Genomic DNA, 144,179 nt, shown 5'->3' with positions numbered 1-144,179 from the left:
GCTAATTAGCTCAATTGGAGCAATTCCAGCATGTTTGGTTGAAATTGGAAATTTACATTTTTCACTTTTGTCAGACAATTGCAATATTCTCACAATAAGCTAATTAGTTCAATTGGAGCATTTCTAGCATGTTTGGTTGAAGTTGGAAATTTACATTTTTCACTTTTGTCAGACAATTGCAATATTCTCACAATAAGCTAATTAGCTCATTTGGAGCATTTCTAGCATGTTTGGTTGAAATTAGAAATTTACATTTTTCAGTGTTGTCAGACGTTTGTAATATTCTCACAATAAGCTAATTAGCTCAATTGGAGCATTTTTAGCACGTTTGGTTGAAATTGGAAATTTACATTTTTCAGTTTTGTCAGACGTTTGTAAAATTCTTACAGTAGGCTTTTTTTGCGCAATTGGAGCATTTCTAGCATGTTTGGTTGAAATTGGAAATTTACATTTTTCACTTTTGTCAGACGTTTGTAATATTCTCACAATAAGCTAATTAGCTCAATTGGAGCATTTCTAGCATGTTTGGTTGAAATTGGAAATCTACATTTTTCAGTTTTGTCAGACGTTTGTAATATTCTCACAATAAGCTAATTAGCTCAATTGGAGCATTTCTAGCATGTTTGGTTGAAATTGGAAATTTACATTTTTCAGTTTTGTCAGACGTTTGTAAAATTCTTACAGTAGGCTTATTTGCGCAATTTGAGCATTTCTAGCATGTTTGGTTGAAGTTGGAAATTTACATTTTTCACTTTTGTCAGACAATTGCAATATTCTCACAATAAGCTAATTAGCTCAATTGGAGCATTTCTAGCATGTTTGGTTGAAATTGGAAATTTACATTTTTCAGTGTTGTCAGACGTTTGTAATATTCTCACAATAAGCTAATTAGCTCAATTGGAGCATTTCTAGCATGTTTGGTTGAAATTGGAAATTTACATTTTTCAGTGTTGTCAGACGTTTGTAATATTCTCACAATAAGCTAATTAGCTCAATTGGAGCATTTCTAGCATGTTTGGTTGAAATTGGAAATTTACAATTTTCACTTTTGTCAGACAATTGCAATAATCTCACAGTAAGCTAATTAGCTCAATTGGAGCAATTCCAGCATGTTTGGTTGAAATTGGAAATTTACATTTTTCACTTTTGTCAGACAATTGCAATATTCTCACAATAAGCTAATTAGTTCAATTGGAGCATTTCTAGCATGTTTGGTTGAAGTTGGAAATTTACATTTTTCACTTTTGTCAGACAATTGCAATATTCTCACAATAAGCTAATTAGCTCATTTGGAGCATTTCTAACGTGTTTGGTTGAAATTAGAAATTTACATTTTTCAGTGTTGTCAGACGTTTGTAATATTCTCACAATAAGCTAATTAGCTCAATTGGAGCATTTTTAGCATGTTTGGTTGAAATTGGAAATTTACATTTTTCAGTTTTGTCAGACGTTTGTAAAATTCTTACAGTAGGCTTATTTGCGCAATTTGAGCATTTCTAGCATGTTTGGTTGAAATTGGAAATTTACTTTTTCACTTTTGTCAGACAATTGCAATATTCTCACAATAAGCTAATTAGCTCAATTGGAGCATTTCTAGCATGTTTGGTTGAAATTGGAAATTTACATTTTTCACTTTTGTCAGACGTTTGTAATATTCTCACAATAAGCTAATTAGCTCAATTGGAGCATTTCTAGCACGTTTGGTTGAAATTGGAAATTTACATTTTTCACTTTTGTCAAACAATTGCAATATTCTCACAATAAGCTAATTAGCTCAATTGGAGCATTTCTAGCATGTTTGGTTGAAATTGGAAATTTACACTTTTCACTTTTGTCAGACAATTGTAATATTCTCACAATAAGCTAGTTAGCTCAATTGGAGCATTTCTAGCATGTTTGGTTGAAATTGGAAATTTACATTTTTCACTTTTGTCAGACGTTTGTAATATTCTCACAATAAGCTAATTAGCTCAATTGGAGCATTTCTAGCACGTTTGGTTGAAATTGGAAATTTACATTTTTCACTTTTGTCAAACAATTGCAATATTCTCTCAATAAGCTAATTAGCTCAATTGGAGCATTTCTAGCATGTTCGGTTGAAATTGGAATTTTACATTTTTCACTTTCGTCAGACGTTTGTAATATTCTCACAATAAGCTAATTAGCTCAATTGGAGCATTTCTAGCATGTTTGGTTGAAATTGGAAATCTACATTTTTCAGTTTTGTCAGACGTTTGTAATATTCTCACAATAAGCTAATTAGCTCAATTGGAGCATTTCTAGCATGTTTGGTTGAAATTGGAAATTTACATTTTTCACTTTTGTCAGACAATTGCAATATTCTCACAATAAGCTAATTAGTTCAATTGGAGCATTTCTAGCATGTTTGGTTGAAGTTGGAAATTTACATTTTTCACTTTTGTCAGACAATTGCAATATTCTCACAATAAGCTAATTAGCTCATTTGGAGCATTTCTAGCATGTTTGGTTGAAATTAGAAATTTACATTTTTCAGTGTTGTCAGACGTTTGTAATATTCTCACAATAAGCTAATTAGCTCAATTGGAGCATTTTTAGCACGTTTGGTTGAAATTGGAAATTTACATTTTTCAGTTTTGTCAGACGTTTGTAAAATTCTTACAGTAGGCTTTTTTTGCGCAATTGGAGCATTTCTAGCATGTTTGGTTGAAATTGGAAATTTACATTTTTCACTTTTGTCAGACGTTTGTAATATTCTCACAATAAGCTAATTAGCTCAATTGGAGCATTTCTAGCATGTTTGGTTGAAATTGGAAATCTACATTTTTCAGTTTTGTCAGACGTTTGTAATATTCTCACAATAAGCTAATTAGCTCAATTGGAGCATTTCTAGCATGTTTGGTTGAAATTGGAAATTTACATTTTTCAGTTTTGTCAGACGTTTGTAAAATTCTTACAGTAGGCTTATTTGCGCAATTTGAGCATTTCTAGCATGTTTGGTTGAAGTTGGAAATTTACATTTTTCACTTTTGTCAGACAATTGCAATATTCTCACAATAAGCTAATTAGCTCAATTGGAGCATTTCTAGCATGTTTGGTTGAAATTGGAAATTTACATTTTTCAGTGTTGTCAGACGTTTGTAATATTCTCACAATAAGCTAATTAGCTCAATTGGAGCATTTCTAGCATGTTTGGTTGAAATTGGAAATTTAAATTTTTCAGTGTTGTCAGACGTTTGTAATATTCTCACAATAAGCTAATTAGCTCAATTGGAGCATTTCTAGCATGTTTGGTTGAAATTGGAAATTTACAATTTTCACTTTTGTCAGACAATTGCAATAATCTCACAGTAAGCTAATTAGCTCAATTGGAGCAATTCCAGCATGTTTGGTTGAAATTGGAAATTTACATTTTTCACTTTTGTCAGACAATTGCAATATTCTCACAATAAGCTAATTAGCTCAATTGGAGCATTTCTAGCATGTTTGGTTGAAATTGGAAATTTACATTTTTCAGTGTTGTCAGACGTTTGTAATATTCTCACAATAAGCTAATTAGCTCAATTGGAGCATTTCTAGCATGTTTGGTTGAAATTGGAAATTTACATTTTTCAGTTTTGTCAGACGTTTGTAATATTCTCACAATAAGCTAATTAGCTCAATTGGAGCATTTCTAGCATGTTTGGTTGAAATTGGAAATTTACATTTTTCAGTTTTGTCAGACGTTTGTAAAATTCTTACAGTAGGCTTATTTGCGCAATTTGAGCATTTCTAGCATGTTTGGTTGAAGTTGGAAATTTACATTTTTCACTTTTGTCAGACAATTGCAATATTCTCACAATAAGCTAATTAGCTCAATTGGAGCATTTCTAGCATGTTTGGTTGAAATTGGAAATTTACATTTTTCCGTGTTGTCAGACGTTTGTAATATTCTCACAATAAGCTAATTAGCTCAATTGGAGCATTTCTAGCATGTTTGGTTGAAATTGGAAATTTACATTTTTCAGTGTTGTCAGACGTTTGTAATATTCTCACAATAAGCTAATTAGCTCAATTGGAGCATTTCTAGCATGTTTGGTTGAAATTGGAAATTTACAATTTTCACTTTTGTCAGACAATTGCAATAATCTCACAGTAAGCTAATTAGCTCAATTGGAGCAATTCCAGCATGTTTGGTTGAAATTGGAAATTTACATTTTTCACTTTTGTCAGACAATTGCAATATTCTCACAATAAGCTAATTAGTTCAATTGGGGCATTTCTAGCATGTTTGGTTGAAGTTGGAAATTTACATTTTCACTTTTGTCAGACAATTGCAATATTCTCACAATAAGCTAATTAGCTCATTTGGAGCATTTCTAGCATGTTTGGTTGAAATTAGAAATTTACATTTTTCAGTGTTGTCAGACGTTTGTAATATTCTCACAATAAGCTAATTAGCTCAATTGGAGCATTTTTAGCACGTTTGGTTGAAATTGGAAATTTACATTTTTCAGTTTTGTCAGACGTTTGTAAAATTCTTACAGTAGGCTTTTTTTGCGCAATTGGAGCATTTCTAGCATGTTTGGTTGAAATTGGAAATTTACATTTTTCACTTTTGTCAGACGTTTGTAATATTCTCACAATAAGCTAATTAGCTCAATTGGAGCATTTCTAGCATGTTTGGTTGAAATTGGAAATCTACATTTTTCAGTTTTGTCAGACGTTTGTAATATTCTCACAATAAGCTAATTAGCTCAATTGGAGCATTTCTAGCATGTTTGGTTGAAATTGGAAATTTACATTTTTCAGTTTTGTCAGACGTTTGTAAAATTCTTACAGTAGGCTTATTTGCGCAATTTGAGCATTTCTAGCATGTTTGGTTGAAGTTGGAAATTTACATTTTTCACTTTTGTCAGACAATTGCAATATTCTCACAATAAGCTAATTAGCTCAATTGGAGCATTTCTAGCATGTTTGGTTGAAATTGGAAATTTACATTTTTCAGTGTTGTCAGACGTTTGTAATATTCTCACAATAAGCTAATTAGCTCAATTGGAGCATTTCTAGCATGTTTGGTTGAAATTGGAAATTTACATTTTTCAGTGTTGTCAGACGTTTGTAATATTCTCACAATAAGCTAATTAGCTCAATTGGAGCATTTCTAGCATGTTTGGTTGAAATTGGAAATTTACAATTTTCACTTTTGTCAGACAATTGCAATAATCTCACAGTAAGCTAATTAGCTCAATTGGAGCAATTCCAGCATGTTTGGTTGAAATTGGAAATTTACATTTTTCACTTTTGTCAGACAATTGCAATATTCTCACAATAAGCTAATTAGTTCAATTGGAGCATTTCTAGCATGTTTGGTTGAAGTTGGAAATTTACATTTTTCACTTTTGTCAGACAATTGCAATATTCTCACAATAAGCTAATTAGCTCATTTGGAGCATTTCTAGCATGTTTGGTTGAAATTAGAAATTTACATTTTTCAGTGTTGTCAGACGTTTGTAATATTCTCACAATAAGCTAATTAGCTCAATTGGAGCATTTTTAGCATGTTTGGTTGAAATTGGAAATTTACATTTTTCAGTTTTGTCAGACGTTTGTAAAATTCTTACAGTAGGCTTATTTGCGCAATTTGAGCATTTCTAGCATGTTTGGTTGAAATTGGAAATTTACTTTTTCACTTTTGTCAGACAATTGCAATATTCTCACAATAAGCTAATTAGCTCAATTGGAGCATTTCTAGCATGTTTGGTTGAAATTGGAAATTTACATTTTTCAGTGTTGTCAGACGTTTGTAATATTCTCACAATAAGCTAATTAGCTAAATTGGAGCATTTCTAGCATGTTTGGTTGAAATTGCAAATTTACATTTTTCACTTCTGTCAGACAATTGCAATATTCTCACAATAAGCTAATTAGCTCAATTGGAGCATTTCTAGCATGTTTGGTTGAAATTGGAAATTTACATTTTTCACTTTTGTCAGACAATTGCAATATTCTCACAATAAGCTAATTAGCTCAATTGGAGCATTTCTAGCATGTTTGGTTGAAATTGGAAATTTACATTTTTCACTTTTGTCAGACGTTTGTAATATTCTCACAATAAGCTAATTAGCTCAATTGGAGCATTTCTAGCACGTTTGGTTGAAATTGGAATTTTACATTTTTCACTTTTGTCAAACAATTGCAATATTCTCTCAATAAGCTAATTAGCTCAATTGGAGCATTTCTAGCATGTTCGGTTGAAATTGGAAATTTACATTTTTCACTTTTGTCAGACGTTTGTAATATTCTCACAATAAGCTAATTAGCTCAATTGGAGCATTTCTAGCACGTTTGGTTGAAATTGGAAATTTACATTTTTCACTTTTGTCAAACAATATCAATATTCTCACAATAAGCTAATTAGCTCAATTGGAGCATTTCTAGCATGTTTGGTTGAAATTGGAAATTTACATTTTTCACTTTTGTCAGACAATTGCAATATTCTCACAATAAGCTAATTAGCTCAATTGGAGCATTTCTAGCATGTTTGGTTGAAATTGGAAATTTACATTTTTCAATTTTGTTAGACGTTTGTAATATTCTCACAATAAGCTAATTAGCTCAATTGGAGCATTTCTAGCATGTTTGGTTGAAATTGGAAATTTACATTTTTCACTTTTGTCAGACAATTGTAATATTCTCACAATAAGCTAATTAGCTCAATTGGAGCATTTCTAGCATGTTTGGTTGAAATTGGAAATTTACATTTTTCACTTTTGTCAAACAATTGCAATATTCTCACAATAAGCTAATTAGCTCAATTGGAGCATTTCTAGCATGTTTGGTTGAAATTGGAAATTTACATTTTTCAATTTTGTTAGACGTTTGTAATATTCTCACAATAAGCTAATTAGCTCAATTGGAGCATTTCTAGCATGTTTGGTTGAAATTGGAAATTTACATTTTTCACTTTTGTCAGACAATTGTAATATTCTCACAATAAGCTAATTAGCTCAATTGGAGCATTTCTAGCATGTTTGATTGAAATTGGAAATTTACATTTTTCAGTGTTGTCAGACGTTTGTAAAATTCTTACAGTAGGCTTATTTGCGCAATTTGAGCATTTCTAGCATGTTTGGTTGAAATTGGAAATTTACTTTTTTCACTTTTGTCAGACAATTGCAATATTCTCACAATAAGCTAATTAGCTCAATTGGAGCATTTCTAGCATGTTTGGTTGAAATTGGAAATTTACATTTTTCAGTGTTGTCAGACGTTTGTAATATTCTCACAATAAGCTAATTAGCTAAATTGGAGCATTTCTAGCATGTTTGGTTGAAATTTGAAATTTACATTTTTCAGTTTTGTCAGACGTTTGTAACATTCTTACAGTAGGCTTATTTGCGCAATTTGAGCATTTCTAGCATGTTTGGTTGAAATTGGAAATCTACATTTTTCAGTTTTGTCAGACTATTGTAATATTCTCACAATAAGCTAATTAGCTCAATTGGAGCATTTCTAGCATGTTTGGTTGAAATTGGAAATTTACATTTTTCAGTTTTGTCAGACGTTTGTAAAATTCTCACAGTAGGCTTATTTGCGCAATTTGAGCATTTCTAGCATGTTTGGTTGAAATTGGAAATTTACTTTTTTCACTTTTGTCAGACAATTGCAATATTCTCACAATAAGCTAATTAGCTCAATTGGAGCATTTCTAGCATGTTTGATTGAAATTGGAAATTTACATTTTTCAGTGTTGTCAGACGTTTGTAATATTCTCACAATAAGCTAATTAGCTAAATTGGAGCATTTCTAGCATGTTTGCTTGAAATTGGAAATTTACATTTTTCACTTCTGTCAGACAATTGCAATATTCTCACAATAAGCTAATTAGCTCAATTGGAGCATTTCTAGCATGTTTGGCTGAAATTGGAAATTTACATTTTTCACTTTTGTCAGACAATTGCAATATTCTCACAATAAGCTAATTAGCTCAATTGGAGCATTTCTAGCATGTTTGGTTGAAATTGGAAATTTACATTTTTCACTTTTGTCAGACGTTTGTAATATTCTCACAATAAGCTAATTAGCTCAATTGGGGCATTTCTAGCACGTTTGGTTGAAATTGGAAATTTACATTTTTCACTTTTGTCAAACAATTGCAATATTCTCTCAATAAGCTAATTAGCTCAATTGGAGCATTTCTAGCATCTTCGGTTGAAATTGGAAATTTACATTTTTCAGTGTTGTCAGACGTTTGTAATATTCTCACAATAAGCTAATTAGCTCAATTGGAGCATTTCTAGCATGTTTGGTTGAAATTGGAAATTTACATTTTTCCGTGTTGTCAGACGTTTGTAATATTCTCACAATAAGCTAATTAGCTCAATTGGAGCATTTCTAGCATGTTTGGTTGAAATTGGAAATTTACATTTTTCAGTGTTGTCAGACGTTTGTAATATTCTCACAATAAGCTAATTAGCTCAATTGGAGCATTTCTAGCATGTTTGGTTGAAATTGGAAATTTACAATTTTCACTTTTGTCAGACAATTGCAATAATCTCACAGTAAGCTAATTAGCTCAATTGGAGCAATTCCAGCATGTTTGGTTGAAATTGGAAATTTACATTTTTCACTTTTGTCAGACAATTGCAATATTCTCACAATAAGCTAATTAGTTCAATTGGAGCATTTCTAGCATGTTTGGTTGAAGTTGGAAATTTACATTTTTCACTTTTGTCAGACAATTGCAATATTCTCACAATAAGCTAATTAGCTCATTTGGAGCATTTCTAGCATGTTTGGTTGAAATTAGAAATTTACATTTTTCAGTGTTGTCAGACGTTTGTAATATTCTCACAATAAGCTAATTAGCTCAATTGGAGCATTTTTAGCACGTTTGGTTGAAATTGGAAATTTACATTTTTCAGTTTTGTCAGACGTTTGTAAAATTCTTACAGTAGGCTTTTTTTGCGCAATTGGAGCATTTCTAGCATGTTTGGTTGAAATTGGAAATTTACATTTTTCACTTTTGTCAGACGTTTGTAATATTCTCACAATAAGCTAATTAGCTCAATTGGAGCATTTCTAGCATGTTTGGTTGAAATTGGAAATCTACATTTTTCAGTTTTGTCAGACGTTTGTAATATTCTCACAATAAGCTAATTAGCTCAATTGGAGCATTTCTAGCATGTTTGGTTGAAATTGGAAATTTACATTTTTCAGTTTTGTCAGACGTTTGTAAAATTCTTACAGTAGGCTTATTTGCGCAATTTGAGCATTTCTAGCATGTTTGGTTGAAGTTGGAAATTTACATTTTTCACTTTTGTCAGACAATTGCAATATTCTCACAATAAGCTAATTAGCTCAATTGGAGCATTTCTAGCATGTTTGGTTGAAATTGGAAATTTACATTTTTCAGTGTTGTCAGACGTTTGTAATATTCTCACAATAAGCTAATTAGCTCAATTGGAGCATTTCTAGCATGTTTGGTTGAAATTGGAAATTTACATTTTTCAGTGTTGTCAGACGTTTGTAATATTCTCACAATAAGCTAATTAGCTCAATTGGAGCATTTCTAGCATGTTTGGTTGAAATTGGAAATTTACAATTTTCACTTTTGTCAGACAATTGCAATAATCTCACAGTAAGCTAATTAGCTCAATTGGAGCAATTCCAGCATGTTTGGTTGAAATTGGAAATTTACATTTTTCACTTTTGTCAGACAATTGCAATATTCTCACAATAAGCTAATTAGTTCAATTGGAGCATTTCTAGCATGTTTGGTTGAAGTTGGAAATTTACATTTTTCACTTTTGTCAGACAATTGCAATATTCTCACAATAAGCTAATTAGCTCATTTGGAGCATTTCTAACGTGTTTGGTTGAAATTAGAAATTTACATTTTTCAGTGTTGTCAGACGTTTGTAATATTCTCACAATAAGCTAATTAGCTCAATTGGAGCATTTTTAGCATGTTTGGTTGAAATTGGAAATTTACATTTTTCAGTTTTGTCAGACGTTTGTAAAATTCTTACAGTAGGCTTATTTGCGCAATTTGAGCATTTCTAGCATGTTTGGTTGAAATTGGAAATTTACTTTTTCACTTTTGTCAGACAATTGCAATATTCTCACAATAAGCTAATTAGCTCAATTGGAGCATTTCTAGCATGTTTGGTTGAAATTGGAAATTTACATTTTTCACTTTTGTCAGACGTTTGTAATATTCTCACAATAAGCTAATTAGCTCAATTGGAGCATTTCTAGCACGTTTGGTTGAAATTGGAAATTTACATTTTTCACTTTTGTCAAACAATTGCAATATTCTCACAATAAGCTAATTAGCTCAATTGGAGCATTTCTAGCATGTTTGGTTGAAATTGGAAATTTACACTTTTCACTTTTGTCAGACAATTGTAATATTCTCACAATAAGCTAGTTAGCTCAATTGGAGCATTTCTAGCATGTTTGGTTGAAATTGGAAATTTACATTTTTCACTTTTGTCAGACGTTTGTAATATTCTCACAATAAGCTAATTAGCTCAATTGGAGCATTTCTAGCACGTTTGGTTGAAATTGGAAATTTACATTTTTCACTTTTGTCAAACAATTGCAATATTCTCTCAATAAGCTAATTAGCTCAATTGGAGCATTTCTAGCATGTTCGGTTGAAATTGGAATTTTACATTTTTCACTTTCGTCAGACGTTTGTAATATTCTCACAATAAGCTAATTAGCTCAATTGGAGCATTTCTAGCATGTTTGGTTGAAATTGGAAATCTACATTTTTCAGTTTTGTCAGACGTTTGTAATATTCTCACAATAAGCTAATTAGCTCAATTGGAGCATTTCTAGCATGTTTGGTTGAAATTGGAAATTTACATTTTTCACTTTTGTCAGACAATTGCAATATTCTCACAATAAGCTAATTAGTTCAATTGGAGCATTTCTAGCATGTTTGGTTGAAGTTGGAAATTTACATTTTTCACTTTTGTCAGACAATTGCAATATTCTCACAATAAGCTAATTAGCTCATTTGGAGCATTTCTAGCATGTTTGGTTGAAATTAGAAATTTACATTTTTCAGTGTTGTCAGACGTTTGTAATATTCTCACAATAAGCTAATTAGCTCAATTGGAGCATTTTTAGCACGTTTGGTTGAAATTGGAAATTTACATTTTTCAGTTTTGTCAGACGTTTGTAAAATTCTTACAGTAGGCTTTTTTTGCGCAATTGGAGCATTTCTAGCATGTTTGGTTGAAATTGGAAATTTACATTTTTCACTTTTGTCAGACGTTTGTAATATTCTCACAATAAGCTAATTAGCTCAATTGGAGCATTTCTAGCATGTTTGGTTGAAATTGGAAATCTACATTTTTCAGTTTTGTCAGACGTTTGTAATATTCTCACAATAAGCTAATTAGCTCAATTGGAGCATTTCTAGCATGTTTGGTTGAAATTGGAAATTTACATTTTTCAGTTTTGTCAGACGTTTGTAAAATTCTTACAGTAGGCTTATTTGCGCAATTTGAGCATTTCTAGCATGTTTGGTTGAAGTTGGAAATTTACATTTTTCACTTTTGTCAGACAATTGCAATATTCTCACAATAAGCTAATTAGCTCAATTGGAGCATTTCTAGCATGTTTGGTTGAAATTGGAAATTTACATTTTTCAGTGTTGTCAGACGTTTGTAATATTCTCACAATAAGCTAATTAGCTCAATTGGAGCATTTCTAGCATGTTTGGTTGAAATTGGAAATTTAAATTTTTCAGTGTTGTCAGACGTTTGTAATATTCTCACAATAAGCTAATTAGCTCAATTGGAGCATTTCTAGCATGTTTGGTTGAAATTGGAAATTTACAATTTTCACTTTTGTCAGACAATTGCAATAATCTCACAGTAAGCTAATTAGCTCAATTGGAGCAATTCCAGCATGTTTGGTTGAAATTGGAAATTTACATTTTTCACTTTTGTCAGACAATTGCAATATTCTCACAATAAGCTAATTAGCTCAATTGGAGCATTTCTAGCATGTTTGGTTGAAATTGGAAATTTACATTTTTCAGTGTTGTCAGACGTTTGTAATATTCTCACAATAAGCTAATTAGCTCAATTGGAGCATTTCTAGCATGTTTGGTTGAAATTGGAAATTTACATTTTTCAGTTTTGTCAGACGTTTGTAATATTCTCACAATAAGCTAATTAGCTCAATTGGAGCATTTCTAGCATGTTTGGTTGAAATTGGAAATTTACATTTTTCAGTTTTGTCAGACGTTTGTAAAATTCTTACAGTAGGCTTATTTGCGCAATTTGAGCATTTCTAGCATGTTTGGTTGAAGTTGGAAATTTACATTTTTCACTTTTGTCAGACAATTGCAATATTCTCACAATAAGCTAATTAGCTCAATTGGAGCATTTCTAGCATGTTTGGTTGAAATTGGAAATTTACATTTTTCCGTGTTGTCAGACGTTTGTAATATTCTCACAATAAGCTAATTAGCTCAATTGGAGCATTTCTAGCATGTTTGGTTGAAATTGGAAATTTACATTTTTCAGTGTTGTCAGACGTTTGTAATATTCTCACAATAAGCTAATTAGCTCAATTGGAGCATTTCTAGCATGTTTGGTTGAAATTGGAAATTTACAATTTTCACTTTTGTCAGACAATTGCAATAATCTCACAGTAAGCTAATTAGCTCAATTGGAGCAATTCCAGCATGTTTGGTTGAAATTGGAAATTTACATTTTTCACTTTTGTCAGACAATTGCAATATTCTCACAATAAGCTAATTAGTTCAATTGGAGCATTTCTAGCATGTTTGGTTGAAGTTGGAAATTTACATTTTTCACTTTTGTCAGACAATTGCAATATTCTCACAATAAGCTAATTAGCTCATTTGGAGCATTTCTAGCATGTTTGGTTGAAATTAGAAATTTACATTTTTCAGTGTTGTCAGACGTTTGTAATATTCTCACAATAAGCTAATTAGCTCAATTGGAGCATTTTTAGCACGTTTGGTTGAAATTGGAAATTTACATTTTTCAGTTTTGTCAGACGTTTGTAAAATTCTTACAGTAGGCTTTTTTTGCGCAATTGGAGCATTTCTAGCATGTTTGGTTGAAATTGGAAATTTACATTTTTCACTTTTGTCAGACGTTTGTAATATTCTCACAATAAGCTAATTAGCTCAATTGGAGCATTTCTAGCATGTTTGGTTGAAATTGGAAATCTACATTTTTCAGTTTTGTCAGACGTTTGTAATATTCTCACAATAAGCTAATTAGCTCAATTGGAGCATTTCTAGCATGTTTGGTTGAAATTGGAAATTTACATTTTTCAGTTTTGTCAGACGTTTGTAAAATTCTTACAGTAGGCTTATTTGCGCAATTTGAGCATTTCTAGCATGTTTGGTTGAAGTTGGAAATTTACATTTTTCACTTTTGTCAGACAATTGCAATATTCTCACAATAAGCTAATTAGCTCAATTGGAGCATTTCTAGCATGTTTGGTTGAAATTGGAAATTTACATTTTTCAGTGTTGTCAGACGTTTGTAATATTCTCACAATAAGCTAATTAGCTCAATTGGAGCATTTCTAGCATGTTTGGTTGAAATTGGAAATTTACATTTTTCAGTGTTGTCAGACGTTTGTAATATTCTCACAATAAGCTAATTAGCTCAATTGGAGCATTTCTAGCATGTTTGGTTGAAATTGGAAATTTACAATTTTCACTTTTGTCAGACAATTGCAATAATCTCACAGTAAGCTAATTAGCTCAATTGGAGCAATTCCAGCATGTTTGGTTGAAATTGGAAATTTACATTTTTCACTTTTGTCAGACAATTGCAATATTCTCACAATAAGCTAATTAGTTCAATTGGAGCATTTCTAGCATGTTTGGTTGAAGTTGGAAATTTACATTTTTCACTTTTGTCAGACAATTGCAATATTCTCACAATAAGCTAATTAGCTCATTTGGAGCATTTCTAGCATGTTTGGTTGAAATTAGAAATTTACATTTTTCAGTGTTGTCAGACGTTTGTAATATTCTCACAATAAGCTAATTAGCTCAATTGGAGCATTTTTAGCATGTTTGGTTGAAATTGGAAATTTACATTTTTCAGTTTTGTCAGACGTTTGTAAAATTCTTACAGTAGGCTTATTTGCGCAATTTGAGCATTTCTAGCATGTTTGGTTGAAATTGGAAATTTACTTTTTCACTTTTGTCAGACAATTGCAATATTCTCACAATAAGCTAATTAGCTCAATTGGAGCATTTCTAGCATGTTTGGTTGAAATTGGAAATTTACATTTTTCAGTGTTGTCAGACGTTTGTAATATTCTCACAATAAGCTAATTAGCTAAATTGGAGCATTTCTAGCATGTTTGGTTGAAATTGCAAATTTACATTTTTCACTTCTGTCAGACAATTGCAATATTCTCACAATAAGCTAATTAGCTCAATTGGAGCATTTCTAGCATGTTTGGTTGAAATTGGAAATTTACATTTTTCACTTTTGTCAGACAATTGCAATATTCTCACAATAAGCTAATTAGCTCAATTGGAGCATTTCTAGCATGTTTGGTTGAAATTGGAAATTTACATTTTTCACTTTTGTCAGACGTTTGTAATATTCTCACAATAAGCTAATTAGCTCAATTGGAGCATTTCTAGCACGTTTGGTTGAAATTGGAATTTTACATTTTTCACTTTTGTCAAACAATTGCAATATTCTCTCAATAAGCTAATTAGCTCAATTGGAGCATTTCTAGCATGTTCGGTTGAAATTGGAAATTTACATTTTTCACTTTTGTCAGACGTTTGTAATATTCTCACAATAAGCTAATTAGCTCAATTGGAGCATTTCTAGCACGTTTGGTTGAAATTGGAAATTTACATTTTTCACTTTTGTCAAACAATATCAATATTCTCACAATAAGCTAATTAGCTCAATTGGAGCATTTCTAGCATGTTTGGTTGAAATTGGAAATTTACATTTTTCACTTTTGTCAGACAATTGCAATATTCTCACAATAAGCTAATTAGCTCAATTGGAGCATTTCTAGCATGTTTGGTTGAAATTGGAAATTTACATTTTTCAATTTTGTTAGACGTTTGTAATATTCTCACAATAAGCTAATTAGCTCAATTGGAGCATTTCTAGCATGTTTGGTTGAAATTGGAAATTTACATTTTTCACTTTTGTCAGACAATTGTAATATTCTCACAATAAGCTAATTAGCTCAATTGGAGCATTTCTAGCATGTTTGGTTGAAATTGGAAATTTACATTTTTCACTTTTGTCAAACAATTGCAATATTCTCACAATAAGCTAATTAGCTCAATTGGAGCATTTCTAGCATGTTTGGTTGAAATTGGAAATTTACATTTTTCAATTTTGTTAGACGTTTGTAATATTCTCACAATAAGCTAATTAGCTCAATTGGAGCATTTCTAGCATGTTTGGTTGAAATTGGAAATTTACATTTTTCACTTTTGTCAGACAATTGTAATATTCTCACAATAAGCTAATTAGCTCAATTGGAGCATTTCTAGCATGTTTGATTGAAATTGGAAATTTACATTTTTCAGTGTTGTCAGACGTTTGTAAAATTCTTACAGTAGGCTTATTTGCGCAATTTGAGCATTTCTAGCATGTTTGGTTGAAATTGGAAATTTACTTTTTTCACTTTTGTCAGACAATTGCAATATTCTCACAATAAGCTAATTAGCTCAATTGGAGCATTTCTAGCATGTTTGGTTGAAATTGGAAATTTACATTTTTCAGTGTTGTCAGACGTTTGTAATATTCTCACAATAAGCTAATTAGCTAAATTGGAGCATTTCTAGCATGTTTGGTTGAAATTTGAAATTTACATTTTTCAGTTTTGTCAGACGTTTGTAACATTCTTACAGTAGGCTTATTTGCGCAATTTGAGCATTTCTAGCATGTTTGGTTGAAATTGGAAATCTACATTTTTCAGTTTTGTCAGACTATTGTAATATTCTCACAATAAGCTAATTAGCTCAATTGGAGCATTTCTAGCATGTTTGGTTGAAATTGGAAATTTACATTTTTCAGTTTTGTCAGACGTTTGTAAAATTCTTACAGTAGGCTTATTTGCGCAATTTGAGCATTTCTAGCATGTTTGGTTGAAATTGGAAATTTACTTTTTTCACTTTTGTCAGACAATTGCAATATTCTCACAATAAGCTAATTAGCTCAATTGGAGCATTTCTAGCATGTTTGATTGAAATTGGAAATTTACATTTTTCAGTGTTGTCAGACGTTTGTAATATTCTCACAATAAGCTAATTAGCTAAATTGGAGCATTTCTAGCATGTTTGCTTGAAATTGGAAATTTACATTTTTCACTTCTGTCAGACAATTGCAATATTCTCACAATAAGCTAATTAGCTCAATTGGAGCATTTCTAGCATGTTTGGCTGAAATTGGAAATTTACATTTTTCACTTTTGTCAGACAATTGCAATATTCTCACAATAAGCTAATTAGCTCAATTGGAGCATTTCTAGCATGTTTGGTTGAAATTGGAAATTTACATTTTTCACTTTTGTCAGACGTTTGTAATATTCTCACAATAAGCTAATTAGCTCAATTGGGGCATTTCTAGCACGTTTGGTTGAAATTGGAAATTTACATTTTTCACTTTTGTCAAACAATTGCAATATTCTCTCAATAAGCTAATTAGCTCAATTGGAGCATTTCTAGCATCTTCGGTTGAAATTGGAAATTTACATTTTTCAGTGTTGTCAGACGTTTGTAATATTCTCACAATAAGCTAATTAGCTCAATTGGAGCATTTCTAGCATGTTTGGTTGAAATTGGAAATTTACAATTTTCACTTTTGTCAGACAATTGCAATAATCTCACAGTAAGCTAATTAGCTCAATTGGAGCAATTCTAGCATGTTTGGTTGAAATTGGAAATTTACATTTTTCACTTTTGTCAGACAATTGCAATATTCTCACAATAAGCTAATTAGCTCAATTGGAGCATTTCTAGCATGTTTGGTTGAAGTTGGAAATTTACATTTTTCACTTTTGTCAGACAATTGCAATATTCTCTCAATAAGCTAATTAGCTCATTTGGAGCATTTCTAGCATGTTTGGTTGAAATTAGAAATTTACATTTTTCAGTGTTGTCAGACGTTTGTAATATTCTCACAATAAGCTAATTAGCTCAATTGGAGCATTTTTAGCATGTTTGGTTGAAATTGGAAATTTACATTTTTCAGTTTTGTCAGACGTTTGTAAAATTCTTACAGTAGGCTTATTTGCGCAATTTGAGCATTTCTAGCATGTTTGGTTGAAATTGGAAATTTACTTTTTTCACTTTTGTCAGACAATTGCAATATTCTCACAATAAGCTAATTAGCTCAATTGGAGCATTTCTAGCATGTTTGGTTGAAATTGGAAATTTACATTTTTCAGTGTTGTCAGACGTTTGTAATATTCTCACAATAAGCTAATTAGCTAAATTGGAGCATTTCTAGCATGTTTGGTTGAAATTGCAAATTTACATTTTTCACTTCTGTCAGACAATTGCAATATTCTCACAATAAGCTAATTAGCTCAATTGGAGCATTTCTAGCATGTTTGGTTGAAATTGGAAATTTACATTTTTCACTTTTGTCAGACAATTGCAATATTCTCACAATAAGCTAATTAGCTCAATTGGAGCATTTCTAGCATGTTTGGTTGAAATTGGAAATTTACATTTTTCACTTTTGTCAGACGTTTGTAATATTCTCACAATAAGCTAATTAGCTCAATTGGAGCATTTCTAGCACGTTTGGTTGAAATTGGAATTTTACATTTTTCACTTTTGTCAAACAATTGCAATATTCTCTCAATAAGCTAATTAGCTCAATTGGAGCATTTCTAGCATGTTCGGTTGAAATTGGAAATTTACATTTTTCACTTTTGTCAGACGTTTGTAATATTCTCACAATAAGCTAATTAGCTCAATTGGAGCATTTCTAGCACGTTTGGTTGAAATTGGAAATTTACATTTTTCACTTTTGTCAAACAATTGCAATATTCTCACAATAAGCTAATTAGCTCAATTGGCGCATTTCTAGCATGTTTGGTTGAAATTGGAAATTTACATTTTTCACTTTTGTCAGACAATTGCAATATTCTCACAATAAGCTAATTAGCTCAATTGGAGCATTTCTAGCATGTTTGGTTGAAATTGGAAATTTACATTTTTCACTTTTGTCAGACGTTTGTAATATTCTCACAATAAGCTAATTAGCTCAATTGGAGCATTTCTAGCACGTTTGGTTGACATTGGAAATTTACATTTTTCACTTTTGTCAAACAATTGCAATATTCTCTCAATAAGCTAATTAGCTCAATTGGAGCATTTCTAGCATGTTCGGTTGAAATTGGAATTTTACATTTTTCACTTTCGTCAGACGTTTGTAATATTCTCACAATAAGCTAATTAGCTCAATTGGAGCATTTCTAGCACGTTTGGTTGAAATTGGAAATTTACATTTTTCACTTTTGTCAAACAATTGCAATATTCTCTCAATAAGCTAATTAGCTCAATTGGAGCATTTCTAGCATGTTTGGTTGAAATTGGAAATTTACATTTTTCAGTGTTGTCAGACGTTTGTAATATTCTCACAATAAGCTAATTAGCTCAATTGGAGCATTTCTAGCATGTTTGGTTGAAATTGGAAATCTACATTTTTCAGTTTTGTCAGACGTTTGTAATATTCTCACAATAAGCTAATTAGCTCAATTTGAGCATTTCTAGCATGTTTGGTTGAAATTGGAAATTTACATTTTTCAGTTTTGTCAGACGTTTGTAAAATTCTTACAGTAGGCTTATTTGCGCAATTTGAGCATTTCTAGCATGTTTGGTTGAAGTTGGAAATTTACATTTTTCACTTTTGTCAGACAATTGCAATATTCTCACAATAAGCTAATTAGCTCAATTGGAGCATTTCTAGCATGTTTGGTTGAAATTGGAAATTTACATTTTTCACTTTTGTCAGACAATTGCAATATTCTCACAATAAGCTAATTAGCTCAATTGGAGCATTTCTAGCATGTTTGGTTGACATTGGAAATTTACATTTTTCACTTTTGTCAGACAATTGCAGTATTCTCTCAATAAGCTAATTAGCTCATTTGGAGCATTTCTAGCATGTTTGGTTGAAATTAGAAATTTACATTTTTCAGTGTTGTCAGACGTTTGTAATATTCTCACAATAAGCTAATTAGCTCAATTGGAGCATTTTTAGCATGTTTGGTTGAAATTGGAAATTTACATTTTTCAGTTTTGTCAGACGTTTGTAATATTCTCACAATAAGCTAATTAGCTCAATTGGAGCATTTCTAGCATGTTTGGTTGAAATTGGAAATTTACTTTTTTCACTTTTGTCAGACAATTGCAATATTCTCACAATAAGCTAATTAGCTCAATTGGAGCATTTCTAGCATGTTTGGTTGAAATTGGAAATTTACATTTTTCAGTGTTGTCAGACGTTTGTAATATTCTCACAATAATCTAATTAGCTAAATTGGAGCATTTCTAGCATGTTTGGTTGAAATTGCAAATTGACATTTTTCACTTCTGTCAGACAATTGCAATATTCTCACAATAAGCTAATTAGCTCATTTGGAGCATTTCTAGCAGGTTTGGTTGAAATTAGAAATTTACATTTTTCAGTGTTGTCAGACGTTTGTAATATTCTCACAATAAGCTAATTAGCTCAATTGGAGCATTTTTAGCATGTTTGGTTGAAATTGGAAATTTACATTTTTCAGTTTTGTCAGACGTTTGTAAAATTCTTACAGTAGGCTTATTTGCGCAATTTGAGCATTTCTAGCATGTTTGGTTGAAATTGGAAATTTACTTTTTTCACTTTTGTCAGACAATTGCAATATTCTCACAATAAGCTAATTAGCTCAATTGGAGCATTTCTAGCATGTTTGGTTGAAATTGGAAATTTACATTTTTCAGTGTTGTCAGACGTTTGTAATATTCTCACAATAAGCTAATTAGCTCAATTGGAGCATTTCTAGCACGTTTGGTTGAAATTGGAAATTTACATTTTTCACTTTTGTCAAACAATTGCAATATTCTCACAATAAGCTAATTAGCTCAATTGGAGCATTTCTAGCATGTTTGATTGAAATTGGAAATTTACATTTTTCAGTGTTGTCAGACGTTTGTAAAATTCTTACAGTAGGCTTATTTGCGCAATTTGAGCATTTCTAGCATGTTTGGTTGAAATTGGAAATTTACTTTTTTCACTTTTGTCAGACAATTGCAATATTCTCACAATAAGCTAATTAGCTCAATTGGAGCATTTCTAGCATGTTTGGTTGAAATTGGAAATTTACATTTTTCAGTGTTGTCAGACGTTTGTAATATTCTCACAATAAGCTAATTAGCTCAATTGGAGCATTTCTAGCATGTTTGGTTGAAATTGGAAATTTACATTTTTCACTTTTGTCAGACAATTGCAATATTCTCACAATAAGCTAATTAGCTCAATTGGAGCATTTCTTGCATGTTTGGTTGAAATTGGAAATTTACTTTTTTCACTTTTGTCAGACAATTGCAATATTCTCACAATAAGCTAATTAGCTCAATTGGAGCATTTCTAGCATGTTTGATTGAAATTGGAAATTTACATTTTTCAGTGTTGTCAGACGTTTGTAAAATTCTTACAGTAGGCTTATTTGCGCAATTTGAGCATTTCTAGCATGTTTGGTTGAAATTGGAAATTTACTTTTTTCACTTTTGTCAGACAATTGCAATATTCTCACAATAAGCTAATTAGCTCAATTGGAGCTTTTCTAGCATGTTTGGTTGAAATTGGAAATTTACATTTTTCAGTGTTGTCAGACGTTTGTAATATTCTCACAATAAGCTAATTAGCTAAATTGGAGCATTTCTAGCATGTTTGGTTGAAATTGGAAATTTACATTTTTCAGTTTTGTCAGACGTTTGTAAAATTCTTACAGTAGGCTTATTTGCGCAATTTGAGCATTTCTAGCATGTTTGGTTGAAATTGGAAATCTACATTTTTCAGTTTTGTCAGACTATTGTAATATTCTCACAATAAGCTAATTAGCTCAATTGGAGCATTTCTAGCATGTTTGGTTGAAATTGGAAATTTACATTTTTCAGTTTTGTCAGACGTTTGTAAAATTCTTACAGTAGGCTTATTTGCGCAATTTGAGCATTTCTAGCATGTTTGGTTGAAATTGGAAATTTACTTTTTTCACTTTTGTCAGACAATTGCAATATTCTCACAATAAGCTAATTAGCTCAATTGGAGCATTTCTAGCATGTTTGATTGAAATTGGAAATTTACATTTTTCAGTGTTGTCAGACGTTTGTAATATTCTCACAATAAGCTAATTAGCTAAATTGGAGCATTTCTAGCATGTTTGCTTGAAATTGCAAATTTACATTTTTCACTTCTGTCAGACAATTGCAATATTCTCACAATAAGCTAATTAGCTCAATTGGAGCATTTCTAGCATGTTTGGCTGAAATTGGAAATTTACATTTTTCACTTTTGTCAGACAATTGCAATATTCTCACAATAAGCTAATTAGCTCAATTGGAGCATTTCTAGCATGTTTGGTTGAAATTGGAAATTTACATTTTTCACTTTTGTCAGACGTTTGTAATATTCTCACAATAAGCTAATTAGCTCAATTGGGGCATTTCTAGCACGTTTGGTTGAAATTGGAAATTTACATTTTTCACTTTTGTCAAACAATTGCAATATTCTCTCAATAAGCTAATTAGCTCAATTGGAGCATTTCTAGCATCTTCGGTTGAAATTGGAAATTTACATTTTTCAGTGTTGTCAGACGTTTGTAATATTCTCACAATAAGCTAATTAGCTCAATTGGAGCATTTCTAGCATGTTTGGTTGAAATTGGAAATTTACAATTTTCACTTTTGTCAGACAATTGCAATAATCTCACAGTAAGCTAATTAGCTCAATTGGAGCAATTCTAGCATGTTTGGTTGAAATTGGAAATTTACATTTTTCACTTTTGTCAGACAATTGCAATATTCTCACAATAAGCTAATTAGCTCAATTGGAGCATTTCTAGCATGTTTGGTTGAAGTTGGAAATTTACATTTTTCACTTTTGTCAGACAATTGCAATATTCTCTCAATAAGCGAATTAGCTCATTTGGAGCATTTCTAGCATGTTTGGTTGAAATTAGAAATTTACATTTTTCAGTGTTGTCAGACGTTTGTAATATTCTCACAATAAGCTAATTAGCTCAATTGGAGCATTTTTAGCATGTTTAGTTGAAATTGGAAATTTACATTTTTCAGTTTTGTCAGACGTTTGTAAAATTCTTACAGTAGGCTTATTTGCGCAATTTGAGCATTTCTAGCATGTTTGGTTGAAATTGGAAATTTACTTTTTTCACTTTTGTCAGACAATTGCAATATTCTCACAATAAGCTAATTAGCTCAATTGGAGCATTTCTAGCATGTTTGGTTGAAATTGGAAATTTACATTTTTCAGTGTTGTCAGACGTTTGTAATATTCTCACAATAAGCTAATTAGCTAAATTGGAGCATTTCTAGCATGTTTGGTTGAAATTGCAAATTTACATTTTTCACTTCTGTCAGACAATTGCAATATTCTCACAATAAGCTAATTAGCTCAATTCGAGCATTTCTAGCATGTTTGGTTGAAATTGGAAATTTACATTTTTCACTTTTGTCAGACAATTGCAATATTCTCACAATAAGCTAATTAGCTCAATTGGAGCATTTCTAGCATGTTTGGTTGAAATTGGAAATTTACATTTTTCACTTTTGTCAGACGTTTGTAATATTCTCACAATAAGCTAATTAGCTCAATTGGAGCATTTCTAGCACGTTTGGTTGAAATTGGAATTTTACATTTTTCACTTTTGTCAAACAATTGCAATATTCTCTCAATAAGCTAATTAGCTCAATTGGAGCATTTCTAGCATGTTCGGTTGAAATTGGAAATTTACATTTTTCACTTTTGTCAGACGTTTGTAATATTCTCACAATAAGCTAATTAGCTCAATTGGAGCATTTCTAGCACGTTTGGTTGAAATTGGAAATTTACATTTTTCACTTTTGTCAAACAATTGCAATATTCTCACAATAAGCTAATTAGCTCAATTGGCGCATTTCTAGCATGTTTGGTTGAAATTGGAAATTTACATTTTTCACTTTTGTCAGACAATTGCAATATTCTCACAATAAGCTAATTAGCTCAATTGGAGCATTTCTAGCATGTTTGGTTGAAATTGGAAATTTACATTTTTCAATTTTGTTAGACGTTTGTAATATTCTCACAATAAGCTAATTAGCTCAATTGGAGCATTTCTAGCATGTTTGGTTGAAATTGGAAATTTACATTTTTCACTTTTGTCAGACGTTTGTAATATTCTCACAATAAGCTAATTAGCTCAATTGGAGCATTTCTAGCACGTTTGGTTGACATTGGAAATTTACATTTTTCACTTTTGTCAAACAATTGCAATATTCTCTCAATAAGCTAATTAGCTCAATTGGAGCATTTCTAGCATGTTCGGTTGAAATTGGAATTTTACATTTTTCACTTTCGTCAGACGTTTGTAATATTGTCACAATAAGCTAATTAGCTCAATTGGAGCATTTCTAGCACGTTTGGTTGAAATTGGAAATTTACATTTTTCACTTTTGTCAAACAATTGCAATATTCTCTCAATAAGCTAATTAGCTCAATTGGAGCATTTCTAGCATGTTTGGTTGAAATTGGAAATCTACATTTTTCAGTTTTGTCAGACGTTTGTAATATTCTCACAATAAGCTAATTAGCTCAATTGGAGCATTTCTAGCATGTTTGGTTGAAATTGGAAATTTACATTTTTCAGTTTTGTCAGACGTTTGTAAAATTCTTACAGTAGGCTTATTTGCGCAATTTGAGCATTTCTAGCATGTTTGGTTGAAGTTGGAAATTTACATTTTTCACTTTTGTCAGACAATTGCAATATTCTCACAATAAGCTAATTAGCTCAATTGGAGCATTTCTAGCATGTTTGGTTGAAATTGGAAATTTACATTTTTCACTTTTGTCAGACAATTGCAATATTCTCACAATAAGCTAATTAGCTCAATTGGAGCATTTCTAGCATGTTTGGTTGACATTGGAAATTTACATTTTTCACTTTTGTCAGACAATTGCAGTATTCTCTCAATAAGCTAATTAGCTCATTTGGAGCATTTTTAGCATGTTTGGTTGAAATTGGAAATTTACATTTTTCAGTTTTGTCAGACGTTTGTAATATTCTCACAATAAGCTAATTAGCTCAATTGGAGCATTTCTAGCATGTTTGGTTGAAATTGGAAATTTACTTTTTTCACTTTTGTCAGACAATTGCAATATTCTCACAATAAGCTAATTAGCTCAATTGGAGCATTTCTAGCATGTTTGGTTGAAATTGGAAATTTACATTTTTCAGTGTTGTCAGACGTTTGTAATATTCTCACAATAATCTAATTAGCTAAATTGGAGCATTTCTAGCATGTTTGGTTGAAATTGCAAATTAACATTTTTCACTTCTGTCAGACAATTGCAATATTCTCACAATAAGCTAATTAGCTCATTTGGAGCATTTCTAGCAGGTTTGGTTGAAATTGGAAATTTACATTTTTCAGTTTTGTCAGACGTTTGTAAAATTCTTACAGTAGGCTTATTTGCGCAATTTGAGCATTTCTAGCATGTTTGGTTGAAATTGGAAATTTACATTTTTCAGTGTTGTCAGACGTTTGTAATATTCTCACAATAAGCTAATTAGCTCAATTGGAGCATTTTTAGCATGTTTGGTTGAAATTGGAAATTTACATTTTTCAGTTTTGTCAGACGTTTGTAAAATTCTTACAGTAGGCTTATTTGCGCAATTTGAGCATTTCTAGCATGTTTGGTTGAAATTGGAAATTTACTTTTTTCACTTTTGTCAGACAATTGCAATATTCTCACAATAAGCTAATTAGCTCAATTGGAGCATTTCTAGCATGTTTGGTTGAAATTGGAAATTTACATTTTTCAGTGTTGTCAGACGTTTGTAATATTCTCACAATAAGCTAATTAGCTCAATTGGAGCATTTCTAGCACGTTTGGTTGAAATTGGAAATTTACATTTTTCACTTTTGTCAAACAATTGCAATATTCTCTCAATAAGCTAATTAGCTCAATTGGAGCATTTCTAGCATGTTTGGTTGAAATTGGAAATTTACATTTTTCAGTGTTGTCAGACGTTTGTAATATTCTCACAATAAGCTAATTAGCTCAATTGGAGCATTTCTAGCATGTTTGGTTGAAATTGGAAATCTACATTTTTCAGTTTTGTCAGACGTTTGTAATATTCTCACAATAAGCTAATTAGCTCAATTGGAGCTTTTCTAGCATGTTTGGTTGAAATTGGAAATTTACATTTTTCAGTTTTGTCAGACGTTTGTAAAATTCTTACAGTAGGCTTATTTGCGCAATTTGAGCATTTCTAGCATGTTTGGTTGAAGTTGGAAATTTACATTTTTCACTTTTGTCAGACAATTGCAATATTCTCACAATAAGCTAATTAGCTCAATTGGAGCATTTCTAGCATGTTTGGTTGAAATTGGAAATTTACATTTTTCACTTTTGTCAGACAATTGTAATATTCTCACAATAAGCTAATTAGCTCAATTGGAGCATTTCTAGCATGTTTGGTTGAAATTGGAAATTTACATTTTTCACTTTTGTCAGACGTTTGTAATATTCTCACAATAAGCTAATTAGCTCAATTGGAGCACTTCTAGCACGTTTGGTTGAAATTGGAAATTTACATTTTTCACTTTTGTCAAACAATTGCAATATTCTCTCAATAAGCTAATTAGCTCAATTGGAGCATTTCCAGCATGTTCGGTTGAAATTGGAATTTTACATTTTTCACTTTCGTCAGACGTTTGTAATATTCTCACAATAAGCTAATTAGCTCAATTGGAGCATTTCTAGCACGTTTGGTTGAAATTGGAAATTTACATTTTTCACTTTTGTCAAACAATTGCAATATTCTCTCAATAAGCTAATTAGCTCAATTGGAGCATTTCTAGCATGTTTGGTTGAAATTGGAAATTTACATTTTTCAGTGTTGTCAGACGTTTGTAATATTCTCACAATAAGCTAATTAGCTCAATTGGAGCATTTCTAGCATGTTTGGTTGAAATTGGAAATCTACATTTTTCAGTTTTGTCAGACGTTTGTAATATTCTCACAATAAGCTAATTAGCTCAATTGGAGCATTTCTAGCATGTTTGGTTGAAATTGGAAATTTACATTTTTCAGTTTTGTCAGACGTTTGTAAAATTCTTACAGTAGGCTTATTTGCGCAATTTGAGCATTTCTAGCATGTTTGGTTGAAGTTGGAAATTTACATTTTTCACTTTTGTCAGACAATTGCAATATTCTCACAATAAGCTAATTAGCTCAATTGGAGCATTTCTAGCATGTTTGGTTGAAATTGGAAATTTACATTTTTCCGTGTTGTCAGACGTTTGTAATATTCTCACAATAAGCTAATTAGCTCAATTGGAGCATTTCTAGCATGTTTGGTTGAAATTGGAAATTTACATTTTTCAGTGTTGTCAGACGTTTGTAATATTCTCACAATAAGCTAATTAGCTCAATTGGAGCATTTCTAGCATGTTTGGTTGAAATTGGAAATTTACAATTTTCACTTTTGTCAGACAATTGCAATAATCTCACAGTAAGCTAATTAGCTCAATTGGAGCAATTCCAGCATGTTTGGTTGAAATTGGAAATTTACATTTTTCACTTTTGTCAGACAATTGCAATATTCTCACAATAAGCTAATTAGTTCAATTGGAGCATTTCTAGCATGTTTGGTTGAAGTTGGAAATTTACATTTTTCACTTTTGTCAGACAATTGCAATATTCTCACAATAAGCTAATTAGCTCATTTGGAGCATTTCTAGCATGTTTGGTTGAAATTAGAAATTTACATTTTTCAGTGTTGTCAGACGTTTGTAATATTCTCACAATAAGCTAATTAGCTCAATTGGAGCATTTTTAGCACGTTTGGTTGAAATTGGAAATTTACATTTTTCAGTTTTGTCAGACGTTTGTAAAATTCTTACAGTAGGCTTATTTGCGCAATTGGAGCATTTCTAGCATGTTTGGTTGAAATTGGAAATTTACATTTTTCACTTTTGTCAGACGTTTGTAATATTCTCACAATAAGCTAATTAGCTCAATTGGAGCATTTCTAGCATGTTTGGTTGAAATTGGAAATCTACATTTTTCAGTTTTGTCAGACGTTTGTAATATTCTCACAATAAGCTAATTAGCTCAATTGGAGCATTTCTAGCATGTTTGGTTGAAATTGGAAATTTACATTTTTCAGTTTTGTCAGACGTTTGTAAAATTCTTACAGTAGGCTTATTTGCGCAATTTGAGCATTTCTAGCATGTTTGGTTGAAGTTGGAAATTTACATTTTTCACTTTTGTCAGACAATTGCAATATTCTCACAATAAGCTAATTAGCTCAATTGGAGCATTTCTAGCATGTTTGGTTGAAATTGGAAATTTACATTTTTCAGTGTTGTCAGACGTTTGTAATATTCTCACAATAAGCTAATTAGCTCAATTGGAGCATTTCTAGCATGTTTGGTTGAAATTGGAAATTTACATTTTTCAGTGTTGTCAGACGTTTGTAATATTCTCACAATAAGCTAATTAGCTCAATTGGAGCATTTCTAGCATGTTTGGTTGAAATTGGAAATTTACAATTTTCACTTTTGTCAGACAATTGCAATAATCTCACAGTAAGCTAATTAGCTCAATTGGAGCAATTCCAGCATGTTTGGTTGAAATTGGAAATTTACATTTTTCACTTTTGTCAGACAATTGCAATATTCTCACAATAAGCTCATTAGTTCAATTGGAGCATTTCTAGCATGTTTGGTTGAAGTTGGAAATTTACATTTTTCACTTTTGTCAGACAATTGCAATATTCTCACAATAAGCTAATTAGCTCATTTGGAGCATTTCTAGCATGTTTGGTTGAAATTAGAAATTTACATTTTTCAGTGTTGTCAGACGTTTGTAATATTCTCACAATAAGCTAATTAGCTCAATTGGAGCATTTTTAGCATGTTTGGTTGAAATTGGAAATTTACATTTTTCAGTTTTGTCAGACGTTTGTAAAATTCTTACAGTAGGCTTATTTGCGCAATTTGAGCATTTCTAGCATGTTTGGTTGAAATTGGAAATTTACTTTTTCACTTTTGTCAGACAATTGCAATATTCTCACAATAAGCTAATTAGCTCAATTGGAGCATTTCTAGCATGTTTGGTTGAAATTGGAAATTTACATTTTTCAGTGTTGTCAGACGTTTGTAATATTCTCACAATAAGCTAATTAGCTAAATTGGAGCATTTCTAGCATGTTTGGTTGAAATTGCAAATTTACATTTTTCACTTCTGTCAGACAATTGCAATATTCTCACAATAAGCTAATTAGCTCAATTGGAGCATTTCTAGCATGTTTGGTTGAAATTGGAAATTTACATTTTTCACTTTTGTCAGACAATTGCAATATTCTCACAATAAGCTAATTAGCTCAATTGGAGCATTTCTAGCATGTTTGGTTGAAATTGGAAATTTACATTTTTCACTTTTGTCAGACGTTTGTAATATTCTCACAATAAGCTAATTAGCTCAATTGGAGCATTTCTAGCACGTTTGGTTGAAATTGGAATTTTACATTTTTCACTTTTGTCAAACAATTGCAATATTCTCTCAATAAGCTAATTAGCTCAATTGGAGCATTTCTAGCATGTTCGGTTGAAATTGGAAATTTACATTTTTCACTTTTGTCAGACGTTTGTAATATTCTCACAATAAGCTAATTAGCTCAATTGGAGCATTTCTAGCACGTTTGGTTGAAATTGGAAATTTACATTTTTCACTTTTGTCAAACAATTGCAATATTCTCACAATAAGCTAATTAGCTCAATTGGAGCATTTCTAGCATGTTTGGTTGAAATTGGAAATTTACATTTTTCACTTTTGTCAGACAATTGCAATATTCTCACAATAAGCTAATTAGCTCAATTGGAGCATTTCTAGCATGTTTGGTTGAAATTGGAAATTTACATTTTTCAATTTTGTTAGACGTTTGTAATATTCTCACAATAAGCTAATTAGCTCAATTGGAGCATTTCTAGCATGTTTGGTTGAAATTGGAAATTTACATTTTTCACTTTTGTCAGACAATTGTAATATTCTCACAATAAGCTAATTAGCTCAATTGGAGCATTTCTAGCATGTTTGGTTGAAATTGGAAATTTACATTTTTCACTTTTGTCAGACGTTTGTAATATTCTCACAATAAGCTAATTAGCTCAATTGGAGCATTTCTAGCACGTTCGGTTGAAATTGGAAATTTACATTTTTCACTTTTGTCAAACAATTGCAATATTCTCTCAATAAGCTAATTAGCTCAATTGGAGCATTTCTAGCATGTTCGGTTGAAATTGGAAATTTACATTTTTCACTTTTGTCAGACAATTGCAATATTCTCACAATAAGCTAATTAGCTCAATTGGAGCATTTCTAGCATGTTTGGTTGAAATTGGAAATTTACATTTTTCCGTGTTGTCAGACGTTTGTAATATTCTCACAGTAAGCTAATTAGCTCAATTGGAGCATTTCTAGCATGTTTGGTTGAAATTGGAAATTTACATTTTTCAGTGTTGTCAGACGTTTGTAATATTCTCACAATAAGCTAATTAGCTCAATTGGAGCATTTCTAGCATGTTTGGTTGAAATTGGAAATTTACAATTTTCACTTTTGTCAGACAATTGCAATAATCTCACAGTAAGCTAATTAGCTCAATTGGAGCAATTCCAGCATGTTTGGTTGAAATTGGAAATTTACATTTTTCACTTTTGTCAGACAATTGCAATATTCTCACAATTAGCTAATTAGTTCAATTGGAGCATTTCTAGCATGTTTGGTTGAAGTTGGAAATTTACATTTTTCACTTTGGTCAGACAATTGCAATATTCTCACAATAAGCTAATTAGCTCATTTGGAGCATTTCTAGCATGTTTGGTTGAAATTAGAAATTTACATTTTTCAGTGTTGTCAGACGTTTGTAATATTCTCACAATAAGCTAATTAGCTCAATTGGAGCATTTTTAGCACGTTTGGTTGAAATTGGAAATTTACATTTTTCAGTTTTGTCAGACGTTTGTAAAATTCTTACAGTAGGCTTATTTGCGCAATTGGAGCATTTCTAGCATGTTTGGTTGAAATTGGAAATTTACATTTTTCACTTTTGTCAGACGTTTGTAATATTCTCACAATAAGCTAATTAGCTCAATTGGAGCATTTCTAGCATGTTTGGTTGAAATTGGAAATCTACATTTTTCAGTTTTGTCAGACGTTTGTAATATTCTCACAATAAGCTAATTAGCTCAATTGGAGCATTTCTAGCATGTTTGGTTGAAATTGGAAATTTACATTTTTCAGTTTTGTCAGACGTTTGTAAAATTCTTACAGTAGGCTTATTTGCGCAATTTGAGCATTTCTAGCATGTTTGGTTGAAGTTGGAAATTTACATTTTTCACTTTTGTCAGACAATTGCAATATTCTCACAATAAGCTAATTAGCTCAATTGGAGCATTTCTAGCATGTTTGGTTGAAATTGGAAATTTACATTTTTCAGTGTTGTCAGACGTTTGTAATATTCTCACAATAAGCTAATTAGCTCAATTGGAGCATTTCTAGCATGTTTGGTTGAAATTGGAAATTTACATTTTTCAGTGTTGTCAGACGTTTGTAATATTCTCACAATAAGCTAATTAGCTCAATTGGAGCATTTCTAGCATGTTTGGTTGAAATTGGAAATTTACAATTTTCACTTTTGTCAGACAATTGCAATAATCTCACAGTAAGCTAATTAGCTCAATTGGAGCAATTCCAGCATGTTTGGTTGAAATTGGAAATTTACATTTTTCACTTTTGTCAGACAATTGCAATATTCTCACAATAAGCTAATTAGTTCAATTGGAGCATTTCTAGCATGTTTGGTTGAAGTTGGAAATTTACATTTTTCACTTTTGTCAGACAATTGCAATATTCTCACAATAAGCTAATTAGCTCATTTGGAGCATTTCTAGCATGTTTGGTTGAAATTAGAAATTTACATTTTTCAGTGTTGTCAGACGTTTGTAATATTCTCACAATAAGCTAATTAGCTCAATTGGAGCATTTTTAGCATGTTTGGTTGAAATTGGAATTTTTCATTTTTCACTTTTGTCAGACGTTTGTAAAATTCTTACAGTAGGCTTATTTGCGCAATTTGAGCATTTCTAGCATGTTTGGTTGAAATTGGAAATTTACTTTTTCACTTTTGTCAGACAATTGCAATATTCTCACAATAAGCTAATTAGCTCAATTGGAGCATTTCTAGCATGTTTGGTTGAAATTGGAAATTTACATTTTTCAGTGTTGTCAGACGTTTGTAATATTCTCACAATAAGCTAATTAGCTAAATTGGAGCATTTCTAGCATGTTTGGTTGAAATTGCAAATTTACATTTTTCACTTCTGTCAGACAATTGCAATATTCTCACAATAAGCTAATTAGCTCAATTGGAGCATTTCTAGCATGTTTGGTTGAAATTGGAAATTTACATTTTTCACTTTTGTCAGACAATTGCAATATTCTCACAATAAGCTAATTAGCTCAATTGGAGCATTTCTAGCATGTTTGGTTGAAATTGGAATTTTACATTTTTCACTTTTGTCAAACAATTGCAATATTCTCTCAATAAGCTAATTAGCTCAATTGGAGCATTTCTAGCATGTTCGGTTGAAATTGGAAATTTACATTTTTCACTTTTGTCAGACGTTTGTAATATTCTCACAATAAGCTAATTAGCTCAATTGGAGCATTTCTAGCACGTTTGGTTGAAATTGGAAATTTACATTTTTCACTTTTGTCAAACAATTGCAATATTCTCACAATAAGCTAATTAGCTCAATTGGAGCATTTCTAGCATGTTTGGTTGAAATTGGAAATTTACATTTTTCACTTTTGTCAGACAATTGCAATATTCTCACAATAAGCTAATTAGCTCAATTGGAGCATTTCTAGCATGTTTGGTTGAAATTGGAAATTTACATTTTTCAATTTTGTTAGACGTTTGTAATATTCTCACAATAAGCTAATTAGCTCAATTGGAGCATTTCTAGCATGTTTGGTTGAAATTGGAAATTTACATTTTTCACTTTTGTCAGACAATTGTAATATTCTCACAATAAGCTAATTAGCTCAATTGGAGCATTTCTAGCATGTTTGGTTGAAATTGGAAATTTACATTTTTCACTTTTGTCAGACGTTTGTAATATTCTCACAATAAGCTAATTAGCTCAATTGGAGCATTTCTAGCACGTTTGGTTGAAATTGGAAATTTACATTTTTCACTTTTGTCAAACAATTGCAATATTCTCTCAATAAGCTAATTAGCTCAATTGGAGCATTTCTAGCATGTTCGGTTGAAATTGGAATTTTGCATTTTTCACTTTCGTCAGACGTTTGTAATATTCTCACAATAAGCTAATTAGCTCAATTGGAGCATTTCTAGCACGTTTGGTTGAAATTGGAAATTTACATTTTTCACTTTTGTCAAACAATTGCAATATTCTCTCAATAAGCTAATTAGCTCAATTGGAGCATTTCTAGCATGTTTGGTTGAAATTGGAAATTTACATTTTTCAGTGTTGTCAGACGTTTGTAATATTCTCACAATAAGCTAATTAGCTCAATTGGAGCATTTCTAGCATGTTTGGTTGAAATTGGAAATCTACATTTTTCAGTTTTGTCAGACGTTTGTAATATTCTCACAATAAGCTAATTAGCTCAATTGGAGCATTTCTAGCATGTTTGGTTGAAATTGGAAATTTACATTTTTCAGTTTTGTCAGACGTTTGTAAAATTCTTACAGTAGGCTTATTTGCGCAATTTGAGCATTTCTAGCATGTTTGGTTGAAGTTGGAAATTTACATTTTTCACTTTTGTCAGACAATTGCAATATTCTCACAATAAGCTAATTAGCTCAATTGGAGCATTTCTAGCATGTTTGGTTGAAATTGGAAATTTACATTTTTCAGTGTTGTCAGACGTTTGTAATATTCTCACAATAAGCTAATTAGCTCAATTGGAGCATTTCTAGCATGTTTGGTTGAAATTGGAAATTTACATTTTTCACTTTTGTCAGACAATTGCAATATTCTCACAATAAGCTAATTAGCTCAATTGGAGCATTTCTAGCATGTTTGGTTGAAATTGGAAATTTACTTTTTTCACTTTTGTCAGACAATTGCATTATTCTCACAATAAGCTAATTAGCTCAATTGGAGCATTTCTAGCATGTTTGATTGAAATTGGAAATTTACATTTTTCAGTGTTGTCAGACGTTTGTAAAATTCTTACAGTAGGCTTATTTGCGCAATTTGAGCATTTCTAGCATGTTTGGTTGAAATTGGAAATTTACTTTTTTCACTTTTGTCAGACAATTGCAATATTCTCACAATAAGCTAATTAGCTCAATTGGAGCATTTCTAGCATGTTTGGTTGAAATTGGAAATTTACATTTTTCAGTGTTGTCAGACGTTTGTAATATTCTCACAATAAGCTAATTAGCTAAATTGGAGCATTTCTAGCATGTTTGGTTGAAATTGGAAATTTACATTTTTCAGTTTTGTCAGACGTTTGTAAAATTCTTACAGTAGGCTTATTTGCGCAATTTGAGCATTTCTAGCATGTTTGGTTGAAATTGGAAATCTACATTTTTCAGTTTTGTCAGACTATTGTAATATTCTCACAATAAGCTAATTAGCTCAATTGGAGCATTTCTAGCATGTTTGGTTGAAATTGGAAATTTACATTTTTCAGTTTTGTCAGACGTTTGTAAAATTCTTACAGTAGGCTTATTTGCGCAATTTGAGCATTTCTAGCATGTTTGGTTGAAATTGGAAATTTACTTTTTTCACTTTTGTCAGACAATTGCAATATTCTCACAATAAGCTAATTAGCTCAATTGGAGCATTTCTAGCATGTTAGATTGAAATTGGAAATTTACATTTTTCAGTGTTGTCAGACGTTTGTAATATTCTCACAATAAGCTAATTAGCTAAATTGGAGCATTTCTAGCATGTTTGCTTGAAATTGCAAATTTACATTTTTCACTTCTGTCAGACAATTGCAATATTCTCACAATAAGCTAATTAGCTCAATTGGAGCATTTCTAGCATGTTTGGCTGAAATTGGAAATTTACATTTTTCACTTTTGTCAGACAATTGCAATATTCTCACAATAAGCTAATTAGCTCAATTGGAGCATTTCTAGCATGTTTGGTTGAAATTGGAAATTTACATTTTTCACTTTTGTCAGACGTTTGTAATATTCTCACAATAAGCTAATTAGCTCAATTGGGGCATTTCTAGCACGTTTGGTTGAAATTGGAAATTTACATTTTTCACTTTTGTCAAACAATTGCAATATTCTCTCAATAAGCTAATTAGCTCAATTGGAGCATTTCTAGCATCTTCGGTTGAAATTGGAAATTTACATTTTTCAGTGTTGTCAGACGTTTGTAATATTCTCACAATAAGCTAATTAGCTCAATTGGAGCATTTCTAGCATGTTTGGTTGAAATTGGAAATTTACAATTTTCACTTTTGTCAGACAATTGCAATAATCTCACAGTAAGCTAATTAGCTCAATTGGAGCAATTCTAGCATGTTTGGTTGAAGTTGGAAATTTACATTTTTCACTTTTGTCAGACAATTGCAATATTCTCTCAATAAGCTAATTAGCTCATTTGGAGCATTTCTAGCATGTTTGGTTGAAATTAGAAATTTACATTTTTCAGTGTTGTCAGACGTTTGTAATATTCTCACAATAAGCTAATTAGCTCAATTGGAGCATTTTTAGCATGTTTGGTTGAAATTGGAAATTTACATTTTTCAGTTTTGTCAGACGTTTGTAAAATTCTTACAGTAGGCTTATTTGCGCAATTTGAGCATTTCTAGCATGTTTGGTTGAAATTGGAAATTTACTTTTTTCACTTTTGTCAGACAATTGCAATATTCTCACAATAAGCTAATTAGCTCAATTGGAGCATTTCTAGCATGTTTGGTTGAAATTGGAAATTTACATTTTTCAGTGTTGTCAGACGTTTGTAATATTCTCACAATAAGCTAATTAGCTAAATTGGAGCATTTCTAGCATGTTTGGTTGAAATTGCAAATTTACATTTTTCACTTCTGTCAGACAATTGCAATATTCTCACAATAAGCTAATTAGCTCAATTGGAGCATTTCTAGCATGTTTGGTTGAAATTGGAAATTTACATTTTTCACTTTTGTCAGACAATTGCAATATTCTCACAATAAGCTAATTAGCTCAATTGGAGCATTTCTAGCATGTTTGGTTGAAATTGGAAATTTACATTTTTCACTTTTGTCAGACGTTTGTAATATTCTCACAATAAGCTAATTAGCTCAATTGGAGCATTTCTAGCACGTTTGGTTGAAATTGGAATTTTACATTTTTCACTTTTGTCAAACAATTGCAATATTCTCTCAATAAGCTAATTAGCTCAATTGGAGCATTTCTAGCATGTTCGGTTGAAATTGGAAATTTACATTTTTCACTTTTGTCAGACGTTTGTAATATTCTCACAATAAGCTAATTAGCTCAATTGGAGCATTTCTAGCACGTTTGGTTGAAATTGGAAATTTACATTTTTCACTTTTGTCAAACAATTGCAATATTCTCACAATAAGCTAATTAGCTCAATTGGCGCATTTCTAGCATGTTTGGTTGAAATTGGAAATTTACATTTTTCACTTTTGTCAGACAATTGCAATATTCTCACAATAAGCTAATTAGCTCAATTGGAGCATTTCTAGCATGTTTGGTTGAAATTGGAAATTTACATTTTTCAATTTTGTTAGACGTTTGTAATATTCTCACAATAAGCTAATTAGCTCAATTGGAGCATTTCTAGCATGTTTGGTTGAAATTGGAAATTTACATTTTTCACTTTTGTCAGACGTTTATAATATTCCCACAATAAGCTAATTAGCTCAATTGGAGCATTTCTAGCATGTTCGGTTGAAATTGGAATTTTACATTTTTCACTTTCGTCAGACGTTTGTAATATTCTCACAATAAGCTAATTAGCTCAATTGGAGCATTTCTAGCACGTTTGGTTGAAATTGGAAATTTACATTTTTCACTTTTGTCAAACAATTGCAATATTCTCTCAATAAGCTAATTAGCTCAATTGGAGCATTTCTAGCATGTTTGGTTGAAATTGGAAATTTACATTTTTCAGTGTTGTCAGACGTTTGTAATATTCTCACAATAAGCTAATTAGCTCAATTGGAGCATTTCTAGCATGTTTGGTTGAAATTGGAAATCTACATTTTTCAGTTTTGTCAGACGTTTGTAATATTCTCACAATAAGCTAATTAGCTCAATTGGAGCATTTCTAGCATGTTTGGTTGAAATTGGAAATTTACATTTTTCAGTTTTGTCAGACGTTTGTAAAATTCTTACAGTAGGCTTATTTGCGCAATTTGAGCATTTCTAGCATGTTTGGTTGAAGTTGGAAATTTACATTTTTCACTTTTGTCAGACAATTGCAATATTCTCACAATAAGCTAATTAGCTCAATTGGAGCATTTCTAGCATGTTTGGTTGAAATTGGAAATTTACATTTTTCAGTGTTGTCAGACGTTTGTAATATTCTCACAATAAGCTAATTAGCTCAATTGGAGCATTTCTAGCATGTTTGGTTGAAATTGGAAATTTACATTTTTCACTTTTGTCAGACAATTGCAATATTCTCACAATAAGCTAATTAGCTCAATTGGAGCATTTCTAGCATGTTTGGTTGACATTGGAAATTTACATTTTTCACTTTTGTCAGACAATTGCAGTATTCTCTCAATAAGCTAATTAGCTCATTTGGAGCATTTCTAGCATGTTTGGTTGAAATTAGAAATTTACATTTTTCAGTGTTGTCAGACGTTTGTAATATTCTCACAATAAGCTAATTAGCTCAATTGGAGCATTTTTAGCATGTTTGGTTGAAATTGGAAATTTACATTTTTCAGTTTTGTCAGACGTTTGTAAAATTCTTACAGTAGGCTTATTTGCGCAATTTGAGCATTTCTAGCATGTTTGGTTGAAATTGGAAATTTACTTTTTTCACTTTTGTCAGACAATAGCAATATTCTCACAATAAGCTAATTAGCTCAATTGGAGCATTTCTAGCATGTTTGGTTGAAATTGGAAATTTACATTTTTCAGTGTTGTCAGACGTTTGTAATATTCTCACAATAAGCTAATTAGCTAAATTGGAGCATTTCTAGCATGTTTGGTTGAAATTGCAAATTTACATTTTTCACTTCTGTCAGACAATTGCAATATTCTCACAATAAGCTAATTAGCTCAATTGGAGCATTTCTAGCATGTTTGGTTGAAATTGGAAATTTACATTTTTCACTTTTGTCAGACAATTGCAATATTCTCACAATAAGCTAATTAGCTCAATTGGAGCATTTCTAGCATGTTTGGTTGAAATTGGAAATTTACATTTTTCACTTTTGTCAGACGTTTGTAATATTCTCACAATAAGCTAATTAGCTCAATTGGAGCATTTCTAGCACGTTTGGTTGAAATTGGAATTTTACATTTTTCACTTTTGTCAAACAATTGCAATATTCTCTCAATAAGCTAATTAGCTCAATTGGAGCATTTCTAGCATGTTCGGTTGAAATTGGAAATTTACATTTTTCACTTTTGTCAGACGTTTGTAATATTCTCACAATAAGCTAATTAGCTCAATTGGAGCATTTCTAGCACGTTTGGTTGAAATTGGAAATTTACATTTTTCACTTTTGTCAAACAATTGCAATATTCTCACAATAAGCTAATTAGCTCAATTGGAGCATTTCTAGCATGTTTGGTTGAAATTGGAAATTTACATTTTTCACTTTTGTCAGACAATTGCAATATTCTCACAATAAGCTAATTAGCTCAATTGGAGCATTTCTAGCATGTTTGGTTGAAATTGGAAATTTACATTTTTCAATTTTGTTAGACGTTTGTAATATTCTCACAATAAGCTAATTAGCTCAATTGGAGCATTTCTAGCATGTTTGGTTGAAATTGGAAATTTACATTTTTCACTTTTGTCAGACGTTTGTAATATTCTCACAATAAGCTAATTAGCTCAATTGGAGCATTTCTAGCACGTTTGGTTGACATTGGAAATTTACATTTTTCACTTTTGTCAAACAATTGCAATATTCTCTCAATAAGCTAATTAGCTCAATTGGAGCATTTCTAGCATGTTCGGTTGAAATTGGAATTTTACATTTTTCACTTTCGTCAGACGTTTGTAATATTCTCACAATAAGCTAATTAGCTCAATTGGAGCATTTCTAGCACGTTTGGTTGAAATTGGAAATCTACATTTTTCAGTTTTGTCAGACGTTTGTAATATTCTCACAGTAAGCTAATTAGCTCAATTGGAGCATTTCTAGCATGTTTGGTTGAAATTGGAAATTTACATTTTTCAGTTTTGTCAGACGTTTGTAAAATTCTTACAGTAGGCTTATTTGCGCAATTTGAGCATTTCTAGCATGTTTGGTTGAAGTTGGAAATTTACATTTTTCACTTTTGTCAGACAATTGCAATATTCTCACAATAAGCTAATTAGCTCAATTGGAGCATTTCTAGCATGTTTGGTTGAAATTGGAAATTTACATTTTTCAGTGTTGTCAGACGTTTGTAATATTCTCACAATAAGCTAATTAGCTCAATTGGAGCATTTCTAGCATGTTTGGTTGAAATTGGAAATTTACATTTTTCACTTTTGTCAGACAATTGCAATATTCTCACAATAAGCTAATTAGCTCAATTGGAGCATTTCTAGCATGTTTGGTTGACATTGGAAATTTACATTTTTCACTTTTGTCAGACAATTGCAGTATTCTCTCAATAAGCTAATTAGCTCATTTGGAGCATTTCTAGCATGTTTGGTTGAAATTAGAAATTTACATTTTTCAGTGTTGTCAGACATTTGTAATATTCTCACAATAAGCTAATTAGCTCAATTGGAGCATTTTTAGCATGTTTGGTTGAAATTGGAAATTTACATTTTTCACTTTTGTCAGACGTTTGTAATATTCTCACAATAAGCTAATTAGCTCAATTGGAGCATTTCTAGCATGTTTGGTTGAAATTGGAAATTTACTTTTTTCACTTTTGTCAGACAATTGCAATATTCTCACAATAAGCTAATTAGCTCAATTGGAGCATTTCTAGCATGTTTGGTTGAAATTGGAAATTTACATTTTTCAGTGTTGTCAGACGTTTGTAATATTCTCACAATAATCTAATTAGCTCAATTGGAGCATTTCTAGCATGTTTGGTTGAAATTGGAAATTTACATTTTTCACTTCTGTCAGACAATTGCAATATTCTCACAATAAGCTAATTAGCTCAATTGGAGCATTTCTAGCATGTTTGGTTGAAATTGGAAATTTACATTTTTCAATTTAGTTAGACGTTTGTAATATTTCACAATAAGCTAATTAGCTCAATTGGAGCATTTCTAGCATGTTTGGTTGAAACTGGAAATTTACATTTTTCACTTTTGTCAGACAATTGCAATATTCTCACAATAAGCTAATTAGCTCAATTGGAGCATTTCTAGCATGTTTGGTTGAAATTGGAAATTTACATTTTTCACTTTTGTCAGACGTTTGTAATATTCTCACAATAAGCTAATTAGCTCAATTGGAGCATTTCTAGCATGTTTGGTTGAAATTGGAAATTTACATTTTTCACTTTTGTCAAACAATTGCAATATTCTCTCAATAAGTTAATTAGCTCAATTGGAGCATTTCTAGCATGTTTGGTTGAAATTGGAAATTTACATTTTTCACTTTTGTCAGACGTTTGTAAAATTCTTACAGTAGGCTTATTTGCGCAATTTGAGCATTTCTAGCATGTTTGGTTGAAATTGGAAATTTACTTTTTTCACTTTTGTCAGACAATTGCAATATTCTCACAATAAGCTAATTAGCTCAATTGGAGCATTTCTAGCATGTTTGGTTGAAATTGGAAATTTACATTTTTCAGTGTTGTCAGACGTTTGTAATATTCTCACAATAAGCTAATTAGCTAAATTGGAGCATTTCTAGCATGTTTGGTTGAAATTGCAAATTTACATTTTTCACTTCTGTCAGACAATTGCAATATTCTCACAATAAGCTAATTAGCTCAATTGGAGCATTTCTAGCACGTTTGGTTGAAATTGGAAATTTAAATTTTTCACTTTTGTCAGACAATTGCAATATTCTCACAATAAGCTAATTAGCTCAATTGGAGCATTTCTAGCATCTTCGGTTGAAATTGGAAATTTACATTTTTCAGTGTTGTCAGACGTTTGTAATATTCTCACAATAAGCTAATTAGCTCAATTGGAGCATTTCTAGCATGTTTGGTTGAAATTGGAAATTTACATTTTTCACTTTTGTCAGACAATTGCAATATTCTCTCAATAAGCTAATTAGCTCAATTGGAGCATTTCTAGCATGTTTGGTTGAAATTGGAAATTTACATTTTTCACTTCTGTCAGACAATTGCAATATTCTCACAATAAGCTAATTAGCTCAATTGGAGCATTTCTAGCATGTTTGGTTGAAATTGGAAATTTACATTTTTCAATTTTGTTAGACGTTTGTAATATTCTCACAATAAGCTAATTAGCTCAATTGGAGCATTTCTAGCATGTTTGGTTGAAATTGGAAGTTTACATTTTTCACTTTTGTCAGACAATTGTAATATTCTCACAATAAGCTAATTAGCTCAATTGGAGCATTTCTAGCATGTTTGGTTGAAATTGGAAATTTACATTTTTCACTTTTGTCAGACAATTGCAATATTCTCACAATAAGCTAATTAGCTCAATTGGAGCATTTCTAGCATGTTTGGTTGAAATTGGAAATTTACATTTTTCACTTTTGTCAGACGTTTGTAATATTCTCACAATAAGCTAATTAGCTCAATTGGAGCATTTCTAGCACGTTTGGTTGAAATTGGCAATTTACATTTTTCACTTTTGTCAAACAATTGCAATATTCCCTCAATAAGCTAATTAGCTCAATTGGAGCATTTCTAGCATGTTTGGTTGAAATTGGAAATTTACATTTTTCACTTTTGTCAGACGTTTGTAATATTCTCACAATAAGCTAATTAGCTCAATTGGAGCATTTCTAGCACGTTTGGTTGAAATTGGCAATTTACATTTTTCACTTTTGTCAAACAATCGCAATATTCTCTCAATAAGCTAATTAGCTCAATTGGAGCATTTCTAGCATGTTCAGTTGAAATTGGAAATTTACATTTTTCACTTTTGTCAAACAATTGCAATATTCTCTCAATAAGCTAATTAGCTCAATTGGAGCATTTCTAGCATGTTTGGTTGAAATTGGAAATTTACATTTTTCACTTTTGTCAGACGTTTGTAATATTCTCACAATAAGCTAATTAGCTCAATTGGAGCATTTCTAGCACGTTTGGTTGAAATTGGCAATTTACATTTTTCACTTTTGTCAAACAATTGCAATATTCTCTCAATAAGCTAATTAGCTCAATTGGAGCATTTCTAGCATGTTCAGTTGAAATTGGAAATTTACATTTTTCACTTTTGTCAAACAATTGCAATATTCTCTCAATAAGCTAATTAGCTCAATTGGAGCATTTCTAGCATGTTTGGTTGAAATTGGAAATTTACATTTTTCACTTTTGTCAGACGTTTGTAATATTCTCACAATAAGCTAATTAGCTCAATTGGAGCATTTCTAGCACGTTTGGTTGAAATTGGAAATTTAAATTTTTCACTTTTGTCAGACAATTGCAATATTCTCACAATAAGCTAATTAGCTCAATTGGAGCATTTCTAGCATCTTCGATTGAAATTGGAAATTTACATTTTTCAGTGTTGTCAGACGTTTGTAATATTCTCACAATAAGCTAATTAGCTCAATTGGAGCATTTCTAGCATGTTTGGTTGAAATTGGAAATTTACATTTTTCACTTTTGTCAGACAATTGCAATAATCTCACAGTAAGCTAATTAGCTCAATTGGAGCAATTCTAGCATGTTTGGTTGAAATTGGAAATTTACATTTTTCACTTTTGTCAGACAATTGCAATATTCTCACAATAAGCTAATTAGCTCAATTGGAGCATTTCTAGCATGTTTGGTTGAAATTGGAAATTTACATTTTTCAGTTTTGTCAGACGTTTGTAAAATTCTTACAGTAGGCTTATTTGCGCAATTTGAGCATTTCTAGCATGTTTGGTTGAAATTGGAAATTTACTTTTTTCACTTTTGTAAGACAATTGCAATATTCTCACAATAAGCTAATTAGCTAAATTGGAGCATTTCTAGCACGTTTGGTTGAAATTGGAAATTTACATTTTTCACTTTTGTCAGACGTTTGTAAAATTCTTACAGTAGGCTTATTTGCGCAATTTGAGCATTTCTAGCATGTTTGGTTGAAATTGGAAATTTACTTTTTTCACTTTTGTCAGACAATTGCAATATTCTCACAATAAGCTAATTAGCTCAATTGGAGCATTTCTAGCATGTTTGGTTGAAATTGGAAATTTACATTTTTCAGTGTTGTCAGACGTTTGTAATATTCTCACAATAAGCTAATTAGCTAAATTGGAGCATTTCTAGCATGTTTGGTTGAAATTGCAAATTTACATTTTTCACTTCTGTCAGACAATTGCAATATTCTCACAATAAGCTAATTAGCTCAATTGGAGCATTTCTAGCACGTTTGGTTGAAATTGGAAATTTAAATTTTTCACTTTTGTCAGACAATTGCAATATTCTCACAATAAGCTAATTAGCTCAATTGGAGCATTTCTAGCATCTTCGGTTGAAATTGGAAATTTACATTTTTCAGTGTTGTCAGACGTTTGTAATATTCTCACAATAAGCTAATTAGCTCAATTGGAGCATTTCTAGCATGTTTGGTTGAAATTGGAAATTTACATTTTTCACTTTTGTCAGACAATTGCAATATTCTCTCAATAAGCTAATTAGCTCAATTGGAGCATTTCTAGCATGTTTGGTTGAAATTGGAAATTTACATTTTTCACTTCTGTCAGACAATTGCAATATTCTCACAATAAGCTAATTAGCTCAATTGGAGCATTTCTAGCATGTTTGGTTGAAATTGGAAATTTACATTTTTCAATTTTGTTAGACGTTTGTAATATTCTCACAATAAGCTAATTAGCTCAATTGGAGCATTTCTAGCATGTTTGGTTGAAATTGGAAGTTTACATTTTTCACTTTTGTCAGACAATTGTAATATTCTCACAATAAGCTAATTAGCTCAATTGGAGCATTTCTAGCATGTTTGGTTGAAATTGGAAATTTACATTTTTCAGTGTTGTCAGACGTTTGTAATATTCTCACAATAATCTAATTAGCTCAATTGGAGCATTTCTAGCATGTTTGGTTGAAATTGGAAATTTACATTTTTCACTTCTGTCAGACAATTGCAATATTCTCACAATAAGCTAATTAGCTCAATTGGAGCATTTCTAGCATGTTTGGTTGAAATTGGAAATTTACATTTTTCAATTTAGTTAGACGTTTGTAATATTTCACAATAAGCTAATTAGCTCAATTGGAGCATTTCTAGCATGTTTGGTTGAAACTGGAAATTTACATTTTTCACTTTTGTCAGACAATTGCAATATTCTCACAATAAGCTAATTAGCTCAATTGGAGCATTTCTAGCATGTTTGGTTGAAATTGGAAATTTACATTTTTCACTTTTGTCAGACGTTTGTAATATTCTCACAATAAGCTAATTAGCTCAATTGGAGCATTTCTAGCATGTTTGGTTGAAATTGGAAATTTACATTTTTCACTTTTGTCAAACAATTGCAATATTCTCTCAATAAGTTAATTAGCTCAATTGGAGCATTTCTAGCACGTTTGGTTGAAATTGGAAATTTACATTTTTCACTTTTGTCAGACGTTTGTAAAATTCTTACAGTAGGCTTATTTGCGCAATTTGAGCATTTCTAGCATGTTTGGTTGAAATTGGAAATTTACTTTTTTCACTTTTGTCAGACAATTGCAATATTCTCACAATAAGCTAATTAGCTCAATTGGAGCATTTCTAGCATGTTTGGTTGAAATTGGAAGTTTACATTTTTCACTTTTGTCAGACAATTGTAATATTCTCACAATAAGCTAATTAGCTCAATTGGAGCATTTCTAGCATGTTTGGTTGAAATTGGAAATTTACATTTTTCAGTGTTGTCAGACGTTTGTAATATTCTCACAATAATCTAATTAGCTCAATTGGAGCATTTCTAGCATGTTTGGTTGAAATTGGAAATTTACATTTTTCACTTCTGTCAGACAATTGCAATATTCTCACAATAAGCTAATTAGCTCAATTGGAGCATTTCTAGCATGTTTGGTTGAAATTGGAAATTTACATTTTTCAATTTAGTTAGACGTTTGTAATATTTCACAATAAGCTAATTAGCTCAATTGGAGCATTTCTAGCATGTTTGGTTGAAACTGGAAATTTACATTTTTCACTTTTGTCAGACAATTGCAATATTCTCACAATAAGCTAATTAGCTCAATTGGAGCATTTCTAGCATGTTTGGTTGAAATTGGAAATTTACATTTTTCAGTTTTGTCAGACGTTTGTAAAATTCTTACAGTAGGCTTATTTGCGCAATTTGAGCATTTCTAGCATGTTTGGTTGAAATTGGAAATTTACTTTTTTCACTTTTGTAAGACAATTGCAATATTCTCACAATAAGCTAATTAGCTAAATTGGAGCATTTCTAGCACGTTTGGTTGAAATTGGAAATTTACATTTTTCACTTTTGTCAGACGTTTGTAAAATTCTTACAGTAGGCTTATTTGCGCAATTTGAGCATTTCTAGCATGTTTGGTTGAAATTGGAAATTTACTTTTTTCACTTTTGTCAGACAATTGCAATATTCTCACAATAAGCTAATTAGCTCAATTGGAGCATTTCTAGCATGTTTGGTTGAAATTGGAAATTTACATTTTTCAGTGTTGTCAGACGTTTGTAATATTCTCACAATAAGCTAATTAGCTAAATTGGAGCATTTCTAGCATGTTTGGTTGAAATTGCAAATTTACATTTTTCACTTCTGTCAGACAATTGCAATATTCTCACAATAAGCTAATTAGCTCAATTGGAGCATTTCTAGCACGTTTGGTTGAAATTGGAAATTTAAATTTTTCACTTTTGTCAGACAATTGCAATATTCTCACAATAAGCTAATTAGCTCAATTGGAGCATTTCTAGCATCTTCGGTTGAAATTGGAAATTTACATTTTTCAGTGTTGTCAGACGTTTGTAATATTCTCACAATAAGCTAATTAGCTCAATTGGAGCATTTCTAGCATGTTTGGTTGAAATTGGAAATTTACATTTTTCACTTTTGTCAGACAATTGCAATATTCTCTCAATAAGCTAATTAGCTCAATTGGAGCATTTCTAGCATGTTTGGTTGAAATTGGAAATTTACATTTTTCACTTCTGTCAGACAATTGCAATATTCTCACAATAAGCTAATTAGCTCAATTGGAGCATTTCTAGCATGTTTGGTTGAAATTGGAAATTTACATTTTTCAATTTTGTTAGACGTTTGTAATATTCTCACAATAAGCTAATTAGCTCAATTGGAGCATTTCTAGCATGTTTGGTTGAAATTGGAAGTTTACATTTTTCACTTTTGTCAGACAATTGTAATATTCTCACAATAAGCTAATTAGCTCAATTGGAGCATTTCTAGCATGTTTGGTTGAAATTGGAAATTTACATTTTTCAGTGTTGTCAGACGTTTGTAATATTCTCACAATAATCTAATTAGCTCAATTGGAGCATTTCTAGCATGTTTGGTTGAAATTGGAAATTTACATTTTTCACTTCTGTCAGACAATTGCAATATTCTCACAATAAGCTAATTAGCTCAATTGGAGCATTTCTAGCATGTTTGGTTGAAATTGGAAATTTACATTTTTCAATTTAGTTAGACGTTTGTAATATTTCACAATAAGCTAATTAGCTCAATTGGAGCATTTCTAGCATGTTTGGTTGAAACTGGAAATTTACATTTTTCACTTTTGTCAGACAATTGCAATATTCTCACAATAAGCTAATTAGCTCAATTGGAGCATTTCTAGCATGTTTGGTTGAAATTGGAAATTTACATTTTTCACTTTTGTCAGACGTTTGTAATATTCTCACAATAAGCTAATTAGCTCAATTGGAGCATTTCTAGCATGTTTGGTTGAAATTGGAAATTTACATTTTTCACTTTTGTCAAACAATTGCAATATTCTCTCAATAAGTTAATTAGCTCAATTGGAGCATTTCTAGCATGTTTGGTTGAAATTGGAAATTTACATTTTTCACTTTTGTCAGACGTTTGTAAAATTCTTACAGTAGGCTTATTTGCGCAATTTGAGCATTTCTAGCATGTTTGGTTGAAATTGGAAATTTACTTTTTTCACTTTTGTCAGACAATTGCAATATTCTCACAATAAGCTAATTAGCTCAATTGGAGCATTTCTAGCATGTTTGGTTGAAATTGGAAATTTACATTTTTCAGTGTTGTCAGACGTTTGTAATATTCTCACAATAAGCTAATTAGCTAAATTGGAGCATTTCTAGCATGTTTGGTTGAAATTGCAAATTTACATTTTTCACTTCTGTCAGACAATTGCAATATTCTCACAATAAGCTAATTAGCTCAATTGGAGCATTTCTAGCACGTTTGGTTGAAATTGGAAATTTAAATTTTTCACTTTTGTCAGACAATTGCAATATTCTCACAATAAGCTAATTAGCTCAATTGGAGCATTTCTAGCATCTTCGGTTGAAATTGGAAATTTACATTTTTCAGTGTTGTCAGACGTTTGTAATATTCTCACAATAAGCTAATTAGCTCAATTGGAGCATTTCTAGCATGTTTGGTTGAAATTGGAAATTTACATTTTTCACTTTTGTCAGACAATTGCAATATTCTCTCAATAAGCTAATTAGCTCAATTGGAGCATTTCTAGCATGTTTGGTTGAAATTGGAAATTTACATTTTTCACTTCTGTCAGACAATTGCAATATTCTCACAATAAGCTAATTAGCTCAATTGGAGCATTTCTAGCATGTTTGGTTGAAATTGGAAATTTACATTTTTCAATTTTGTTAGACGTTTGTAATATTCTCACAATAAGCTAATTAGCTCAATTGGAGCATTTCTAGCATGTTTGGTTGAAATTGGAAGTTTACATTTTTCACTTTTGTCAGACAATTGTAATATTCTCACAATAAGCTAATTAGCTCAATTGGAGCATTTCTAGCATGTTTGGTTGAAATTGGAAATTTACATTTTTCACTTTTGTCAGACAATTGCAATATTCTCACAATAAGCTAATTAGCTCAATTGGAGCATTTCTAGCATGTTTGGTTGAAATTGGAAATTTACATTTTTCACTTTTGTCAGACGTTTGTAATATTCTCACAATAAGCTAATTAGCTCAATTGGAGCATTTCTAGCACGTTTGGTTGAAATTGGCAATTTACATTTTTCACTTTTGTCAAACAATTGCAATATTCCCTCAATAAGCTAATTAGCTCAATTGGAGCATTTCTAGCATGTTTGGTTGAAATTGGAAATTTACATTTTTCACTTTTGTCAGACGTTTGTAATATTCTCACAATAAGCTAATTAGCTCAATTGGAGCATTTCTAGCACGTTTGGTTGAAATTGGCAATTTACATTTTTCACTTTTGTCAAACAATCGCAATATTCTCTCAATAAGCTAATTAGCTCAATTGGAGCATTTCTAGCATGTTCAGTTGAAATTGGAAATTTACATTTTTCACTTTTGTCAAACAATTGCAATATTCTCTCAATAAGCTAATTAGCTCAATTGGAGCATTTCTAGCATGTTTGGTTGAAATTGGAAATTTACATTTTTCACTTTTGTCAGACGTTTGTAATATTCTCACAATAAGCTAATTAGCTCAATTGGAGCATTTCTAGCACGTTTGGTTGAAATTGGCAATTTACATTTTTCACTTTTGTCAAACAATTGCAATATTCTCTCAATAAGCTAATTAGCTCAATTGGAGCATTTCTAGCATGTTCAGTTGAAATTGGAAATTTACATTTTTCACTTTTGTCAAACAATTGCAATATTCTCTCAATAAGCTAATTAGCTCAATTGGAGCATTTCTAGCATGTTTGGTTGAAATTGGAAATTTACATTTTTCACTTTTGTCAGACGTTTGTAATATTCTCACAATAAGCTAATTAGCTCAATTGGAGCATTTCTAGCACGTTTGGTTGAAATTGGAAATTTAAATTTTTCACTTTTGTCAGACAATTGCAATATTCTCACAATAAGCTAATTAGCTCAATTGGAGCATTTCTAGCATCTTCGATTGAAATTGGAAATTTACATTTTTCAGTGTTGTCAGACGTTTGTAATATTCTCACAATAAGCTAATTAGCTCAATTGGAGCATTTCTAGCATGTTTGGTTGAAATTGGAAATTTACATTTTTCACTTTTGTCAGACAATTGCAATAATCTCACAGTAAGCTAATTAGCTCAATTGGAGCAATTCTAGCATGTTTGGTTGAAATTGGAAATTTACATTTTTCACTTTTGTCAGACAATTGCAATATTCTCACAATAAGCTAATTAGCTCAATTGGAGCATTTCTAGCATGTTTGGTTGAAATTGGAAATTTACATTTTTCAGTTTTGTCAGACGTTTGTAAAATTCTTACAGTAGGCTTATTTGCGCAATTTGAGCATTTCTAGCATGTTTGGTTGAAATTGGAAATTTACTTTTTTCACTTTTGTAAGACAATTGCAATATTCTCACAATAAGCTAATTAGCTAAATTGGAGCATTTCTAGCACGTTTGGTTGAAATTGGAAATTTACATTTTTCACTTTTGTCAGACGTTTGTAAAATTCTTACAGTAGGCTTATTTGCGCAATTTGAGCATTTCTAGCATGTTTGGTTGAAATTGGAAATTTACTTTTTTCACTTTTGTCAGACAATTGCAATATTCTCACAATAAGCTAATTAGCTCAATTGGAGCATTTCTAGCATGTTTGGTTGAAATTGGAAATTTACATTTTTCAGTGTTGTCAGACGTTTGTAATATTCTCACAATAAGCTAATTAGCTAAATTGGAGCATTTCTAGCATGTTTGGTTGAAATTGCAAATTTACATTTTTCACTTCTGTCAGACAATTGCAATATTCTCACAATAAGCTAATTAGCTCAATTGGAGCATTTCTAGCACGTTTGGTTGAAATTGGAAATTTAAATTTTTCACTTTTGTCAGACAATTGCAATATTCTCACAATAAGCTAATTAGCTCAATTGGAGCATTTCTAGCATCTTCGGTTGAAATTGGAAATTTACATTTTTCAGTGTTGTCAGACGTTTGTAATATTCTCACAATAAGCTAATTAGCTCAATTGGAGCATTTCTAGCATGTTTGGTTGAAATTGGAAATTTACATTTTTCACTTTTGTCAGACAATTGCAATATTCTCTCAATAAGCTAATTAGCTCAATTGGAGCATTTCTAGCATGTTTGGTTGAAATTGGAAATTTACATTTTTCACTTCTGTCAGACAATTGCAATATTCTCACAATAAGCTAATTAGCTCAATTGGAGCATTTCTAGCATGTTTGGTTGAAATTGGAAATTTACATTTTTCAATTTTGTTAGACGTTTGTAATATTCTCACAATAAGCTAATTAGCTCAATTGGAGCATTTCTAGCATGTTTGGTTGAAATTGGAAGTTTACATTTTTCACTTTTGTCAGACAATTGTAATATTCTCACAATAAGCTAATTAGCTCAATTGGAGCATTTCTAGCATGTTTGGTTGAAATTGGAAATTTACATTTTTCACTTTTGTCAGACAATTGCAATATTCTCACAATAAGCTAATTAGCTCAATTGGAGCATTTCTAGCATGTTTGGTTGAAATTGGAAATTTACATTTTTCACTTTTGTCAGACGTTTGTAATATTCTCACAATAAGCTAATTAGCTCAATTGGAGCATTTCTAGCACGTTTGGTTGAAATTGGCAATTTACATTTTTCACTTTTGTCAAACAATTGCAATATTCCCTCAATAAGCTAATTAGCTCAATTGGAGCATTTCTAGCATGTTTGGTTGAAATTGGAAATTTACATTTTTCACTTTTGTCAGACGTTTGTAATATTCTCACAATAAGCTAATTAGCTCAATTGGAGCATTTCTAGCACGTTTGGTTGAAATTGGCAATTTACATTTTTCACTTTTGTCAAACAATCGCAATATTCTCTCAATAAGCTAATTAGCTCAATTGGAGCATTTCTAGCATGTTCAGTTGAAATTGGAAATTTACATTTTTCACTTTTGTCAAACAATTGCAATATTCTCTCAATAAGCTAATTAGCTCAATTGGAGCATTTCTAGCATGTTTGGTTGAAATTGGAAATTTACATTTTTCACTTTTGTCAGACGTTTGTAATATTCTCACAATAAGCTAATTAGCTCAATTGGAGCATTTCTAGCACGTTTGGTTGAAATTGGCAATTTACATTTTTCACTTTTGTCAAACAATTGCAATATTCTCTCAATAAGCTAATTAGCTCAATTGGAGCATTTCTAGCATGTTCAGTTGAAATTGGAAATTTACATTTTTCACTTTTGTCAAACAATTGCAATATTCTCTCAATAAGCTAATTAGCTCAATTGGAGCATTTCTAGCATGTTTGGTTGAAATTGGAAATTTACATTTTTCACTTTTGTCAGACGTTTGTAATATTCTCACAATAAGCTAATTAGCTCAATTGGAGCATTTCTAGCACGTTTGGTTGAAATTGGAAATTTAAATTTTTCACTTTTGTCAGACAATTGCAATATTCTCACAATAAGCTAATTAGCTCAATTGGAGCATTTCTAGCATCTTCGATTGAAATTGGAAATTTACATTTTTCAGTGTTGTCAGACGTTTGTAATATTCTCACAATAAGCTAATTAGCTCAATTGGAGCATTTCTAGCATGTTTGGTTGAAATTGGAAATTTACATTTTTCACTTTTGTCAGACAATTGCAATAATCTCACAGTAAGCTAATTAGCTCAATTGGAGCAATTCTAGCATGTTTGGTTGAAATTGGAAATTTACATTTTTCACTTTTGTCAGACAATTGCAATATTCTCACAATAAGCTAATTAGCTCAATTGGAGCATTTCTAGCATGTTTGGTTGAAATTGGAAATTTACATTTTTCAGTTTTGTCAGACGTTTGTAAAATTCTTACAGTAGGCTTATTTGCGCAATTTGAGCATTTCTAGCATGTTTGGTTGAAATTGGAAATTTACTTTTTTCACTTTTGTAAGACAATTGCAATATTCTCACAATAAGCTAATTAGCTAAATTGGAGCATTTCTAGCACGTTTGGTTGAAATTGGAAATTTACATTTTTCACTTTTGTCAAACAATTGCAATATTCTCTCAATAAGCTAATTAGCTCAATTGGAGCATTTCTAGCATGTTTGGTTGAAATTGGAAATTTACATTTTTCACTTTTGTCAGACGTTTGTAAAATTCTTACAGTAGGCTTATTTGCGCAATTTGAGCATTTCTAGTATGTTTGGTTGAAATTGGAAATTTACTTTTTTCACTTTTGTCAGACAATTGCAATATTCTCACAATAAGCTAATTAGCTCAATTGGAGCATTTCTAGCATGTTTGGTTGAAATTGGAAATTTACATTTTTCAGTGTTGTCAGACGTTTGTAATATTCTCACAATAAGCTAATTAGCTAAATTGGAGCATTTCTAGCATGTTTGGTTGAAATTGCAAATTTACATTTTTCACTTCTGTCAGACAATTGCAATATTCTCACAATAAGCTAATTAGCTCAATTGGAGCATTTCTAGCACGTTTGGTTGAAATTGGAAATTTAAATTTTTCACTTTTGTCAGACAATTGCAATATTCTCACAATAAGCTAATTAGCTCAATTGGAGCATTTCTAGCATCTTCGGTTGAAATTGGAAATTTACATTTTTCACTTTTGTCAGACAATTGCAATATTCTCTCAATAAGCTAATTAGCTCAATTGGAGCATTTCTAGCATGTTTGGTTGAAATTGGAAATTTACATTTTTCACTTCTGTCAGACAATTGCAATATTCTCACAATAAGCTAATTAGCTCAATTGGAGCATTTCTAGCATGTTTGGTTGAAATTGGAAATTTACATTTTTCAATTTTGTTAGACGTTTGTAATATTCTCACAATAAGCTAATTAGCTCAATTGGAGCATTTCTAGCATGTTTGGTTGAAATTGGAAGTTTACATTTTTCACTTTTGTCAGACAATTGTAATATTCTCACAATAAGCTAATTAGCTCAATTGGAGCATTTCTAGCATGTTTGGTTGAAATTGGAAATTTACATTTTTCACTTTTGTCAGACAATTGCAATATTCTCACAATAAGCTAATTAGCTCAATTGGAGCATTTCTAGCATGTTTGATTGAAATTGGAAATTTACATTTTTCACTTTTGTCAGACAATTGCAATATTCTCACAATAAGCTAATTAGCTCAATTGGAGCATTTCTAGCATGTTTGGTTGAAATTGGAAATTTACTTTTTTCACTTTTGTCAGACGTTTGTAATATTCTCACAATAAGCTAATTAGCTCAATTGGAGCATTTCTAGCATGTTTGGTTGAAATTGGAAATTTACATTTTTCACTTTTGTCAGACGTTTGTAATATTCTCACAATAAGCTAATTAGCTCAATTGGAGCATTTCTAGCACGTTTGGTTGAAATTGGAAATTTAAATTTTTCACTTTTGTCAGACAATTGCAATATTCTCACAATAAGCTAATTAGCTCAATTGGAGCATTTCTAGCATCTTCGGTTGAAATTAGAAATTTACATTTTTCAGTGTTGTCAGACGTTTGTAATATTCTCACAATAAGCTAATTAGCTCAATTGGAGCATTTCTAGCATGTTTGGTTGAAATTGGAAATTTACATTTTTCACTTTTGTCAGACAATTGCAATATTCTCTCAATAAGCTAGTTAGCTCAATTGGAGCATTTCTAGCATGTTTGGTTGAAATTGGAAATTTACATTTTTCACTTCTGTCAGACAATTGCAATATTCTCACACTAAGCTAATTAGCTCAATTGGAGCATTTCTAGCATGTTTGGTTGAAATTGGAAATTTACATTTTTCAATTTTGTTAGACGTTTGTAATATTCTCACAATAAGCTAATTAGCTCAATTGGAGCATTTCTAGCATGTTTGGTTGAAATTGGAAGTTTACATTTTTCACTTTTGTCAGACAATTGTAATATTCTCACAATAAGCTAATTAGCTCAATTGGAGCATTTCTAGCATGTTTGGTTGAAATTGGAAATTTACATTTTTCACTTTTGTCAGACGTTTGTAATATTCTCACAATAAGCTAATTAGCTCAATTGGAGCATTTCTAGCACGTTTGGTTGAAATTGGAAATTTAAATTTTTCACTTTTGTCAGACAATTGCAATATTCTCACAATAAGCTAATTAGCTCAATTGGAGCATTTCTAGCATCTTCGGTTGAAATTGGAAATTTACATTTTTCAGTGTTGTCAGACGTTTGTAATATTCTCACAATAAGCTAATTAGCTCAATTGGAGCATTTCTAGCATGTTTGGTTGAAATTGGAAATTTACATTTTTCACTTTTGTCAGACAATTGCAATATTCTCACAATAAGCTAATTAGCTCAATTGGAGCATTTCCAGCATCTTCGGTTGAAATTGGAAATTTACATTTTTCAGTGATGTCAGACGTTTGTAATATTCTCACAATAAACTAATTAGCTCAATTGGAGCATTTCTAGCATGTTTGGTTGAAATTGGAAATTTACATTTTTCACTTTTGTCAGACAATTGCAATATTCTCTCAATAAGCTAATTAGCTCAATTGGAGCATTTCTAGCATGTTTGGTTGAAATTGGAAATTTACATTTTTCACTTTTGTCAGACGTTTGTAATATTCTCACAATAAGCTAATTAGCTCAATTGGAGCATTTCTAGCACGTTTGGTTGAAATTGGAAATTTACATTTTTCACTTTTGTCAAACAATTGCAATATTCTCTCAATAAGCTAATTAGCTCAATTGGAGCATTTCTAGCATGTTCGGTTGAAATTGGAATTTTACATTTTTCACTTTTGTCAGACGTTTGTAATATTCTCACAATAAGCTAATTAGCTCAATTGGAGCATTTCTAGCACGTTTGGTTGAAATTGGAAATTTACATTTTTCACTTTTGTCAGACAATTGCAATATTCTCTCAATAAGCTAATTAGCTCAATTGGAGCATTTCTAGCATGTTTGGTTGAAATTGGAAATTTACATTTTTCAGTTTTGTCAGACGTTTGTAATATTCTCACAATAAGCTAATTAGCTCAATTGGAGCATTTCTAGCATGTTTGGTTGAAATTGGAAATTTACATTTTTCAGTGTTGTCAGACGTTTGTAATATTCTCACAATAAGCTAATTAGCTCAATTGGAGCATTTCTAGCATGTTTGGTTGAAATTGGAAATTTACATTTTTCACTTTTGTCAGACAATTGCAATAATCTCACAGTAAGCTAATTAGCTCAATTGGAGCAATTCTAGCATGTTTGGTTGAAATTGGAAATTTACATTTTTCACTTTTGTCAGACAATTGCAATATTCTCACAATAAGCTAATTAGCTCAATTGGAGCATTTCTAGCATGTTTGGTTGAAATTGGAAATTTACATTTTTCACTTTTGTCAGACAATTGCAATATTCTCTCAATAAGCTAATTAGCTCATTTGGAGCATTTCTAGCATGTTTGGTTGAAATCAGAAATTTACATTTTTCAGTGTTGTCAGACGTTTGTAATATTCTCACAATAAGCTAATTAGCTCAATTGGAGCATTTTTAGCATGTTTGGTTGAAATTGGAAATTTACATTTTTCAGTTTTGTCAGACGTTTGTAAAATTCTTACAGTAGGCTTATTTGCGCAATTTGAGCATTTCTAGCATGTTTGGTTGAAATTGGAAATTTACTTTTTTCACTTTTGTAAGACAATTGCAATATTCTCACAATAAGCTAATTAGCTCAATTGGAGCATTTCTAGCATGTTTGGTTGAAATTGGAAATTTACATTTTTCAGTGTTGTCAGACGTTTGTAATATTCTCACAATAAGCTAATTAGCTAAATTGGAGCATTTCTAGCATGTTTGGTTGAAATTGCAAATTTACATTTTTCACTTCTGTCAGACAATTGCAATATTCTCACAATAAGCTAATTAGCTCAATTGGAGCATTTCTAGCATGTTTGGTTGAAATTGGAAATTTACAATTTTCGATTTTGTTAGACGTTTGTAATATTCTCACAATAAGCTAATTAGCTCAATTGGAGCATTTCTAGCATGTTTGGTTGAAATTGGAAATTTACATTTTCCACTTTTGTCAGACAATTGCAATATTCTCACAATAAGCTAATTAGCTCAATTGGAGCATTTCTAGCATGTTTGGTTGAAATTGGAAATTTACATTTTTTACTTTTGTCAGACGTTTGTAATATTCTCACAATAAGCTAATTAGCTCAATTGGAGCATTTCTAGCACGTTTGGTTGAAATTGGAAATTTACATTTTTCACTTTTGTCAAACAATTGCAATATTCTCTCAATAAGCTAATTAGCTCAATTGGAGCATTTCTAGCATGTTCGGTTGAAATTGGAAATTTACATTTTTCACTTTTGTCAGACGTTTGTAATATTCTCACAATAAGCTAATTAGCTCAATTGGAGCATTTCTAGCATGTTTGGTTGAAATTGGAAACTTACATTTTTCACTTTTGTCAGACGTTTGTAATATTCTCACAATAAGCTAATTAGCTCAATTGGAGCATTTCTAGCATGTTTGGTTGAAATTGGAAATTTACATTTTTCACTTTTGTCAGACAATTGCAATATTCTCACAATAAGCTAATTAGCTCAATTGGAGCATTTCTAGCATGTTTGGTTGAAATTGGATATTTACATTTTTCAGTGTTGTCAGACGTTTGTAATATTCTCACAATAAGCTAATTAGCTCAATTGGAGCATTTCTAGCATGTTTGGTTGAAATTGGAAATTTACATTTTTCACTTTTGTCAGACGTTTGTAATATTCTCACAATAAGCTAATTAGCTCAATTGGAGCAATTCTAGCATGTTTGGTTGAAATTGGAATTTTACATTTTTCACTTTTGTCAGACGTTTGTAATATTCCAACAATAAGCTAATTAGCTCAATTGGAGCATTTCTAGCACGTTTGGTTGAAATTGGAAATTTACATTTTTCACTTTTGTCAAACAATTTCAATATTCTCTCAATAAGCTAATTAGCTCATTTGGAGCATTTCTAGCATTTTTGGTTGAAATTAGAAATTTACATTTTTCACTTTTGTCAGACGTTTGTAATATTCTCACAATAAGCTAATTAGCTCAATTGGAGCATTTCTAGCACGTTTGGTTGAAATTGGAAATTTACATTTTTCACTTTTGTCAAACAATTGCAATATTCTCTCAATAAGCTAATTAGCTCAATTGGAGCATTTCTAGCATGTTTGGTTGAAATTGGAAATTTACATTTTTCACTTTTGTCAGACGTTTGTAATATTCTCACAATAAGCTAATTAGCTCAATTGGAGCATTTCTAGCACGTTTGGTTGAAATTGGAAAGTTACATTTTTCACTTTTGTCAAACAATTGCAATATTCTCTCAATAAGCTAATTAGCTCAATTGGAGCATTTCTACCATGTTTGGTTGAAATTGAAAATTTACATTTTTCAGTTTTGTCAGACGTTTGTAGTATTCTCACAATAAGCTAATTAGCTCAATTGGAGCATTTCTAGCATGTTTGGTTTAAATTGGAAATTTACATTTTTCACTCTTGTCAGACAATTGCAATATTCTCACAATAAGCTAATTAGCTCAATTGGAGCATTTCTAGCATGTTTGGTTGAAATTGGAAATTTACATTTTTCACTTTTGTCAGACAATGGCAATATTCTCTCAATAAGCTAATTAGCTCAATTGGAGCATTTCTAGCATGTTTGGTTGAAATTGGAAGTTTACATTTTTCACTTTTGTCAGACAATTGCAATATTCTCACAATAAGCTAATTAGCTCAATTGGAGCATTTCTAGCATGTTTGGTTGAAATTGGAAATTTACATTTTTCACTTTTGTCAGACAATTGCAATATTCTTACAATAAGCTAATTAGCTCAATTGGAGCATTTCTAGCATGTTTGGTTGAAATTGGAAATTTACATTTTTCAGTGTTGTCAGACGTTTGTAATATTCTCACAATAAGCTAATTAGCTCAATTGGAGCATTTCTAGCATGTTTGGTTGAAATTGGAAATTTACATTTTTCACTTTTGTCAGACAATCGCAATATTCTCACAATAAGCTACTTAGCTCAATTGGAGCATTTCTAGCATGTTTGGTTGAAATTGGAATATTACATTTTTCACTTTTGTCAGACGTTTGTAATATTCTCACAATAAGCTAATTAGCTCAATTGGAGCATTTCTAGCACGTTTGGTTGAAATTGGAAATTTACATTTTTCACTTTTGTCAAACAATTGCAATATTCTCTCAATAAGCTAATTAGCTCAATTGGAGCATTTCTAGCATGTTTGGTTGAAATTGGAAATTTACATTTTTCACTTTTGTCAGACGTTTGTAATATTCTCACAATAAGCTAATTAGCTCAATTGGAGCATTTCTAGCACGTTTGGTTGAAAGTGGAAATTTACATTTTTCACTTTTGTCAAACAATTGCAATATTCTCTCAATAAGCTAATTAGCTCAATTGGAGCATTTCTACCATGTTTGGTTGAAATTGAAAATTTACATTTTTCAGTTTTGTCAGACGTTTGTAGTATTCTCACAATAAGCTAATTAGCTCAATTGGAGCATTTCTAGCATGTTTGGTTGAAATTGGAATTTTACATTTTTCAGTTTTGTCAGACAATTGCAATATTCTCTCAATAAGCTAATTAGCTCAATTGGAGCATTTCTAGCATGTTTGGTTGAAATTGGAAAATTACATTTTTGACTTTTGTCAGACAATTGCAATATTCTCACAATAAGCTAAATAGCTATATTGGAGCATTTCTAGCATGTTTGGTTGAAATTGGAAATTTACATTTTTCAGTGTTGTCAGACGTTTGTAATATTCTCACAATAAGCTAATTAGCTCAATTGGATCATTTCTAGCACGTTTGGTTGAAATTGGAAACTTACTTTTTTCACTTTTGTCAGACAATTGCAATATTCTCTCAATAAGCTAATTAGCTCAATTGGAGCATTTCTAGCATGTTTGGTTGAAATTGGAAATTTACATTTTTCACTTTTGTCAGACAATTGCAATATTCTCACAATAAGCTAATTAGCTCAATTGGAGCATTTCTAGCATGTTTGGTTGAAATTGGAAATTTACATTTTTCAGTGTTGTCAGACATTTGTAATATTCTCACAATAAGCTAATTAGCTCAATTGGAGCATTTCTAGCATGTTTGGTTGAAATTGGAAATTTACATTTTTCACTTTTGTCAGACGTTTGTAATATTCTCACAATAAGCTAATTAGCTCAATTGGAGCAATTCTAGCATGTTTGGTTGAAATTGGAAATTTACATTTTTCACTTTTGTCAGACGTTTGTAATATTCCAACAATAAGCTAATTAGCTCAATTGGAGCATTTCTAGCACGTTTGGTTGAAATTGGAAATTTACATTTTTCACTTTTGTCAGACGTTTGTAATATTCTCACAATAAGCTAATTAGCTCAATTGGAGCAATTCTAGCATGTTTGGTTGAAATTGGAAATTTACATTTTTCACTTTTGTCAGACGTTTGTAATATTCCAACAATAAGCTAATTAGCTCAATTGGAGCATTTCTAGCACGTTTGGTTGAAATTGGAAATTTACATTTTTCACTTTTGTCAAACAATTTCAATATTCTCTCAATAAGCTAATTAGCTCATTTGAAGCATTTCTAGCATTTTTGGTTGAAATTAGAAATTTACATTTTTCACTTTTGTCAGACGTTTGTAATATTCTCACAATAAGCTAATTAGCTCAATTGGAGCATTTTTAGCACGTTTGGTTGAAATTGGAAATTTACATTTTTCACTTTTGTCAAACAATTGCAATATTCTCTCAATAAGCTAATTAGCTCAATTGGAGCATTTCTAGCATGTTTGGTTGAAATTGGAAATTTACATTTTTCACTTTTGTCAGACGTTTGTAATATTCTCACAATAAGCTAATTAGCTCAATTGGAGCATTTCTAGCACGTTTGGTTGAAATTGGAAAGTTACATTTTTCACTTTTGTCAAACAATTGCAATATTCTCTCAATAAGCTAATTAGCTCAATTGGAGCATTTCTACCATGTTTGGTTGAAATTGGAAATTTACATTTTTCAGTTTTGTCAGACGTTTGTAAAATTCTTACAGTAGGCTTATTTGCGCAATTTGAGCATTTCTAGCATGTTTGGTTGAAATTGGAAATTTACTTTTTTCACTTTTGTAAGACAATTGCAATATTCTCACAATAAGCTAATTAGCTCAATTGGAGCATTTCTAGCATGTTTGGTTGAAATTGGAAATTTACATTTTTCAGTGTTGTCAGACGTTTGTAATATTCTCACAATAAGCTAATTAGCTAAATTGGAGCATTTCTAGCATGTTTGGTTGAAATTGCAAATTTACATTTTTCACTTCTGTCAGACAATTGCAATATTCTCACAATAAGCTAATTAGCTCAATTGGAGCATTTCTAGCATGTTTGGTTGAAATTGGAAATTTACAATTTTCGATTTTGTTAGACGTTTGTAATATTCTCACAATAAGCTAATTAGCTCAATTGGAGCATTTCTAGCATGTTTGGTTGAAATTGGAAATTTACATTTTCCACTTTTGTCAGACAATTGCAATATTCTCACAATAAGCTAATTAGCTCAATTGGAGCATTTCTAGCATGTTTGGTTGAAATTGGAAATTTACATTTTTTACTTTTGTCAGACGTTTGTAATATTCTCACAATAAGCTAATTAGCTCAATTGGAGCATTTCTAGCACGTTTGGTTGAAATTGGAAATTTACATTTTTCACTTTTGTCAAACAATTGCAATATTCTCTCAATAAGCTAATTAGCTCAATTGGAGCATTTCTAGCATGTTCGGTTGAAATTGGAAATTTACATTTTTCACTTTTGTCAGACGTTTGTAATATTCTCACAATAAGCTAATTAGCTCAATTGGAGCATTTCTAGCACGTTTGGTTGAAATTGGAAATTTACATTTTTCACTTTTGTCAGACAATTGCAATATTCTCTCAATAAGCTAATTAGCTCAAATGGAGCATTTCTACCATGTTTGGTTGAAATTGGAAATTTACATTTTTCACTTTTGTCAGACGTTTGTAATATTCTCACAATAAGCTAATTAGCTCAATTGGAGCATTTCTAGCACGTTTGGTTGAAATTAGAATTTTACATTTTTCAGTTTTGTCAGACAATTGCAATAGTCTCTCAATAAGCTAGTTAGCTCAATTGGAGCATTTCTAGCATGTTTGGTTGAAATTGGAAATTTACATTTTTCAGTTTTGTCAGACGTTTGTAATGTTCTCACAATAAGCTAATTAGCTCAATTGGAGCATTTCTAGCATGTTTGGTTGAAATTGGAAATTTACATTTTTCAGTGTTGTCAGACGTTTGTAATATTCTCACAATAAGCTAATTAGCTCAATTGGAGCATTTCTAGCATGTTTGGTTGAAATTGGAAACTTACATTTTTCACTTTTGTCAGACGTTTGTAATATTCTCACAATAAGCTAATTAGCTCAATTGGAGCATTTCTAGCATGTTTGGTTGAAATTGGAAATTTACATTTTTCACTTTTGTCAGACAATTGCAATATTCTCACAATAAGCTAATTAGCTCAATTGGAGCATTTCTAGCATGTTTGGTTGAAATTGGATATTTACATTTTTCAGTGTTGTCAGACGTTTGTAATATTCTCACAATAAGCTAATTAGCTCAATTGGAGCATTTCTAGCATGTTTGGTTGAAATTGGAAATTTACATTTTTCACTTTTGTCAGACGTTTGTAATATTCTCACAATAAGCTAATTAGCTCAATTGGAGCAATTCTAGCATGTTTGGTTGAAATTGGAAATTTAAATTTTTCACTTTTGTCAGACGTTTGTAATATTCCAACAATAAGCTAATTAGCTCAATTGGAGCATTTCTAGCACGTTTGGTTGAAATTGGAAATTTACATTTTTCACTTTTGTCAAACAATTTCAATATTCTCTCAATAAGCTAATTAGCTCATTTGGAGCATTTCTAGCATTTTTGGTTGAAATTAGAAATTTACATTTTTCACTTTTGTCAGACGTTTGTAATATTCTCACAATAAGCTAATTAGCTCAATTGGAGCATTTCTAGCACGTTTGGTTGAAATTGGAAATTTACATTTTTCATTTTTGTCAAACAATTGCAATATTCTCTCAATAAGCTAATTAGCTCAATTGGAGCATTTCTAGCATGTTTGGTTGAAATTGGAAATTTACATTTTTCACTTTTGTCAGACGTTTGTAATATTCTCACAATAAGCTAATTAGCTCAATTGGAGCATTTCTAGCACGTTTGGTTGAAATTAGAAATTTACATTTTTCAGTTTTGTCAGACGTTTGTAGTATTCTCACAATAAGCTAATTAGCTCAATTGGAGCATTTCTAGCATGTTTGGTTTAAATTGGAAATTTACATTTTTCACTCTTGTCAGACAATTGCAATATTCTCACAATAAGCTAATTAGCTCAATTGGAGCATTTCTAGCATGTTTGGTTGAAATTGGAAATTTACATTTTTCACTTTTGTCAGACAATGGCAATATTCTCTCAATAAGCTAATTAGCTCAATTGGAGCATTTCTAGCATGTTTGGTTGAAATTGGAAGTTTACATTTTTCACTTTTGTCAGACAATTGCAATATTCTCACAATAAGCTAATTAGCTCAATTGGAGCATTTCTAGCATGTTTGGTTGAAATTGGAAATTTACATTTTTCACTTTTGTCAGACAATTGCAATATTCTTACAATAAGCTAATTAGCTCAATTGGAGCATTTCTAGCATGTTTGGTTGAAATTGGAAATTTACATTTTTCAGTGTTGTCAGACGTTTGTAATATTCTCACAATAAGCTAATTAGCTCAATTGGAGCATTTCTAGCATGTTTGGTTGAAATTGGAAATTTACATTTTTCACTTTTGTCAGACAATCGCAATATTCTCACATTAAGCTACTTAGCTCAATTGGAGCATTTCTAGCATGTTTGGTTGAAATTGGAATATTACATTTTTCACTTTTGTCAGACGTTTGTAATATTCTCACAATAAGCTAATTAGCTCAATTGGAGCATTTCTAGCACGTTTGGTTGAAATTGGAAATTTACATTTTTCACTTTTGTCAAACAATTGCAATATTCTCTCAATAAGCTAATTAGCTCAATTGGAGCATTTCTAGCATGTTTGGTTGAAATTGGAAATTTACATTTTTCACTTTTGTCAGACGTTTGTAATATTCTCACAATAAGCTAATTAGCTCAATTGGAGCATTTCTAGCACGTTTGGTTGAAAGTGGAAATTTACATTTTTCACTTTTGTCAAACAATTGCAATATTCTCTCAATAAGCTAATTAGCTCAATTGGAGCATTTCTACCATGTTTGGTTGAAATTGAAAATTTACATTTTTCAGTTTTGTCAGACGTTTGTAGTATTCTCACAATAAGCTAATTAGCTCAATTGGAGCATTTCTAGCATGTTTGGTTGAAATTGGAATTTTACATTTTTCAGTTTTGTCAGACAATTGCAATATTCTCTCAATAAGCTAATTAGCTCAATTGGAGCATTTCTAGCATGTTTGGTTGAAATTGGAAAATTACATTTTTGACTTTTGTCAGACAATTGCAATATTCTCACAATAAGCTAAATAGCTATATTGGAGCATTTCTAGCATGTTTGGTTGAAATTGGAAAATTACATTTTTCACTTTTGTCAGACAATTGCAATATTCTCACAATAAGCTAATTAGCTCATTTGGAGCATTTCTAGCATGTTTGGTTGAAATTGGAAATTTACATTTTTCAGTGTTGTCAGACGTTTGTAATATTCTCACAATAAGCTAATTAGCTCAATTGGATCATTTCTAGCACGTTTGGTTGAAATTGGAAACTTACTTTTTTCACTTTTGTCAGACAATTGCAATATTCTCTCAATAAGCTAATTAGCTCAATTGGAGCATTTCTAGCATGTTTGGTTGAAATTGGAAATTTACATTTTTCACTTTTGTCAGACGTTTGTAATATTCTCACAATAAGCTAATTAGCTCAATTGGAGCATTTCTAGCACGTTTGGTTGAAATTGGAAATTTACATTTTTCACTTTTGTCAGACAATTGCAATATTCTCACAATAAGCTAATTAGCTCAATTGGAGCATTTCTAGCATGTTTGGTTGAAATTGGAAATTTACATTTTTCAGTGTTGTCAGACATTTGTAATATTCTCACAATAAGCTAATTAGCTCAATTGGAGCATTTCTAGCATGTTTGGTTGAAATTGGAAATTTACATTTTTCACTTTTGTCAGACGTTTGTAATATTCTCACAATAAGCTAATTAGCTCAATTGGAGCAATTCTAGCATGTTTGGTTGAAATTGGAAATTTACATTTTTCACTTTTGTCAGACGTTTGTAATATTCCAACAATAAGCTAATTAGCTCAATTGGAGCATTTCTAGCACGTTTGGTTGAAATTGGAAATTTACATTTTTCACTTTTGTCAGACGTTTGTAATATTCTCACAATAAGCTAATTAGCTCAATTGGAGCAATTCTAGCATGTTTGGTTGAAATTGGAAATTTACATTTTTCACTTTTGTCAGACGTTTGTAATATTCCAACAATAAGCTAATTAGCTCAATTGGAGCATTTCTAGCACGTTTGGTTGAAATTGGAAATTTACATTTTTCACTTTTGTCAAACAATTGCAATATTCTCTCAATAAGCTAATTAGCTCAATTGGAGCATTTCTAGCATGTTTGGTTGAAATTGGAAATTTACATTTTTCACTTTTGTCAGACGTTTGTAATATTCTCACAATAAGCTAATTAGCTCAATTGGAGCATTTCTAGCACGTTTGGTTGAAATTGGAAAGTTACATTTTTCACTTTTGTCAAACAATTGCAATATTCTCTCAATAAGCTAATTAGCTCAATTGGAGCATTTCTACCATGTTTGGTTGAAATTGAAAATTTACATTTTTCAGTTTTGTCAGACGTTTGTAGTATTCTCACAATAAGCTAATTAGCTCAATTGGAGCATTTCTAGCATGTTTGGTTTAAATTGGAAATTTACATTTTTCAGTTTTGTCAGACAATTGCAATATTCTCTCAATAAGCTAATTAGCTCAATTGGAGCATTTCTAGCATGTTTGGTTGAAATTGGAAATTTACATTTTTCAGTGTTGTCAGACGTTTGTAATATTCTCACAACAAGCTAATTAGCTCAATTGGAGCATTTCTAGCATGTTTGGTTGAAATTGGAAATTTACATTTTTCAGTTTTGTCAGACAATGGCAATATTCTCTCAATAAGCTAATTAGCTCAATTGGAGCATTTCTAGCATGTTTGGTTGAAATTGGAAGTTTACATTTTTCACTTTTGTCAGACAATTGCAATATTCTCACAATAAGCTAATTAGCTCAATTGGAGCATTTCTAGCATGTTTGGTTGAAATTGGAAATTTACATTTTTCACTTTTGTCAAACAATTGCAATATTCTCTCAATAAGCTAATTAGCTCAATTGGAGCATTTCTAGCATGTTCGGTTGAAATTGGAATTTTACATTTTTCACTTTTGTCAGACGTTTGTAATATTCTCACAATAAGCTAATTAGCTCAATTGGAGCATTTCTAGCACGTTTGGTTGAAATTGGAAATTTACATTTTTCACTTTTGTCAGACAATTGCAATATTCTCTCAATAAGCTAATTAGCTCAATTGGAGCATTTCTAGCATGTTTGGTTGAAATTGGAAATTTACATTTTTCAGTTTTGTCAGACGTTTGTAATATTCTCACAATAAGCTAATTAGCTCAATTGGAGCATTTCTAGCATGTTTGGTTGAAATTGGAAATTTACATTTTTCACTTTTGTCAAACAATTGCAATATTCTCTCAATAAGCTAATTAGCTCAATTGGAGCATTTCTAGCATGTTTGGTTGAAATTGGAAATTTACATTTTTCACTTTTGTCAGACGTTTGTAATATTCTCACAATAAGCTAATTAGCTCAATTGGAGCATTTCTAGCACGTTTGGTTGAAATTGGAAATTTAAATTTTTCACTTTTGTCAGACAATTGCAATATTCTCACAATAAGCTAATTAGCTCAATTGGAGCATTTCTAGCATCTTCGGTTGAAATTGGAAATTTACATTTTTCAGTGTTGTCAGACGTTTGTAATATTCTCACAATAAGCTAATTAGCTCAATTGGAGCATTTCTAGCATGTTTGGTTGAAATTGGAAATTTACATTTTTCACTTTTGTCAGACAATTGCAATAATCTCACAGTAAGCTCATTAGCTCAATTGGAGCAATTCTAGCATGTTTGGTTGAAATTGGAAATTTACATTTTTCACTTTTGTCAGACAATTGCAATATTCTCACAATAAGCTAATTAGCTCAATTGGAGCATTTCTAGCATGTTTGGTTGAAATTGGAAATTTACATTTTTCACTTTTGTCAGACAATTGCAATATTCTCTCAATAAGCTAATTAGCTCATTTGGAGCATTTCTAGCATGTTTGGTTGAAATCAGAAATTTACATTTTTCAGTGTTGTCAGACGTTTGTAATATTCTCACAATAAGCTAATTAGCTCAATTGGAGCATTTCTAGCACGTTTGGTTGAAATTGGAAATTTACATTTTTCACTTTTGTCAGACAATTGCAATATTCTCTCAATAAGCTAATTAGCTCAATTGGAGCATTTCTAGCATGTTTGGTTGAAATTGGAAATTTACATTTTTCAGTTTTGTCAGACGTTTGTAATATTCTCACAATAAGCTAATTAGCTCAATTGGAGCATTTCTAGCATGTTTGGTTGAAATTGGAAATTTACATTTTTCACTTTTGTCAAACAATTGCAATATTCTCTCAATAAGCTAATTAGCTCAATTGGAGCATTTCTAGCATGTTTGGTTGAAATTGGAAATTTACATTTTTCACTTTTGTCAGACGTTTGTAATATTCTCACAATAAGCTAATTAGCTCAATTGGAGCATTTCTAGCACGTTTGGTTGAAATTGGAAATTTAAATTTTTCACTTTTGTCAGACAATTGCAATATTCTCACAATAAGCTAATTAGCTCAATTGGAGCATTTCTAGCATCTTCGGTTGAAATTGGAAATTTACATTTTTCAGTGTTGTCAGACGTTTGTAATATTCTCACAATAAGCTAATTAGCTCAATTGGAGCATTTCTAGCATGTTTGGTTGAAATTGGAAATTTACATTTTTCACTTTTGTCAGACAATTGCAATAATCTCACAGTAAGCTCATTAGCTCAATTGGAGCAATTCTAGCATGTTTGGTTGAAATTGGAAATTTACATTTTTCACTTTTGTCAGACAATTGCAATATTCTCACAATAAGCTAATTAGCTCAATTGGAGCATTTCTAGCATGTTTGGTTGAAATTGGAAATTTACATTTTTCACTTTTGTCAGACAATTGCAATATTCTCTCAATAAGCTAATTAGCTCATTTGGAGCATTTCTAGCATGTTTGGTTGAAATCAGAAATTTACATTTTTCAGTGTTGTCAGACGTTTGTAATATTCTCACAATAAGCTAATTAGCTCAATTGGAGCATTTTTAGCATGTTTGGTTGAAATTGGAAATTTACATTTTTCAGTTTTGTCAGACGTTTGTAAAATTCTTACAGTAGGCTTATTTGCTCAATTTGAGCATTTCTAGCATGTTTGGTTGAAATTGGAAATTTACTTTTTTCACTTTTGTAAGACAATTGCAATATTCTCACAATAAGCTAATTAGCTCAATTGGAGCATTTCTAGCATGTTTGGTTGAAATTGGAAATTTACATTTTTCAGTGTTGTCAGACGTTTGTAATATTCTCACAATAAGCTAATTAGCTAAATTGGAGCATTTCTAGCATGTTTGGTTGAAATTGCAAATTTACATTTTTCACTTCTGTCAGACAATTGCAATATTCTCACAATAAGCTAATTAGCTCAATTGGAGCATTTCTAGCATGTTTGGTTGAAATTGGAAATTTACAATTTTCGATTTTGTTAGACGTTTGTAATATTCTCACAATAAGCTAATTAGCTCAATTGGAGCATTTCTAGCATGTTTGGTTGAAATTGGAAATTTACATTTTCCACTTTTGTCAGACAATTGCAATATTCTCACAATAAGCTAATTAGCTCAATTGGAGCATTTCTAGCATGTTTGGTTGAAATTGGAAATTTACATTTTTTACTTTTGTCAGACGTTTGTAATATTCTCACAATAAGCTAATTAGCTCAATTGGAGCATTTCTAGCACGTTTGGTTGAAATTGGAAATTTACATTTTTCACTTTTGTCAAACAATTGCAATATTCTCTCAATAAGCTAATTAGCTCAATTGGAGCATTTCTAGCATGTTCGGTTGAAATTGGAAATTTACATTTTTCACTTTTGTCAGACGTTTGTAATATTCTCACAATAAGCTAATTAGCTCAATTGGAGCATTTCTAGCACGTTTGGTTGAAATTGGAAATTTACATTTTTCACTTTTGTCAGACAATTGCAATATTCTCTCAATAAGCTAATTAGCTCAAATGGAGCATTTCTACCATGTTTGGTTGAAATTGGAAATTTACATTTTTCACTTTTGTCAGACGTTTGTAATATTCTCACAATAAGCTAATTAGCTCAATTGGAGCATTTCTAGCACGTTTGGTTGAAATTAGAATTTTACATTTTTCAGTTTTGTCAGACAATTGCAATAGTCTCTCAATAAGCTAGTTAGCTCAATTGGAGCATTTCTAGCATGTTTGGTTGAAATTGGAAATTTACATTTTTCAGTTTTGTCAGACGTTTGTAATGTTCTCACAATAAGCTAATTAGCTCAATTGGAGCATTTCTAGCATGTTTGGTTGAAATTGGAAATTTACATTTTTCAGTGTTGTCAGACGTTTGTAATATTCTCACAATAAGCTAATTAGCTCAATTGGAGCATTTCTAGCATGTTTGGTTGAAATTGGAAACTTACATTTTTCACTTTTGTCAGACGTTTGTAATATTCTCACAATAAGCTAATTAGCTCAATTGGAGCATTTCTAGCATGTTTGGTTGAAATTGGAAATTTACATTTTTCACTTTTGTCAGACAATTGCAATATTCTCACAATAAGCTAATTAGCTCAATTGGAGCATTTCTAGCATGTTTGGTTGAAATTGGATATTTACATTTTTCAGTGTTGTCAGACGTTTGTAATATTCTCACAATAAGCTAATTAGCTCAATTGGAGCATTTCTAGCATGTTTGGTTGAAATTGGAAATTTACATTTTTCACTTTTGTCAGACGTTTGTAATATTCTCACAATAAGCTAATTAGCTCAATTGGAGCAATTCTAGCATGTTTGGTTGAAATTGGAAATTTACATTTTTCACTTTTGTCAGACGTTTGTAATATTCCAACAATAAGCTAATTAGCTCAATTGGAGCATTTCTAGCACGTTTGGTTGAAATTGGAAATTTACATTTTTCACTTTTGTCAAACAATTTCAATATTCTCTCAATAAGCTAATTAGCTCATTTGGAGCATTTCTAGCATTTTTGGTTGAAATTAGAAATTTACATTTTTCACTTTTGTCAGACGTTTGTAATATTCTCACAATAAGCTAATTAGCTCAATTGGAGCATTTCTAGCACGTTTGGTTGAAATTGGAAATTTACATTTTTCACTTTTGTCAAACAATTGCAATATTCTCTCAATAAGCTAATTAGCTCAATTGGAGCATTTCTAGCATGTTTGGTTGAAATTGGAAATTTACATTTTTCACTTTTGTCAGACGTTTGTAATATTCTCACAATAAGCTAATTAGCTCAATTGGAGCATTTCTAGCACGTTTGGTTGAAATTAGAAATTTACATTTTTCAGTTTTGTCAGACGTTTGTAGTATTCTCACAATAAGCTAATTAGCTCAATTGGAGCATTTCTAGCATGTTTGGTTTAAATTGGAAATTTACATTTTTCACTCTTGTCAGACAATTGCAATATTCTCACAATAAGCTAATTAGCTCAATTGGAGCATTTCTAGCATGTTTGGTTGAAATTGGAAATTTACATTTTTCACTTTTGTCAGACAATGGCAATATTCTCTCAATAAGCTAATTAGCTCAATTGGAGCATTTCTAGCATGTTTGGTTGAAATTGGAAGTTTACATTTTTCACTTTTGTCAGACAATTGCAATATTCTCACAATAAGCTAATTAGCTCAATTGGAGCATTTCTAGCATGTTTGGTTGAAATTGGAAATTTACATTTTTCACTTTTGTCAGACAATTGCAATATTCTTACAATAAGCTAATTAGCTCAATTGGAGCATTTCTAGCATGTTTGGTTGAAATTGGAAATTTACATTTTTCAGTGTTGTCAGACGTTTGTAATATTCTCACAATAAGCTAATTAGCTCAATTGGAGCATTTCTAGCATGTTTGGTTGAAATTGGAAATTTACATTTTTCACTTTTGTCAGACAATCGCAATATTCTCACAATAAGCTACTTAGCTCAATTGGAGCATTTCTAGCATGTTTGGTTGAAATTGGAATATTACATTTTTCACTTTTGTCAGACGTTTGTAATATTCTCACAATAAGCTAATTAGCTCAATTGGAGCATTTCTAGCACGTTTGGTTGAAATTGGAAATTTACATTTTTCACTTTTGTCAAACAATTGCAATATTCTCTCAATAAGCTAATTAGCTCAATTGGAGCATTTCTAGCATGTTTGGTTGAAATTGGAAATTTACATTTTTCACTTTTGTCAGACGTTTGTAATATTCTCACAATAAGCTAATTAGCTCAATTGGAGCATTTCTAGCACGTTTGGTTGAAAGTGGAAATTTACATTTTTCACTTTTGTCAAACAATTGCAATATTCTCTCAATAAGCTAATTAGCTCAATTGGAGCATTTCTACCATGTTTGGTTGAAATTGAAAATTTACATTTTTCAGTTTTGTCAGACGTTTGTAGTATTCTCACAATAAGCTAATTAGCTCAATTGGAGCATTTCTAGCATGTTTGGTTGAAATTGGAATTTTACATTTTTCAGTTTTGTCAGACAATTGCAATATTCTCTCAATAAGCTAATTAGCTCAATTGGAGCATTTCTAGCATGTTTGGTTGAAATTGGAAAATTACATTTTTGACTTTTGTCAGACAATTGCAATATTCTCACAATAAGCTAAATAGCTATATTGGAGCATTTCTAGCATGTTTGGTTGAAATTGGAAAATTACATTTTTCACTTTTGTCAGACAATTGCAATATTCTCACAATAAGCTAATTAGCTCATTTGGAGCATTTCTAGCATGTTTGGTTGAAATTGGAAATTTACATTTTTCAGTGTTGTCAGACGTTTGTAATATTCTCACAATAAGCTAATTAGCTCAATTGGATCATTTCTAGCACGTTTGGTTGAAATTGGAAACTTACTTTTTTCACTTTTGTCAGACAATTGCAATATTCTCTCAATAAGCTAATTAGCTCAATTGGAGCATTTCTAGCATGTTTGGTTGAAATTGGAAATTTACATTTTTCACTTTTGTCAGACGTTTGTAATATTCTCACAATAAGCTAATTAGCTCAATTGGAGCATTTCTAGCACGTTTGGTTGAAATTGGAAATTTACATTTTTCACTTTTGTCAGACAATTGCAATATTCTCACAATAAGCTAATTAGCTCAATTGGAGCATTTCTAGCATGTTTGGTTGAAATTGGAAATTTACATTTTTCAGTGTTGTCAGACATTTGTAATATTCTCACAATAAGCTAATTAGCTCAATTGGAGCATTTCTAGCATGTTTGGTTGAAATTGGAAATTTACATTTTTCACTTTTGTCAGACGTTTGTAATATTCTCACAATAAGCTAATTAGCTCAATTGGAGCAATTCTAGCATGTTTGGTTGAAATTGGAAATTTACATTTTTCACTTTTGTCAGACGTTTGTAATATTCCAACAATAAGCTAATTAGCTCAATTGGAGCATTTCTAGCACGTTTGGTTGAAATTGGAAATTTACATTTTTCACTTTTGTCAGACGTTTGTAATATTCTCACAATAAGCTAATTAGCTCAATTGGAGCAATTCTAGCATGTTTGGTTGAAATTGGAAATTTACATTTTTCACTTTTGTCAGACGTTTGTAATATTCCAACAATAAGCTAATTAGCTCAATTGGAGCATTTCTAGCACGTTTGGTTGAAATTGGAAATTTACATTTTTCACTTTTGTCAAACAATTGCAATATTCTCTCAATAAGCTAATTAGCTCAATTGGAGCATTTCTAGCATGTTTGGTTGAAATTGGAAATTTACATTTTTCACTTTTGTCAGACGTTTGTAATATTCTCACAATAAGCTAATTAGCTCAATTGGAGCATTTCTAGCACGTTTGGTTGAAATTGGAAAGTTACATTTTTCACTTTTGTCAAACAATTGCAATATTCTCTCAATAAGCTAATTAGCTCAATTGGAGCATTTCTACCATGTTTGGTTGAAATTGAAAATTTACATTTTTCAGTTTTGTCAGACGTTTGTAGTATTCTCACAATAAGCTAATTAGCTCAATTGGAGCATTTCTAGCATGTTTGGTTTAAATTGGAAATTTACATTTTTCAGTTTTGTCAGACAATTGCAATATTCTCTCAATAAGCTAATTAGCTCAATTGGAGCATTTCTAGCATGTTTGGTTGAAATTGGAAATTTACATTTTTCAGTGTTGTCAGACGTTTGTAATATTCTCACAACAAGCTAATTAGCTCAATTGGAGCATTTCTAGCATGTTTGGTTGAAATTGGAAATTTACATTTTTCAGTTTTGTCAGACAATGGCAATATTCTCTCAATAAGCTAATTAGCTCAATTGGAGCATTTCTAGCATGTTTGGTTGAAATTGGAAGTTTACATTTTTCACTTTTGTCAGACAATTGCAATATTCTCACAATAAGCTAATTAGCTCAATTGGAGCATTTCTAGCATGTTTGGTTGAAATTGGAAATTTACATTTTTCACTTTTGTCAAACAATTGCAATATTCTCTCAATAAGCTAATTAGCTCAATTGGAGCATTTCTAGCATGTTCGGTTGAAATTGGAATTTTACATTTTTCACTTTTGTCAGACGTTTGTAATATTCTCACAATAAGCTAATTAGCTCAATTGGAGCATTTCTAGCACGTTTGGTTGAAATTGGAAATTTACATTTTTCACTTTTGTCAGACAATTGCAATATTCTCTCAATAAGCTAATTAGCTCAATTGGAGCATTTCTAGCATGTTTGGTTGAAATTGGAAATTTACATTTTTCAGTTTTGTCAGACGTTTGTAATATTCTCACAATAAGCTAATTAGCTCAATTGGAGCATTTCTAGCATGTTTGGTTGAAATTGGAAATTTACATTTTTCACTTTTGTCAAACAATTGCAATATTCTCTCAATAAGCTAATTAGCTCAATTGGAGCATTTCTAGCATGTTTGGTTGAAATTGGAAATTTACATTTTTCACTTTTGTCAGACGTTTGTAATATTCTCACAATAAGCTAATTAGCTCAATTGGAGCATTTCTAGCACGTTTGGTTGAAATTGGAAATTTAAATTTTTCACTTTTGTCAGACAATTGCAATATTCTCACAATAAGCTAATTAGCTCAATTGGAGCATTTCTAGCATCTTCGGTTGAAATTGGAAATTTACATTTTTCAGTGTTGTCAGACGTTTGTAATATTCTCACAATAAGCTAATTAGCTCAATTGGAGCATTTCTAGCATGTTTGGTTGAAATTGGAAATTTACATTTTTCACTTTTGTCAGACAATTGCAATAATCTCACAGTAAGCTCATTAGCTCAATTGGAGCAATTCTAGCATGTTTGGTTGAAATTGGAAATTTACATTTTTCACTTTTGTCAGACAATTGCAATATTCTCACAATAAGCTAATTAGCTCAATTGGAGCATTTCTAGCATGTTTGGTTGAAATTGGAAATTTACATTTTTCACTTTTGTCAGACAATTGCAATATTCTCTCAATAAGCTAATTAGCTCATTTGGAGCATTTCTAGCATGTTTGGTTGAAATCAGAAATTTACATTTTTCAGTGTTGTCAGACGTTTGTAATATTCTCACAATAAGCTAATTAGCTCAATTGGAGCATTTCTAGCACGTTTGGTTGAAATTGGAAATTTACATTTTTCACTTTTGTCAGACAATTGCAATATTCTCTCAATAAGCTAATTAGCTCAATTGGAGCATTTCTAGCATGTTTGGTTGAAATTGGAAATTTACATTTTTCAGTTTTGTCAGACGTTTGTAATATTCTCACAATAAGCTAATTAGCTCAATTGGAGCATTTCTAGCATGTTTGGTTGAAATTGGAAATTTACATTTTTCACTTTTGTCAAACAATTGCAATATTCTCTCAATAAGCTAATTAGCTCAATTGGAGCATTTCTAGCATGTTTGGTTGAAATTGGAAATTTACATTTTTCACTTTTGTCAGACGTTTGTAATATTCTCACAATAAGCTAATTAGCTCAATTGGAGCATTTCTAGCACGTTTGGTTGAAATTGGAAATTTAAATTTTTCACTTTTGTCAGACAATTGCAATATTCTCACAATAAGCTAATTAGCTCAATTGGAGCATTTCTAGCATCTTCGGTTGAAATTGGAAATTTACATTTTTCAGTGTTGTCAGACGTTTGTAATATTCTCACAATAAGCTAATTAGCTCAATTGGAGCATTTCTAGCATGTTTGGTTGAAATTGGAAATTTACATTTTTCACTTTTGTCAGACAATTGCAATAATCTCACAGTAAGCTCATTAGCTCAATTGGAGCAATTCTAGCATGTTTGGTTGAAATTGGAAATTTACATTTTTCACTTTTGTCAGACAATTGCAATATTCTCACAATAAGCTAATTAGCTCAATTGGAGCATTTCTAGCATGTTTGGTTGAAATTGGAAATTTACATTTTTCACTTTTGTCAGACAATTGCAATATTCTCTCAATAAGCTAATTAGCTCATTTGGAGCATTTCTAGCATGTTTGGTTGAAATCAGAAATTTACATTTTTCAGTGTTGTCAGACGTTTGTAATATTCTCACAATAAGCTAATTAGCTCAATTGGAGCATTTTTAGCATGTTTGGTTGAAATTGGAAATTTACATTTTTCAGTTTTGTCAGACGTTTGTAAAATTCTTACAGTAGGCTTATTTGCTCAATTTGAGCATTTCTAGCATGTTTGGTTGAAATTGGAAATTTACTTTTTTCACTTTTGTAAGACAATTGCAATATTCTCACAATAAGCTAATTAGCTCAATTGGAGCATTTCTAGCATGTTTGGTTGAAATTGGAAATTTACATTTTTCAGTGTTGTCAGACGTTTGTAATATTCTCACAATAAGCTAATTAGCTAAATTGGAGCATTTCTAGCATGTTTGGTTGAAATTGCAAATTTACATTTTTCACTTCTGTCAGACAATTGCAATATTCTCACAATAAGCTAATTAGCTCAATTGGAGCATTTCTAGCATGTTTGGTTGAAATTGGAAATTTACAATTTTCGATTTTGTTAGACGTTTGTAATATTCTCACAATAAGCTAATTAGCTCAATTGGAGCATTTCTAGCATGTTTGGTTGAAATTGGAAATTTACATTTTCCACTTTTGTCAGACAATTGCAATATTCTCACAATAAGCTAATTAGCTCAATTGGAGCATTTCTAGCATGTTTGGTTGAAATTGGAAATTTACATTTTTTACTTTTGTCAGACGTTTGTAATATTCTCACAATAAGCTAATTAGCTCAATTGGAGCATTTCTAGCACGTTTGGTTGAAATTGGAAATTTACATTTTTCACTTTTGTCAAACAATTGCAATATTCTCTCAATAAGCTAATTAGCTCAATTGGAGCATTTCTAGCATGTTCGGTTGAAATTGGAAATTTACATTTTTCACTTTTGTCAGACGTTTGTAATATTCTCACAATAAGCTAATTAGCTCAATTGGAGCATTTCTAGCACGTTTGGTTGAAATTGGAAATTTACATTTTTCACTTTTGTCAGACAATTGCAATATTCTCTCAATAAGCTAATTAGCTCAAATGGAGCATTTCTACCATGTTTGGTTGAAATTGGAAATTTACATTTTTCACTTTTGTCAGACGTTTGTAATATTCTCACAATAAGCTAATTAGCTCAATTGGAGCATTTCTAGCACGTTTGGTTGAAATTAGAATTTTACATTTTTCAGTTTTGTCAGACAATTGCAATAGTCTCTCAATAAGCTAGTTAGCTCAATTGGAGCATTTCTAGCATGTTTGGTTGAAATTGGAAATTTACATTTTTCAGTTTTGTCAGACGTTTGTAATGTTCTCACAATAAGCTAATTAGCTCAATTGGAGCATTTCTAGCATGTTTGGTTGAAATTGGAAATTTACATTTTTCAGTGTTGTCAGACGTTTGTAATATTCTCACAATAAGCTAATTAGCTCAATTGGAGCATTTCTAGCATGTTTGGTTGAAATTGGAAACTTACATTTTTCACTTTTGTCAGACGTTTGTAATATTCTCACAATAAGCTAATTAGCTCAATTGGAGCATTTCTAGCATGTTTGGTTGAAATTGGAAATTTACATTTTTCACTTTTGTCAGACAATTGCAATATTCTCACAATAAGCTAATTAGCTCAATTGGAGCATTTCTAGCATGTTTGGTTGAAATTGGATATTTACATTTTTCAGTGTTGTCAGACGTTTGTAATATTCTCACAATAAGCTAATTAGCTCAATTGGAGCATTTCTAGCATGTTTGGTTGAAATTGGAAATTTACATTTTTCACTTTTGTCAGACGTTTGTAATATTCTCACAATAAGCTAATTAGCTCAATTGGAGCAATTCTAGCATGTTTGGTTGAAATTGGAAATTTACATTTTTCACTTTTGTCAGACGTTTGTAATATTCCAACAATAAGCTAATTAGCTCAATTGGAGCATTTCTAGCACGTTTGGTTGAAATTGGAAATTTACATTTTTCACTTTTGTCAAACAATTTCAATATTCTCTCAATAAGCTAATTAGCTCATTTGGAGCATTTCTAGCATTTTTGGTTGAAATTAGAAATTTACATTTTTCACTTTTGTCAGACGTTTGTAATATTCTCACAATAAGCTAATTAGCTCAATTGGAGCATTTCTAGCACGTTTGGTTGAAATTGGAAATTTACATTTTTCACTTTTGTCAAACAATTGCAATATTCTCTCAATAAGCTAATTAGCTCAATTGGAGCATTTCTAGCATGTTTGGTTGAAATTGGAAATTTACATTTTTCACTTTTGTCAGACGTTTGTAATATTCTCACAATAAGCTAATTAGCTCAATTGGAGCATTTCTAGCACGTTTGGTTGAAATTGGAAATTTACATTTTTCACTTTTGTCAAACAATTGCAATATTCTCTCAATAAGCTAATTAGCTCAATTGGAGCATTTCTACCATGTTTGGTTGAAATTGAAAATTTACATTTTTCAGTTTTGTCAGACGTTTGTAGTATTCTCACAATAAGCTAATTAGCTCAATTGGAGCATTTCTAGCATGTTTGGTTTAAATTGGAAATTTACATTTTTCAGTTTTGTCAGACAATTGCAATATTCTCACAATAAGCTAATTAGCTCAATTGGAGCATTTCTAGCATGTTTGGTTGAAATTGGAAATTTACATTTTTCAGTTTTGTCAGACAATGGCAATATTCTCTCAATAAGCTAATTAGCTCAATTGGAGCATTTCTAGCATGTTTGGTTGAAATTGGAAGTTTACATTTTTCACTTTTGTCAGACAATTGCAATATTCTCACAATAAGCTAATTAGCTCAATTGGAGCATTTCTAGCATGTTTGGTTGAAATTGGAAATTTACATTTTTCACTTTTGTCAGACAATTGCAATATTCTCACAATAAGCTAATTAGCTCAATTGGAGCATTTCTAGCATGTTTGGTTGAAATTGGAAATTTACATTTTTCAGTGTTGTCAGACGTTTGTAATATTCTCACAATAAGCTAATTAGCTCAATTGGAGCATTTCTAGCATGTTTGGTTGAAATTGGAAATTTACATTTTTCACTTTTGTCAGACAATCGCAATATTCTCACAATAAGCTACTTAGCTCAATTGGAGCATTTCTAGCATGTTTGGTTGAAATTGGAATATTACATTTTTCACTTTTGTCAGACGTTTGTAATATTCTCACAATAAGCTAATTAGCTCAATTGGAGCATTTCTAGCACGTTTGGTTGAAATTGGAAATTTACATTTTTCACTTTTGTCAAACAATTGCAATATTCTCTCAATAAGCTAATTAGCTCAATTGGAGCATTTCTAGCATGTTTGGTTGAAATTGGAAATTTACATTTTTCACTTTTGTCAGACGTTTGTAATATTCCAACAATAAGCTAATTAGCTCAGTTGGAGCATTTCTAGCATGTTTGGTTGAAATTGGAAATTTACATTTTTCACTTTTGTCAGACGTTTGTAATATTCCAACAATAAGCTAATTAGCTCAATTGGAGCATTTCTAGCACGTTTGGTTGAAATTGGAAATTTACATTTTTCACTTTTGTCAAACAATTTCAATATTCTCTCAATAAGCTAATTAGCTCATTTAGAGCATTTCTAGCATTTTTGGTTGAAATTAGAAATTTACATTTTTCACTTTTGTCAGACGTTTGTAATATTCTCACAATAAGCTAATTAGCTCAATTGGAGCATTTTTAGCACGTTTGGTTGAAATTGGAAATTTACATTTTTCACTTTTGTCAAACAATTGCAATATTCTCTCAATAAGCTAATTAGCTCAATTGGAGCATTTCTAGCATGTTTGGTTGAAATTGGAAATTTACATTTTTCACTTTTGTCAGACGTTTGTAATATTCTCACAATAAGCTAATTAGCTCAATTGGAGCATTTCTAGCACGTTTGGTTGAAATTGGAAAGTTACATTTTTCACTTTTGTCAAACAATTGCAATATTCTCTCAATAAGCTAATTAGCTCAATTGGAGCATTTCTACCATGTTTGGTTGAAATTGAAAATTTACATTTTTCAGTTTTGTCAGACGTTTGTAATATTTTCACAACAAGCTAATTAGCTCAATTGGAGCATTTCTAGCATGTTTGGTTGAAATTGGAAATTTACATTTTTCAGTTTTGTCAGACAATGGCAATATTCTCTCAATAAGCTAATTAGCTCAATTGGAGCATTTCTAGCATGTTTGGTTGAAATTGGAAATTTACATTTTTCACTTTTGTCAAACAATTGCAATATTCTCTCAATAAGCTAATTAGCTCAATTGGAGCATTTCTAGCATGTTTGGTTGAAATTGGAAATTTACATTTTTCAATTTTGTTAGACGTTTGTAATATTCTCACAATAAGCTAATTAGCTCAATTGGAGCATTTCTAGCACGTTTGGTTGAAATTGGAAATTTACATTTTTCACTTTTGTCAGACAATTGCAATATTCTCTCAATAAGCTAATTAGCTCAATTGGAGCATTTCTAGCATGTTTGGTTGAAATTGGAAATTTACATTTTTCACTTTTGTCAGACGTTTGTAATATTCTCACAATAAGCTAATTAGCTCAATTGGAGCATTTCTAGCACGTTTGGTTGAAATTGGAAATTTACATTTTTCACTTTTGTCAGACAATTGCAATATTCTCTCAATAAGCTAATTAGCTCAAATGGAGCATTTCTACCATGTTTGGTTGAAATTGGAAATTTACATTTTTCACTTTTGTCAGACGTTTGTAATATTCTCACAATAAGCTAATTAGCTCAATTGGAGCATTTCTAGCACGTTTGGTTGAAATTAGAATTTTACATTTTTCAGTTTTGTCAGACAATTGCAATAGTCTCTCAATAAGCTAGTTAGCTCAATTGGAGCATTTCTAGCATGTTTGGTTGAAATTGGAAATTTACATTTTTCACTTTTGTCAGACGTTTGTAATGTTCTCACAATAAGCTAATTAGCTCAATTGGAGCATTTCTAGCATGTTTGGTTGAAATTGGAAATTTACATTTTTCACTTTTGTCAAACAATTGCAATATTCTCTCAATAAGCTAATTAGCTCAATTGGAGCATTTCTAGCACGTTTGGTTGAAATTGGAAATTTACATTTTTCACTTTTGTCAAACAATTGCAATATTCTCTCAATAAGCTAATTAGCTCAATTGGAGCATTTCTACCATGTTTGGTTGAAATTGAAAATTTACATTTTTCAGTTTTGTCAGACGTTTGTAGTATTCTCACAATAAGCTAATTAGCTCAATTGGAGCATTTCTAGCATGTTTGGTTTAAATTGGAAATTTACATTTTTCAGTTTTGTCAGACAATTGCAATATTCTCACAATAAGCTAATTAGCTCAATTGGAGCATTTCTAGCATGTTTGGTTGAAATTGGAAATTTACATTTTTCAGTTTTGTCAGACAATGGCAATATTCTCTCAATAAGCTAATTAGCTCAATTGGAGCATTTCTAGCATGTTTGGTTGAAATTGGAAGTTTACATTTTTCACTTTTGTCAGACAATTGCAATATTCTCACAATAAGCTAATTAGCTCAATTGGAGCATTTCTAGCATGTTTGGTTGAAATTGGAAATTTACATTTTTCACTTTTGTCAGACAATTGCAATATTCTCACAATAAGCTAATTAGCTCAATTGGAGCATTTCTAGCATGTTTGGTTGAAATTGGAAATTTACATTTTTCAGTGTTGTCAGACGTTTGTAATATTCTCACAATAAGCTAATTAGCTCAATTGGAGCATTTCTAGCATGTTTGGTTGAAATTGGAAATTTACATTTTTCACTTTTGTCAGACAATCGCAATATTCTCACAATAAGCTACTTAGCTCAATTGGAGCATTTCTAGCATGTTTGGTTGAAATTGGAATATTACATTTTTCACTTTTGTCAGACGTTTGTAATATTCTCACAATAAGCTAATTAGCTCAATTGGAGCATTTCTAGCACGTTTGGTTGAAATTGGAAATTTACATTTTTCACTTTTGTCAAACAATTGCAATATTCTCTCAATAAGCTAATTAGCTCAATTGGAGCATTTCTAGCATGTTTGGTTGAAATTGGAAATTTACATTTTTCACTTTTGTCAGACGTTTGTAATATTCCAACAATAAGCTAATTAGCTCAGTTGGAGCATTTCTAGCATGTTTGGTTGAAATTGGAAATTTACATTTTTCACTTTTGTCAGACGTTTGTAATATTCCAACAATAAGCTAATTAGCTCAATTGGAGCATTTCTAGCACGTTTGGTTGAAATTGGAAATTTACATTTTTCACTTTTGTCAAACAATTTCAATATTCTCTCAATAAGCTAATTAGCTCATTTAGAGCATTTCTAGCATTTTTGGTTGAAATTAGAAATTTACATTTTTCACTTTTGTCAGACGTTTGTAATATTCTCACAATAAGCTAATTAGCTCAATTGGAGCATTTTTAGCACGTTTGGTTGAAATTGGAAATTTACATTTTTCACTTTTGTCAAACAATTGCAATATTCTCTCAATAAGCTAATTAGCTCAATTGGAGCATTTCTAGCATGTTTGGTTGAAATTGGAAATTTACATTTTTCACTTTTGTCAGACGTTTGTAATATTCTCACAATAAGCTAATTAGCTCAATTGGAGCATTTCTAGCACGTTTGGTTGAAATTGGAAAGTTACATTTTTCACTTTTGTCAAACAATTGCAATATTCTCTCAATAAGCTAATTAGCTCAATTGGAGCATTTCTACCATGTTTGGTTGAAATTGAAAATTTACATTTTTCAGTTTTGTCAGACGTTTGTAATATTTTCACAACAAGCTAATTAGCTCAATTGGAGCATTTCTAGCATGTTTGGTTGAAATTGGAAATTTACATTTTTCAGTTTTGTCAGACAATGGCAATATTCTCTCAATAAGCTAATTAGCTCAATTGGAGCATTTCTAGCATGTTTGGTTGAAATTGGAAATTTACATTTTTCACTTTTGTCAAACAATTGCAATATTCTCTCAATAAGCTAATTAGCTCAATTGGAGCATTTCTAGCATGTTTGGTTGAAATTGGAAATTTACATTTTTCAATTTTGTTAGACGTTTGTAATATTCTCACAATAAGCTAATTAGCTCAATTGGAGCATTTCTAGCACGTTTGGTTGAAATTGGAAATTTACATTTTTCACTTTTGTCAGACAATTGCAATATTCTCTCAATAAGCTAATTAGCTCAATTGGAGCATTTCTAGCATGTTTGGTTGAAATTGGAAATTTACATTTTTCACTTTTGTCAGACGTTTGTAATATTCTCACAATAAGCTAATTAGCTCAATTGGAGCATTTCTAGCACGTTTGGTTGAAATTGGAAATTTACATTTTTCACTTTTGTCAGACAATTGCAATATTCTCTCAATAAGCTAATTAGCTCAAATGGAGCATTTCTACCATGTTTGGTTGAAATTGGAAATTTACATTTTTCACTTTTGTCAGACGTTTGTAATATTCTCACAATAAGCTAATTAGCTCAATTGGAGCATTTCTAGCACGTTTGGTTGAAATTAGAATTTTACATTTTTCAGTTTTGTCAGACAATTGCAATAGTCTCTCAATAAGCTAGTTAGCTCAATTGGAGCATTTCTAGCATGTTTGGTTGAAATTGGAAATTTACATTTTTCACTTTTGTCAGACGTTTGTAATGTTCTCACAATAAGCTAATTAGCTCAATTGGAGCATTTCTAGCATGTTTGGTTGAAATTGGAAATTTACATTTTTCAGTGTTGTCAGACGTTTGTAATATTCTCACAATAAGCTAATTAGCTCAATTGGAGCATTTCTAGCATGTTTGGTTGAAATTGGAAACTTACATTTTTCACTTTTGTCAGACGTTTGTAATATTCTCACAATAAGCTAATTAGCTCAATTGGAGCATTTCTAGCATGTTTGGTTGAAATTGGAAATTTACATTTTTCACTTTTGTCAGACAATTGCAATATTCTCACAATAAGCTAATTAGCTCAATTGGAGCATTTCTAGCATGTTTGGTTGAAATTGGATATTTACATTTTTCAGTGTTGTCAGACGTTTGTAATATTCTCACAATAAGCTAATTAGCTCAATTGGAGCATTTCTAGCATGTTTGGTTGAAATTGGAAATTTACATTTTTCACTTTTGTCAGACGTTTGTAATATTCTCACAATAAGCTAATTAGCTCAATTGGAGCAATTCTAGCATGTTTGGTTGAAATTGGAAATTTACATTTTTCACTTTTGTCAGACGTTTGTAATATTCCAACAATAAGCTAATTAGCTCAATTGGAGCATTTCTAGCACGTTTGGTTGAAATTGGAAATTTACATTTTTCACTTTTGTCAAACAATTTCAATATTCTCTCAATAAGCTAATTAGCTCATTTGGAGCATTTCTAGCATTTTTGGTTGAAATTAGAAATTTACATTTTTCACTTTTGTCAGACGTTTGTAATATTCTCACAATAAGCTAATTAGCTCAATTGGAGCATTTCTAGCACGTTTGGTTGAAATTGGAAATTTACATTTTTCACTTTTGTCAAACAATTGCAATATTCTCTCAATAAGCTAATTAGCTCAATTGGAGCATTTCTAGCATGTTTGGTTGAAATTGGAAATTTACATTTTTCACTTTTGTCAGACGTTTGTAATATTCTCACAATAAGCTAATTAGCTCAATTGGAGCATTTCTAGCACGTTTGGTTGAAATTGGAAAGTTACATTTTTCACTTTTGTCAAACAATTGCAATATTCTCTCAATAAGCTAATTAGCTCAATTGGAGCATTTCTACCATGTTTGGTTGAAATTGAAAATTTACATTTTTCAGTTTTGTCAGACGTTTGTAGTATTCTCACAATAAGCTAATTAGCTCAATTGGAGCATTTCTAGCATGTTTGGTTTAAATTGGAAATTTACATTTTTCAGTTTTGTCAGACAATTGCAATATTCTCACAATAAGCTAATTAGCTCAATTGGAGCATTTCTAGCATGTTTGGTTGAAATTGGAAATTTACATTTTTCAGTTTTGTCAGACAATGGCAATATTCTCTCAATAAGCTAATTAGCTCAATTGGAGCATTTCTAGCATGTTTGGTTGAAATTGGAAGTTTACATTTTTCACTTTTGTCAGACAATTGCAATATTCTCACAATAAGCTAATTAGCTCAATTGGAGCATTTCTAGCATGTTTGGTTGAAATTGGAAATTTACATTTTTCACTTTTGTCAGACAATTGCAATATTCTCACAATAAGCTAATTAGCTCAATTGGAGCATTTCTAGCATGTTTGGTTGAAATTAGAAATTTACATTTTTCAGTGTTGTCAGACGTTTGTAATATTCTCACAATAAGCTAATTAGCTCAATTGGAGCATTTCTAGCATGTTTGGTTGAAATTGGAAATTTACATTTTTCACTTTTGTCAGACAATCGCAATATTCTCACAATAAGCTACTTAGCTCAATTGGAGCATTTCTAGCATGTTTGGTTGAAATTGGAATATTACATTTTTCACTTTTGTCAGACGTTTGTAATATTCTCACAATAAGCTAATTAGCTCAATTGGAGCATTTCTAGCACGTTTGGTTGAAATTGGAAATTTACATTTTTCACTTTTGTCAAACAATTGCAATATTCTCTCAATAAGCTAATTAGCTCAATTGGAGCATTTCTAGCATGTTTGGTTGAAATTGGAAATTTACATTTTTCACTTTTGTCAGACGTTTGTAATATTCTCACAATAAGCTAATTAGCTCAATTTGAGCATTTCTAGCACGTTTGGTTGAAAGTGGAAATTTACATTTTTCACTTTTGTCAAACAATTGCAATATTCTCTCAATAAGCTAATTAGCTCAATTGGAGCATTTCTACCATGTTTGGTTGAAATTGAAAATTTACATTTTTCAGTTTTGTCAGACGTTTGTAGTATTCTCACAATAAGCTAATTAGCTCAATTGGAGCATTTCTAGCATGTTTGGTTGAAATTGGAATTTTACATTTTTCAGTTTTGTCAGACAATTGCAATATTCTCTCAATAAGCTAATTAGCTCAATTGGAGCATTTCTAGCATGTTTGGTTGAAATTGGAAAATTACATTTTTGACTTTTGTCAGACAATTGCAATATTCTCACAATAAGCTAAATAGCTATATTGGAGCATTTCTAGCATGTTTGGTTGAAATTGGAAAATTACATTTTTCACTTTTGTCAGACAATTGCAATATTCTCACAATAAGCTAATTAGCTCATTTGGAGCATTTCTAGCATGTTTGGTTGAAATTGGAAATTTACATTTTTCAGTGTTGTCAGACGTTTGTAATATTCTCACAATAAGCTAATTAGCTCAATTGGATCATTTCTAGCACGTTTGGTTGAAATTGGAAACTTACTTTTTTCACTTTTGTCAGACAATTGCAATATTCTCTCAATAAGCTAATTAGCTCAATTGGAGCATTTCTAGCATGTTTGGTTGAAATTGGAAATTTACATTTTTCACTTTTGTCAGACGTTTGTAATATTCTCACAATAAGCTAATTAGCTCAATTGGAGCATTTCTAGCACGTTTGGTTGAAATTGGAAATTTACATTTTTCACTTTTGTCAAACAATTGCAATATTCTCTCAATAAGCTAATTAGCTCAATTGGAGCATTTCTAGCATGTTTGGTTGAAATTGGAAATTTACATTTTTCACTTTTGTCAGACGTTTGTAATATTCTCACAATAAGCTAATTAGCTCAATTGGAGCATTTCTAGCACGTTTGGTTGAAATTGGAAAGTTACATTTTTCACTTTTGTCAAACAATTGCAATATTCTCTCAATAAGCTAATTAGCTCAATTGGAGCATTTCTACCATGTTTGGTTGAAATTGAAAATTTACATTTTTCAGTTTTGTCAGACGTTTGTAGTATTCTCACAATAAGCTAATTAGCTCAATTGGAGCATTTCTAGCATGTTTGGTTTAAATTGGAAATTTACATTTTTCAGTTTTGTCAGACAATTGCAATATTCTCACAATAAGCTAATTAGCTCAATTGGAGCATTTCTAGCATGTTTGGTTGAAATTGGAAATTTACATTTTTCAGTTTTGTCAGACAATGGCAATATTCTCTCAATAAGCTAATTAGCTCAATTGGAGCATTTCTAGCATGTTTGGTTGAAATTGGAAGTTTACATTTTTCACTTTTGTCAGACAATTGCAATATTCTCACAATAAGCTAATTAGCTCAATTGGAGCATTTCTAGCATGTTTGGTTGAAATTGGAAATTTACATTTTTCACTTTTGTCAGACAATTGCAATATTCTCACAATAAGCTAATTAGCTCAATTGGAGCATTTCTAGCATGTTTGGTTGAAATTGGAAATTTACATTTTTCAGTGTTGTCAGACGTTTGTAATATTCTCACAATAAGCTAATTAGCTCAATTGGAGCATTTCTAGCATGTTTGGTTGAAATTGGAAATTTACATTTTTCACTTTTGTCAGACAATCGCAATATTCTCACAATAAGCTACTTAGCTCAATTGGAGCATTTCTAGCATGTTTGGTTGAAATTGGAATATTACATTTTTCACTTTTGTCAGACGTTTGTAATATTCTCACAATAAGCTAATTAGCTCAATTGGAGCATTTCTAGCACGTTTGGTTGAAATTGGAAATTTACATTTTTCACTTTTGTCAAACAATTGCAATATTCTCTCAATAAGCTAATTAGCTCAATTGGAGCATTTCTAGCATGTTTGGTTGAAATTGGAAATTTACATTTTTCACTTTTGTCAGACGTTTGTAATATTCTCACAATAAGCTAATTAGCTCAATTGGAGCATTTCTAGCACGTTTGGTTGAAAGTGGAAATTTACATTTTTCACTTTTGTCAAACAATTGCAATATTCTCTCAATAAGCTAATTAGCTCAATTGGAGCATTTCTACCATGTTTGGTTGAAATTGAAAATTTACATTTTTCAGTTTTGTCAGACGTTTGTAGTATTCTCACAATAAGCTAATTAGCTCAATTGGAGCATTTCTAGCATGTTTGGTTGAAATTGGAATTTTACATTTTTCAGTTTTGTCAGACAATTGCAATATTCTCTCAATAAGCTAATTAGCTCAATTGGAGCATTTCTAGCATGTTTGGTTGAAATTGGAAAATTACATTTTTGACTTTTGTCAGACAATTGCAATATTCTCACAATAAGCTAAATAGCTATATTGGAGCATTTCTAGCATGTTTGGTTGAAATTGGAAAATTACATTTTTCACTTTTGTCAGACAATTGCAATATTCTCACAATAAGCTAATTAGCTCATTTGGAGCATTTCTAGCATGTTTGGTTGAAATTGGAAATTTACATTTTTCAGTGTTGTCAGACGTTTGTAATATTCTCACAATAAGCTAATTAGCTCAATTGGATCATTTCTAGCACGTTTGGTTGAAATTGGAAACTTACTTTTTTCACTTTTGTCAGACAATTGCAATATTCTCTCAATAAGCTAATTAGCTCAATTGGAGCATTTCTAGCATGTTTGGTTGAAATTGGAAATTTACATTTTTCAGTGTTGTCAGACGTTTGTAATATTCTCACAATAAGCTAATTAGCTCAATTGGAGCATTTCTAGCACGTTTGGTTGAAATTGGAAATTTACATTTTTCACTTTTGTCAGACAATTGCAATATTCTCACAATAAGCTAATTAGCTCAATTGGAGCATTTCTAGCATGTTTGGTTGAAATTGGAAATTTACATTTTTCAGTGTTGTCAGACGTTTGTAATATTCTCACAATAAGCTAATTAGCTCAATTGGAGCATTTCTAGCATGTTTGGTTGAAATTGGAAATTTACATTTTTCACTTTTGTCAGACGTTTGTAATATTCTCACAATAAGCTAATTAGCTCAATTGGAGCAATTCTAGCATGTTTGGTTGAAATTGGAAATTTACATTTTTCACTTTTGTCAGACGTTTGTAATATTCCAACAATAAGCTAATTAGCTCAATTGGAGCATTTCTAGCACGTTTGGTTGAAATTGGAAATTTACATTTTTCACTTTTGTCAGACGTTTGTAATATTCTCACAATAAGCTAATTAGCTCAATTGGAGCAATTCTAGCATGTTTGGTTGAAATTGGAAATTTACATTTTTCACTTTTGTCAGACGTTTGTAATATTCCAACAATAAGCTAATTAGCTCAATTGGAGCATTTCTAGCACGTTTGGTTGAAATTGGAAATTTACATTTTTCACTTTTGTCAAACAATTTCAATATTCTCTCAATAAGCTAATTAGCTCATTTGGAGCATTTCTAGCATTTTTGGTTGAAATTAGAAATTTACATTTTTCACTTTTGTCAGACGTTTGTAATATTCTCACAATAAGCTAATTAGCTCAATTGGAGCATTTTTAGCACGTTTGGTTGAAATTGGAAATTTACATTTTTCACTTTTGTCAAACAATTGCAATATTCTCTCAATAAGCTAATTAGCTCAATTGGAGCATTTCTAGCATGTTTGGTTGAAATTGGAAATTTACATTTTTCACTTTTGTCAGACGTTTGTAATATTCTCACAATAAGCTAATTAGCTCAATTGGAGCATTTCTAGCACGTTTGGTTGAAATTGGAAAGTTACATTTTTCACTTTTGTCAAACAATTGCAATATTCTCTCAATAAGCTAATTAGCTCAATTGGAGCATTTCTACCATGTTTGGTTGAAATTGAAAATTTACATTTTTCAGTTTTGTCAGACGTTTGTAATATTCTCACAACAAGCTAATTAGCTCAATTGGAGCATTTCTAGCATGTTTGGTTGAAATTGGAAATTTACATTTTTCAGTTTTGTCAGACAATGGCAATATTCTCTCAATAAGCTAATTAGCTCAATTGGAGCATTTCTAGCATGTTTGGTTGAAATTGGAAGTTTACATTTTTCACTTTTGTCAGACAATTGCAATATTCTCACAATAAGCTAATTAGCTCAATTGGAGCATTTCTAGCATGTTTGGTTGAAATTGGAAATTTACATTTTTCACTTTTGTCAAACAATTGCAATATTCTCTCAATAAGCTAATTAGCTCAATTGGAGCATTTCTAGCATGTTTGGTTGAAATTGGAAATTTACATTTTTCAATTTTGTTAGACGTTTGTAATATTCTCACAATAAGCTAATTAGCTCAATTGGAGCATTTCTAGCATGTTTGGTTGAAATTGGAAATTTACATTTTTCAGTTTTGTCAGACAATGGCAATATTCTCTCAATAAGCTAATTAGCTCAATTGGAGCATTTCTAGCATGTTTGGTTGAAATTGGAAATTTACATTTTTCACTTTTGTCAGACGTTTGTAATATTCTCACAATAAGCTAATTAGCTCAATTGGAGCATTTCTAGCATGTTTGGTTGAAATTGGAAACTTACATTTTTCACTTTTGTCAGACGTTTGTAATATTCTCACAATAAGCTAATTAGCTCAATTGGAGCATTTCTAGCATGTTTGGTTGAAATTGGAAATTTACATTTTTCACTTTTGTCAGACAATTGCAATATTCTCACAATAAGCTAATTAGCTCAATTGGAGCATTTCTAGCATGTTTGGTTGAAATTGGAAATTTACATTTTTCAGTGTTGTCAGACGTTTGTAATATTCTCACAATAAGCTAATTAGCTCAATTGGAGCATTTCTAGCATGTTTGGTTGAAATTGGAAATTTACATTTTTCACTTTTGTCAGACGTTTGTAATATTCTCACAATAAGCTAATTAGCTCAATTGGAGCAATTCTAGCATGTTTGGTTGAAATTGGAAATTTACATTTTTCAGTGTTGTCAGACGTTTGTAATATTCTCACAATAAGCTAATTAGCTCAATTGGAGCATTTCTAGCATGTTTGGTTGAAATTGGAAACTTACATTTTTCACTTTTGTCAGACGTTTGTAATATTCTCACAATAAGCTAATTAGCTCAATTGGAGCATTTCTAGCATGTTTGGTTGAAATTGGAAATTTACATTTTTCACTTTTGTCAGACGTTTGTAATATTCTCACAATAAGCTAATTAGCTCAATTGGAGCATTTCTAGCATGTTTGGTTGAAATTGGAAATTTACATTTTTCAGTGTTGTCAGACGTTTGTAATATTCTCACAATAAGCTAATTAGCTCAATTGGAGCATTTCTAGCATGTTTGGTTGAAATTGGAAATTTACATTTTTCACTTTTGTCAGACGTTTGTAATATTCTCACAACAAGCTAATTAGCTCAACTGGAGCAATTCTAGCATGTTTGGTTGAAATTGGAAATTTACATTTTTCACTTTTGTCAGACGTTTGTAATATTCCAACAATAAGCTAATTAGCTCAATTGGAGCATTTCTAGCACGTTTGGTTGAAATTGGAAATTCACATTTTTCACTTTTGTCAAACAATTTCAATATTCTCTCAATAAGCTAATTAGCTCATTTGGAGCATTTCTAGCATTTTTGGTTGAAATCAGAAATTTACATTTTTCACTTTTGTCAGACGTTTGTAATATTCTCACAATAAGCTAATTAGCTCAATTGGAGCATTTCTAGCACGTTTGGTTGAAATTGGTAATTTACATTTTTCACTTTTGTCAAACAATTGCAATATTCTCTCAATAAGCTAATTAGCTCAATTGGAGCATTTCTAGCATGTTTGGTTGAAATTGGAAATTTACATTTTTCACTTTTGTCAGACGTTTGTAATATTCTCACAATAAGCTAATTAGCTCAATTGGAGCATTTCTAGCACGTTTGGTTGAAATTGGATAGTTACATTTTTCGCTTTTGTCAAACAATTGCAATATTCTCTCAATAAGCTAATTAGCTCAATTGGAGCATTTCTACCATGTTTGGTTGAAATTGAAAATTTACATTTTTCAGTTTTGTCAGACGTTTGTAGTATTCTCACAATAAGCTAATTAGCTCAATTGGAGCATTTCTAGCATGTTTGGTTTAAATTGGAAATTTACATTTTTCAGTTTTGTCAGACAATTGCAATATTCTCTCAATAAGCTAATTAGCTCAATTGGAGCATTTCTAGCATGTTTGGTTGAAATTGGAAATTTACATTTTTCAGTGTTGTCAGACGTTTGTAATATTCTCACAATAAGCTAATTAGCTCAATTGGAGCATTTCTAGCATGTTTGGTTGAAATTGGAAATTTACATTTTTCAGTTTTGTCAGACAATGGCAATATTCTCTCAATAAGCTAATTAGCTCAATTGGAGCATTTCTAGCATGTTTGGTTGAAATTGGAAGTTTACATTTTTCACTTTTGTCAGACAATTGCAATATTCTCACAATAAGCTAATTAGCTCAATTGGAGCATTTCTAGCATGTTTGGTTGAAATTGGAAATTTACATTTTTCACTTTTGTCAGACAATTGCAATATTCTCACAATAAGCTAATTAGCTCAATTGGAGCATTTCTAGCATGTTTGGTTGAAATTGGAAATTTACATTTTTCAGTGTTGTCAGACGTTTGTAATATTATCACAATAAGCTAATTAGCTCAATTGGAGCATTTCTAGCATGTTTGGTTGAAATTGGAAATTTACATTTTTCACTTTTGTCAGACAATCGCAATATTCTCACAATAAGCTAATTAGCTCAATTGGAGCATTTCTAGCATGTTTGGTTGAAATTGGAAATTTACATTTTTCACTTTTGTCAGACGTTTGTCATATTCTCACAATAAGCTAATTAGCTCAATTGGAGCATTTCTAGCACGTTTGGTTGAAATTGGAAATTTACATTTTTCACTTTTGTCAAACAATTGCAATATTCTCTCAATAAGCTAATTAGCTCAATTGGAGCATTTCTAGCATGTTTGGTTGAAATTGGAAATTTACATTTTTCACTTTTGTCAGACGTTTGTAATATTCTCACAATAAGCTAATTAGCTCAATTGGAGCATTTCTAGCACGTTTGGTTGAAAGTGGAAATTTACATTTTTCACTTTTGTCAAACAATTGCAATATTCTCTCAATAAGCTAATTAGCTCAATTGGAGCTTTTCTACCATGTTTGGTTGAAATTGAAAATTTACATTTTTCAGTTTTGTCAGACGTTTGTAGTATTCTCACAATAAGCTAATTAGCTCAATTGGAGCATTTCTAGCATGTTTGGTTGAAATTGGAATTTTACATTTTTCAGTTTTGTCAGACAATTGCAATATTCTCTCAATAAGCTAATTAGCTCAATTGGAGCATTTCTAGCATGTTTGGTTGAAATTGGAAAATTACATTTTTGACTTTTGTCAGACAATTGCAATATTCTCACAATAAGCTAATTAGCTATATTGGAGCATTTCTAGCATGTTTGGTTGAAATTGGAAAATTACATTTTTCACTTTTGTCAGACAATTGCAATATTCTCACAATAAGCTAATTAGCTCATTTGGAGCATTTCTAGCATGTTTGGTTGAAATTGGAAATTTACATTTTTCAGTGTTGTCAGACGTTTGTAATATTCTCACAATAAGCTAATTAGCTCAATTGGATCATTTCTAGCACGTTTGGTTGAAATTGGAAACTTACTTTTTTCACTTTTGTCAGACAATTGCAATATTCTCTCAATAAGCTAATTAGCTCAATTGGAGCATTTCTACCATGTTTGGTTGAAATTGGAAATTTACATTTTTCACTTTTGTCAGACGTTTGTAATATTCTCACAATAAGCTAATTAGCTCAATTGGAGCATTTCTAGCACGTTTGGTTGAAATTAGAATTTTACATTTTTCACTTTTGTCAGACAATTGCAATATTCTCACAATAAGCTAATTAGCTCAATTGGAGCATTTCTAGCATGTTTGGTTGAAATTGGAAATTTACATTTTTCAGTGTTGTCAGACGTTTGTAATATTCTCACAATAAGCTAATTAGCTCAATTGGAGCATTTCTAGCATGTTTGGTTGAAATTGGAAATTTACATTTTTCACTTTTGTCAGACGTTTGTAATATTCTCACAATAAGCTAATTAGCTCAATTGGAGCAATTCTAGCATGTTTGGTTGAAATTGGAAATTTACATTTTTCACTTTTGTCAGACGTTTGTAATATTCCAACAATAAGCTAATTAGCTCAATTGGAGCATTTCTAGCACGTTTGGTTGAAATTGGAAATTTACATTTTTCACTTTTGTCAAACAATTTCAATATTCTCTCAATAAGCTAATTAGCTCATTTGGAGCATTTCTAGCATTTTTGGTTGAAATTAGAAATTTACATTTTTCACTTTTGTCAGACGTTTGTAATATTCTCACAATAAGCTAATTAGCTCAATTGGAGCATTTCTAGCACGTTTGGTTGAAATTGGAAATTTACATTTTTCACTTTTGTCAAACAATTGCAATATTCTCTCAATAAGCTAATTAGCTCAATTGGAGCATTTCTAGCATGTTTGGTTGAAATTGGAAATTTACATTTTTCACTTTTGTCAGACGTTTGTAATATTCTCACAATAAGCTAATTAGCTCAATTGGAGCATTTCTAGCACGTTTGGTTGAAATTGGAAAGTTACATTTTTCACTTTTGTCAAACAATTGCAATATTCTCTCAATAAGCTAATTAGCTCAATTGGAGCATTTCTACCATGTTTGGTTGAAATCGAAAATTTACATTTTTCAGTTTTGTCAGACGTTTGTAGTATTCTCACAATAAGCTAATTAGCTCAATTGGAGCATTTCTAGCATGTTTGGTTTAAATTGGAAATTTACATTTTTCAGTTTTGTCAGACAATTGCAATATTCTCTCAATAAGCTAATTAGCTCAATTGGAGCATTTCTAGCATGTTTGGTTGAAATTGGAAATTTACATTTTTCAGTGTTGTCAGACGTTTGTAATATTCTCACAATAAGCTAATTAGCTCAATTGGAGCATTTCTAGCATGTTTGGTTGAAATTGGAAATTTACATTTTTCAGTTTTGTCAGACAATGGCAATATTCTCTCAATAAGCTAATTAGCTCAATTGGAGCATTTCTAGCATGTTTGGTTGAAATTGGAAGTTTACATTTTTCACTTTTGTCAGACAATTGCAATATTCTCACAATAAGCTAATTAGCTCAATTGGAGCATTTCTAGCATGTTTGGTTGAAATTGGAAATTTACATTTTTCACTTTTGTCAGACAATTGCAATATTCTCACAATAAGCTAATTAGCTCAATTGGAGCATTTCTAGCATGTTTGGTTGAAATTGGAAATTTACATTTTTCAGTGTTGTCAGACGTTTGTAATATTCTCACAATAAGCTAATTAGCTCAATTGGAGCATTTCTAGCATGTTTGGTTGAAATTGGAAATTTACATTTTTCACTTTTGTCAGACAATCGCAATATTCTCACAATAAGCTAATTAGCTCAATTGGAGCATTTCTAGCATGTTTGGTTGAAATTGGAAATTTACATTTTTCACTTTTGTCAGACGTTTGTAATATTCTCACAATAAGCTAATTAGCTCAATTGGAGCATTTCTAGCACGTTTGGTTGAAATTGGAAATTTACATTTTTCACTTTTGTCAAACAATTGCAATATTCTCTCAATAAGCTAATTAGCTCAATTGGAGCATTTCTAGCATGTTTGGTTGAAATTGGAAATTTACATTTTTCACTTTTGTCAGACGTTTGTAATATTCTCACAATAAGCTAATTAGCTCAATTGGAGCATTTCTAGCACGTTTGGTTGAAAGTGGAAATTTACATTTTTCACTTTTGTCAAACAATTGCAATATTCTCTCAATAAGCTAATTAGCTCAATTGGAGCATTTCTACCATGTTTGGTTGAAATTGGAAATTTACATTTTTCACTTTTGTCAGACGTTTGTAATATTCTCACAATAAGCTAATTAGCTCAATTGGAGCATTTCTAGCATGTTTGGTTGAAATTGGAAATTTACATTTTTCACTTTTGTCAGACAATTGCAATATTCTCTCAATAAGCTAATTAGCTCATTTGGAGCATTTCTAGCATTTTTGGTTGAAATTAGAAATTTACATTTTTCAGTGTTGTCAGACGTTTGTAATATTCTCACAATAAGCTAATTAGTTCAATTGGAGCATTTCTAGCATGTTTGGTTGAAATTGGAAAGTTACATTTTTCAGTTTTGTCAGACGTTTGTAAAATTCTTACAGTAGGCTTATTTGCGCATTTTGAGCATTTCTAGCATGTTTGGTTGAAATTGGAAATTCACATTTTTCACTTTTGTCAGACAATTGCAATATTCTCACAATAAGCTAATTAGCTCAATTGGAGCATTTCTAGCATGTTTGGTTGAAATTGGAAATTTACATTTTTCACTTTTGTCAGACGTTTGTAATATTCTCACAATAAGCTAATTAGCTCAATTGGAGCATTTCTAGCATGTTTGGTTGAAATTAGAAATTTACATTTTTCAGTGTTGTCAGACGTTTGTAATATTCTCACAATATGCCAATTAGCTCAATTTGAGCATTTCTAGCATGTTTGGTTGAAATTGGAAATTTACATTTTTCAGTTTTGTCAGACGTTTGTGAAATGCTTACAGTAGGCTTATTTGCGCAATTTGAGCATTTCTAGCATGTTTGGTTGAAATTGGAAATTTACATTTTTCACTTTTGTCAGACCATTGCAATATTCTCACAATGAGCTAATTAGCTCAATTGGAGCATTTCTAGCATGTTTGGTTTAAATTGGAAATTTACATTTTTCAATTTTGTCAGACAATTGCAATATTCTCACAATAAGCTAATTAGCTCAATTGGAGCATTTCTAGCATGTTTGGTTGAAATTGGAAATTTACATTTTTCAATTTTGTTAGACGTTTGTAATATTCTCACAATAAGCTAATTAGCTCAATTGGAGCATTTCTAGCATGTTTGGTTGAAATTGGAAATTTACATTTTTCAGTTTTGTCAGACAATTGCAATATTCTCACAATAAGCTAATTAGCTCAATTGGAGCATTTCTAGCATGTTTGGTTGAAATTGGAAATTTAAATTTTTCAGTTTTGTCAGACGTTTGTAGTATTCTCACAATAAGCTAATTAGCTCAATTGGAGCATTTCTAGCATGTTTGGTTGAAATTGGAAATTTACATTTTTCACTTTTGTCAGACAATTGCAATATTCTCACAATAAGCTAATTAGCTCAATTGAAGTATTTCTAGCATGTTTGGTTGAAATTGGAAATTTACATTTTTCACTTTTGTCAGACAATTGCAATATTATCTCAATGAGCTAATTAGCTCAATTGGAGCATTTCTAGCATGTTTGGTTGAAATTGGAAATTTACATTTTTCAATTTTGTCAGACGTTTGTAATATTCTCACAATAAGCTAATTAGCTCAATTGGAGCATTTCTAGCATGTTTGGTTGAAATTGGAAATTTACATTTTTCAGTGTTGTCAGACGTTTGTAAAATTCTCACAATAAGCCAATTAGCTCAATTTGAGCATTTCTAGCATGTTTGGTTGAAATTGGAAATTTACATTTTTCACTTTTGTCAGACCATTGCAATATTCTCACAATAAGCTAATTAGCTCAATTGGAGCATTTCTAGCATGTTTGGTTGAAATTTGAAATTTACATTTTTCAGTTTTGTCAGACGTTTGTAAAATTCTTACAGTAGGCTTATTAGCTCAATTGGAGCATTTCTAGCATGTTTGGTTGAAATTGGAAATTTACATTTTTCAATTTTGTTAGACGTTTGTAATATTCTCACAATAAGCTAATTAGCTCAATTGGAGCATTTCTAGCATGTTTGGTTGAAATTGGAAATTTACATTTTTCAGTTTTGTCAGACAATGGCAATATTCTCTCAATAAGCTAATTAGCTCAATTGGAGCATTTCTAGCATGTTTGGTTGAAATTGGAAATTTACATTTTTCACTTTTGTCAGACGTTTGTAATATTCTCACAATAAGCTAATTAGCTCAATTGGAGCATTTCTAGCATGTTTGGTTGAAATTGGAAACTTACATTTTTCACTTTTGTCAGACGTTTGTAATATTCTCACAATAAGCTAATTAGCTCAATTGGAGCATTTCTAGCATGTTTGGTTGAAATTGGAAATTTACATTTTTCACTTTTGTCAGACAATTGCAATATTCTCACAATAAGCTAATTAGCTCAATTGGAGCATTTCTAGCATGTTTGGTTGAAATTGGAAATTTACATTTTTCAGTGTTGTCAGACGTTTGTAATATTCTCACAATAAGCTAATTAGCTCAATTGGAGCATTTCTAGCATGTTTGGTTGAAATTGGAAATTTACATTTTTCACTTTTGTCAGACGTTTGTAATATTCTCACAATAAGCTAATTAGCTCAATTGGAGCAATTCTAGCATGTTTGGTTGAAATTGGAAATTTACATTTTTCAGTGTTGTCAGACGTTTGTAATATTCTCACAATAAGCTAATTAGCTCAATTGGAGCATTTCTAGCATGTTTGGTTGAAATTGGAAACTTACATTTTTCACTTTTGTCAGACGTTTGTAATATTCTCACAATAAGCTAATTAGCTCAATTGGAGCATTTCTAGCATGTTTGGTTGAAATTGGAAATTTACATTTTTCACTTTTGTCAGACAATTGCAATATTCTCACAATAAGCTAATTAGCTCAATTGGAGCATTTCTAGCATGTTTGGTTGAAATTGGAAATTTACATTTTTCAGTGTTGTCAGACGTTTGTAATATTCTCACAATAAGCTAATTAGCTCAATTGGAGCATTTCTAGCATGTTTGGTTGAAATTGGAAATTTACATTTTTCACTTTTGTCAGACGTTTGTAATATTCTCACAACAAGCTAATTAGCTCAACTGGAGCAATTCTAGCATGTTTGGTTGAAATTGGAAATTTACATTTTTCACTTTTGTCAGACGTTTGTAATATTCCAACAATAAGCTAATTAGCTCAATTGGAGCATTTCTAGCACGTTTGGTTGAAATTGGAAATTTACATTTTTCACTTTTGTCAAACAATTTCAATATTCTCTCAATAAGCTAATTAGCTCATTTGGAGCATTTCTAGCATTTTTGGTTGAAATTAGAAATTTACATTTTTCACTTCTGTCAGACGTTTGTAATATTCTCACAATAAGCTAATTAGCTCAATTGGAGCATTTCTAGCACGTTTGGTTGAAATTGGTAATTTACATTTTTCACTTTTGTCAAACAATTGCAATATTCTCTCAATAAGCTAATTAGCTCAATTGGAGCATTTCTAGCATGTTTGGTTGAAATTGGAAATTTACATTTTTCACTTTTGTCAGACGTTTGTAATATTCTCACAATAAGCTAATTAGCTCAATTGGAGCATTTCTAGCACGTTTGGTTGAAATTGGAAAGTTACATTTTTCGCTTTTGTCAAACAATTGCAATATTCTCTCAATAAGCTAATTAGCTCAATTGGAGCATTTCTACCATGTTTGGTTGAAATTGAAAATTTACATTTTTCAGTTTTGTCAGACGTTTGTAGTATTCTCACAATAAGCTAATTAGCTCAATTGGAGCATTTCTAGCATGTTTGGTTTAAATTGGAAATTTACATTTTTCAGTTTTGTCAGACAATTGCAATATTCTCTCAATAAGCTAATTAGCTCAATTGGAGCATTTCTAGCATGTTTGGTTGAAATTGGAAATTTACATTTTTCAGTGTTGTCAGACGTTTGTAATATTCTCACAATAAGCTAATTAGCTCAATTGGAGCATTTCTAGCATGTTTGGTTGAAATTGGAAATTTACATTTTTCAGTTTTGTCAGACAATGGCAATATTCTCTCAATAAGCTAATTAGCTCAATTGGAGCATTTCTAGCATGTTTGGTTGAAATTGGAAGTTTACATTTTTCACTTTTGTCAGACAATTGCAATATTCTCACAATAAGCTAATTAGCTCAATTGAAGTATTTCTAGCATGTTTGGTTGAAATTGGAAATTTACATTTTTCACTTTTGTCAGACAATTGCAATATTATCTCAATGAGCTAATTAGCTCAATTGGAGCATTTCTAGCATGTTTGGTTGAAATTGGAAATTTACATTTTTCAATTTTGTCAGACGTTTGTAATATTCTCACAATAAGCTAATTAGCTCAATTGGAGCATTTCTAGCATGTTTGGTTGAAATTGGAAATTTACATTTTTCAGTGTTGTCAGACGTTTGTAAAATTCTCACAATAAGCCAATTAGCTCAATTTGAGCATTTCTAGCATGTTTGGTTGAAATTGGAAATTTACATTTTTCACTTTTGTCAGACCATTGCAATATTCTCACAATAAGCTAATTAGCTCAATTGGAGCATTTCTAGCATGTTTGGTTGAAATTTGAAATTTACATTTTTCAGTTTTGTCAGACGTTTGTAAAATTCTTACAGTAGGCTTATTAGCTCAATTGGAGCATTTCTAGCATGTTTGGTTGAAATTGGAAATTTACATTTTTCAATTTTGTTAGACGTTTGTAATATTCTCACAATAAGCTAATTAGCTCAATTGGAGCATTTCTAGCATGTTTGGTTGAAATTGGAAATTTACATTTTTCAGTTTTGTCAGACAATGGCAATATTCTCTCAATAAGCTAATTAGCTCAATTGGAGCATTTCTAGCATGTTTGGTTGAAATTGGAAATTTACATTTTTCACTTTTGTCAGACGTTTGTAATATTCTCACAATAAGCTAATTAGCTCAATTGGAGCATTTCTAGCATGTTTGGTTGAAATTGGAAACTTACATTTTTCACTTTTGTCAGACGTTTGTAATATTCTCACAATAAGCTAATTAGCTCAATTGGAGCATTTCTAGCATGTTTGGTTGAAATTGGAAATTTACATTTTTCACTTTTGTCAGACAATTGCAATATTCTCACAATAAGCTAATTAGCTCAATTGGAGCATTTCTAGCATGTTTGGTTGAAATTGGAAATTTACATTTTTCAGTGTTGTCAGACGTTTGTAATATTCTCACAATAAGCTAATTAGCTCAATTGGAGCATTTCTAGCATGTTTGGTTGAAATTGGAAATTTACATTTTTCACTTTTGTCAGACGTTTGTAATATTCTCACAATAAGCTAATTAGCTCAATTGGAGCAATTCTAGCATGTTTGGTTGAAATTGGAAATTTACATTTTTCAGTGTTGTCAGACGTTTGTAATATTCTCACAATAAGCTAATTAGCTCAATTGGAGCATTTCTAGCATGTTTGGTTGAAATTGGAAACTTACATTTTTCACTTTTGTCAGACGTTTGTAATATTCTCACAATAAGCTAATTAGCTCAATTGGAGCATTTCTAGCATGTTTGGTTGAAATTGGAAATTTACATTTTTCACTTTTGTCAGACAATTGCAATATTCTCACAATAAGCTAATTAGCTCAATTGGAGCATTTCTAGCATGTTTGGTTGAAATTGGAAATTTACATTTTTCAGTGTTGTCAGACGTTTGTAATATTCTCACAATAAGCTAATTAGCTCAATTGGAGCATTTCTAGCATGTTTGGTTGAAATTGGAAATTTACATTTTTCACTTTTGTCAGACGTTTGTAATATTCTCACAACAAGCTAATTAGCTCAACTGGAGCAATTCTAGCATGTTTGGTTGAAATTGGAAATTTACATTTTTCACTTTTGTCAGACGTTTGTAATATTCCAACAATAAGCTAATTAGCTCAATTGGAGCATTTCTAGCACGTTTGGTTGAAATTGGAAATTTACATTTTTCACTTTTGTCAAACAATTTCAATATTCTCTCAATAAGCTAATTAGCTCATTTGGAGCATTTCTAGCATTTTTGGTTGAAATTAGAAATTTACATTTTTCACTTCTGTCAGACGTTTGTAATATTCTCACAATAAGCTAATTAGCTCAATTGGAGCATTTCTAGCACGTTTGGTTGAAATTGGTAATTTACATTTTTCACTTTTGTCAAACAATTGCAATATTCTCTCAATAAGCTAATTAGCTCAATTGGAGCATTTCTAGCATGTTTGGTTGAAATTGGAAATTTACATTTTTCACTTTTGTCAGACGTTTGTAATATTCTCACAATAAGCTAATTAGCTCAATTGGAGCATTTCTAGCACGTTTGGTTGAAATTGGAAAGTTACATTTTTCGCTTTTGTCAAACAATTGCAATATTCTCTCAATAAGCTAATTAGCTCAATTGGAGCATTTCTACCATGTTTGGTTGAAATTGAAAATTTACATTTTTCAGTTTTGTCAGACGTTTGTAGTATTCTCACAATAAGCTAATTAGCTCAATTGGAGCATTTCTAGCATGTTTGGTTTAAATTGGAAATTTACATTTTTCAGTTTTGTCAGACAATTGCAATATTCTCTCAATAAGCTAATTAGCTCAATTGGAGCATTTCTAGCATGTTTGGTTGAAATTGGAAATTTACATTTTTCAGTGTTGTCAGACGTTTGTAATATTCTCACAATAAGCTAATTAGCTCAATTGGAGCATTTCTAGCATGTTTGGTTGAAATTGGAAATTTACATTTTTCAGTTTTGTCAGACAATGGCAATATTCTCTCAATAAGCTAATTAGCTCAATTGGAGCATTTCTAGCATGTTTGGTTGAAATTGGAAGTTTACATTTTTCACTTTTGTCAGACAATTGCAATATTCTCACAATAAGCTAATTAGCTCAATTGGAGCATTTCTAGCATGTTTGGTTGAAATTGGAAATTTACATTTTTCACTTTTGTCAGACAATTGCAATATTCTCACAATAAGCTAATTAGCTCAATTGGAGCATTTCTAGCATGTTTGGTTGAAATTGGAAATTTACATTTTTCAGTGTTGTCAGACGTTTGTAATATTATCACAATAAGCTAATTAGCTCAATTGGAGCATTTCTAGCATGTTTGGTTGAAATTGGAAATTTACATTTTTCACTTTTGTCAGACAATCGCAATATTCTCACAATAAGCTAATTAGCTCAATTGGAGCATTTCTAGCATGTTTGGTTGAAATTGGAAATTTACATTTTTCACTTTTGTCAGACGTTTGTCATATTCTCACAATAAGCTAATTAGCTCAATTGGAGCATTTCTAGCACGTTTGGTTGAAATTGGAAATTTACATTTTTCACTTTTGTCAAACAATTGCAATATTCTCTCAATAAGCTAATTAGCTCAATTGGAGCATTTCTAGCATGTTTGGTTGAAATTGGAAATTTACATTTTTCACTTTTGTCAGACGTTTGTAATATTCTCACAATAAGCTAATTAGCTCAATTGGAGCATTTCTAGCACGTTTGGTTGAAAGTGGAAATTTACATTTTTCACTTTTGTCAAACAATTGCAATATTCTCTCAATAAGCTAATTAGCTCAATTGGAGCTTTTCTACCATGTTTGGTTGAAATTGAAAATTTACATTTTTCAGTTTTGTCAGACGTTTGTAGTATTCTCACAATAAGCTATTTAGCTCAATTGGAGCATTTCTAGCATGTTTGGTTGAAATTGGAATTTTACATTTTTCAGTTTTGTCAGACAATTGCAATATTCTCTCAATAAGCTAATTAGCTCAATTGGAGCATTTCTAGCATGTTTGGTTGAAATTGGAAAATTACATTTTTGACTTTTGTCAGACAATTGCAATATTCTCACAATAAGCTAATTAGCTATATTGGAGCATTTCTAGCATGTTTGGTTGAAATTGGAAAATTACATTTTTCACTTTTGTCAGACAATTGCAATATTCTCACAATAAGCTAATTAGCTCATTTGGAGCATTTCTAGCATGTTTGGTTGAAATTGGAAATTTACATTTTTCAGTGTTGTCAGACGTTTGTAATATTCTCACAATAAGCTAATTAGCTCAATTGGATCATTTCTAGCACGTTTGGTTGAAATTGGAAACTTACTTTTTTCACTTTTGTCAGACAATTGCAATATTCTCTCAATAAGCTAATTAGCTCAATTGGAGCATTTCTACCATGTTTGGTTGAAATTGGAAATTTACATTTTTCACTTTTGTTAGACGTTTGTAATATTCTCACAATAAGCTAATTAGCTCAATTGGAGCATTTCTAGCACGTTTGGTTGAAATTAGAATTTTACATTTTTCACTTTTGTCAGACAATTGCAATATTCTCACAATAAGCTAATTAGCTCAATTGGAGCATTTCTAGCATGTTTGGTTGAAATTGGAAATTTACATTTTTCAGTGTTGTCAGACGTTTGTAATATTCTCACAATAAGCTAATTAGCTCAATTGGAGCATTTCTAGCATGTTTGGTTGAAATTGGAAATTTACATTTTTCACTTTTGTCAGACGTTTGTAATATTCTCACAATAAGCTAATTAGCTCAATTGGAGCAATTCTAGCATGTTTGGTTGAAATTGGAAATTTACATTTTTCACTTTTGTCAGACGTTTGTAATATTCCAACAATAAGCTAATTAGCTCAATTGGAGCATTTCTAGCACGTTTGGTTGAAATTGGAAATTTACATTTTTCACTTTTGTCAAACAATTTCAATATTCTCTCAATAAGCTAATTGGCTCATTTGGAGCATTTCTAGCATTTTTGGTTGAAATTAGAAATTTACATTTTTCACTTTTGTCAGACGTTTGTAATATTCTCACAATAAGCTAATTAGCTCAATTGGAGCATTTCTAGCACGTTTGGTTGAAATTGGAAATTTACATTTTTCACTTTTGTCAAACAATTGCAATATTCTCTCAATAAGCTAATTAGCTCAATTGGAGCATTTCTAGCATGTTTGGTTGAAATTGGAAATTTACATTTTTCACTTTTGTCAGACGTTTGTAATATTCTCACAATAAGCTAATTAGCTCAATTGGAGCATTTCTAGCACGTTTGGTTGAAATTGGAAAGTTACATTTTTCACTTTTGTCAAACAATTGCAATATTCTCTCAATAAGCTAATTAGCTCAATTGGAGCATTTCTACCATGTTTGGTTGAAATCGAAAATTTACATTTTTCAGTTTTGTCAGACGTTTGTAGTATTCTCACAATAAGCTAATTAGCTCAATTGGAGCATTTCTAGCATGTTTGGTTTAAATTGGAAATTTACATTTTTCAGTTTTGTCAGACAATTGCAATATTCTCTCAATAAGCTAATTAGCTCAATTGGAGCATTTCTAGCATGTTTGGTTGAAATTGGAAATTTACATTTTTCAGTGTTGTCAGACGTTTGTAATATTCTCACAATAAGCTAATTAGCTCAATTGGAGCATTTCTAGCATGTTTGGTTGAAATTGGAAATTTACATTTTTCAGTTTTGTCAGACAATGGCAATATTCTCTCAATAAGCTAATTAGCTCAATTGGAGCATTTCTAGCATGTTTGGTTGAAATTGGAAGTTTACATTTTTCACTTTTGTCAGACAATTGCAATATTCTCACAATAAGCTAATTAGCTCAATTGGAGCATTTCTAGCATGTTTGGTTGAAATTGGAAATTTACATTTTTCACTTTTGTCAGACAATTGCAATATTCTCACAATAAGCTAATTAGCTCAATTGGAGCATTTCTAGCATGTTTGGTTGAAATTGGAAATTTACATTTTTCAGTGTTGTCAGACGTTTGTAATATTCTCACAATAAGCTAATTAGCTCAATTGGAGCATTTCTAGCATGTTTGGTTGAAATTGGAAATTTACATTTTTCACTTTTGTCAGACAATCGCAATATTCTCACAATAAGCTAATTAGCTCAATTGGAGCATTTCTAGCATGTTTGGTTGAAATTGGAAATTTACATTTTTCACTTTTGTCAGACGTTTGTAATATTCTCACAATAAGCTAATTAGCTCAATTGGAGCATTTCTAGCACGTTTGGTTGAAATTGGAAATTTACATTTTTCACTTTTGTCAAACAATTGCAATATTCTCTCAATAAGCTAATTAGCTCAATTGGAGCATTTCTAGCATGTTTGGTTGAAATTGGAAATTTACATTTTTCACTTTTGTCAGACGTTTGTAATATTCTCACAATAAGCTAATTAGCTCAATTGGAGCATTTCTAGCACGTTTGGTTGAAAGTGGAAATTTACATTTTTCACTTTTGTCAAACAATTGCAATATTCTCTCAATAAGCTAATTAGCTCAATTGGAGCATTTCTACCATGTTTGGTTGAAATTGAAAATTTACATTTTTCAGTTTTGTCAGACGTTTGTAGTATTCTCACAATAAGCTAATTAGCTCAATTGGAGCATTTCCAGCATGTTTGGTTTAAATTGGAAATTTACATTTTTCAGTTTTGTCAGACAATTGCAATATTCTCTCAATAAGCTAATTAGCTCAATTGGAGCATTTCTAGCATGTTTGGTTGAAATTGGAAATTTACATTTTTCAATTTTGTTAGACGTTTGTAATATTCTAACAATAAGCTAATTAGCTCAATTGGAGCATTTCTAGCATGTTTGGTTGAAATTTGAAATTTACATTTTTCAGTTTTGTCAGACAATTGCAATATTCTCACAATAAGCTAATTAGCTCAATTGGAGCATTTCTAGCATGTTTGGTTGAAATTGGAAATTTACATTTTTCAGTGTTGTCAGACGTTTGTAATATTCTCACAATAAGCTAATTAGCTCAATTGGAGCATTTCTAGCATGTTTGGTTGAAATTGGAAATTTACATTTTTCACTTTTGTCAGACGTTTGTAATATTCTCACAATAAGCTAATTAGCTCAATTGGAGCAATTCTAGCATGTTTGGTTGAAACTGGAAATTTACATTTTTCACTTTTGTCAGACGTTTGTAATATTCCAACAATAAGCTAATTAGCTCAATTGGAGCATTTCTAGCACGTTTGGTTGAAATTGGAAATTTACATTTTTCACTTTTGTCAAACAATTTCAATATTCTCTCAATAAGCTAATTGGCTCATTTGGAGCATTTCTAGCATTTTTGGTTGAAATTAGAAATTTACATTTTTCACTTTTGTCAGACGTTTGTAATATTCTCACAATAAGCTAATTAGCTCAATTGGAGCATTTCTAGCACGTTTGGTTGAAATTGGAAATTTACATTTTTCACTTTTGTCAAACAATTGCAATATTCTCTCAATAAGCTAATTAGCTCAATTGGAGCATTTCTAGCATGTTTGGTTGAAATTGGAAATTTACATTTTTCACTTTTGTCAGACGTTTGTAATATTCTCACAATAAGCTAATTAGCTCAATTGGAGCATTTTTAGCACGTTTGGTTGAAATTGGAAAGTTACATTTTTCACTTTTGTCAAACAATTGCAATATTCTCTCAATAAGCTAATTAGCTCAATTGGAGCATTTCTAGCATGTTTGGTTGAAATTGGAAATTTACATTTTTCAGTGTTGTCAGACGTTTGTAATATTCTCACAATAAGCTAATTAGCTCAATTGGAGCATTTCTAGCATGTTTGGTTGAAATTGGAAATTTACATTTTTCAGTTTTGTCAGACAATGGCAATATTCTCTCAATAAGCTAATTAGCTCAATTGGAGCATTTCTAGCATGTTTGGTTGAAATTGGAAGTTTACATTTTTCACTTTTGTCAGACAATTGCAATATTCTCACAATAAGCTCATTAGCTCAATTGGAGCATTTCTAGCATGTTTGGTTGAAATTGGAAATTTACATTTTTCACTTTTGTCAGACAATTGCAATATTCTCACAATAAGCTAATTAGCTCAATTGGAGCATTTCTAGCATGTTTGGTTGAAATTGGAAATTTACATTTTTCAGTGTTGTCAGACGTTTGTAATATTCTCACAATAAGCTAATTAGCTCAATTGGAGCATTTCTAGCATGTTTGGTTGAAATTGGAAATTTACATTTTTCACTTTTGTCAGACAATCGCAATATTCTCACAATAAGCTAATTAGCTCAATTGGAGCATTTCTAGCATGTTTGGTTGAAATTGGAAATTTACATTTTTCACTTTTGTCAGACGTTTGTAATATTCTCACAATAAGCTAATTAGCTCAATTGGAGCATTTCTAGCACGTTTGGTTGAAATTGGAAATTTACATTTTTCACTTTTGTCAAACAATTGCAATATTCTCTCAATAAGCTAATTAGCTCAATTGGAGCATTTCTAGCATGTTTGGTTGAAATTGGAAATTTACATTTTTCACTTTTGTCAGACGTTTGTAATATTCTCACAATAAGCTAATTAGCTCAATTGGAGCATTTCTAGCACGTTTGGTTGAAAGTGGAAATTTACATTTTTCACTTTTGTCAAACAATTGCAATATTCTCTCAATAAGCTAATTAGCTCAATTGGAGCATTTCTACCATGTTTGGTTGAAATTGAAAATTTACATTTTTCAGTTTTGTCAGACGTTTGTAGTATTCTCACAATAAGCTAATTAGCTCAATTGGAGCATTTCCAGCATGTTTGGTTTAAATTGGAAATTTACATTTTTCAGTTTTGTCAGACAATTGCAATATTCTCTCAATAAGCTAATTAGCTCAATTGGAGCATTTCTAGCATGTTTGGTTGAAATTGGAAATTTACATTTTTCAATTTTGTTAGACGTTTGTAATATTCTAACAATAAGCTAATTAGCTCAATTGGAGCATTTCTAGCATGTTTGGTTGAAATTTGAAATTTACATTTTTCAGTTTTGTCAGACAATGGCAATATTCTCTCAATAAGCTAATTAGCTCAATTGGAGCATTTCTAGCATGTTTGGTTGAAATTGGAAATTTACATTTTTCACTTTTGTCAGACGTTTGTAATATTCTCACAATAAGCTAATTAGCTCAATTGGAGCAATTCTAGCATGTTTGGTTGAAATTGGAAATTTACATTTTTCACTTTTGTCAGACGTTTGTAATATTCCAACAATAAGCTAATTAGCTCAATTGGAGCATTTCTAGCACGTTTGGTTGAAATTGGAAATTTACATTTTTCACTTTTGTCAAACAATTTCAATATTCTCTCAATAAGCTAATTAGCTCATTTGGAGCATTTCTAGCATTTTTGGTTGAAATTAGAAATTTACATTTTTCACTTTTGTCAGACGTTTGTAATATTCTCACAATAAGCTAATTAGCTCAATTGGAGCATTTCTAGCACGTTTGGTTGAAATTGGAATTTTACATTTTTCACTTTTGTCAAACAATTGCAATATTCTCTCAATAAGCTAATTAGCTCAATTGGAGCATTTCTAGCATGTTTGGTTGAAATTGGAAATTTACATTTTTCACTTTTGTCAGACGTTTGTAATATTCTCACAATAAGCTAATTAGCTCAATTGGAGCATTTCTAGCACGTTTGGTTGAAATTGGAAAGTTACATTTTTCACTTTTGTCAAACAATTGCAATATTCTCTCAATAAGCTAATTAGCTCAATTGGAGCAATTCTACCATGTTTGGTTGAAATCGAAAATTTACATTTTTCAGTTTTGTCAGACGTTTGTAGTATTCTCACAATAAGCTAATTAGCTCAATTGGAGCATTTCTAGCATGTTTGGTTTAAATTGGAAATTTACATTTTTCAGTTTTGTCAGACAATTGCAATATTCTCTCAATAAGCTAATTAGCTCAATTGGAGCATTTCTAGCATGTTTGGTTGAAATTGGAAATTTACATTTTTCAGTGTTGTCAGACGTTTGTAATATTCTCACAATAAGCTAATTAGCTCAATTGGAGCATTTCTAGCATGTTTGGTTGAAATTGGAAATTTACATTTTTCAGTTTTGTCAGACAATGGCAATATTCTCTCAATAAGCTAATTAGCTCAATTGGAGCATTTCTAGCATGTTTGGTTGAAATTGGAAGTTTACATTTTTCACTTTTGTCAGACAATTGCAATATTCTCACAATAAGCTAATTAGCTCAATTGGAGCATTTCTAGCATGTTTGGTTGAAATTGGAAATTTACATTTTTCACTTTTGTCAGACAATTGCAATATTCTCACAATAAGCTAATTAGCTCAATTGGAGCATTTCTAGCATGTTTGGTTGAAATTGGAAATTTACATTTTTCAGTGTTGTCAGACGTTTGTAATATTCTCACAATAAGCTAATTAGCTCAATTGGAGCATTTCTAGCATGTTTGGTTGAAATTGGAAATTTACATTTTTCACTTTTGTCAGACAATCGCAATATTCTCACAATAAGCTAATTAGCTCAATTGGAGCATTTCTAGCATGTTTGGTTGAAATTGGAAATTTACATTTTTCACTTTTGTCAAACAATTGCAATATTCTCTCAATAAGCTAATTAGCTCAATTGGAGCATTTCTAGCATGTTTGGTTGAAATTGGAAATTTACATTTTTCACTTTTGTCAGACGTTTGTAATATTCTCACAATAAGCTAATTAGCTCAATTGGAGCATTTCTAGCACGTTTGGTTGAAAGTGGAAATTTACATTTTTCACTTTTGTCAAACAATTGCAATATTCTCTCAATAAGCTAATTAGCTCAATTGGAGCATTTCTACCATGTTTGGTTGAAATTGAAAATTTACATTTTTCAGTTTTGTCAGACGTTTGTAGTATTCTCACAATAAGCTAATTAGCTCAATTGGAGCATTTCTAGCATGTTTGGTTTAAATTGGAAATTTACATTTTTCAGTTTTGTCAGACAATTGCAATATTCTCTCAATAAGCTAATTAGCTCAATTGGAGCATTTCTAGCATGTTTGGTTGAAATTGGAAATTTACATTTTTCAATTTTGTTAGACGTTTGTAATATTCTAACAATAAGCTAATTAGCTCAATTGGAGCATTTCTAGCATGTTTGGTTGAAATTTGAAATTTACATTTTTCAGTTTTGTCAGACAATGGCAATATTCTCTCAATAAGCTAATTAGCTCAATTGGAGCATTTCTAGCATGTTTGGTTGAAATTGGAAATTTACATTTTTCACTTTTGTCAGACGTTTGTAATATTCTCACAATAAGCTAATTAGCTCAATTGGAGCATTTCTAGCATGTTTGGTTGAAATTGGAAATTTACATTTTTCACTTTTGTCAGACAATTGCAATATTCTCTCAATAAGCTAATTAGCTCATTTGGAGCATTTCTAGCATTTTTGGTTGAAATTAGAAATTTACATTTTTCAGTGTTGTCAGACGTTTGTAATATTCTCACAATAAGCTAATTAGTTCAATTGGAGCATTTCTAGCATGTTTGGTTGAAATTGGAAAGTTACATTTTTCAGTTTTGTCAGACGTTTGTAAAATTCTTACAGTAGGCTTATTTGCGCATTTTGAGCATTTCTAGCATGTTTGGTTGAAATTGGAAATTTACATTTTTCACTTTTGTCAGACAATTGCAATATTCTCACAATAAGCTAATTAGCTCAATTGGAGCATTTCTAGCATGTTTGGTTGAAATTGGAAATTTACATTTTTCACTTTTGTCAGACGTTTGTAATATTCTCACAATAAGCTAATTAGCTCAATTGGAGCATTTCTAGCATGTTTGGTTGAAATTAGAAATTTACATTTTTCAGTGTTGTCAGACGTTTGTAATATTCTCACAATATGCCAATTAGCTCAATTTGAGCATTTCTAGCATGTTTGGTTGAAATTGGAAATTTACATTTTTCAGTTTTGTCAGACGTTTGTGAAATGCTTACAGTAGGCTTATTTGCGCAATTTGAGCATTTCTAGCATGTTTGGTTGAAATTGGAAATTTACATTTTTCACTTTTGTCAGACCATTGCAATATTCTCACAATGAGCTAATTAGCTCAATTGGAGCATTTCTAGCATGTTTGGTTGAAATTGGAAATTTACATTTTTCAATTTTGTCAGACAATTGCAATATTCTCACAATAAGCTAATTAGCTCAATTGGAGCATTTCTAGCATGTTTGGTTGAAATTGGAAATTTACATTTTTCAATTTTGTTAGACGTTTGTAATATTCTCACAATAAGCTAATTAGCTCAATTGGAGCATTTCTAGCATGTTTGGTTGAAATTGGAAATTTACATTTTTCAGTTTTGTCAGACAATTGCAATATTCTCACAATAAGCTAATTAGCTCAATTGGAGCATTTCTAGCATGTTTGGTTGAAATTGGAAATTTAAATTTTTCAGTTTTGTCAGACGTTTGTAGTATTCTCACAATAAGCTAATTAGCTCAATTGGAGCATTTCTAGCATGTTTGGTTGAAATTGGAAATTTACATTTTTCACTTTTGTCAGACAATTGCAATATTCTCACAATAAGCTAATTAGCTCAATTGAAGTATTTCTAGCATGTTTGGTTGAAAGTGGAAATTTACATTTTTCACTTTTGTCAGACAATTGCAATATTATCTCAATGAGCTAATTAGCTCAATTGGAGCATTTCTAGCATGTTTGGTTGAAATTGGAAATTTACATTTTTCAATTTTGTCAGACGTTTGTAATATTCTCACAATAAGCTAATTAGCTCAATTGGAGCATTTCTAGCATGTTTGGTTGAAATTGGAAATTTACATTTTTCAGTGTTGTCAGACGTTTGTAAAATTCTCACAATAAGCCAATTAGCTCAATTTGAGCATTTCTAGCATGTTTGGTTGAAATTGGAAATTTACATTTTTCACTTTTGTCAGACCATTGCAATATTCTCACAATAAGCTAATTAGCTCAATTGGAGCATTTCTAGCATGTTTGGTTGAAATTTGAAATTTACATTTTTCAGTTTTGTCAGACGTTTGTAAAATTCTTACAGTAGGCTTATTTGCGCAATTTGAGCATTTCTATCATGTTTGGTTGAAATTGGAAATTTACATTTTTCACTTTTGTCAGACCATTGCAATATTCTCACAATAAGCTAATTAGCTCAATTGGAGCATTTCTAGCATGTTTGGTTGAAATTGGAAATTTACATTTTTCAGTTTTGTCAGACGTTTGTAAAATTCTTACAGTAGGCTTTTTGCGCAATTTCAGCATTTCTAGCATGTTTGGTTGAAATTGGAAATTTACATTTTTCACTTTTGTCAGACAATTGCAATATTCTCACAATAAGCTAATTAGCTCAATTGGAGTATTTCTAGCATGTTTGGTTGAAATTGGAAGTTTACATTTTCCAATTTTGTCAGACAATTGCAATATTCTCACAATAAGCTAATTAGCTCAATTGGAGCATTTCTAGCATGTTTGGTTGAAATTGGAAATTTACATTTTTCAATTTTGTTAGACGTTTGTAATATTCTCACAATAAGCTAATTAGCTCAATTTGAGCATTTCTAGCATGTTTGGTTGAAATTGGAAATTTACATTTTTCAGTTTTGTCAGACAATTGCAATATTCTCTCAATAAGCTAATTAGCTCAATTGGAGCATTTCTAGCATGTTTGGTTGAAATTGGAAATTTACATTTTTCACTTTTGTCAGACAATTGCAATATTCTCACAATAAGCTAATTAGCTCAATTGGAGTATTTCTAGCATGTTTGGTTGAAATTGGAAGTTTACATTTTTCACTTTTGTCAGACAATTGCAATATTATCTCAATAAGCTAATTAGCTCAATTGGAGCATTTCTAGCATGTTTGGTTGAAATTGGAAATTTACATTTTTCACTTTTGTCAGACGTTTGTAGTATTCTCACAATAAGCTAATTAGCTCAATTGGAGCATTTCTAGCATGTTTGGTTGAAATTAGAAATTTACATTTTTCAGTGTTGTCAGACGTTTGTAATATTTTCACAATAAGCTAATTAGCTCAATTGGAGCATTTCTAGCATGTTTGGTTGAAATTGGAAATTTACATTTTTCAGTGTTGTCAGACGTTTGTAAAATTCTCACGATAAGCCAATTAGCTCAATTTGAGCATTTCTAGCATGTTTGGTTGAAATTGGAAATTTACATTCTTCACTTTTGTCAGACCATTGCAATATTCTCACAATAAGCTAATTAGCTCAATTGGAGCATTTCTAGCATGTTTGGTTGAAATTGGAAATTTACATTTTTCAGTTTTGTCAGACGTTTGTAAAATTCTTACAGTAGGCTTATTTGCGCAATTTGAGCATTTCTATCATGTTTGGTTGAAATTGGAAATTTACATTTTTCACTTTTGTCAGACCATTGCAATATTCTCACAATAAGCTAATTAGCTCAATTGGAGCATTTCTAGCATGTTTGGTTGAAATTGGAAATTTACATTTTTCAGTTTTGTCAGACGTTTGTAAAATTCTTACAGTAGGCTTTTTGCGCAATTTCAGCATTTCTAGCATGTTTGGTTGAAATTGGAAATTTACAATTTTCACTTTTGTCAGACAATTACAATATTCTCACAATAAGCTAATTAGCTCAATTGAAGCATTTCTAGCATGTTTGGTTGAAATTGGAAATTTACATTTTTCACTTTTGTCAGACAATTGCAATATTCTCACAATAAGCTAATTAGCTCAATTGGAGTATTTCTAGCATGTTTGGTTGAAATTGGAAGTTTACATTTTTCACTTTTGTCAGACAATTGCAATATTATCTCAATAAGCTAATTAGCTCAATTGGAGCATTTCTAGCATGTTTGGTTGAAAATGGAAATTTACATTTTTCAGTTTTGTCAGACGTTTGTAGTATTCTCACAATAAGCTAATTAGCTCAATTGGAGCATTTCTAGCATGTTTGGTTGAAATTAGAAATTTACATTTTTCAGTGTTGTCAGACGTTTGTAATATTCTCACAATAAGCTAATTAGCTCAATTGGAGCATTTCTAGCATGTTTGGTTGAAATTGGAAATTTACATTTTTCAGTGTTGTCAGACGTTTGTAAAATTCTCACAATAAGCCAATTAGCTCAATTTGAGCATTTCTAGCATGTTTGGTTGAAATTGGAAATTTACATTTTTCACTTTTGTCAGACCATTCCAATATTCTCACAATAAGCTAATTAGCTCAATTGGAGCATTTCTAGCATGTTTGGTTGAAATTTGAAATTTACATTTTTCAGTTTTGTCAGACGTTTGTAAAATTCTTACAGTAGGCTTATTTGCGCAATTTGAGCATTTCTATCATGTTTGGTTGAAATTGGAAATTTACATTTTTCAGTGTTGTCAGACGTTTGTAATATTCTCACAATAAGCTAATTAGCTCAATTGGAGCATTTCTAGCATGTTTGGTTGAAATTGGAAATTTACATTTTTCAATTTTGTTAGACGTTTGTAATATTCTAACAATAAGCTAATTAGCTCAATTGGAGCATTTCTAGCATGTTTGGTTGAAATTTGAAATTTACATTTTTCAGTTTTGTCAGACAATGGCAATATTCTCTCAATAAGCTAATTAGCTCAATTGGAGCATTTCTAGCATGTTTGGTTGAAATTGGAAATTTACATTTTTCACTTTTGTCAGACGTTTGTAATATTCTCACAATAAGCTAATTAGCTCAATTGGAGCAATTCTAGCATGTTTGGTTGAAATTGGAAATTTACATTTTTCACTTTTGTCAGACGTTTGTAATATTCCAACAATAAGCTAATTAGCTCAATTGGAGCATTTCTAGCACGTTTGGTTGAAATTGGAAATTTACATTTTTCACTTTTGTCAAACAATTTCAATATTCTCTCAATAAGCTAATTAGCTCATTTGGAGCATTTCTAGCATTTTTGGTTGAAATTAGAAATTTACATTTTTCACTTTTGTCAGACGTTTGTAATATTCTCACAATAAGCTAATTAGCTCAATTGGAGCATTTCTAGCACGTTTGGTTGAAATTGGAATTTTACATTTTTCACTTTTGTCAAACAATTGCAATATTCTCTCAATAAGCTAATTAGCTCAATTGGAGCATTTCTAGCATGTTTGGTTGAAATTGGAAATTTACATTTTTCACTTTTGTCAGACGTTTGTAATATTCTCACAATAAGCTAATTAGCTCAATTGGAGCATTTCTAGCACGTTTGGTTGAAATTGGAAAGTTACATTTTTCACTTTTGTCAAACAATTGCAATATTCTCTCAATAAGCTAATTAGCTCAATTGGAGCAATTCTACCATGTTTGGTTGAAATCGAAAATTTACATTTTTCAGTTTTGTCAGACGTTTGTAGTATTCTCACAATAAGCTAATTAGCTCAATTGGAGCATTTCTAGCATGTTTGGTTTAAATTGGAAATTTACATTTTTCAGTTTTGTCAGACAATTGCAATATTCTCTCAATAAGCTAATTAGCTCAATTGGAGCATTTCTAGCATGTTTGGTTGAAATTGGAAATTTACATTTTTCAGTGTTGTCAGACGTTTGTAATATTCTCACAATAAGCTAATTAGCTCAATTGGAGCATTTCTAGCATGTTTGGTTGAAATTGGAAATTTACATTTTTCAGTTTTGTCAGACAATGGCAATATTCTCTCAATAAGCTAATTAGCTCAATTGGAGCATTTCTAGCATGTTTGGTTGAAATTGGAAATTTACATTTTTCAGTGTTGTCAGACGTTTGTAATATTCTCACAATAAGCTAATTAGCTCAATTGGAGCATTTCTAGCATGTTTGGTTGAAATTGGAAATTTACATTTTTCACTTTTGTCAGACAATCGCAATATTCTCACAATAAGCTAATTAGCTCAATTGGAGTATTTCTAGCATGTTTGGTTGAAATTGGAAATTTAAATTTTTCAGTTTTGTCAGACGTTTGTAGTATTCTCACAATAAGCTAATTAGCTCAATTGGAGCATTTCTAGCATGTTTGGTTGAAATTGGAAATTTACATTTTTCACTTTTGTCAGACAATTGCAATATTCTCACAATAAGCTAATTAGCTCAATTGAAGTATTTCTAGCATGTTTGGTTGAAAGTGGAAATTTACATTTTTCACTTTTGTCAGACAATTGCAATATTATCTCAATGAGCTAATTAGCTCAATTGGAGCATTTCTAGCATGTTTGGTTGAAATTGGAAATTTACATTTTTCAATTTTGTCAGACGTTTGTAATATTCTCACAATAAGCTAATTAGCTCAATTGGAGCATTTCTAGCATGTTTGGTTGAAATTGGAAATTTACATTTTTCAGTGTTGTCAGACGTTTGTAAAATTCTCACAATAAGCCAATTAGCTCAATTTGAGCATTTCTAGCATGTTTGGTTGAAATTGGAAATTTACATTTTTCACTTTTGTCAGACCATTGCAATATTCTCACAATAAGCTAATTAGCTCAATTGGAGCATTTCTAGCATGTTTGGTTGAAATTTGAAATTTACATTTTTCAGTTTTGTCAGACGTTTGTAAAATTCTTACAGTAGGCTTATTTGCGCAATTTGAGCATTTCTATCATGTTTGGTTGAAATTGGAAATTTACATTTTTCACTTTTGTCAGACCATTGCAATATTCTCACAATAAGCTAATTAGCTCAATTGGAGCATTTCTAGCATGTTTGGTTGAAATTGGAAATTTACATTTTTCAGTTTTGTCAGACGTTTGTAAAATTCTTACAGTAGGCTTTTTGCGCAATTTCAGCATTTCTAGCATGTTTGGTTGAAATTGGAAATTTACATTTTTCACTTTTGTCAGACAATTGCAATATTCTCACAATAAGCTAATTAGCTCAATTGGAGTATTTCTAGCATGTTTGGTTGAAATTGGAAGTTTACATTTTCCAATTTTGTCAGACAATTGCAATATTCTCACAATAAGCTAATTAGCTCAATTGGAGCATTTCTAGCATGTTTGGTTGAAATTGGAAATTTACATTTTTCAATTTTGTTAGACGTTTGTAATATTCTCACAATAAGCTAATTAGCTCAATTTGAGCATTTCTAGCATGTTTGGTTGAAATTGGAAATTTACATTTTTCAGTTTTGTCAGACAATTGCAATATTCTCTCAATAAGCTAATTAGCTCAATTGGAGCATTTCTAGCATGTTTGGTTGAAATTGGAAATTTACATTTTTCACTTTTGTCAGACAATTGCAATATTCTCACAATAAGCTAATTAGCTCAATTGGAGTATTTCTAGCATGTTTGGTTGAAATTGGAAGTTTACATTTTTCACTTTTGTCAGACAATTGCAATATTATCTCAATAAGCTAATTAGCTCAATTGGAGCATTTCTAGCATGTTTGGTTGAAATTGGAAATTTACATTTTTCAGTTTTGTCAGACGTTTGTAGTATTCTCACAATAAGCTAATTAGCTCAATTGGAGCATTTCTAGCATGTTTGGTTGAAATTAGAAATTTACATTTTTCAGTGTTGTCAGACGTTTGTAATATTTTCACAATAAGCTAATTAGCTCAATTGGAGCATTTCTAGCATGTTTGGTTGAAATTGGAAATTTACATTTTTCAGTGTTGTCAGACGTTTGTAAAATTCTCACGATAAGCCAATTAGCTCAATTTGAGCATTTCTAGCATGTTTGGTTGAAATTGGAAATTTACATTCTTCACTTTTGTCAGACCATTGCAATATTCTCACAATAAGCTAATTAGCTCAATTGGAGCATTTCTAGCATGTTTGGTTGAAATTGGAAATTTACATTTTTCAGTTTTGTCAGACGTTTGTAAAATTCTTACAGTAGGCTTATTTGCGCAATTTGAGCATTTCTATCATGTTTGGTTGAAATTGGAAATTTACATTTTTCACTTTTGTCAGACCATTGCAATATTCTCACAATAAGCTAATTAGCTCAATTGGAGCATTTCTAGCATGTTTGGTTGAAATTGGAAATTTACATTTTTCAGTTTTGTCAGACGTTTGTAAAATTCTTACAGTAGGCTTTTTGCGCAATTTCAGCATTTCTAGCATGTTTGGTTGAAATTGGAAATTTACAATTTTCACTTTTGTCAGACAATTACAATATTCTCACAATAAGCTAATTAGCTCAATTGAAGCATTTCTAGCATGTTTGGTTGAAATTGGAAATTTACATTTTTCACTTTTGTCAGACAATTGCAATATTCTCACAATAAGCTAATTAGCTCAATTGGAGTATTTCTAGCATGTTTGGTTGAAATTGGAAGTTTACATTTTTCACTTTTGTCAGACAATTGCAATATTATCTCAATAAGCTAATTAGCTCAATTGGAGCATTTCTAGCATGTTTGGTTGAAAATGGAAATTTACATTTTTCAGTTTTGTCAGACGTTTGTAGTATTCTCACAATAAGCTAATTAGCTCAATTGGAGCATTTCTAGCATGTTTGGTTGAAATTAGAAATTTACATTTTTCAGTGTTGTCAGACGTTTGTAATATTCTCACAATAAGCTAATTAGCTCAATTGGAGCATTTCTAGCATGTTTGGTTGAAATTGGAAATTTACATTTTTCAGTGTTGTCAGACGTTTGTAAAATTCTCACAATAAGCCAATTAGCTCAATTTGAGCATTTCTAGCATGTTTGGTTGAAATTGGAAATTTACATTTTTCACTTTTGTCAGACCATTCCAATATTCTCACAATAAGCTAATTAGCTCAATTGGAGCATTTCTAGCATGTTTGGTTGAAATTTGAAATTTACATTTTTCAGTTTTGTCAGACGTTTGTAAAATTCTTACAGTAGGCTTATTTGCGCAATTTGAGCATTTCTATCATGTTTGGTTGAAATTGGAAATTTACATTTTTCAGTGTTGTCAGACGTTTGTAATATTCTCACAATAAGCTAATTAGCTCAATTGGAGCATTTCTAGCATATTTGGTTGAAATTGGAAATTTACATTTTTCAATTTTGTTAGACGTTTGTAATATTCTAACAATAAGCTAATTAGCTCAATTGGAGCATTTCTAGCATGTTTGGTTGAAATTTGAAATTTACATTTTTCAGTTTTGTCAGACAATGGCAATATTCTCTCAATAAGCTAATTAGCTCAATTGGAGCATTTCTAGCATGTTTGGTTGAAATTGGAAATTTACATTTTTCACTTTTGTCAGACGTTTGTAATATTCTCACAATAAGCTAATTAGCTCAATTGGAGCAATTCTAGCATGTTTGGTTGAAATTGGAAATTTACATTTTTCACTTTTGTCAGACGTTTGTAATATTCCAACAATAAGCTAATTAGCTCAATTGGAGCATTTCTAGCACGTTTGGTTGAAATTGGAAATTTACATTTTTCACTTTTGTCAAACAATTTCAATATTCTCTCAATAAGCTAATTAGCTCATTTGGAGCATTTCTAGCATTTTTGGTTGAAATTAGAAATTTACATTTTTCACTTTTGTCAGACGTTTGTAATATTCTCACAATAAGCTAATTAGCTCAATTGGAGCATTTCTAGCACGTTTGGTTGAAATTGGAATTTTACATTTTTCACTTTTGTCAAACAATTGCAATATTCTCTCAATAAGCTAATTAGCTCAATTGGAGCATTTCTAGCATGTTTGGTTGAAATTGGAAATTTACATTTTTCACTTTTGTCAGACGTTTGTAATATTCTCACAATAAGCTAATTAGCTCAATTGGAGCATTTCTAGCACGTTTGGTTGAAATTGGAAAGTTACATTTTTCACTTTTGTCAAACAATTGCAATATTCTCTCAATAAGCTAATTAGCTCAATTGGAGCAATTCTACCATGTTTGGTTGAAATCGAAAATTTACATTTTTCAGTTTTGTCAGACGTTTGTAGTATTCTCACAATAAGCTAATTAGCTCAATTGGAGCATTTCTAGCATGTTTGGTTTAAATTGGAAATTTACATTTTTCAGTTTTGTCAGACAATTGCAATATTCTCTCAATAAGCTAATTAGCTCAATTGGAGCATTTCTAGCATGTTTGGTTGAAATTGGAAATTTACATTTTTCAGTGTTGTCAGACGTTTGTAATATTCTCACAATAAGCTAATTAGCTCAATTGGAGCATTTCTAGCATGTTTGGTTGAAATTGGAAATTTACATTTTTCAGTTTTGTCAGACAATGGCAATATTCTCTCAATAAGCTAATTAGCTCAATTGGAGCATTTCTAGCATGTTTGGTTGAAATTGGAAGTTTACATTTTTCACTTTTGTCAGACAATTGCAATATTCTCACAATAAGCTAATTAGCTCAATTGGAGCATTTCTAGCATGTTTGGTTGAAATTGGAAATTTACATTTTTCACTTTTGTCAGACAATTGCAATATTCTCACAATAAGCTAATTAGCTCAATTGGAGCATTTCTAGCATGTTTGGTTGAAATTGGAAATTTACATTTTTCAGTGTTGTCAGACGTTTGTAATATTCTCACAATAAGCTAATTAGCTCAATTGGAGCATTTCTAGCATGTTTGGTTGAAATTGGAAATTTACATTTTTCACTTTTGTCAGACAATCGCAATATTCTCACAATAAGCTAATTAGCTCAATTGGAGCATTTCTAGCATGTTTGGTTGAAATTGGAAACTTACATTTTTCACTTTTGTCAAACAATTGCAATATTCTCTCAATAAGCTAATTAGCTCAATTGGAGCATTTCTAGCATGTTTGGTTGAAATTGGAAATTTACATTTTTCACTTTTGTCAGACGTTTGTAATATTCTCACAATAAGCTAATTAGCTCAATTGGAGCATTTCTAGCACGTTTGGTTGAAAGTGGAAATTTACATTTTTCACTTTTGTCAAACAATTGCAATATTCTCTCAATAAGCTAATTAGCTCAATTGGAGCATTTCTACCATGTTTGGTTGAAATTGAAAATTTACATTTTTCAGTTTTGTCAGACGTTTGTAGTATTCTCACAATAAGCTAATTAGCTCAATTGGAGCATTTCTAGCATGTTTGGTTTAAATTGGAAATTTACATTTTTCAGTTTTGTCAGACAATTGCAATATTCTCTCAATAAGCTAATTAGCTCAATTGGAGCATTTCTAGCATGTTTGGTTGAAATTGGAAATTTACATTTTTCAATTTTGTTAGACGTTTGTAATATTCTAACAATAAGCTAATTAGCTCAATTGGAGCATTTCTAGCATGTTTGGTTGAAATTTGAAATTTACATTTTTCAGTTTTGTCAGACAATGGCAATATTCTCTCAATAAGCTAATTAGCTCAATTGGAGCATTTCTAGCATGTTTGGTTGAAATTGGAAATTTACATTTTTCACTTTTGTCAGACGTTTGTAATATTCTCACAATAAGCTAATTAGCTCAATTGGAGCATTTCTAGCATGTTTGGTTGAAATTGGAAATTTACATTTTTCACTTTTGTCAGACAATTGCAATATTCTCTCAATAAGCTAATTAGCTCATTTGGAGCATTTCTAGCATTTTTGGTTGAAATTAGAAATTTACATTTTTCAGTGTTGTCAGACGTTTGTAATATTCTCACAATAAGCTAATTAGTTCAATTGGAGCATTTCTAGCATGTTTGGTTGAAATTGGAAAGTTACATTTTTCAGTTTTGTCAGACGTTTGTAAAATTCTTACAGTAGGCTTATTTGCGCATTTTGAGCATTTCTAGCATGTTTGGTTGAAATTGGAAATTTACATTTTTCACTTTTGTCAGACAATTGCAATATTCTCACAATAAGCTAATTAGCTCAATTGGAGCATTTCTAGCATGTTTGGTTGAAATTGGAAATTTACATTTTTCACTTTTGTCAGACGTTTGTAATATTCTCACAATAAGCTAATTAGCTCAATTGGAGCATTTCTAGCATGTTTGGTTGAAATTAGAAATTTACATTTTTCAGTGTTGTCAGACGTTTGTAATATTCTCACAATATGCCAATTAGCTCAATTTGAGCATTTCTAGCATGTTTGGTTGAAATTGGAAATTTACATTTTTCAGTTTTGTCAGACGTTTGTGAAATGCTTACAGTAGGCTTATTTGCGCAATTTGAGCATTTCTAGCATGTTTGGTTGAAATTGGAAATTTACATTTTTCACTTTTGTCAGACCATTGCAATATTCTCACAATGAGCTAATTAGCTCAATTGGAGCATTTCTAGCATGTTTGGTTGAAATTGGAAATTTACATTTTTCAATTTTGTCAGACAATTGCAATATTCTCACAATAAGCTAATTAGCTCAATTGGAGCATTTCTAGCATGTTTGGTTGAAATTGGAAATTTACATTTTTCAATTTTGTTAGACGTTTGTAATATTCTCACAATAAGCTAATTAGCTCAATTGGAGCATTTCTAGCATGTTTGGTTGAAATTGGAAATTTACATTTTTCAGTTTTGTCAGACAATTGCAATATTCTCACAATAAGCTAATTAGCTCAATTGGAGCATTTCTAGCATGTTTGGTTGAAATTGGAAATTTAAATTTTTCAGTTTTGTCAGACGTTTGTAGTATTCTCACAATAAGCTAATTAGCTCAATTGGAGCATTTCTAGCATGTTTGGTTGAAATTGGAAATTTACATTTTTCACTTTTGTCAGACAATTGCAATATTCTCACAATAAACTAATTAGCTCAATTGAAGTATTTCTAGCATGTTTGGTTGAAAGTGGAAATTTACATTTTTCACTTTTGTCAGACAATTGCAATATTATCTCAATGAGCTAATTAGCTCAATTGGAGCATTTCTAGCATGTTTGGTTGAAATTGGAAATTTACATTTTTCAATTTTGTCAGACGTTTGTAATATTCTCACAATAAGCTAATTAGCTCAATTGGAGCATTTCTAGCATGTTTGGTTGAAATTGGAAATTTACATTTTTCAGTGTTGTCAGACGTTTGTAAAATTCTCACAATAAGCCAATTAGCTCAATTTGAGCATTTCTAGCATGTTTGGTTGAAATTGGAAATTTACATTTTTCACTTTTGTCAGACCATTGCAATATTCTCACAATAAGCTAATTAGCTCAATTGGAGCATTTCTAGCATGTTTGGTTGAAATTTCAAATTTACATTTTTCAGTTTTGTCAGACGTTTGTAAAATTCTTACAGTAGGCTTATTTGCGCAATTTGAGCATTTCTATCATGTTTGGTTGAAATTGGAAATTTACATTTTTCACTTTTGTCAGACCATTGCAATATTCTCACAATAAGCTAATTAGCTCAATTGGAGCATTTCTAGCATGTTTGGTTGAAATTGGAAATTTACATTTTTCAGTTTTGTCAGACGTTTGTAAAATTCTTACAGTAGGCTTTTTGCGCAATTTCAGCATTTCTAGCATGTTTGGTTGAAATTGGAAATTTACATTTTTCACTTTTGTCAGACAATTGCAATATTCTCACAATAAGCTAATTAGCTCAATTGGAGTATTTCTAGCATGTTTGGTTGAAATTGGAAGTTTACATTTTCCAATTTTGTCAGACAATTGCAATATTCTCACAATAAGCTAATTAGCTCAATTGGAGCATTTCTAGCATGTTTGGTTGAAATTGGAAATTTACATTTTTCAATTTTGTTAGACGTTTGTAATATTCTCACAATAAGCTAATTAGCTCAATTTGAGCATTTCTAGCATGTTTGGTTGAAATTGGAAATTTACATTTTTCAGTTTTGTCAGACAATTGCAATATTCTCTCAATAAGCTAATTAGCTCAATTGGAGCATTTCTAGCATGTTTGGTTGAAATTGGAAATTTACATTTTTCACTTTTGTCAGACAATTGCAATATTCTCACAATAAGCTAATTAGCTCAATTGGAGTATTTCTAGCATGTTTGGTTGAAATTGGAAGTTTACATTTTTCACTTTTGTCAGACAATTGCAATATTATCTCAATAAGCTAATTAGCTCAATTGGAGCATTTCTAGCATGTTTGGTTGAAATTGGAAATTTACATTTTTCAGTTTTGTCAGACGTTTGTAGTATTCTCACAATAAGCTAATTAGCTCAATTGGAGCATTTCTAGCATGTTTGGTTGAAATTAGAAATTTACATTTTTCAGTGTTGTCAGACGTTTGTAATATTTTCACAATAAGCTAATTAGCTCAATTGGAGCATTTCTAGCATGTTTGGTTGAAATTGGAAATTTACATTTTTCAGTGTTGTCAGACGTTTGTAAAATTCTCACGATAAGCCAATTAGCTCAATTTGAGCATTTCTAGCATGTTTGGTTGAAATTGGAAATTTACATTCTTCACTTTTGTCAGACCATTGCAATATTCTCACAATAAGCTAATTAGCTCAATTGGAGCATTTCTAGCATGTTTGGTTGAAATTGGAAATTTACATTTTTCAGTTTTGTCAGACGTTTGTAAAATTCTTACAGTAGGCTTATTTGCGCAATTTGAGCATTTCTATCATGTTTGGTTGAAATTGGAAATTTACATTTTTCACTTTTGTCAGACCATTGCAATATTCTCACAATAAGCTAATTAGCTCAATTGGAGCATTTCTAGCATGTTTGGTTGAAATTGGAAATTTACATTTTTCAGTTTTGTCAGACGTTTGTAAAATTCTTACAGTAGGCTTTTTGCGCAATTTCAGCATTTCTAGCATGTTTGGTTGAAATTGGAAATTTACAATTTTCACTTTTGTCAGACAATTACAATATTCTCACAATAAGCTAATTAGCTCAATTGAAGCATTTCTAGCATGTTTGGTTGAAATTGGAAATTTACATTTTTCACTTTTGTCAGACAATTGCAATATTCTCACAATAAGCTAATTAGCTCAATTGGAGTATTTCTAGCATGTTTGGTTGAAATTGGAAGTTTACATTTTTCACTTTTGTCAGACAATTGCAATATTATCTCAATAAGCTAATTAGCTCAATTGGAGCATTTCTAGCATGTTTGGTTGAAAATGGAAATTTACATTTTTCAGTTTTGTCAGACGTTTGTAGTATTCTCACAATAAGCTAATTAGCTCAATTGGAGCATTTCTAGCATGTTTGGTTGAAATTAGAAATTTACATTTTTCAGTGTTGTCAGACGTTTGTAATATTCTCACAATAAGCTAATTAGCTCAATTGGAGCATTTCTAGCATGTTTGGTTGAAATTGGAAATTTACATTTTTCAGTGTTGTCAGACGTTTGTAAAATTCTCACAATAAGCCAATTAGCTCAATTTGAGCATTTCTAGCATGTTTGGTTGAAATTGGAAATTTACATTTTTCACTTTTGTCAGACCATTCCAATATTCTCACAATAAGCTAATTAGCTCAATTGGAGCATTTCTAGCATGTTTGGTTGAAATTTGAAATTTACATTTTTCAGTTTTGTCAGACGTTTGTAAAATTCTTACAGTAGGCTTATTTGCGCAATTTGAGCATTTCTATCATGTTTGGTTGAAATTGGAAATTTACATTTTTCACTTTTGTCAGACCATTGCAATATTCTCACAATAAGCTAATTAGCTCAATTGGAGCATTTCTAGCATGTTTGGTTGAAATTGGAAATTTACATTTTTCAGTTTTGTCAGACGTTTGTAAAATTCTTACAGTAGGCTTTTTGCGCAATTTCAGCATTTCTAGCATGTTTGGTTGAAATTGGAAATTTACATTTTTCACTTTTGTCAGACAATTGCAATATTCTCACAATAAGCTAATTAGCTCAATTGGAGTATTTCTAGCATGTTTGGTTGAAATTGGAAGTTTACATTTTTCAATTTTGTCAGACAATTGCAATATTCTCACAATAAGCTAATTAGCTCAATTGGAGCATTTCTAGCATGTTTGGTTGAAATTGGAAATTTACATTTTTCAATTTTGTTAGACGTTTGTAATATTCTCACAATAAGCTAATTAGCTCAATTGGAGCATTTCTAGCATGTTTGGTTGAAATTGGAAATTTACATTTTTCAGTTTTGTCAGACGTTTGTAGTATTCTCACAATAAGCTAATTAGCTCAATTGGAGCATTTCTAGCATGTTTGGTTGAAATTAGAAATTTACATTTTTCAGTGTTGTCAGACGTTTGTAATATTCTCACAATAAGCTAATTAGCTCAATTGGAGCATTTCTAGCATGTTTGGTTGAAATTGGAAATTTACATTTTTCAGTGTTGTCAGACGTTTGTAAAATTCTCACAATAAGCCAATTAGCTCAATTTGAGCATTTCTAGCATGTTTGGTTGAAATTGGAAATTTACATTCTTCACTTTTGTCAGACCATTGCAATATTCTCGCAATAAGCTAATTAGCTCAATTTGAGCATTTCTATCATGTTTGGTTGAAATTGGAAATTTACATTTTTCACTTTTGTCAGACCATTGCAATATTCTCACAATGAGCTAATTAGCTCAATTGGAGCATTTCTAGCATGTTTGGTTGAAATTGGAAATTTACATTTTTCAGTTTTGTCAGACGTTTGTAAAATTCTTACAGTAGGCTTTTTGCGCAATTTCAGCATTTCTAGCATGTTTGGTTGAAATTGGAAATTTACATTTTTCACTTTTGTCAGACAATTACAATATTCTCACAATAAGCTAATTAGCTCAATTGAAGCATTTCTAGCATGTTTGGTTGAAATTGGAAATTTACATTTTTCAATTTTGTTAGACGTTTGTAATATTCTCACAATAAGCTAATTAGCTCAATTGGAGCATTTCTAGCATGTTTGGTTGAAATTGGAAATTTACATTTTTCACTTTTGTCAGACAATTGCAATATTCTCACAATAAGCTAATTAGCTCAATTGGAGCATTTCTAGCATGTTTGGTTGAAATTGGAAGTATACATTTTTCACTTTTGTCAGACGTTTGTAGTATTCTCACAATAAGCTAATTAGCTCAATTGGAGCATTTCTAGCATGTTTGGTTGAAATTAAAAATTTACATTTTTCAGTGTTGTCAGACGTTTGTAATATTCTCACAATAAGCTAATTAGCTCAATTGGAGCATTTCTAGCATGTTTGGTTGAAATTGGAAATTTACATTTTTCAGTGTTGTCAGATGTTTGTAAAATTCTCACAATAAGCCAATTAGCTCAATTTGAGCATTTCTAGCATGTTTGGTTGAAATTGGAAATTTACATTTTTCAGTTTTGTCAGACGTTTGTAAAATTCTTACAGTAGGCTTATTTGCGCAATTTGAGCATTTCTATCATGTTTGGTTGAAATTGGAAATTTACATTTTTCACTTTTGTCAGACCATTGCAATATTCTCACAATAAGCTAATTAGCTCAATTGGAGCATTTCTAGCATGTTTGGTTGAAATTGGAAATTTACATTTTTCAGTTTTGTCAGACGTTTGTAAAATTCTTACAGTAGGCTTTTTGCGCAATTTCAGCATTTCTAGCATGTTTGGTTGAAATTGGAAATTTACATTTTTCACTTTTGTCAGACAATTGCAATATTCTCACAATAAGCTAATTAGCTCAATTGGAGTATTTCTAGCATGTTTGGTTGAAATTGGAAGTTTACATTTTTCACTTTTGTCAGACAATTGCAATATTATCTCAATAAGCTAATTAGCTCAATTGGAGCATTTCTAGCATGTTTGGTTGAAATTGGAAATTTACATTTTTCAGTTTTGTCAGACGTTTGTAGTATTCTCACAATAAGCTAATTAGCTCAATTGGAGCATTTCTAGCATGTTTGGTTGAAATTAGAAATTTACATTTTTCAGTGTTGTCAGACGTTTGTAATATTTTCACAATAAGCTAATTAGCTCAATTGGAGCATTTCTAGCATGTTTGGTTGAAATTGGAAATTTACATTTTTCAGTGTTGTCAGACGTTTGTAAAATTCTCACGATAAGCCAATTAGCTCAATTTGAGCATTTCTAGCATGTTTGGTTGAAATTGGAAATTTACATTCTTCACTTTTGTCAGACCATTGCAATATTCTCACAATAAGCTAATTAGCTCAATTGGAGCATTTCTAGCATGTTTGGTTGAAATTGGAAATTTACATTTTTCAGTTTTGTCAGACGTTTGTAAAATTCTTACAGTAGGCTTATTTGCGCAATTTGAGCATTTCTATCATGTTTGGTTGAAATTGGAAATTTACATTTTTCACTTTTGTCAGACCATTGCAATATTCTCACAATAAGCTAATTAGCTCAATTGGAGCATTTCTAGCATGTTTGGTTGAAATTGGAAATTTACATTTTTCAGTTTTGTCAGACGTTTGTAAAATTCTTACAGTAGGCTTTTTGCGCAATTTCAGCATTTCTAGCATGTTTGGTTGAAATTGGAAATTTACAATTTTCACTTTTGTCAGACAATTACAATATTCTCACAATAAGCTAATTAGCTCAATTGAAGCATTTCTAGCATGTTTGGTTGAAATTGGAAATTTACATTTTTCACTTTTGTCAGACAATTGCAATATTCTCACAATAAGCTAATTAGCTCAATTGGAGTATTTCTAGCATGTTTGGTTGAAATTGGAAGTTTACATTTTTCACTTTTGTCAGACAATTGCAATATTATCTCAATAAGCTAATTAGCTCAATTGGAGCATTTCTAGCATGTTTGGTTGAAAATGGAAATTTACATTTTTCAGTTTTGTCAGACGTTTGTAGTATTCTCACAATAAGCTAATTAGCTCAATTGGAGCATTTCTAGCATGTTTGGTTGAAATTAGAAACTTACATTTTTCAGTGTTGTCAGACGTTTGTAATATTCTCACAATAAGCTAATTAGCTCAATTGGAGCATTTCTAGCATGTTTGGTTGAAATTGGAAATTTACATTTTTCAGTGTTGTCAGACGTTTGTAAAATTCTCACAATAAGCCAATTAGCTCAATTTGAGCATTTCTAGCATGTTTGGTTGAAATTGGAAATTTACATTTTTCACTTTTGTCAGACCATTCCAATATTCTCACAATAAGCTAATTAGCTCAATTGGAGCATTTCTAGCATGTTTGGTTGAAATTTGAAATTTACATTTTTCAGTTTTGTCAGACGTTTGTAAAATTCTTACAGTAGGCTTATTTGCGCAATTTGAGCATTTCTATCATGTTTGGTTGAAATTGGAAATTTACATTTTTCACTTTTGTCAGACCATTGCAATATTCTCACAATAAGCTAATTAGCTCAATTTCAGCATTTCTAGCATGTTTGGTTGAAATTGGAAATTTACATTTTTCACTTTTGTCAGACAATTGCAATATTCTCACAATAAGCTAATTAGCTCAATTGGAGTATTTCTAGCATGTTTGGTTGAAATTGGAAGTTTACATTTTTCAATTTTGTCAGACAATTGCAATATTCTCACAATAAGCTAATTAGCTCAATTGGAGCATTTCTAGCATGTTTGGTTGAAATTGGAAATTTACATTTTTCAATTTTGTTAGACGTTTGTAATATTCTCACAATAAGCTAATTAGCTCAATTGGAGCATTTCTAGCATGTTTGGTTGAAATTGGAAATTTACATTTTTCAGTTTTGTCAGACGTTTGTAGTATTCTCACAATAAGCTAATTAGCTCAATTGGAGCATTTCTAGCATGTTTGGTTGAAATTAGAAATTTACATTTTTCAGTGTTGTCAGACGTTTGTAATATTCTCACAATAAGCTAATTAGCTCAATTGGAGCATTTCTAGCATGTTTGGTTGAAATTGGAAATTTACATTTTTCAGTGTTGTCAGACGTTTGTAAAATTCTCACAATAAGCCAATTAGCTCAATTTGAGCATTTCTAGCATGTTTGGTTGAAATTGGAAATTTACATTCTTCACTTTTGTCAGACCATTGCAATATTCTCACAATAAGCTAATTAGCTCAATTTGAGCATTTCTATCATGTTTGGTTGAAATTGGAAATTTACATTTTTCACTTTTGTCAGACCATTGCAATATTCTCACAATAAGCTAATTAGCTCAATTGGAGCATTTCTAGCATGTTTGGTTGAAATTGGAAATTTACATTTTTCAGTTTTGTCAGACGTTTGTAAAATTCTTACAGTAGGCTTTTTGCGCAATTTCAGCATTTCTAGCATGTTTGGTTGAAATTGGAAATTTACATTTTTCACTTTTGTCAGACAATTACAATATTCTCACAATAAGCTAATTAGCTCAATTGAAGCATTTCTAGCATGTTTGGTTGAAATTGGAAATTTACATTTTTCAATTTTGTTAGACGTTTGTAATATTCTCACAATAAGCTAATTAGCTCAATTGGAGCATTTCTAGCATGTTTGGTTGAAATTGGAAATTTACATTTTTCACTTTTGTCAGACAATTGCAATATTCTCACAATAAGCTAATTAGCTCAATTGGAGCATTTCTAGCATGTTTGGTTGAAATTGGAAGTTTACATTTTTCACTTTTGTCAGACGTTTGTAGTATTCTCACAATAAGCTAATTAGCTCAATTGGAGCATTTCTAGCATGTTTGGTTGAAATTAGAAATTTACATTTTTCAGTGTTGTCAGACGTTTGTAATATTCTCACAATAAGCTAATTAGCTCAATTGGAGCATTTCTAGCATGTTTGGTTGAAATTGGAAATTTACATTTTTCACTTTTGTCAGACAATTGCAATATTCTCACAATAAGCTAATTAGCTCAATTGGAGCATTTCTAGCATGTTTGGTTGAAATTGGAAATTTACATTTTTCACTTTTGTCAGACGTTTGTAATATTCTCACAATAAGCTAATTAGCTCAATTGGAGCATTTCTAGCATGTTTGGTTGAAATTGGAAATTTACATTTTTCACTTTTGTCAAACAATTGCAATATTCTCTCAATAAGCTAATTAGCTCAATTGGTGCATTTCTACCATGTTTGGTTGAAATTGGAAATTTACATTTTTCACTTTTGTCAGACGTTTGTAATATTCTCACAATAAGCTAATTAGCTCAATTGGAGCATTTCTAGCACGTTTGGTTGAAATTGGAAATTTACCTTTTCCACTTTTGTCAAACAATTGCAATATTCTCTCAATAAGCTAATTAGCTCAATTGGAGCATTTCTACCATGTTTGGTTGAAATTGAAAATTTACATTTTTCACTTTTGTCAGACGTTTGTAATATTCCCACAATAAGCTAATTAGCTCAATTGGAGCATTTCTAGCATGTTTGGTTGAAATTGGAAGTTTACATTTTTCACTTTTGTCAGACAATTGCAATATTCCCTCAATAAGCTAATTAGCTCATTTGGAGCATTTCTAGCATTTTTGGTTGAAATTAGAAATTTACATTTTTCAGTGTCGTCAAACGTTTGTAATATTCTCACAATCAGCTAATTAGCTCAATTGGAGCATTTCTAGCATGTTTGGTTGAAATTGGAAATTTACATTTTTCAGTTTTGTCAGACGTTTGTAATATTCTCACAATAAGCTAATTAGCTCAATTGGAGCATTTCTAGCATGTTTGGTTGAAATTGGAAATTTACATTTTTCACTTTTGTCAAACAATTGCAATATTCTCTCAATAAGCTAATTAGCTCAATTGGAGCATTTCTAGCATGTTTGGTTGAAATTGGAAATTTACATTTTTCACTTTTGTCAGACGTTTGTAATATTCTCACAATAAGCTAATTAGCTCAATTGGAGCATTTCTAGCACGTTTGGTTGAAATTAGAATTTTACATTTTTCAGTTTTGTCAGACAATTGCAATAGTCTCTCAATAAGCTAGTTAGCTCAATTGGAGCATTTCTAGCATGTTTGGTTGAAATTGGAAATTTACATTTTTCAGTTTTGTCAGACGTTTGTAATGTTCTCACAATAAGCTAATTAGCTCAATTGGAGCATTTCTAGCATGTTTGGTTGAAATTGGAAATTTACATTTTTCAGTGTTGTCAGACGTTTGTAATATTCTCACAATAAGCTAATTAGCTCAATTGGAGCATTTCTAGCATGTTTGGTTGAAATTGGAAACTTACATTTTTCACTTTTGTCAGACGTTTGTAATATTCTCACAATAAGCTAATTAGCTCAATTGGAGCATTTCTAGCATGTTTGGTTGAAATTGGAAATTTACATTTTTCACTTTTGTCAGACAATTGCAATATTCTCACAATAAGCTAATTAGCTCAATTGGAGCATTTCTAGCATGTTTGGTTGAAATTGGAAATTTACATTTTTCAGTGTTGTCAGACGTTTGTAATATTCTCACAATAAGCTAATTAGCTCAATTGGAGCATTTCTAGCACGTTTGGTTGAAGTTGGAAATTTACATTTTTCACTTTTGTCAGACGTTTGTAATATTCTCACAATAAGCTAATTAGCTCAATTGGAGCATTTCTAGCATGTTTGGTTGAAATTAGAAATTTACATTTTTCAGTGTTGTCAGACGTTTGTAATATTCTCACAATAAGCTAATTAGCTCAATTGGAGCATTTCTAGCATGTTTGGTTGAAATTAGAAATTTACATTTTTCAGTGTTGTCAGACGTTTGTAATATTCTCACAATAAGCCAATTAGCTCAATTTGAGCATTTCTAGCATGTTTGGTTGAAATTGGAAATTTACATTTTTCAGTTTTGTCAGACGTTTGTAAAATTCTTACAGTAGGCTTATTTGCGCAATTTGAGCATTTCTAGCATGTTTGGTTGAAATTCGAAATTTACATTTTTCACTTTTGTCAGACCATTGCAATATTCTCACAATAAGCTAATTAGCTCAATTGGAGCATTTCTAGCATGTTTGGTTGAAATTGGAAATTTACATTTTTCAATTTTGTCAGACAATTGCAATATTCTCACAATAAGCTAATTAGCTCAATTGGAGCATTTCTAGCATGTTTGGTTGAAATTGGAAATTTACATTTTTCAATTTTGTTAGACGTTTGTAATATTCTCACAATAAGCTAATTAGCTCAATTGGAGCATTTCTAGCATGTTTGGTTGAAATTGGAAATTTACATTTTTCAGTTTTGTCAGACAATTGCAATATTCTCTCAATAAGCTAATTAGCTCAATTGGAGCATTTCTAGCATGTTTGGTTGAAATTGGAAATTTACATTTTTCAGTTTTGTCAGACGTTTGTAGTATTCTCACAATAAGCTAATTAGCTCAATTGGAGCATTTCTAGCATGTTTGGTTAAAGTTGGAAATTTACATTTTTCACTTTTGTCAGACAATTGCAATATTCTCACAATAAGCTAATTAGCTCAATTGGAGTATTTCTAGCACGTTTGGTTGAAATTGGAAGTTTACATTTTTCACTTTGGTCAGACAATTGCAATATTCTCTCAATAAGCTAATTAGCTCAATTGGAGCATTTCTAGCATGTTTGGTTGAAATTGGAAATTTACATTTTTCAGTTTTGTCAGACGTTTGTAGTATTCTCACAATAAGCTAATTAGCTCAATTGGAGCATTTCTAGCATGTTTGGTTGAAATTAGAAATTTACATTTTTCAGTGTTGTCAGACGTTTGTAATATTCTCACAATAAGCTAATTAGCTCAATTGGAGCATTTCTAGCATGTTTGGTTGAAATTGGAAATTTACATTTTTCAGTGTTGTCAGACGTTTGTAAAATTCTCACAATAAGCCAATTAGCTCAATTTTAGCATTTCTAGCATGTTTGGTTGAAATTGGAAATTTACATTTTTCACTTTTGTCAGACCATTGCAATATTCTCACAATAAGCTAATTAGCTCAATTGGAGCATTTCTAGCATGTTTGGTTGAAATTGGAAATTTACATTTTTCAGTTTTGTCAGACGTTTCTATAATTCTCACAATAAGCTAATTAGCTCAATTGGAGCATTTCTAGCATGTTTGGTTGAAAATGGAAATTTACATTTTTCAGTGTTGTCAGACGTTTGTAATATTCTCACAATAAGCTAATTAGCTCAATTGGAGCATTTCTAGCATGTTTGGTTGAAATTGGAAATTTACATTTTTCAGTTTTGTCGGACGTTTGTAAAATTCTTACAGTAGGGTTTTTGCGCAATTTCAGCATTTCTAGCATGTTTGGTTGAAATTGGAAATTTACATTTTTCACTTTTGTCAGACGTTTATAGTATTCTAACAATGAGCTAATTAGCTCAATTGGAGCATTTCTAGCATGTTTGGTTGAAATTGGAAATTTACATTTTTCACTTTTGTCAGACAATTGCAATATTCTCACAATAAGCTAATTAGCTCAATTGGAGCATTTCTAGCATGTTTGGTTGAAATTGGAAATTTACATTTTTCACTTTTGTCAGACAATTGCAATATTCTCACAATAAGCTAATTAGCTCAATTGGAGCATTTCTAGCATGTTTGGTTGAAATTGGAAATTTACATTTTTCAGTTTTGTCAGACGTTTGTAGTATTCTCACAATAAGCTAATTAGCTCAATTGGAGCATTTCTAGCATGTTTGGTTGAAATTGGAAAATTACATTTTTGACTTTTGTCAGACAATTGCAATATTCTCACAATAAGCTAATTAGCTATATTGGAGCATTTCTAGCATGTTTGGTTGAAATTGGAAAATTACATTTTTCACTTTTGTCAGACAATTGCAATATTCTCACAATAAGCTAATTAGCTCATTTGGAGCATTTCTAGCATGTTTGGTTGAAATTGGAAATTTACATTTTTCACTTTTGTCAGACCATTGCAATATTCTCACAATAAGCTAATTAGCTCAATTGGAGCATTTCTAGCATGTTTGGTTGAAATTGGAAATTTACATTTTTCAGTTTTGTCAGACGTTTGTAAAATTCTTACAGTAGGCTTTTTGCGCAATTTCAGCATTTCTAGCATGTTTGGTTGAAATTGGAAATTTACATTTTTCACTTTTGTCAGACAATTACAATATTCTCACAATAAGCTAATTAGCTCAATTGAAGCATTTCTAGCATGTTTGGTTGAAATTGGAAATTTACATTTTTCAATTTTGTTAGACGTTTGTAATATTCTCACAATAAGCTAATTAGCTCAATTGGAGCATTTCTAGCATGTTTGGTTGAAATTGGAAATTTACATTTTTCACTTTTGTCAGACAATTGCAATATTCTCACAATAAGCTAATTAGCTCAATTGGAGTATTTCTAGCATGTTTGGTTGAAATTGGAAGTTTACATTTTTCACTTTTGTCAGACAATTGCAATATTATCTCAATAAGCTAATTAGCTCAATTGGAGCATTTCTAGCATGTTTGGTTGAAATTGGAAGTTTACATTTTTCAGTGTTGTCAGACGTTTGTAATATTTTCACAATAAGCTAATTAGCTCAATTGGAGCATTTCTAGCATGTTTGGTTGAAATTGGAAATTTACATTTTTCAGTGTTGTCAGACGTTTGTAAAATTCTCACAATAAGCCAATTAGCTCAATTTGAGCATTTCTAGCATGTTTGGTTGAAATTGGAAATTTACATTCTTCACTTTTGTCAGACCATTGCAATATTCTCACAATAAGCTAATTAGCTCAATTGGAGCATTTCTAGCATGTTTGGTTGAAATTGGAAATTTACATTTTTCAATTTTGTCAGACAATTGCATTATTCTCACAATAAGCTAATTAGCTCAATTGGAGCATTTCTAGCATGTTTGGTTGAAATTGGAAATTTACATTTTTCAATTTTGTTAGACGTTTGTAATATTCTCACAATAAGCTAATTAGCTCAATTGGAGCATTTCTAGCATGTTTGGTTGAAATTGGAAATTTACATTTTTCAGTTTTGTCAGACAATTGCAATATTCTCTCAATAAGCTAATTAGCTCAATTGGAGCATTTCTAGCATGTTTGGTTGAAATTGGAAATTTACATTTTTCAGTTTTGTCAGACGTTTGTAGTATTCTCACAATAAGCTAATTAGCTCAATTGGAGCATTTCTAGCATGTTTGGTTGAAGTTGGAAATTTACATTTTTCACTTTTGTCAGACAATTGCAATATTCTCACAATAAGCTAATTAGCTCAATTGGAGTATTTCTAGCACGTTTAGTTGAAATTGGAAGTTTACATTTTTCACTTTGGTCAGACAATTGCAATATTCTCTCAATAAGCTAATTAGCTCAATTGGAGCATTTCTAGCATGTTTGGTTGAAATTGGAAATTTACATTTTTCAGTTTTGTCAGACGTTTGTAGTATTCTCACAATAAGCTAATTAGCTCAATTGGAGCATTTCTAGCATGTTTGGTTGAAATTAGAAATTTACATTTTTCAGTGTTGTCAGACGTTTGTAATATTCTCACAATAAGCTAATTAGCTCAATTGGAGCATTTCTAGCATGTTTGGTTGAAATTGGAAATTTACATTTTTCAGTGTTGTCAGACGTTTGTAAAATTCTCACAATAAGCCAATTAGCTCAATTTTAGCATTTCTAGCATGTTTGGTTGAAATTGGAAATTTACATTTTTCACTTTTGTCAGACCATTGCAATATTCTCACAATAAGCTAATTAGCTCAATTGGAGCATTTCTAGCATGTTTGGTTGAAATTGGAAATTTACATTTTTCAGTTTTGTCAGACGTTTCTAAAATTCTCACAATAAGCTAATTAGCTCAATTGGAGCATTTCTAGCATGTTTGGTTGAAATTGGAAATTTACATTTTTCAGTGTTGTCAGACGTTTGTAATATTCTCACAATAAGCTAATTAGCTCAATTGGAGCATTTCTAGCATGTTTGGTTGAAATTGGAAATTTACATTTTTCACTTTTGTCAGACGTTTGTAAAATTCTTACAGTAGGGTTTTTGCGCAATTTCAGCATTTCTAGCATGTTTGGTTGAAATTGGAAATTTACATTTTTCACTTTTGTCAGACGTTTATAGTATTCTAACAATGAGCTAATTAGCTCAATTGGAGCATTTCTAGCATGTTTGGTTGAAATTGGAAATTTACATTTTTCACTTTTGTCAGACAATTGCAATATTCTCACAATAAGCTAATTAGCTCAATTGGAGCATTTCTAGCATGTTTGGTTGAAATTGGAAATTTACATTTTTCAGTTTTGTCAGACGTTTGTAGTATTCTCACAATAAGCTAATTAGCTCAATTGGAGCATTTCTAGCATGTTTGGTTGAAATTGGAAAATTACATTTTTGACTTTTGTCAGACAATTGCAATATTCTCACAATAAGCTAATTAGCTATATTGGAGCATTTCTAGCATGTTTGGTTGAAATTGGAAAATTACATTTTTCACTTTTGTCAGACAATTGCAATATTCTCACAATAAGCTAATTAGCTCATTTGGAGCATTTCTAGCATGTTTGGTTGAAATTGGAAATTTACATTTTTCAGTGTTGTCAGACGTTTGTAATATTCTCACAATAAGCTAATTAGCTCAATTGGATCATTTCTAGCACGTTTGGTTGAAATTGGAAACTTACTTTTTTCACTTTTGTCAGACAATTGCAATATTCTCTCAATAAGCTAATTAGCTCAATTGGAGCATTTCTACCATGTTTGGTTGAAATTGGAAATTTACATTTTTCACTTTTGTCAGACGTTTGTAATATTCTCACAATAAGCTAATTAGCTCAATTGGAGCATTTCTAGCACGTTTGGTTGAAATTAGAATTTTACATTTTTCAGTTTAGTCAGACAATTGCAATAGTCTCTCAATAAGCTAGTTAGCTCAATTGGAGCATTTCTAGCATGTTTGGTTGAAATTGGAAATTTACATTTTTCAGTTTTGTCAGACATTTGTAATGTTCTCACAATAAGCTAATTAGCTCAATTGGAGCATTTCTAGCATGTTTGGTTGAAATTGGAAATTTACATTTTTCAGTGTTGTCAGACGTTTGTAATATTCTCACAATAAGCTAATTAGCTCAATTGGAGAATTTCTAGCATGTTTGGTTGAAATTGGAAACTTACATTTTTCACTTTTGTCAGACGTTTGTAATATTCTCACAATAAGCTAATTAGCTCAATTGGAGCATTTCTAGCATGTTTGGTTGAAATTGGAAATTTACATTTTTCACTTTTGTCAGACAATTGCAATATTCTCACAATAAGATAATTAGCTCAATTGGAGCATTTCTAGCATGTTTGGTTGAAATTGGAAATTTACATTTTTCAGTGTTGTCAGACGTTTGTAATATTCTCACAATAAGCTAATTAGCTCAATTGGAGTATTTCTAGCATGTTTGGTTGAAATTGGAAATTTACATTTTTCAGTTTTGTCAGACAATTGCAATATTCTCTCAATAAGCTAATTAGCTCAATTGGAGTATTTCTAGCATGTTTGGTTGAAATTGGAAGTTTACATTTTTCACTTTTGTCAGACAATTGCAATATTATCTCAATAAGCTAATTAGCTCAATTGGAGCATTTCTAGCATGTTTGGTTGAAATTGGAAATTTACATTTTTCAGTTTTGTCAGACGTTTGTAGTATTCTCACAATAAGCTAATTAGCTCAATTGGAGCATTTCTAGCATGTTTGGTTGAAATTAGAAATTTACATTTTTCAGTGTTGTCAGACGTTTGTAATATTTTCACAATAAGCTAATTAGCTCAATTGGAGCATTTCTAGCATGTTTGGTTGAAATTGGAAATTTACATTTTTCAGTGTTGTCGGACGTTTGTAAAATTCTCACAATAAGCCAATTAGCTCAATTTGAGCATTTCTAGCATGTTTGGTTGAAATTGGAAATTTACATTCTTCACTTTTGTCAGACCATTGCAATATTCTCACAATAAGCTAATTAGCTCAATTGGAGCATTTCTAGCATGTTTGGTTGAAATTGGAAATTTACATTTTTCAGTTTTGTCAGACGTTTGTAAAATTCTTACAGTAGGCTGATTTGCGCAATTTGAGCATTTCTATCATGTTTGGTTGAAATTGGAAATTTACATTTTTCACTTTTGTCAGACCATTGCAATAATCTCACAATAAGCTAATTAGCTCAATTGGAGCATTTCTAGCATGTTTGGTTGAAATTGGAAATTTACATTTTTCAGTTTTGTCAGACGTTTGTAAAATTCTTACAGTAGGCTTTTTGCGCAATTTCAGCATTTCTAGCATGTTTGGTTGAAATTGGAAATTTACATTTTTCACTTTTGTCAGACAATTACAATATTCTCACAATAAGCTAATTAGCTCAATTGAAGCATTTCTAGCATGTTTGGTTGAAATTGGAAATTTACATTTTTCAATTTTGTTAGACGTTTGTAATATTCTCACAATAAGCTAATTAGCTCAATTGGAGCATTTCTAGCATGTTTGGTTGAAATTGGAAATTTACATTTTTCACTTTTGTCAGACAATTGCAATATTCTCACAATAAGCTAATTAGCTCAATTGGAGTATTTCTAGCATGTTTGGTTGAAATTGGAAGTTTACATTTTTCACTTTTGTCAGACAATTGCAATATTATCTCAATAAGCTAATTAGCTCAATTGGAGCATTTCTAGCATGTTTGGTTGAAATTGGAAATTTACATTTTTCAGTTTTGTCAGACGTTTGTAGTATTCTCACAATAAGCTAATTAGCTCAATTGGAGCATTTCTAGCATGTTTGGTTGAAATTAGAAATTTACATTTTTCAGTGTTGTCAGACGTTTGTAATATTCTCACAATAAGCTAATTAGCTCAATTGGAGCATTTCTAGCATGTTTGGTTGAAATTGGAAATTTACATTTTTCAGTGTTGTCAGACGTTTGTAAAATTCTCACAATAAGCTAATTAGCTCAATTGGAGCATTTCTAGCATGTTTGGTTGAAATTTGAAATTTACATTTTTCAGTTTTGTCAGACGTTTGTAAAATTCTTACAGTAGGCTTATTTGCGCAATTTGAGCATTTCTATCATGTTTGGTTGAAATTGGAAATTTACATTTTTCACTTTTGTCAGACCATTGCAATATTCTCACAATAAGCTAATTAGCTCAATTGGAGCATTTCTAGCATGTTTGGTTGAAATTGGAAATTTACATTTTTCAGTTTTGTCAGACGTTTGTAAAATTCTTACAGTAGGCTTTTTGCGCAATTTCAGCATTTCTAGCATGTTTGGTTGAAATTGGAAATTTACATTTTTCACTTTTGTCAGACAATTGCAATATTCTCACAATAAGCTAATTAGCTCAATTGGAGTATTTCTAGCATGTTTGGTTGAAATTGGAAGTTTACATTTTTCAGTGTTGTCAGACGTTTGTAATATTCTCACAATAAGCTAATTAGCTCAATTGGAGCATTTCTAGCATGTTTGGTTGAAATTGGAAATTTACATTTTTCAGTTTTGTCGGACGTTTGTAAAATTCTTACAGTAGGGTTTTTGCGCAATTTCAGCATTTCTAGCATGTTTGGTTGAAATTGGAAATTTACATTTTTCACTTTTGTCAGACGTTTATAGTATTCTAACAATGAGCTAATTAGCTCAATTGGAGCATTTCTAGCATGTTTGGTTGAAATTGGAAATTTACATTTTTCACTTTTGTCAGACAATTGCAATATTCTCACAATAAGCTAATTAGCTCAATTGGAGCATTTCTAGCATGTTTGGTTGAAATTGGAAATTTACATTTTTCACTTTTGTCAGACAATTGCAATATTCTCACAATAAGCTAATTAGCTCAATTGGAGCATTTCTAGCATGTTTGGTTGAAATTGGAAATTTACATTTTTCAGTTTTGTCAGACGTTTGTAGTATTCTCACAATAAGCTAATTAGCTCAATTGGAGCATTTCTAGCATGTTTGGTTGAAATTGGAAAATTACATTTTTGACTTTTGTCAGACAATTGCAATATTCTCACAATAAGCTAATTAGCTATATTGGAGCATTTCTAGCATGTTTGGTTGAAATTGGAAAATTACATTTTTCACTTTTGTCAGACAATTGCAATATTCTCACAATAAGCTAATTAGCTCATTTGGAGCATTTCTAGCATGTTTGGTTGAAATTGGAAATTTACATTTTTCACTTTTGTCAGACCATTGCAATATTCTCACAATAAGCTAATTAGCTCAATTGGAGCATTTCTAGCATGTTTGGTTGAAATTGGAAATTTACATTTTTCAGTTTTGTCAGACGTTTGTAAAATTCTTACAGTAGGCTTTTTGCGCAATTTCAGCATTTCTAGCATGTTTGGTTGAAATTGGAAATTTACATTTTTCACTTTTGTCAGACAATTACAATATTCTCACAATAAGCTAATTAGCTCAATTGAAGCATTTCTAGCATGTTTGGTTGAAATTGGAAATTTACATTTTTCAATTTTGTTAGACGTTTGTAATATTCTCACAATAAGCTAATTAGCTCAATTGGAGCATTTCTAGCATGTTTGGTTGAAATTGGAAATTTACATTTTTCACTTTTGTCAGACAATTGCAATATTCTCACAATAAGCTAATTAGCTCAATTGGAGTATTTCTAGCATGTTTGGTTGAAATTGGAAGTTTACATTTTTCACTTTTGTCAGACAATTGCAATATTATCTCAATAAGCTAATTAGCTCAATTGGAGCATTTCTAGCATGTTTGGTTGAAATTGGAAGTTTACATTTTTCAGTGTTGTCAGACGTTTGTAATATTTTCACAATAAGCTAATTAGCTCAATTGGAGCATTTCTAGCATGTTTGGTTGAAATTGGAAATTTACATTTTTCAGTGTTGTCAGACGTTTGTAAAATTCTCACAATAAGCCAATTAGCTCAATTTGAGCATTTCTAGCATGTTTGGTTGAAATTGGAAATTTACATTCTTCACTTTTGTCAGACCATTGCAATATTCTCACAATAAGCTAATTAGCTCAATTGGAGCATTTCTAGCATGTTTGGTTGAAATTGGAAATTTACATTTTTCAATTTTGTCAGACAATTGCATTATTCTCACAATAAGCTAATTAGCTCAATTGGAGCATTTCTAGCATGTTTGGTTGAAATTGGAAATTTACATTTTTCAATTTTGTTAGACGTTTGTAATATTCTCACAATAAGCTAATTAGCTCAATTGGAGCATTTCTAGCATGTTTGGTTGAAATTGGAAATTTACATTTTTCAGTTTTGTCAGACAATTGCAATATTCTCTCAATAAGCTAATTAGCTCAATTGGAGCATTTCTAGCATGTTTGGTTGAAATTGGAAATTTACATTTTTCAGTTTTGTCAGACGTTTGTAGTATTCTCACAATAAGCTAATTAGCTCAATTGGAGCATTTCTAGCATGTTTGGTTGAAGTTGGAAATTTACATTTTTCACTTTTGTCAGACAATTGCAATATTCTCACAATAAGCTAATTAGCTCAATTGGAGTATTTCTAGCACGTTTAGTTGAAATTGGAAATTTACATTTTTCAGTTTTGTCAGACGTTTGTAGTATTCTCACAATAAGCTAATTAGCTCAATTGGAGCATTTCTAGCATGTTTGGTTGAAGTTGGAAATTTACATTTTTCACTTTTGTCAGACAATTGCAATATTCTCTCAATAAGCTAATTAGCTCAATTGGAGCATTTCTAGCATGTTTGGTTGAAATTGGAAATTTACATTTTTCAGTTTTGTCAGACGTTTGTAAAATTCTTACAGTAGGCTTTTTGCGCAATTTCAGCATTTCTAGCATGTTTGGTTGAAATTGGAAATTTACATTTTTCACTTTTGTCAGACAATTGCAATATTCTCACAATAAGCTAATTAGCTCAATTGGAGTATTTCTAGCATGTTTGGTTGAAATTGGAAGTTTACATTTTTCAGTGTTGTCAGACGTTTGTAATATTCTCACAATAAGCTAATTAGCTCAATTGGAGCATTTCTAGCATGTTTGGTTGAAATTGGAAATTTACATTTTTCAGTTTTGTCGGACGTTTGTAAAATTCTTACAGTAGGGTTTTTGCGCAATTTCAGCATTTCTAGCATGTTTGGTTGAAATTGGAAATTTACATTTTTCACTTTTGTCAGACGTTTATAGTATTCTAACAATGAGCTAATTAGCTCAATTGGAGCATTTCTAGCATGTTTGGTTGAAATTGGAAAATTACATTTTTAACTTTTGTCAGACAATTGCAATATTCTCACAATAAGCTAATTAGCTATATTGGAGCATTTCTAGCATGTTTGGTTGAAATTGGAAAATTACATTTTTCACTTTTGTCAGACAATTGCAATATTCTCACAATAAGCTAATTAGCTCATTTGGAGCATTTCTAGCATGTTTGGTTGAAATTGGAAATTTACATTTTTCACTTTTGTCAGACCATTGCAATATTCTCACAATAAGCTAATTAGCTCAATTGGAGCATTTCTAGCATGTTTGGTTGAAATTGGAAATTTACATTTTTCAGTTTTGTCAGACGTTTGTAAAATTCTTACAGTAGGCTTTTTGCGCAATTTCAGCATTTCTAGCATGTTTGGTTGAAATTGGAAATTTACATTTTTCACTTTTGTCAGACAATTACAATATTCTCACAATAAGCTAATTAGCTCAATTGAAGCATTTCTAGCATGTTTGGTTGAAATTGGAAATTTACATTTTTCAATTTTGTTAGACGTTTGTAATATTCTCACAATAAGCTAATTAGCTCAATTGGAGCATTTCTAGCATGTTTGGTTGAAATTGGAAATTTACATTTTTCACTTTTGTCAGACAATTGCAATATTCTCACAATAAGCTAATTAGCTCAATTGGAGTATTTCTAGCATGTTTGGTTGAAATTGGAAGTTTACATTTTTCACTTTTGTCAGACAATTGCAATATTATCTCAATAAGCTAATTAGCTCAATTGGAGCATTTCTAGCATGTTTGGTTGAAATTGGAAGTTTACATTTTTCAGTGTTGTCAGACGTTTGTAATATTTTCACAATAAGCTAATTAGCTCAATTGGAGCATTTCTAGCATGTTTGGTTGAAATTGGAAATTTACATTTTTCAGTGTTGTCAGACGTTTGTAAAATTCTCACAATAAGCCAATTAGCTCAATTTGAGCATTTCTAGCATGTTTGGTTGAAATTGGAAATTTACATTCTTCACTTTTGTCAGACCATTGCAATATTCTCACAATAAGCTAATTAGCTCAATTGGAGCATTTCTAGCATGTTTGGTTGAAATTGGAAATTTACATTTTTCAATTTTGTCAGACAATTGCATTATTCTCACAATAAGCTAATTAGCTCAATTGGAGCATTTCTAGCATGTTTGGTTGAAATTGGAAATTTACATTTTTCAATTTTGTTAGACGTTTGTAATATTCTCACAATGAGCTAATTAGCTCAATTGGAGCATTTCTAGCATGTTTGGTTGAAATTGGAAATTTACATTTTTCAGTTTTGTCAGACAATTGCAATATTCTCTCAATAAGCTAATTAGCTCAATTGGAGCATTTCTAGCATGTTTGGTTGAAATTGGAAATTTACATTTTTCAGTTTTGTCAGACGTTTGTAGTATTCTCACAATAAGCTAATTAGCTCAATTGGAGCATTTCTAGCATGTTTGGTTGAAGTTGGAAATTTACATTTTTCACTTTTGTCAGACAATTGCAATATTCTCACAATAAGCTAATTAGCTCAATTGGAGTATTTCTAGCACGTTTAGTTGAAATTGGAAGTTTACATTTTTCACTTTGGTCAGACAATTGCAATATTCTCTCAATAAGCTAATTAGCTCAATTGGAGCATTTCTAGCATGTTTGGTTGAAATTGGAAATTTACATTTTTCAGTTTTGTCAGACGTTTGTAGTATTCTCACAATAAGCTAATTAGCTCAATTGGAGCATTTCTAGCATGTTTGGTTGAAATTAGAAATTTACATTTTTCAGTGTTGTCAGACGTTTGTAATATTCTCACAATAAGCTAATTAGCTCAATTGGAGCATTTCTAGCATGTTTGGTTGAAATTGGAAATTTACATTTTTCAGTGTTGTCAGACGTTTGTAAAATTCTCACAATAAGCCAATTAGCTCAATTTTAGCATTTCTAGCATGTTTGGTTGAAATTGGAAATTTACATTTTTCACTTTTGTCAGACCATTGCAATATTCTCACAATAAGCTAATTAGCTCAATTGGAGCATTTCTAGCATGTTTGGTTGAAATTG

The sequence above is a fragment of the Watersipora subatra genome, chromosome 11, assembly GCF_963576615.1.
Source record: "Watersipora subatra chromosome 11, tzWatSuba1.1, whole genome shotgun sequence".
Lineage (NCBI taxonomy): Eukaryota > Metazoa > Bryozoa > Gymnolaemata > Cheilostomatida > Watersiporidae > Watersipora > Watersipora subatra.
The sequence above is the reverse complement of the archived record's forward strand: the minus strand, read 5'-3'. Positions refer to the sequence as shown.